The sequence below is a fragment of the Tachypleus tridentatus genome, chromosome 6 (genome assembly GCF_004210375.1).
Source record: "Tachypleus tridentatus isolate NWPU-2018 chromosome 6, ASM421037v1, whole genome shotgun sequence".
In the NCBI taxonomy this organism is placed as follows: Eukaryota; Metazoa; Arthropoda; class Merostomata; order Xiphosura; family Limulidae; genus Tachypleus; species Tachypleus tridentatus.
In genome coordinates, this window is record NC_134830.1 from 84,266,616 (window position 1) to 84,374,063 (window position 107,448).

At 33.1% G+C, this 107,448-nt stretch overlaps 1 protein-coding gene and 1 long non-coding RNA gene across 2 annotated transcripts in view; one reads left to right on the forward strand and one right to left on the reverse strand.

Moving 5' to 3' along the window:
- Positions 1 to 566: 566 nt before the first annotated feature.
- On the reverse strand, positions 567 to 78,759 carry LOC143254603 (photoreceptor-specific nuclear receptor-like). The gene is made up of 6 exons (XM_076509752.1): positions 78,481 to 78,759; positions 39,680 to 39,933; positions 14,387 to 14,710; positions 3,198 to 3,632; positions 1,170 to 1,325; positions 567 to 858 (listed from the first exon to the last, which is right to left on the reverse strand). Exons 2-6 carry the CDS (start codon positions 39,930 to 39,932, stop codon positions 617 to 619), a joined length of 1,410 nt encoding a protein of 469 aa, XP_076365867.1. The 5' UTR covers position 39,933; positions 78,481 to 78,759; the 3' UTR covers positions 567 to 616.
- A 16,675-nt stretch (positions 78,760 to 95,434) lies between these two features.
- Positions 95,435 to 107,448, forward strand: part of LOC143254605 (uncharacterized) — a 17,807-nt gene continuing 5,793 nt past the window's right edge. Inside the window, exons 1-2 of the long non-coding RNA XR_013030277.1 lie at positions 95,435 to 95,597; positions 102,572 to 102,770. This is a non-coding gene — a long non-coding RNA (uncharacterized LOC143254605). The remainder of the gene's footprint in view (positions 95,598 to 102,571; positions 102,771 to 107,448) is intronic.

Genomic DNA, 107,448 nt, shown 5'->3' on the forward strand with positions numbered 1-107,448 from the left:
ATTTTTCATAAGTTTTTCGGAAATTAATTTTTTTTTTTCTAAAATGAATTGTATTGTGTTAAATTTTGTCAAGTAAGGAAATAGAATTATGAAATAGAGACTCCAACCAAAAAAGATGTGTATCTTTTTTAAAGTCACATAATATTAGATCCAGAAATTTGCTAATCCGCACACAACAATCTTTAACTTTAAACAATTGTACGCTAATTATTATTTATGTTATTAAGCTAAGGTTCCGGCTGAGAGTTTTGTTGCCCATTAATTTGTTTTCAGTTTTTATTTTTGATAAAAAATAAACAAAACTAATAAAAAAACTGTCACGTTGTAGTTCTGGAATAAAGGTAGCTGTTGAATAATTTAGTTTTTTTTCAATCTAACTCTAAAACTACATTTATGACTCCCACATTAAAACACTAGTGGTGTGAATTGTGGTGTTCACAACTTATAAGGTGATATCTCAATCCAACATGTACAATAACAACAGAAAAGACAATTTAAGTATTAAATATGTTTTTAGGCTTTATTGGTCAGTAATCAACTAAAATTTCCAATATTTATGTGTTTAAAACATGTTTCAGTTTCCGTGATTCTAAACGAAATCTTGATGTTCTGGTATCTATGTCGCATGGAACATGTCACAAAGTAGTCTTTCAATTGGAATGTTTCCGATGGTTTTGCGGAAGAAAGCTTCCTCGATTGCATGGCAACTGATACGTCTAACTACAGATAATACAAGCAACAACTTCCCGAAGCGAACTTTAGATGGGGGCTGTTTCGTTAAAACGTATTCATGTAGCATCAACTGAGTCTGGTCCTGCAGCAACTCCACTTGGAGAGGATCACGCAAGCCATGGACTTCTGCCAGAAGAAATAAGAACATGTACGAATTTTAGAAATTAACCGGAACAGGAAGCTAAATACATTTAAAACGATTTTTTAACATTGTCAACATTTTGTATGAATTAGATTTTTATTCATTGGGTGTGTAATTAATTAATTTGAAAGTAAAAGTAAAAATAAAGTCTATATACAAATTACAAACACTATATTTCAGTACTTCTGATAACTCATACAGAAGTTAAAACCAAATGTTTATTTTCATTTTTTTAAACTGTAAAAATTTTTGAGATGCATTAGAACTATTGTACTATATAAGAAAAAGTAAATACCTGGCTTAAATAATAGTATGGTTTTTAGGTATGCGTATTCAGTGTTATTAACTTGAAGCGAAGTTAGCTGTGACATCACATCTTTCATGAGCTGAAGTTGGTTAACTACAATGACACGTTTCTCAGAACTTAATGTAGCACTCATAGATAACATTCCTAGAAAAAATTAAACATTTTTAGTTTTACATAGACACACACAGTCATATTAGATACATGTTGTGTTTTAATGCTTTTCGATAAAAAAAAATTCGAAGCAATAGTAATGCCAACACAAGTGATATTACAAACGTTATCTTATTTGTGCTTTGAAAGTAAAATACCTGGTTAATTCTTCCATTTTTGAAGTAAAAAAGAAATAGTTGAAAAGTTATTTTGACGAGAAACAAATGTTGTGCATAGAGGTAGGAACTAGAAAGATTGCTGTAGGGATGGTGGTGCTAAAATAAGAAGGCTAAAGCCTGAGCATGGAATACGATTTTCTAAATTATGAGAGTGTAATAAAATAATGAGACAGTACTTTAAATAGATTATTTATTTTATTTACTTGAAAAAGTTGCCCTTTAAGTCTGGACGTGTTTAGTTTTCTCATAAATGCTGGTATGAGTGGAATAAATATTTAAAACTACCTGATTCTATTTGTTTGTTAAAATAGTAAAACCAACCTTTCAGAAAATAAAAGTTTGGAAATGTTTTGAATTGATAATGAAGAAAACTTTGTTATAACTGTACAACATTATCGGGTATAATAAGTTTACATAGATACAGAAATATACACACACTCACTATAGGACGAAAAAGTCACATGACCGGAGGTATCTTGGTATTCCAGTTTAAGGTAGGTTGTTTTCTTCAATTAAGATAGCTTCCTTCATTTGGAGTTTGTTGTGTTTAGTTCTTTGTTTAAAATTACAATGCACAAGATGTATAAAAATCTAATATATACTATCTTTTTTGAGTTGCAGTGGTGGAAAACATTGGGGTTTTTATTTATTTATTTATTATTATTATGTTCGGGAAATCTGGTTTTCAATTTTCTTTCAGAGAAAACTTGTAAAAAACATATTCCAATTGACTTCAAATTCACTCAAAAACCTGGTCTTAAATTAAAATCATAATTGAATAAAAAATTACATAGAATCACACAATACCAGTGTCGTTTATACAACAACTGTCGAGAATTCTACATCGGATATCAAACTCAACACAAACAATATTGACACTAATAAACTAAAAAAACACAAAAAACAACATTATAATATAGTTTACCATTCATTCCTGAAATCAGTTAAAAATAATCAACACATGAAGAAAATTTGCCATTAAATATAAATTTCCTGTTGACTTCAAATTAATTTAAAAATCTAGCTCTAAATTAAAATTATTAAATAAACATTACATAGAATCACACAATATCAAAGTCATTTATAAAATAATGTGATACAACTGTCCAGAATTCTACAGCGGAGAAACGAGAAGAAAATTGGAAACCAGGTTCATTGAACATAATAAAAAATATCCCATGTTTACCATCATTGGAACTCAAAAAATCATAGTATATCTATTCATAGTACTGGATTTTTTAACAAAGAACCAATCATCAAAAACTGAAAAATAAAGGGAGCTATCTTAATTGAACTAAACAGCCTACCTTAAACTAACACCCCGGGATACCAAGATACTTTTACTAAGCAATATTCGGTAATAGTTTTTGTTGCATACTGTGTGTAGATAATCAAGTGTCTCTGCACACTATTTGTGTCTGATTATAACATAATCATGACTAAATATTGTATATTTATAATAAAGTTTCTTCATTACCAATCCAAGTTGTCTCCTAGCTTTTATTATATGATCATTTTGTATTGTAACAACTCGAAATAAATGAAATGATTGACCGATGCTTAGGTTGTGAAAATCAGTTGAGTATATCAGATCAACTTCACATAGAAAATATGTTAATTTTTAACTTTTATTAAAACTTGTAGAAGTTAGGCAACGATTTTAAAATTGTCATTTTTTTTATTTCACCTTCATGCAGAGGAAATCCCCACTGAGCAGCACTTAGGACAAAGACATCACTCCAGGAATCTTCCAGTAGAATGGCTTGGTCTCGAAAATGGAGTTGTAGGAAAGACGAAATTCCACGAATCCACTTAACGGAAAAGAAAAGCAGTTTTGCAGCTGATTCGTAGACTCTGTCGATATGTGCTGGGAAAAGGGGTTGGAAAGATGATGAGGCCCGGTTACCACTAACACCACTATGAGAATAGGCAAACGAACCAAAAATTGGAATATACGTTGGATTTGTAATGTTAAGTGGAGGAACCATTTTTGAATTAAGGGAGTTAAGATGGAGTCCCATATTACTGGAATGTTGAGATTCTGGAACAGTTTTATGCTTTCTACTACTAGTGTTAGAAGAATCACCTAATCCTCGTACTGAGTCAGCAGACATCTTGACAGCTAATGCAAAGTAATGCAAGGTAAATTATTAACAATGAAAATATGCTAAGAGTATTTGCTTGCAACTTATATTTAAAACAACAACTTAAACCTCCTTATTGCAATTTAACTGCAAAATATAATCATTTTTATTACAACTGTGCGTCAGTTATACAATTTTAAATTATAATTTATATGGGAATGAAGAATTTTCAAAGAAATAAACTTAGTGTAAAACATATTTACTTTGAAATGACTTCATCACATTCCTTTTAATTATGCCGACAAGGATTCGAATGCTCTAGTTTAAAATTCACAATAGATTCATAAAAAACACATACAGTTAAGTATGATATCCTATATCTATTAGATAAGCTCTGAAACAACTTCTTGCTTCAGTACATTCACTATTTACACTTATGGATGAATTTGTTTTACACAAAGAAAAAATACGATAAATACATATAAATTTCAAAAGTATAAAGAAAACTGTATGAGGGCATACCGAACCAATTTAGAATATTTTTAAATTAAAAAAAAGCATCAAACTAAAAGTCTTGCAATTTATGAATTACTATTTTGCTTTCAATGTTACTGAAATGTTTCTTGATAGTCTAAAACACAGACAAAATAAAAAATCTATGTTTTAATATTTAAAGCCATAAAAGCCTTATATTGAAATTATTAAAATACAAAGAATGGGAAATGAAAATTAAACAAATAGGCGCATTTCAATATATGTCTACATAAATTTTGTTTAGCAAGATTGTTTGTTTGTTTTTAATTTCGCGCAAAGCTACTAGAGGGCTATCTGCGCTAGCCGTCCCTAATTTAGCAGTGTAAGACTAGTGGGAAGGCAGCTAGTCATCACCGCCCACCGCCAACTCTTGAGCTACTCTTTTACCAACGAATAGTGGGATTGACCGTCACATTATAACGCCCCCACGGCTGAAAGGGCGAGCATGTTTGGTGCGACGAGGATTTGAACCCATGATCCTCATATTACGAGTCGAACGCTCTAACCCTCCTGGCCACGATGGGCCTAGCAAGATTGTTTTATGGATTTCGTATGTTTGACACTTCATCTACGCTTCAATTGGTTAATTCCAGTTTAACTGATCGTTAAGTTTTTCCAGTGACTTTAGAAGCCACTTAACGAAAAACTATTTTCGGTTATTCTACGACTGAAGGAAGAAATATTTTGTTTAGTTATGTTAAGTTTGCTATTATTTCTTGTACGTATTCATCAGTATAGCTGTTTTCCACAATATAATGTGTTAAAAATTGAGGGCAGTTTACTAAAGGTCTATCATTATCCTTTCTGTCAATGCACATGGAACGCCATCGATTGTTGTTTTTGATGCGAGACAAGGCGTTAAGTTCACACAAATGTCCATTGTTCTCACTTTGGTGTCCAATCCATATCGTTAACACAAAAGTTTCTTGTCATAAATCTATTACACGTTCAGTCACCAAGGTTCTTTGAATTTGTCGTTGATCGTAAAAAAAAAGCTGGTTGTCGTAGTATGGTGCTAGACTTCGTTGTGGCTTTTCCCTGCATTATGAACAAGCGCAATTTTAATAAGCCTTTCACCAAGTACTTGTAAACTTATTTTATTAAAATGACAGGTATTATTAACCTTACCACCTGAGTTTCTCTGTTCTGAGCTTGTGGCGTGAATATTAAATTAATTATAAGTTTACCACGAATTCTAAATGCGTATAGCAGATGCCGAGGAAGCTAAAAATTTATTTCTATATAGAAAATTATGGCAGTCAAAATTCGTCAATTTCAACGTTACTGCACAAAGCTTAGTTTCAACTATAATATTGATTTTATTGAAAGTACACAGTAAAACTAATTACCTTTTGGTACAATAAGAATAATGATTCTTAAGTGCATTTACACAACTTTACGAATACTTGCCAGTTCGAGCATATCAAATAATATGTATCTTTGTGATTATTGTAATAACAAGATCCGAAATCTAACTCAATGCTAAATTTATTTCCAATATAGGATGTATGACAAAGTAAAGTCGTCAATTTATTTGAGGTCTGAATCTTTCCCATTTGTTCTAGTCCAGTCATTCTACTTTTTGCATCTGATTATTGTCACACTGGTAATAATGCAAACATGCTGTATTGTTTTTGTTTGTTTTTTCGGACAAACAAAATACCACTTTTCCCATTTGCAATAATGCTAAAGCCCTGCTAGTGCATTGTTACCAATACTATTTTTCTCCAGAAACTGTCCATCACTAACACAAGATGAGGATAAACATAGATATTTGTTCCTCGGACTTGCAATGGTTATACTTGTAGGGTCAGTATTCGATGGATTAAAAATTGTGCTATATATGTTTTCACACAGAAAAAGTTAACACTAATATTTTTATCCTTTATAAGAGTGCAATTCCTACCATTCAAATTACCACTGAGAAGACTTCTGCAGAACTTCAGCGTAGGTTTATAAAATATCAAATAAACTTAAGATGGTTTGCTAAACCCAGTAAATATAAAATGTACCTTAACTGGGAGATAGCTTTTGGAGTACATTTGGATATATCACCACAGAAATAGATACAGAACTTTAAAATGATATCATTAAGTACGCGAAAACTGTCCATCTTAATTTATAAAAAATTATAATATAATATCCTCAGAACAAAGCACAAGAAACATCAATTTAGTGTTGGATATGATAATCCAAGAACTAAATTATTTTTACCATTTTCTATTATAGCAATAATTTGATTAACTGAGGAGGTTGCTAAAAATGCGGGAGTGATATAGTACATTAATTAATGCATTTAATTAACATAATGCATACGTGTTTAAGCCGCTACACCCACCACTGTAGGTAGAAAGTAACTTACTTGACCACATCAGTCCCTCTTGCTATAGAAACAATTTTATCAAGGACGAATTGTTCTACATGAGTCTGTTTGGAAGTCCTTCAAAACATTTTTAGGTTTCTTTACGATATGCTCACATTTTATTATGATATAATATGCTTTTCCATGAAGGCATTGCCGACCATCCACATATACAACCATGTTCTCATAGTGTCTATGCTATTGAGCTCTAAACTTCACTCTATTTCAATTTCTAGTATTGAAAAATAGAATTTCCAAACTCAGAAACATACAATGCACCACCTATTCTAAGACCAGGGTATTACTTGCCCAAAAAGTTTTAGGTAATAATTAAGTTTTTGTATTGGGACTACCTTTGAACAATCTGATTTAATCTTATCATGACTGGAGGGTGTACTTCACATGTAGAATGCACACTTGCATACCAAATTTCAAAATGCAAGTAAAAGTGTATAATTCTAATTCTATTTCAAAGTTTTTATTAAACAATATTTCAGAGTTGGTATGTTAGCATGTATAATGTCTATTTGTCGTTCTTTACAAAAAAAATTAAATGCATATTTAATTAACAGTTATTTTATATTTTATGCGTTAGCTGTTAACCTGCTGCCAATTTCAAGAAATGTCCTGAAAACTAGTGTATGCGCTGTTAGATCAATAAATAACAGAAATGTTTAGTTTGATTTGAATTTCGCACAAAACTACACAAGGGTATCTTCACGCCCCCCCCCCTCCCCGATGAAACAGTGGTGTGTCTGCAGACTCACAACGCTAGAAACTGTTGTGTATCTTTGTTCTTAAGTACAAGCAAGGTAAAAAAGAAACAAAGGCACTAGCCATTCCTAATTTAACAGAGGTGAACTAGAGGGAAGACAATTACTCAACACCACCCACCCCAACTCTTGGGAGACTCTTTTACCAACGAATAGTGGAATTGACCGTATATTATAACGTCACCACTGTTGAAAGGGAGAGCATATTCAATGAGGCGAAGATTTGAACCCGTGTTCCATAGTTGAACACCCTAACTGCAAGGCCATGTATGGTTCCTAGCAAGATGAAAATCACAGGCACATAATCATATTTCTCTATTTCAGCATATAAAGGATGTGCAAATAACGTAAAGCCAGAAAAGTAAACAAAACTGCAACACAGTAAAAATATCGCACACCAAAGTATTTAAAGACCTGATGGAGGACACACACCCCAATTAAAACAACCCTTATAAATGTTTCTTCTATATATCGGCGAAATAAAAATATCAAAAAATATAGCATTTAGGAGCACAATAAACTGTACTATTAACCTATCTGCAGTATCCTATCATGCCACAGACGAAACTCATCAAATAAAATGGAATAGTACTAAAATAATAGGGTATGAGCCACCACGAGACAAAGAAAGAAAAGAAATTTTTTTGATCCAACTAACTTGTCAGTTAGTCAGTCAACTCAGCATAGAAGTCAGCAAAGTCTGGATATTCCTCCTGACGTTATCCAAATAGCTGGTCGATTCAAGTTGCAATAGGATGAGAGCCAAGATGAGCGGTCAGTAGGCTTGCCTTTCTAACACGAAGACTCGGGATCAAATCTTGGCTCCTGTAATCATATACAGGACTTTTCAAAGATGCTTGAAGGAGGAAGCACGTAAGTAAGCAAAACGAAAGATATAAACTAGTTGGTAATTAGTAGTTAGTAATGGGTAAATTAGTAACTAGACTTAGATGACTGTATAATTTACTAACCAGAATAACTAAATAATCTCCTTTATGTTTCTCCAACTTGGTTGTGGTGGAAGATATGGATGCTAAAATTTAGCTTTCTGGCTGTCATATAGCCGAGAGTCTATAACTCAGAGATACTAGGCTTTCATGGTATCTGGAATATCCAGTAATAAAGAAGACATAGCTCTTAATTTTGACTTGCATCAGCAGAACAACGTATAGGTTATTTGCACGTAATCCAGTTGCTCTAATAGATCAGTACCTACTGTGTCTATTAGTCGTGATATTGTGCAAAAGGACCCGTTGGTAACGGATTTTGCAGATATAGAGTGATTTATATCAGAATATATATTGTTACCCATGGTTCTTTACTTTCAATTATGGTTCTTAAAGTTGACGAGAAAGAACCCCTATGTAAGAATTCCTGATAGGTGATGAACGACACATTAAGGGTGTAAAAAGTCTCCAAATGAGTAGCGAATATACTTTCATTATAATTAGTATTTTTTAATTTCTAAAAATACGTTAAAAAGCGTCCCTTCAGAGTTTTTTGATATCGTAAACTATCTAAATGTATTATTAATACGTTAATATGAATTATTTATTAGTTGTTTTTTTTTTTATTTCGTGCAACACTACACGAGAGCTATTTGCGCTAACCATCTCTAATTCAGCAGTGTAAAACTAGAGAAAAGGTAACTAGTCATCACCACCCACGGCCAACGAATAGTAAGATTCACCGTCACATTATGACTCCTCCACGGCTGAAAGTCTAGCGCCCTGCGAATTACTATATGTTTGAATACATCAATTTGTTGTGAACAAAACTAGGCCTTCAAATTAGTTGTGCCACTATAAGAAGTCATCACTTACTGAAGATTTCCTGCAAATAGGTATGTTTTTTCCTTAGTGGATTAGCAGTAAACTTCATGGTTTATAATGTTAACATTCAGGATTCGATCCCTGCAGTGAGCACAGTACAGATACTGCACTGCACAACTTTGCGATTAGACACATTAATTTTATTATTGCTATTCTGATATTAGTTTAAAAACTGTTCAAATAACATAACTAGGTTCAGTTTTAACTACCTAATCTTGTACTATAACCTAAAAAGTTACGTGTATCATTACTATATTCAATAAAAGGTAAACAGTTATAAAATAAGATATTTTGTAATATTGCAGCTGTCAGGAACTAAATGAAGTGACCGTTTATATCTCAGAACGGCTGGTATGGGTATTTACACTTTCACTAATAAGGAGAGAACAACCTTTTTTGTCATCAAGAAGTAACCGTTTTTATCCAAATAGGTAAAATAGTCCCCACCAGTGAAAGTATAAAGCTTTTCATATATATGAAAAGTATATGTTTAATCTTTGTTTTAACTAAGGTTCATTAGAAAAACAAAAACAAAAAATATTTTGATTTTTCATGACATTCATCTTAATTGATGAAAACCACATTAATAGTTGGTGTAGCAGTCTAACTCCATTTCCCTTACCTATAAGATGTTCCTGAAGCTTTCCATAGATCGATATGTAGTATTCACACTTTTAGGCAATAAGAACTTATATTTTATTTTTGCCTAAATCAAACTAAATTAGTAGCCTGCTTTAAAAATATAATATATCTTTTAGAGTAGTAAATCAAATGTGGTGAGGCCAGCCAAGTTGTTAGCATTTCAGGCACCGTATAAAATGGGCCAAGCTTCGAAAAATAATGCTTGCTAATGCATACGTCCGCTCCTTCTGTGTTGTTACGTTGTAAAAGCGACAGTCAATCCTTTTATTCGGTTCAAGGAGTTACATAAAGAGACCTTGTGGTGTCAGATGAAGCTGAATAGGTGTATTCCTTATGGTCAGTAATTCAAGATTATGACCTCATTATTTAGCTCTTGTGCATATAAAATCTCATTCTGCTTGAAAGTTTCAACTTTACAAGTGGAGAAACATTAAACGTTTTAACACTTTGTTCTTAAGAGGTCCATTACAAACTCATTGTAATTAAGAGCTATACTTTGACAGATCTTAAACTTGACTACTTGTTGTAACGGATTTTCTACTATGTATTTATTTTACTATCTATGTTTGTTTCAGTTTAAATATATTTGGAAATTCATATAAGTATTGCGAAAGTCCCGCCTGTTCTCTCAATTTATAGAAGAATCTCGAGCGTTAGAATCAATAGTGTATTAGATATGTATGTAACACTAGTGAATGCTAGTATTGTTGCTAAGTGAACTTTTGAGAACGTCGCCTTAAAATTTGTGAATCAACACGCAGAGAGACAGTATAATATTTTTTGTTTGCGAAAGTCAGTATACAACAAGTCTCGGAAACTATACCTGTGACAAGAGCTTGTTAATCGGAAAACTACAGATATCTGACCAGGATCGTTTATAGATTTCGAACATTATAAACTTCGGTGAATTAATTTCGGACGTTAGTATTTCTACGAGAACATTATATATTTTCATTCGGGAAAAAATACTCATGCGTGAAGAATAGACTAGCTAACATTCCCGTGAAGTGACGTGAATCTGTGTATCAACATAAAAGTAATTTGCACCTCATGAATTGTCGAAAAAGTATTCAGTTCCAGAACAGATAAAGACCATTGTATTGTTTGTATATTTGTAAAACTTTGTATATAAACTGTTATTTGTAATAACCGTTATTATACATTGTATTGCTGTTTGTATATCAGAATATATTTATGTTAAAAACGAAAATTGTGTGTATCAATCTTGTTGGCAAATATCATAAATTTGATACATATCAACATTCAGTTAGGCTTAGTTAAAAATGTTTAAACCAAAACTAGATATTTTAACTCAGTCGTCACAACGAACTGTGGTGTTAATCGTAAAATTTTATGAACGAATCCCCAATTTATTATGTTAATAACGTTACGTATTACGATCTCAAATAGCTGAAAATTTTAACTTAGAAGTTTAACTTTAAAGACTGTCTACTTTAGCTAAACCGTAATAAAGACCCTAACAATATCAGTCGTATTTGACTGAGTTTATTTATCGCTCACACACTTGACGGACACAAAAAATATATTAAAAATTTCGCACAAAAGGTGGAAAACAAAGTCGAATAAAGAAAAAATTAAATACAATGATAATAAAATAAAGGAAAACTTTGATCTAACGCATTGTTTCGAGCCTAAACCCTTTCAATGGATAAGAAAGCGGGTTTAGGCCCAAAACTTTGTGTCAAATTAAAGTCCTCCTAGATTTGATTACTACTGCCTCTAGTGTTTTTTCTCTTAAACTCAGCCTTTATCTTGTTCTTATCTGTAATCCTGTCACTACGTGACATAATTACTTTACATTAAACTCTTGTGTCTTTGGTCTTTATACTTCCTTATAAAGCCCATACACCTAACTGTAGATCATACTTCAAGAAGACAACATATTTTTATTGAAACATGTATGATTTTCCAAAAACAAACCACTTCATTATTTTTATGAATATTGAATTTTTTTTAGAAAACCAATAAAAATGTAACACCAATTGCATTACCGCAGATTTTTGAAATAAAGGGCTCTACAGTTAGTTACTTTAAGACACATCTCACATTAATTTACTTCATGTACATCAGCATTGATTGTTTGACTTTGCGCAAAGCTAACGTCCCTTATTTTTATGATAGACGAGAAGGAATATTAGCCTATGCAATATTTTTTTTAATTACCATAGTTTAGTTTTGGCTTCACACTTTATGTTTCTTTGTACCAAATGTTCCTTAATGTTATTTGAAATAAGCCACCAGGTGTTGCAAATTAACCGAGATCTTAAATACGCATTCTGAAGAAGCTTTTAATTTTAATTTTATACAGCAAATATATAGAAATTTATGCTATTAATGAGCATAAGTTGATACAATTTTACTTCAACGAAACAGAATTCTCCTAAAAATAGTTTTTGCCATACATAAAATACCTACAGGACATAAAATTTTATCTCTGCATTTGTGTAGCATAATTAAGTTTAAGGTTGAAATGTTTGTTTTTTGCACAAAGCTACTAGAGGGCTATCTGTGCTAGCCGTCCCTAATTTAGCAGTGTAAGACTAGAGGGAAGGCAGCTAGTCATCACCACCCACCGCCAACTCTTGGGCTACTCTTTTACCAACGAATAGTGGGATTGACCGTCATATTATAACGCCCCCACGGCTGGGAGGGCGAGCATGTTTGGCGCGACTCGGGCGCGAACCCGCGACCCTCAAATTACGAAGCGCACGCCTTAACGCGCTAGGCCATGCCGGACCTAAGGTTGAAATAAAGCAAAATAGATCCTGTTTTAGGACATTAGGAGAGGTGAACGGAGTATGTAAGAGAATGTATAACGATACAAACGAAACGAATTAGTCCTAGAAGTGGTATAATCAAGCGATTCTCAAAACAATTAGAAATATAAAAAAGGAAAATCATGCAGCATTGAAGAGATTCCAGTAGGTTTTAATGGAATTTAATATTTTAAAAACTAAAATTGTTACTCGTGTTGTAGAGGGGGAACAGTACCTGCAAATTTGTTTTTGTGCCAATCTCTTAAAGTCAGAGCTATTGTTTGTGTGCTAACTACAGGAAAACCAACTTGATAAATCACTCTTCAAAAGTGATAAGTGATAAACACGAGGCTGGAATGAACTGACAGTAGACCAAATTAATTTTTAAAAGGAGTTGGGTCTGAAAGAGAGAAAGCATCTTCGGTTTTATGATGTTCAGTAAAAGAGCTGTAGAAATGTAAAGATATGTTTACGTATGCTTCATGGACTTTGGCAAAGTCAGCCGGTGAAAAATGTTATGCTGTAGTAGACTGTGATAGGTCAAGAATCCTGAAGAATTTATACTGGAATTAAGAAGCATAAATTTGAATTTTCGTAGAAATAAGCAGTTTACAGTTAAGAAAGGCGGACGACAAGGATTTGTGCTGTCCCATTGTATAATCTGTATACACAGTAGTTGACAAGAAAGATAGTTTCTGATATTGAAAGTATCAAGATTAACGGAAACAACCTGCAGTAATAGTGTACTATGGTGCATAACGTATGAGCGAATTAGAGCTAGAGATACAAAGTTACTTGACAATATTGTTGATAAGTGGGAGAAACCAAAAATGTCAATAAAACAAGGTCAACGGTAATTTTACAATCTGATAAAAGATCCAAGAATATATATATCAAAGTAAAAGGTAAATAGCTGGAACAAATAGATGAGTTTATTTACTCAGGGACGAATATCAGTAGCACTGACAAGTGTTAAAAGAAAAGTGAAACATGGGAATGGAAAAAGCAGTATTATTTCATCTCAAGGAATACTTCCGTAGAAAGTACAAACTAAAATTTAAAAAAAATTACTAAAATGCTATGTATGATCAGTCCTATCAGTGCAAACGTGGACTATATGTGATGAAACAAATGTACGCTTGGAAAAAGTTAAAACGGGCTGTGAAGATAAGATACACAGAAAGCAAAACTGATGAGAAAATACTAAAATGAGCTAAGACCAAAAAAAAAAAAATCTGCTGAAAATATGTAGGAAACGAAAGATGCTGTAATTTGGAGACATATGTATGTGGAAATATTAGCAGAAGTTCTGAAAGTTAAAATTGGAGGATGAGAGAAGGACACAAGCAAGCAAGCAAGCGTATGGTCCGAGGATATGAGAAAATAGTTTAGAAGTGAAAAACCTGAATGAAGAAAGATAATGCAGGCAACGAAGAACAGAGAACAATGAAGAATTATAGTAACCATTCTTCAGATTGAGGGTGAAGCCATGACTGATTGATAGAAATAGATGAGAGCACTGTAAATACTTATTTGGACATCTACTGCAGATACTGTGTTTATGACGACTAAGTTTGGTTGAAGGATAATAGTATCAATTTATCTTAAATGATCAAACTTTAGTTTAACAATTGTTTGTAACCACAACGTATACCGTATTAACTGTTTTGGAATGGTAGTATCATGTACATAGAACTTAGCTCACAGAATACACACATACACACACACACACATATATATCTAGTTTTCAAACATGTTTCATTTTTTTTAACTGCCATTTAATTATGTTTGATCTTCAAAAAAATTCCCAAATAAATGTTCCCTGGCTGACCCGTTTTTTATAACACGAAGATTTTTTAAGCAATATCTTACCTGTTACTGATCCTGAAGAAGGTGTCTTTTCAGTTTGAGTGTACATAAAAGAACTTGCTATTTCTTCTCGATTTGGGTGCGAGTTAATATCGCTATTTTGAAAGGATAAAAATGACGTCGACGGAAAATCGTGAACTTCACCAACCTTAATTTCTTCAGGAAGTGCATAATATGATCCCAATGTTGTTAAGTTGGCTGCCATTTGTGTTCTGTGATAAGTGACTGTGTTAGCAGTGGGTGAAAAGTATGAAACGGAGTCCCCTGAGTTAGAGAGTGCATGATGTTTCCGTGGTTGAGACCGAGGGGCTCTTTCATGTTGGACCGCTACAAAAAAAAAGTTTTTTATTTAATTTTAAAAATACATTAGTAAAATGTTCATGTGTCATTCTACTTTTACATTTGTGAGGTCCTGCAAAAAGAAGACTTTTAAACAATTTTTAGTAAAGCTTTTTATTTTTATAAGCACGACTACGCTTATGTAATTTTCACGCATTGTGTCCTTCTGGATTTGAAAGAACGAACTGCCATTTTTTGAAGCTCGTGTTTGTTCGTCCATGATGTTACTGCGAAGAGTTACAGATAATTTTGTGAAATCTTGCAGTATTAAATAAGCGTTTTACTTTTTTTACTCAATGAGTATCACGCACATGCTTATACTACAGCTTATGATATGGCGCAAAACATACGAAACGACCTTATATATTTGTACTCGTTGTAACAGAAGTTGGGCACGTATCACTTTCTTTGACCTCTAACACATTCTTCTTAGTAACAACTCATCGACATGAAATACTTTTTATTTGTTTGTTATGCTTGAATTTAGTTCAGTTATTAAATTACAAAAAGTAACTTGTACAGTAATTTAAGAGTGATTGTTTTAGATTTCTCATTTTGTTGTTTACGTAATTACGATTTTTAATTTATGAAGTGTACAATACGAGAAGGTAGATAGCCATACTGATATATTCATTTTTTGCGTTTCATGTCATAAATACTATATTTTTTATTTCAATTCCTGCAGTAGAAATTTTTGATAGAGTATACTATTTTTCAATTTCTACCAGAAAAATTAAGAAAACTGTAATTCACCATGGAAGTTTCACTAATAGTATATACTTTGAAAAATACTTTTCTGAAACAAGGTTAAGAATGATATAGTAATTTTAAAATTAGAGTTGTTGTTTTTTTTAAATCCTCTAGAAGTTGAATTTACTACTATGTTCAGTTTAGGCATATAAGTTTTGGTGAGAAATTCTTACAATACACACAAACCAACCAAAACATAATGAAAGCGAGTTGCCTGAAGTTGTCTTTAAACACGTAATACGCTTGCCATGTATCTAATCTCCAAACACAAAAAAAAGTACAAATAAATATTTCACTTGTACATGCAATACCCCAAATGTTTTTTCTCGTCATACCAGAACTGATCAACAAAAGAATTTCAGGCTATATCTATTTACAGAACATCGTTCAGACCATTAAGCGCATCGTATATATTGTAGGTCACTTTATTAAATATGGCGTAAGCTAGTCTTATTTTTGACTACACTTTTTAATGATTCAGTATCATGTGTGTACACTCAAGGAGTGCAGCAGGTGCAATCACATACCTAATTTTCACCCTTATTTATATGAGACATTCTTAAAAGGTATGATAAAAGTCTACGAAACTATCAGAATTCGCTATTTTCAGTGAAAAATTAAAAACAGTCGGAATGATGATACTCCCCTCCAGTATAGCTTCGTTATGTATCTTGTTCTTCCTTCAAAAGTAGCAACATCTTTACAGATTTATCCCTCGCTAGAATAGCGGTGAATCTTCAGATTTACAACGCTAAAATCAGGGGTTAGATTCTCTCGATTAACACAGTAGATAGCCCGATGTGGCTTTGTTATAAAGAAAAACACACACACACTTTATAAATTTCTCTCTCAACCCTAAATTTATTCATATTATTACATCTTTGCTGTTTGTAAATAAGACTATTTCTTCATGCTACTTTAGTCTCTTATTTAAAATACATAATTGCTCACATCTCTTTAGAAGTTTTATTCCTACCATTAAAATCAATATACAAAGATCTTTTCTGTCTGTTCGCTTCAAGCTGTTTGCCCCATTAACCATTATTAAATTCATGAGCAGATAAGAGAATTTGAAAGGGGATAATAAAGAAAGTAAAACTGTAAATGTTGTAGACAGGTAAGAGATAAGTATTAATAAGAGATATTAGCTCCAGAGGTTTGAACATCAAAATGATTTCACAGTTCTAATTGTTAAGAATGCCGTTGTGTTTATAAAAAGAAGCACACATTAATAATGCCTTCTGCAACTGCGTTTTACTAGCTTTGGTAATTTCTGGCCTCATTAGTAACTCTGGACAAGGGCAAACTGATATATTTTCCAAATTTAATTTAAATCCAGCCCAGGGGAGGAGAGTGATAGTTCATCAGAAGGCTACGCTTTCTCATCTATTAAAGTGAAGCCTGGAAATAGTGGTATAAATATCTTGGAACACTCTAGGAAGAACATACAATATACAGGATAGCAAATCAAGAGAACAAGATAAAATAGACGTTGAAGAAAAAAATATCGTAAATAACAAGCATGGTTGTATTCAAGTTGATGAAAAGGACATAAAGGAAATGGAAAAAAATATTATGAAAAACCTGATAAATGTAGAAAATAATTTTTTTTAATGACTGGCAATTGTGGAAGATCTTGTGGAAAAAATCAGAAGGTTGGAGGTTAAAAGAACCATTGGCGAAATGAAATTCTGGGAAAATGAGTGGTCCTTCAGGAGTGGTAGTGAAAATGATAAAAGCTTTGGAAGGGAAAGGCACTGAATGGGTATGACAACTTCTGCAGAAAGTATGGAAAAAAGAAGAAATACCTTCAGAATGGAAGAAAAGCATACGAATCCATATATGCAAATAAAAATGCGAAATACTAAACTGTGAAAATTACAGAGGCACCACAATAATTAAACTTATTTTTAAAGTGGTTGAAAAGGTACTATACTATTGTTTAAGCAAAGTTTTGCGGATTAATGAAATGTAATGTGTTTTTATGCTTGAGAAGGTAACAGTAGATGCTGTAAGTATAGCCAGGCAGCTACAGTAAAATTTTGTAGAAGATAACAGGAAGCTGTATTGGTGCTTTGTAGATTTGGAAAAAAAGAAAACAAAAAACAAACGAAAGGTCGTCATGAAATATTTTTGTTGGTGTCTTAGAAAGAAGGAAGTCTCAAGAAGTTTACTAAGGATAGTGAAAGCAATGTATGATGGCATAAAAATAACAAACAGTAAGAACAGGACAAGTAACGACCGATTAGTGCGAAGTAAAAGCAGCTTTACATCAAGGATCATCTGCTTTAATTCCATTCCTGTTTATGTGATAGTGATAGATGTTCTGAAATTGATTTTGATTTTGGATAATTTGGTTATAACAGCTGAGACAGAAGAAGAATTGCAGATAAGGCGCAGGATGTCGCAGAAAAATCTAGAGAGAGATGGGTGGTTAGAATTAACACCTGAAAAGCAGAACTCATACTAAGTAGCAGAGGAGAAAGAGTTGCATATGAAATACAGTTGCAACTTTGATATATACAATCAAATAAATTTAGGTATCTAGTAGTAACAATCAGATAGTTAGGAAATGTAGTAAGAAGTGAAGAAGGATTTGTACTTGAGAAGAACATTGGTAATGCTAGTGTAGGGACAAAGAGGTATAAGAAGAAAGATTATGATATACGGTGGAATGGGATACGAGGAACATTAGGGAACTAGAAAAGATGCACAGGACTGCAATTTATGGAGAATGAAGACCAGGATCGAATTAAAGTCGAAATGATAAAAATAATTTTGTTGTGTGTAGTACGTATGTAGACAAATCTATTGTTGAAACTTAATATGTGTCTGGAAGTTTCTAGATTTTCTTAGAAAGTGTGCGATATCTATATCAATTTTTGAAACTATATATTAGTTTAGCTCACCCAGAAATTATGAAATCATTATATTACGTATGTTCAAAATTCCTACTTTGTCTCATTAAAAACAAAGTAACAGGAATTCTTCTTTTTGTTCTAGATTTGTTAATAACGGGCTTACTTTCGGTATAAAAATGGGATATCAAAAATTACTTTACGGTTAGTAGGCCACGCTTTGCCATGAGACTTAAACTGTAGAGCTAAACTATGATATACAATAGCGAAATACTATTAATGGACACAAGCGCGAAGTATAGTGTGTGTGTAAGGGTACTCACGGGCAATCGATTAACTCTCCCTGAGTCATCTTCTATAATTCCTTAGTTTTTAAAAAATTGCCATATTTATCACTTACGAAAATAGCAATTTGCTTAGCATGGCATTCGAAAGTTAATGAAATAGTTTTATCATTATTAAACATTTATTATTCCTATTTAGATAAAACTGAAACAATCTTACACAAATGAAAATATGTTGTGCTCAATATTTGCTTATCCCTTCAAAAAGTCAGCTTTCGTACTTAGCTATTTGAACAGCCTTCAGATGTGTCAACGAAAAATCATCTTGGGGTTATCCATGCTGTTTGTCAAGAACAAACGAGCAACCATGTAAAATAGATCCCTCTTTCGCTTGAAATAGTTTCGATGTTTGTTTAAATGAAGGTCCTCTTCCACAGCTGTCATCACCAGAAGCCTAGTTCCCAAGTCTTTTAAGGAGTGTGCAGGGCAGCTTGTTTGCACTTAACGTGGACAGGAACATTTTTCTCGTATTGCAGATCACACGTGATTATATTAACAACGTTAGTTAGTCAAAAAATAGAGTATTAATTATTTTTTATTATTTTAATAACAATAGAACAACTTTTAATATACAGGAAAATCAAATTGTTAATGGAACTCATGCAAAATGAAGTTTAACTCTGTGTAGCACAATACATCTTATTAATTGAACAAAAACGTAGTACAAAAATTTAATTGTAATTTTACGTTATGAATTAACCAACTAATATCTTGTAATAGTTAAGAAAGCGGTTTTATAATAATAATAAAAAAAACCACAGGACATTTCCAAATTGAACATTGAATGAAATATATCCTTATCTTACATACAAGTTTTTCAGGAGCTATTAGCATAACAAGGTGTCACATACTGCAATACAAATTAAATCCTCCTAATGTGATTGCACGATTAAGTAAAAACAATTAAGTGTAGACGATATTTAAGCAATGCAGCAGATGCTTCTGCAGGAACTAGCTCTAATATCAAATATAACTAACTTATATTAGACTAGGCAAACGTTTATTAGCATTGTAGTAAATATATCTTTCCCAAGTACAAAAGAAAATGGTTTAAAAAGAGAACTTAGCTCCACAAGGTTTTTTAGAACCATTACTTTCTTAATTGCCTGGATCATTCTGGTATATTGCAAACGATCCTGGTATCATTTCTGGTACAAGCTCCAGAGATTCGAACACCGAAATTATTTCACTGTTCTAGTTGTTAAGAATGCCGTTGTTTCTATAAAAAGAAGCATACAACAATAATGCCCTCTGCTACTGAGTTTTACTAGCTTTGAGTAATTTCTGTAGTCATTATTAACTCTGGACAAGGGCAAACACTATTATCCTCCTACAAATACGGAATATTTAGAAGATTTTTTCCTTTGACATCAAAAAATGTTTGTTACTTGCAATTCACAAGGCGTCTTGATTAAATAAATTTAACTTGGTTATTAAAGAATACTATTTATTAGTCGCCAAACAAATTTCGCGCCACTAAGAAACGTTTGCTATAAAAGAAGAAGTGAATTACATTAATATTAAATATATAATAATACGATATGTTCAAATATTCATTATATGTACGTTTGATCAACCACAGGACCGAAAGCGGTCTAATGATTAGGCTGTAGAGGAGCAGAGTGTAGTGCTAAAGGTTCGAGCTGTGATATATCGCACTTTCAGCTGTATACATTTCAAATGTGATACTCAATACCACAGTGTAGAAAAAAGAAGCTACTTAGGTGGCAACTGCTGCTAACCGGTTGCTTTCCTTAAATTAACAATGGCTATGCATGAACCTTGTGTCATATAAGGTACGATTCATGTTAAGAATACCAAATCATTATTCACACTTCATGTTCCATGTAAGGTACGATTCATGTTAAGAATACCAAATCATTATTCACACTTCACGTTCCATGTAAGGTACGTTTCATGTTAAGAATACCAAATCATTATTCATACTTCACGTTCCATGTAAGGTACGATTCATGTTAAGAATACCAAATCATTATTCACACTTCACGTTCCATGTAAGGTACATTTCATGTTAAGAATACCAAATCATTATTCATACTTCACGTTCCAAGCAGCATTGAAAATCGATTTTATTGTTTGCATATATGGTGATTTTAGAGCAGCTGTAAGATTATTTTTGTTACGTTCTTCAAATGATATGGATATAGATTGTGACTAGTGTTGGAGAAATCATTTGAATTGGACAAAAACTGATGAATTTTGCGTTTAAAAACATTCTAACCGTCTATTTTCCCAGTGTTTTAACTGCGGTCGGCGGCCATAGTTTTACTATTAACAAACATATTTATACTGATTGTTCACTTTGATAGACTTTGATGACAAATGTCTTTGAACAATTGGTTCAAATAAGAGGACTTTGAAAACGATATTCCTGTTAGATTATCGCCAATGGTGATCAGCGGTCTGGTTCTGGTACGTTGTCGTATTACTATTAAATATTTAATAATGAAAACAATACGTTACATTGTTAAACAAAATAAGGGATTATATACGTACTAAAATTATTTAACTACCAAGGCACTGTTTAGAAAAAAAAAAGAATATAAAAAGATTAAGCTCTTGGTCTTTTAAAAACAAAAAGTGTGCTGCGCCATATTAACCAATGCTCAAAAATTCACATATGTATCATTATTAATTTATATACATGAGAAGGGTATGTGTTTCAAACACATAAATCCTTTACATAATACTTACGTGGCATTATATAGTTGGAAATGAACGAAACAGAAACATACTAGGCAAAATATACAGTTGATCTATTTGGATTTAAAGTAAATAGATGTAAAAATATAAAATAATTATAAACAAAATAAAAAAGTGTCCTAAAAAGTGTATACACACTTTGAATGATTATAACTCACTCAAACATTATTTTTTAGAGGTGCAACTGATTTGAAATAATAGCAGAAGCAAGACTAAGCTTTGAGAAAAGGAAATTTATCTTAAAGTGTTACTGGAAGTGTGAGAACGTAGCTGAAGTGCAAAGACGGTTTAGAAGAAAGTTTCAAACAGATCCTCGCAGATAGCCCTAGCGTAGCTTTGCGCGAAATTCTAAACATTCAAACAAATCCACCAACGTGACTCACCATTACTCGCATCAGAGATAAGTTTGAAACAAATGCAACTATTCAAGACGTCCATAAAGAGCGTTTTGGAAGACTGCGGTTGTCCACCAGTCCCATACGAGAAGCAGAGCTGTTGGAAAGTCTCCACCGATCTCCATGAAAATCTGTTCGGCAAACAGCCCGTGAGAATAGAATACCAAATTCGAACGTTCATCGCATGTTGACACGGTTCATTGGAAAAGTTTTATTCCGGCATTAGTCCACGCCCTCAATGAAGATGATCCTGACCGAAGAGTTGAATTTTGTGAGTGGTACCTGGCAAAATCTGCAGAGGATGCACAGTTTCCAAACGACCCGGCATGGCCAAGCATGTTAAGGCGTGCGACTCGTAATTTGAGGGTCCCGGGTTCGCATTCCCGTCGCGCCAAACATGCTCGCCCTTTCAGTCGTGGGGGCGTGATAATGTGACGGTCAATCCCACTATTCGTTGATAAAAGAGTAGCCCAATAGTTGGCAGTGGGTGGTGATGACTAGCTGCCTTCCCTCTAGTCTTAGCACAGATAGCCCTCGAGTAGCTTTGTGCGAAATTCAAAAAAACAAACACACAAACAAAGAGTTTCCAAACAAGATTGTCTGGAGCGGTAAGAGCACATTGAAATTAAATGGCTCAGTTAATCGTCACAATTGCAACTACTGGGCACCTCAGAGCCCGCATGTTACGGTTAAAAACCACGTATTCTAACAAAGGGTTAGAGTGTGGTGTGGATTATCAGTGTTGGGCGTAATTCGACCATTATTTTTCGAAAACACAATCACTAGTCTTGTTTATCTGAACTTGCTGCAAGAATCTGTCATGCCATGCATTCGAGAGCAATTTGGAGACGAGGTGTTTTATTTCCAGCAAGGTGGAGCACCTCCCCACTACCATCCTAATGTGAGGGCCTATAATCTTGACGAAATTTTACCTAACAGATGGACTGGACAAAGAGGCAGCACTGAATTTCCCCCACGTTCACCAGACCTCACACCTCTGAACTTTTTTTATTGGGATACGTCAAAGATAAGGTTTATAGCATAAAACCTGCAACAGTCAATGAACTGAGAGCAGCAATTCAAAGAGAATGCACCCAAATACTGAATGAAACGATTCGTGAAATTTGCAATTCCCTCTGTCTGCGTTATCAGCAGTGCCTGGATCAGATTGGTCATCAGTTTGAACACCTGCGATAACTCAAAAGATTCTACACTTGTCTTCTTAAACTTGGATTATAAAACCTAGATATATCTTAATAAACATTGTATTTATAATCATTTAAAGTGTGTATACATTTTTGGACACCTTGTATATCTCCGTACACAACATATTTTGTATAAACACCATGCCTTTCTGGATATTTATCATATTTGACTAAGAACTAAGGAGTTTTCAAGAACTTTCTCGAATGTTGTAGAACTTACAAGAATTTTCAAGAACCTTTTAGAATTTTCTAAAACTTTCCAGAGTAATATATATACAGGGGCTCACCACTTATCACTCACCACTTTAGTTTAGTTCTAGCTGCCAAAGTGAACACATAGACGTATCTTATTTTATCAGAGACGGCATCAAGAAGTTGCTATAAATATGGCCAATTTGTCAAGATAAGAGCGAGAAAGTACTCTGTGACAGCATCTGCCTTGAAGTATGATGAATATGGCTGTGAGGTTATCAGAGACTTCAAAATGGTGGCATTCCTGATGGGTCTCCAAGGAGGCTTTATCAAGTTTCCCTGTTATCTTTGCCTATGGGACAGCAGAAACACCGCAGCGCACTACAACAGATAGCACTAGCTGGAACGGACCGAGTTCTCTATGGGGAGACACAATGTAAAGTGTGAGCCACTAGTGGACCTCCAGAAGGTGTTGTTCCCACCATTGCATATAAAATTGGGTCTTATGAAACAATTTGTCACAGCTCTTGATAAGGGGTCTGCAGCCGTCAAGTACCTTCAAGACTTCTTCCCTAAGCTGTCTGAGGCACAGGTCTTCGTTGGACCACAAATAAAGAAGATCCTGGGATGCACATAATTCCCCAAGAAGCTCAGTAGGAAGGAAAAAAAAGCTTGGGACAGCTTTGTCGCAGTGATTCGGGACTTCTTGGACAATCACAAGGCCAAAATTTATGCGGAACTGGTCAAGGCTTTGGTGAAGAACTACGACAAAATAGGCTGCCGGATGTCTCCGAAGGTCCATATCCTTGACGCTCATCTTGATAAATTCAAGAACATGGGAACATACTGAGAGGAGCAAGGCAAGCGCTTCCACCAGATATACTGCACCTTGAATGCCATTACCAAGAAGCGAATAACGAAAACATGATGGGAGACTGTATTTGGGGGCTGATACGTGAAAGTGATTTACATTACAGTCGCAAATTTCGAGAAACTACTCACTTCTAAACATTTTCGTTCCTTTTTGTATAACTTTAGTATAAGTACATGTAAATCTTGATTCATATGTTGTTTTATTCAGACCTTATGTAAATGAAAATGTACAAATTTGCCCCTTTTTATATAAAAACTAGGTTAATTTCTAAATTTCATTATCCAGGTCACAAAAGCAAAGTTTGAAGGGAATAATGACCATTTTATGTACTTTTACAACATAAGCAATTAAGAAATGACACTTACTATTCAGGAATAAAATTTGTGTTACATAGTGTAATATAAATTAGTATGATACATTGCCACATTAAATGTTCAATAATGCTAATTAGTACGATACATTGTCATATTAAATGTTCAAATAACTTTGATTACTTAGTGTTAAAATGTGGAATATTATAGGCCCAAGTAGAGTGAAGGCTGTTTTTTAAGTTATACACCTTTATAAGTAAAAACAACTCGATCTCCATAAAAATTATTTTACTAATAATTCTGGAACACATCTCGTACTAACATTGCAACAAACTGAAAAACTTTCTATCCAGAGGTAATCGTAAGCCGAAAAATTGGTAGGACAAGCAGTTTTTCTAGAGTTCAAGTTGTTTTTTACTTCTATCGTAGAATGAGTTTTTATTTCAGTATCCTCTTCATTATATAATAACTGGTAGTTTAAGACACCTTTATATTTGAAAATTCTAATACACGTATCATTTTCATAATTCAAACTGAAATTTACCAACAGAAATATAATCGAAAATATTAATTTCATATGATGAATTAAAATTTCCTTTCACTTTCTAAAGAACTATTATTTTTGTGAAGTATATACTATTTCCCAAGTATTGCTATTACAACAGTAAAAACAGAGTTAACTTATATGCAACTTCAAAATTAGCGGGTCGGATAACCGAAAAATACGTTTGTTAAATTAATGTGCTTGTTCGAAACTTTATATCGTTTCTTCAACTGTCTGCTTATACAATAAAACATGTTATGCCTACCCTTGGTTTTCTGAATAAAATGACTTGTAGTGTATAATTTTTTTTAATATTTATCTCTTCTCCCGTTTCCCTGAGAAAATCTAAACCTAATATCAAGAAAAGTGTAAAACAAATAGGAGTGAATAAAAAGTATTACAAATGGTTAAGTTTACATACTTGCCATGTATAACCGATTTTTACATTAGTAAGAACAGTAAAAAATATATATCTATGATGTATTTCAGATATATTCCAAATCAAAACTACTTCTAAAACTCCTTATGCAAAAATATCAGGATTAACAGAAATAAAAGTTAATTAAACTAAGTTGTACCATACACACCGACAGCTGACAAAACCTCCGAATTCCCATTTACCCTTGTGCTTCAAAGGAGACTATGAAGGTGGGAAAGGGCCAACTGTTTAAGCTGTGTGACATTGTATTGTTGTCTATCGCGTTTAATTGGTCGCAGCATTGATCATCTGGTTGAGCAAGTTGGACGTGCAAGGTGTTTGGGCGTTCGATGAGAGTTTTGCTGCATGTATTTTAAAGTACGAGGCTTTTCACTTAGTACAATCTCAGTCGGAACAGCAAAGAAGTACGACTTTCTCAGACTACGCAATATAGAGATTATCACTCCATCCTATAGGTATTTCAGATAAACTTTCAGCTAGTTTTCTGTACTATACATAATACAGATTTTTGTTGTGTAAACACACACATAAATATAACATAAAGTAGACATGGTAACTGCATTGTCTTTTGACAAGTATCACCTGACCTTAGAACTAGCAACCAGTATTTTTTGCGATATACTTTGAAGCGTAAGAATTATTAATGTTTGTTTGTTTGTTTTTTGAATTTCGCACAAACCTATCAAGGGCGATGTGTGCTGGCCGTCCCTAATTTAGTAGTGTAATACTAGAGGAAAGGCAGCTAATCAATACCACCCACCGCCAACTCTTGGGCTACTCTTTTACCAACGAATAGTGGGATTGACCATCACATTATAACGCCCCCACGGCTGAAAGGGCGAGCATATTTGGTGTAACGGGGATGCGAACCCGCGACCCTCAGATTACGAGTCGCCCACCTTAACACGCTTGGCCATGCCGGGCCAATTATTAATGACAAGTTAAGAAAACTACAAGCCAGGTGTGGCTAGAAAACAACACCTAATTGCTACTACCTGATAATATTTATCAGCACAAGAGACGTTACGAAGAAATAACAGGAATTAAGTAAAAATATGTACGCACAAAGCAGAATTAATTTGAAAATGGATTTATGAACCACATATATTTGGTAAAATGCACATAACTGTAATATTTGTTAAATAATACTTTATTTTATTCTTTACATAATCATTATTTAGTTAGAACGTTAGAAATTAAATTTTATCCTTTTACAACTACGGAGTATTTAGAAGATTTTTCCTTTGATATCAAAAAATGTTTGTTACATGCAATTCACACGGTGTCTTAACTAAATAAGTATAGTGAATTAACTTCGGACGTTGGTATTACTACGAAGACATTCAATATCTTCATCTGTAGAAAGTCAGCTTGTAAGCTGAATGAAGCCAGTCAAGAATAAAGAGCTAGCTGTTTGAGCGCAGTGTAACAATACTATTGTTTGTTTATTTCGCATTTCGGGCAAAGCTACTCAAGGGCTATCTGTACTAGCCGTCCCTAATTTAGCAGTGTAAGACAAGAGGAAAAGCAACTAGTCATCACTACTCACCGCTAACTCTTGGTCTATTCTTTTCAAACGAATAGTGGGATTGAGCTAACATTATAACGCTCCAACGGTTGAAAAGGCAAGCATGTTTGGTGTGACGGGGATTCGAACCCACGACCCTCGATTACGTGTCAAGTGCCCTAACCATCAGGCCATGCCAAGCCATACACGTAACATAAAAACTCGGAGACACGTCCGTGATAAATTATAACAAACAGTTCAGTCGGGCCTATTAATTGACCAAAGAAAAGCCCACAATGCTCAATATCAAGTATTACATAAGACTTTTTTGCTTTGTTTTTCTTTTGCAATAAATTACGTCTTACTTCAACATATGAGCGTAACCTACGTCTATCTATAAGTGACATTTGACAACTGCATGTTCAGACACTTTGCAATTGGAGTATTTATTCCATAACTGTATTTTCAGAACTACATTTTTATGGAGATGGAGAGCGTAAAGAGTTAAAATATGTTTAAAAGTTAATGTGTCTTTAAAACAAAATTAAGTGAATATAAACTTGACTTACCTTGTTCATTACTTTATTTTTAATGTACATATATTGCATAGTTCTGTTATCGTATGAAAAATAAAACTCGCTAATTAATTTGGTATTTGACAATATAATACACATATACAAAACAAAATTTCATATAAAGTTTCAAGCTTTAAGGTTTTCTTTCACATTAGACCAAATAAATTAAAAAACAAAACAAACTAGTTTATACCCCTTTTTTAATATTAAGTTTAATAGAAAACCACTTACTAGTCTAACAAGAACAATACAATACGGACCGATAAGAACAATGTCCTAAGTTCATTATGGAACATTATTTCACGAATAGGTTTCACATTTGAGTAACCACTACAAAATTTGATTTTTAGTTTGTAGTGTTTCGTAGGCCCCGATGGGATAGCGGTGTTTTATAGAGTTACATCGATAGGATCTGGGGTTCGATTCCCCGCGGTGGACACAGCAGCGAGCCAAACGTGGCTCTGTCATAAAACAAACAAGTAATGTTCCCTTTCTACCACTCTAGTTATTTTTTATGCAATTATATGTTGGCTAATCTGTTGCCTTGTTCAATTTGTTAAGTTTGGTTTTTATGCATGTGTACCTCTGAAACAGACGTAACTTTTCACCGTGTTTCTCATATCGAAACATATTGTATCTTTAGGTTTGATTTAGAATGATATATTTAGTGTGACGAGAAGAATTTTAGGATTTTCTTTTGCTACCCTTAAACGGCATAGTAGTCATGTGAATTAGTGTTAAGTTTGTTACATTACTAATAATGAGCTTGGCATGACTTGGTGGTTGGGGGATTCGATTCGCAATTTGCTGACCATAGATTCAAATCCCGCCACCGAACATATTCTAAAAGAATATACCCTTTTAGCCGCGGGGGCATTATTTCTTCAAAAATTCCGCTATTCACTGGTAAAGAGCAGCTAAAAAATTGACGGTGAATACTGTTGATTAGTTGCCTTCTCTCTAGTCCATTACTTTAATATCAGGGATGGCTAGCGCAGAAAGCGCTCCAATAACTTTCTCGCAAAATTCAATAAGCAAACAACAACAACAAATGCTATTTTTCTTTTTCTTTTGGTGTGGTTTATTTATGACTGAAGTGCGGGCTCATTCATACCTACAATCTGCGAGTCTATAGTTTGTATCCCGTTGTCCCCTCCCCCATCTCATCTGATCTTTGAAGTCATTAGTGTTATAAAGGTAACACTCAAATCTAGCTATTCGGTGAAATAAGAGTTGATGGCAGGTGCTTTGACTAGCTGCTTTTCCTTCAGTTTTTCTCAGTTCACAATTAGGGAGATCTAGCGCAGATAGCTCTTAACCTTTATTTTTATTATTTGTGTGTGTGGTCCCTAGTTTTAAAGTTGTAAACGCTAAAAGCCGCGAAGGTGAATACTTGTACAAATAGCTAATTTTGTAACTTTTTGCTTTACCACAAAAAATAACAACAACAACAAAGACACACATACAAATTTTATGAAGGAACGATTTTTTTTTAAATTTTAAAGTATTTGATTAGTTAATTTTTTCTTTTGCAGTGAACTGTATGAGGTCGCTAGCATGAAAGATTAGATTAGACAGGACTGATATACATGAGTAGCTCCTGAACGATTTTTAATTTCAATTGTTTGTTTATAAGTAGATCGTATTCGAGTGGCTTATGAAATTTGCTCAAACTTTTTCTGAACAGTATTTAAATTCCGAATAGTACAATGTCCGTTAGTTATAAAGTACCATTTTTTGCATTAATATGGCACAAGTGAAATTGGTTACGGCTAGAGATACCAAAGTAAATGAACTTTATGGTCATACAAGACAATAATACCTGCTAAACAACTTTAACAGCCTATCAAAATTAGGCCCATAGAAATATCTTTGTTTGTTTCTGATTAAACATAAAGCTACGCAAAACTGTCCACTGCACCTCTCGGGTATCGAAACCCGATTTCCAGGGTTAGAAGTCCGCAGTTGTGCAAATACTTATGAAGATTTTGCGAAACACTAAGACTGGAATAAATACACTTCTTGTTTAGTTTTATTATAAAATATTTCATTCCAACAACAAATATAACGTGAACACCTTTTTAAAGCAGGTGAAGTATGGTTATAAATAGTTATACTTGCTATAAGACATTAGAATTAGGCCTATTATTATTTTTAAACATATAATTCTTTATTCAGTCCATCGGAATATTTGAGGAAGAAGAAGAGTATGTAATCTCAACTACACTATATCCACCACTATATTTTTTTTCAACGACGTTTTTCGCTTATTATAGAGTTCATTAGACCGGCTGGAATAAAACAAATACAATAATTGTCGGATCACTATTTATGTAAGCCACATTTTTGAATGACAATATTAGGTAAAACATCTGGTAAATAAACAATTGAAAATGTGTGTGTTCAATTTTATTTCATACAACATTTCGACACGTATCTATTGGTATAATAGAACTGTATGTTTCTTAAATTGGTACATTAATGCAAGTATAATGTTAAATAGTACGAAAAAAATGAAGTCCGTGTAAATTGCAATGCTTTGCTGAATTTGCATGTGTTTACTTTATTTATTATGCCACTAGGGTTGGGCTAGTTGTTCAATGGTGGTGATATAAACGAGCAGTTTGGTGCATCATAAGTAGTACGCTCAATATATTCACAAGTCGTTGAACTATGGTTTAGTGATGTGTACTATATGTAAATTTGTAATATAATTACATGCATATATGATAATACTTGCATTTGTAATTAAATAGATTCGTATAAATATGATGTTATTGCTCTCGTAAATATGTGAACGTACTTGTGAAACACAGTTATAAAGCAATGTATATAAATTAAAAAGTGTTGAATTGCTAGTCTAAAAATAATATTTTAAGATCTTTCTTTGAATAGATAAAACCTGTTTTATAACTTAAAAAACACGCTAAGAGTGATGTGATGCCTTCATTAGTGATGGTTTTGAATGTGTTCAAACTTAAGAGTTTAAACGCTTTTGAAATCTCAAGTTGTATTATGTAAGTGTAATGATTGTATACTGTCTTATATCACGTCAAGCTTAAATTAGGTAGACTCAATTAGGTCTTTATATACTCGCATTTAAGTTCAATGCGAGCATTATGATTTAGATAGTTTATATAGCGCGAGTGTTAAATTTATTTTTAGAAGCGATAGTTTACCGCAGGTTTCTTAAGTGTTTACGAATCATACGTTTTGTAACTCAACAGATATGAATTGGTAATTATTATACTATTTCGTCACGTTACTAGAACGTGATATGTTTATGTTGTCGATTTGGTTTCGTTGTTGTGAATTTCACGAAAAACTACACGAGAACTATCCGCTATTCGTCCCTAATTTAGCAGTGAAAGACTAGAGGAAAGGAAGCTAGTTATCACCACCAACAACCAACTCTTCGGTTACTCTTTTACCAAGAAATAGTGGGATTGATCGTCACATTATAATGCCCCCACAGCTGAAAGAGGGAATACAGTTAGCGAGATAAGAATTCGAAACCGTGACCATCTGATTGCGAGTGAAGCGCTCTAACCACTTCGCCATACGAGGCCTTTATGTTATTGACAAGTCTAACTGGGTTGTTTCCGTAAATCTTATATAGTATATGGTGTGCTTTGATTTTACTGAGTTAGGCATAAGTGTTTCAGTTAGGCTATATATGAAGACAATAAACGATTCGTCTAGGTACGAGTCTTAGGTTTTGGTTTTTTATTTGCTATTCATTTGAACATCTTTTGCACACATTGGGTTATATGACCAATTCAAAGACCCTTTACCCTTTTTCAGACATAAGCATCTCTTTCCCCGTCGCGCCAAACATACTCGCCCTTTCAGCCGTTGGGTCATTATAATGTGACGGTCAATCCCACTATTCGTTGGTAAAAGAGTATCCCAGGAGTTGGCGGTGGGTGGTGATGACTAGTTGCCTTCCCACTAGTCTTACACTGCTAAATTAGGGACGGCTAGCACAGATAGCCCTCGAGTAGCTTTGTACGAAATTCAAAAAACAAACAAACAAATCATCTATAATTTTGAATTGTAGACCAGAAGGCAGGCAAACAGGCTGCAGCATCTACTGTCTGATGTAACTACTCTTAACTAAATAACGTGATTGGCTATAATTCTTATAACACTAGCCCTCAGTTGAGAGTTTGAAGCATGTTTGGTAGCATTACGTCTAAAACAAGGGACTCTCAGATCAGCACTCCGATATGTTAACATTTGGTCAAGCTCAGCTCCCAGGATCTGTTTTTTCTGTTGAATTTGTACTTTATCAACTTAAGAGAAAATAACAGAAATAAAGAAACAGGGTTATGTTACAAGTCGTTTTTTTGTAAATATATTGTTACTTTTTTTACATTAAAAATGATCACATTTTATCCTTCGATGAAACTCCTGTTTAAGCATTTTGAGTTGTTTCTTTTACTAAAAATGAAATATACTTTTGCTCATCTCAGATACTTTACAATTTATAAAGTACTTGCTAAATATTAAATTTGAAATTAATTGATCTTAACATGTATGACTTATTTATCAAATCAGCTAAACTGTCATATTACTCTTCAGTAAATCTGATCCTTTGCATAAGCCTAATCTCAAAATAACACAAGAATTTATAATCATTTGATAATTAGTTATATCTACCTACTTGTTTGAAAACTTGTATTTGTTAACATTTAGTTTAAAGTATTATTTACAGGCACCATGTTAGTACAGCGGTACGTTGACGGGCTTATAACACTAAGATCAGCAGTTCGATTCTCCACAGTGGGCTCCTCCGATAGCCCGATGTGGCTTTTCTATAAAAAATACACGCTGTTTAGAGAAATGTACCCAGTGCGTACACTTCATGTAACGCAAGAATATGTTTTTATAACGTCATTTAAAATATAACGATTTCTTTGTTCTCTTTTATTCAACAATACAGGTACTTGATAAATATTAGCATTAAGTGTTTTTTAACTAAAAGCCACTAAAGGACATAAACCTTGCTATTAAAAATTTCTGAAGGCTTTAAGATACATATTTAGCTGATACCCAGGTGTAGCCCGAACCCTTCATCTTTCATCAGACTCTTATTTTCAAATACAACAATCAAACATCCTAATGCAATGTCGGAAAGAAATCTAAAAAGAAAACAGGTGTTAGTGGACCAGGCATTCTTCTGTAAATGCACACTAATAGAAACAATTTTAAGCTTAACAGAATACTTGAATAGTCTTATAAAATATCAGTGAAGTTTCTAACTCTTATGCTACTATTTTACCAACGCATAGTAAGATTGACTATCACACCATAAAGCCCCCATGGCTGAAAGGCGAGCATGTTTGATGCGATGGGGATTTGAACCCGCGACTCTCAGATTACGAGTCGAACGCCTTAACACACCTGGCCATGCCAGGCCCAACTTCACAAAACTTTCCGCGTTCACAAAATCATCTGCCTCAATCTTCAATATATTTCGATTTGACTAGAATCGTCATAACAAAAAGTGAGGGTTTTTAGTAGCTTTTTTTTTAAAATGAGGGAATTAAGTAAATTCCCCTAGATTTTAAAATTAGGGAAGATAGGAATTTATTTTTTTCGTGCAAATCATGAATCTAATTTAACTGCAAAAGTAATGACGGCAGAAAAAATAAAAGAATATATTTAACCAATACTTACTGTAACAAAATGTCCGAGAATGTATTAATATTTAAACAAATTATTAATTAAACAAGAATTTATTAATATTTAAAGAAAGTATTGATTAAATAAGAAATTAATATCTAATCAAAAACATTTTTTCCGTCTTACTCAGGTCCTAATCCTACTTAGCGATAGATGAGGTAGGTGAAAGATTGTTTTTGTTTGTTTGTTTTGAATTTTGCGCAAAGCTAGTCAAGGGCTATCTGCGCTATCCGTCCCTAATTTAGCAGTGTAAGACTAGAGGTAAGACAGCTAGTCATCACCACCCACCGCCAACTCTTGGGCTACTCTTTTTACAAACGAATAGTGGGATTGACCGTAACGTTCCCACGGCTAAAAGGGCGAGCATGTTTGGTGCGATGGGGATTCGAACTCGCGACCCTCAGATTACGAGTCGAACGCCTTAACCCACCTGCCACGCCGGGCCTTAGGTGAAAGATAGTTTTCCGTCCGCGTTATGCAGGCTCCGCCATATAGAGGGCCTTTTATAAGAGAAATCTTACGATAATGCTACAAAATTTTGAATTTCCGTCTTGTACAGGTTTTACCGTATTTAAAAACTTGTGAAGAAACTTATATTTGATAATATTGAATTTCCTAAGACGTTGTTTTTGCTTACTTTTTATGTAAGTAATACATAAACTGAAAATCATGATATAAAGCACTAATATTTTTTATTCATATAATTTTTATTTATTTGAATTTAATCATAATATAATTTAATGCAACTTGCCTTTTTCTCTACAAAATAAAACTTTTTGCTGTAATGCATTATGAAGAATTATTTTAATGGTTTGTTTCACCCAATTCTCTCATTACAGTTACAAAATAACGAAAATACCTATTTATTTATATTTTTGGAAGTATATGTTATATCCCCATATTTATTGAACTCTAAAAGTTTCATTCAGAAAATTACTTTTCCCTTCTCTTTTAAAACAAGCACTTTTTTATTAGCCTTTGGATAATTACGTCATTATATTCTGTTGCTACTGTTATGATTTCACACCTAATCCACAATATCATAGACTATTTTGTAAATCTATATAAATATAATAGTACTGTCTGTTATCTGTTGAATGTCTATGTAAGCATTTCACATGGCGTGGATGTAACTTCACAATACTTGGAATGAAGATTCATTAAATCTATAAAGATACATATAAATTTTCAGTGTTTTTTTTTGCGATTTGCGGATTTTAATGGAGTTATGCGTTTTTTACCACTACTTTGTCTATTGTCCATGGATTCTCACCAAATCTGGCATGAAGCTTAGGTTTGTTAGGTCCACGCGGAGATACATAGAAATTTGTAGTTACACATATTGTGTTTTGCAGCTTTTATGGACGTGATTTTACAATTACATTTCATATCCTAAGATAACATTTCATTAATCATACATTTAAAAAACTTCCGTCCAGGGGACAAATACTCCATCTAGTATATAATATAATAAGCAGTTTCTTTTTTCGTGTCTCGTTCCTTTTTTTTTTTTTTTTTTGGAAATACTCAACAATATACAACATACTCCATCCAGCTAGTAGATAACAGTCTTTTACAAAACGTCTTTTTCTCTTTGAGTACAAGAACATTATTTTAAGCATTTTATGCATTGGATGCTTGTAAATCTAACTTATTATTCATAAAAGTATCTAACAAATATAATACCACCTACAAGTTAATTTTTTTCCCTCCAACCAAAAAAATTATCCTAATGGGGGAAAAAAAAAATATTTCGCAATTTGAAAGTAAAATCAACAAAAAAAATGCTCTTATAAAATCCATAAAGCAATCAAAATGTTTTAAGTTTGAAAAAGAATAATTTTTTTAGGCTCAGCGAGTGAATCATCGTCCACGAATGTTTAACCATAAAAACATATTCAATAGTCATAAGTGACCAATATAATTTGACGGAATTACATAATAAACCATAATATACCATTAAGACATCTAGTCAGTTTGGAGTTTGAGACAAAGTATAGTTGAAAGTAATATAGATATATTACCATAAATCTCGCTTTATTAAATATGATATATACATCTATATATATATAATTTGTTTTTGAGGCTATTCTACTTAACTGAACATAATTAGTCAGAGGTTTGGATTTGTTGTTTTTAATGCAGTCCATTCTTATGATTTTACTATTTAACTTCATTAAAATGTAATTATTTTCACTAAAATATATACATATATAAATATTATTATTGATATTATAATAAATTAGCCAAATATATATCTTTAATTAAATACAAAAGTTGGAAATGACAATGAAAATATCATTTCAGAAAAACAGGTATTATCAATTCATAAAATACTGAAGATATTATAAATAAACCAGAGGAGTCGGAAATTTTTATTATCTTAGCATTAAGGCGTACACTGTAAAGTTTTAGTTATTAAAAATCAAGAAGACAATATATACCTAAGGAAATATGTTAAAAGAAAGCTAAGTTACTGATGAGTTATTTACCTTATTTAAAAGAAAGCTAAGTTACTAATGAGTTATTTACCTTGTTAAAAAAGAAATTTGTGTAAAGTAATTTAGATATTTAGATAGCATAAAATGTTCATAAAAGAAACTTATATCAACAATTTTAGGTGAATCCAGATATGATATATGAATGACTCATTAATAATATACGTAGTTTGTATTTCATACAAGAGTCAGGATTAAAAATCAATTTTTAAATCATATGTCCTGGAACTAAAACCATAAACTTCAGGGTGGGAGTTATTTTCCGCTTGAGGTTCCCCGAAACTGGATTTCTAGATGCTATTTAGATCTATCTTGGCATATTTTGAGGCCTCTTAAGGAGTTTATTTAGAAGTATGAAAGTTGAAATAAAAGTTTAGATTGTTATAAAATACAAATATATATATATATTCATTCATTTCATCTTTTATTTGTTTAGAAGATGCTTTATCAAGTGACCATGAATTTTTTGTCGTTTTTTACAGCCGGCACCAACCTGTAATTACCATTAGCTTAGCGTTTCTTGTCATAAATTTATGTTACTTAATATCTTGATCAGTATGGAGATAAATAGACTTATTAGTGATATCAGGGATTACTTTAGAAATCAGATGTATCTGATAGACACAGGCCTGGAGATTTACAGAAACAAATGGTTGAAATATTGTGCATGCCAATACTAACATGCTATACAATATTGCGCCTTGGCTTGCAGTAGATCTAGAACTTACTAGAAAACCTTTATTTTTGTATATTATGGTATTTCATTTCGCACATAAACGTACTATTCTTATCATGTTCTCAGTGGAACCACCTTTGCATTGTGATTTAAACAATATTTTGTTGATATCAATAACTAACACCTTTGACCTCTCCAAACGAGACAGCGAAGCCAGTGCTGTAACTGAGAAGTTTATTTACAAACACACTATACTTGATAAAGACTGTCCCACAACAGCAAACACAGTTTCTTAGAAAGAAAATGCAAAGAATCCCTGTTAATTTCATAGAACAAGTCACGGTTAAATAAAAAATGATCCTGGATTTTTTATTATTACCATCCATATTTAATTAGTAGAATACCGTTCTTCATACATAGTTTAAATAGTGTAGTTTTGTCTGTTTGATGTACTTTTAACTTCAGAGGGTACAATAATATAATATGGATCATATTTATAAATTCTCGTATGAAGTCCACCTTTTAACATAGATTCAGCTCTTGCTTCATCTGACGGAGACAAAACGTTAGCTTAAACCGATTACGTTTTCTAAAGTAATAGATCTAAGTTGGTTTGTTTTATTTATTTTTGAAATCACAAATACATCTCTCTAGTTTGTACTATAAGCTTTAAATTATTATAATAGCTTTTGACTTGAAAAAATAGGTATTTTGCTTAAAATATTAGAAATTAAAAGTAATCAGTATTCACACTGTTGTTCCATTTGGTCATCTTCCAAGATTTTAACATCTCAAACTTTTAACAGTTAAATTAGCCTTATTGTATTTCTACTCAAACAGAAATAGCCCAACCTATTTACCGAGTGACTGTTGTTCAATATTAATAAAATTAAATAAATAAGTAAAAAGTAAATAAAAATTATTCTATTTTGTGTAATTTTTCGAGTAGACTCTCTTCGTCAGGTAGTAAATACCATGTCACATAGAAACTAGGCTGAGGAAGAATCGTTGAATGCTTAGAATAACTGGTGCACAAAATAATATAGTATAGTTTTAATTTATGTGCATTGTACTTGTACTCATTTACTATTAGTAACATATAAGCTCTTTTAAAAAGCAACAAGGTTAATAAACTTAAGTCTATTATATTTGTCATCAGTAAATAGTATTAGGCTTATTGTTTATGTCAATACAATTTATCATATTATAACCATAATTTGCCAGTAAAAAGTATTCATATTATAACGCAGCAAACCTAGTTCAGCATAATCGCTATTAGTGTCTAATATAGACCTAATACCGAAACGTAACACCTCATTAAAAATAAAACATTTTCGAGAATGAACAAAAGCATTTGTAATTTCTAAAGCATAACTTCTTGTTTCACAAAGTAACAATACAAGAATTTACAGCAGAAGTAAACTGTTTCAAGTTAATCTCTGTAATCCTAAAATAATTCAAAATTAACTTGAATGCCTACAAGAAACTAGGAAGAATATTAATAGAGCCAAATTTAAAAAGCAACTTTCCGAGAGCCTTGCTTCGATTCGACTTTTCTTTCCGCAACAACCACAATTACTTATCAGGTGAAGAGAAATCACGAGATACCAGTGTATGCTAGCTTACTTTACTAAATATCACATTTCACACCATTGGAATATTTCAGTTTTTGGTTCAATAGACAAGATAAGACATCAGCACTGTATCATGAATTATATATAATTTATATTATACTGGTAAATTACTAATATTAAGGGAAAACGTTCATCAAAAACAAAACAAGACATTCTAATTAATGTGTTAAAATAATTCTTATTGACGTTGATTTCTGTTTCGGCAGTCGTAATGGCCAGAACAAACTTTATTGCCATTTCATTTGTTGCATTGAACTGAAAGTCAAATTGCTCAAATTGTATATCACATTCATATTTTATGGAACTTCTGTAAACTAAATTATTACAATACATTAATACAATGACAGATAATTATTTGCGACGAAAACTTTAGACGAAAAAGTATGAGTTACCGTACTGGGCTCCGGAGTACATCTCCTTGAGAAAATTTTGTAATTTTCACCGCAAATGGTGCATTTTGATAGTATTTGAAACTATTTTTACACCTTTGAGCTATATTCTCTACATACATGTATATAGGTGCAATGGAAAATTTCGATTGTCCTACCCGGCAATATGAACGCCAGTATTTGTATACATCAAATATTATTATTTTTCTAGGTTTTAGGTTTGATATAATAGACTAACTTAACCTGTTTTAAAATAATGTAACAAATTACTATGACCGCAGCTTTTTGGACTGATATCGTTTAACTTTAAATAACATAAATTGAATAAACTAAAAAGATAAATGCAATATGGTAGCTCTACCTTGACTAACATGTATACATAATTGGACAATACAGCGTAAAATAAATCTCGAAACTGCTAAATAATCGAAATTGTGGTTTAACTGTAACGGATTTACCATTATACGTTTATTTTGATACCTACGTTAGTTTCGGTTTGATGCATATTGTTGGATGTATATTTTGAAAGTCCAGCCTGTTCTATACATTTGTAGAAGATTCTTGAAAATAAAAACCAACAATATTTGTTTTACGAAAACGCTAGCATGTTTGCACATTGTTTCACGTTCTAGAAACTGGTCTATATAAATCAGCGCACCAAGAGACAAAAAATTATTATTGTTGGTCAACTACAGTCAGTAAACTGTAAGCCTCGGAAGCTATAATTGTGATTAACGTTTATTTATTGGAAAACTATAAGTATTTGACCAGGAACGTTTTTCGATTCGAACATCACAAATTGTTCAACTTACAGTGAATTAACTTCGACATTTGCATTTCTACCAGGACATTAAATATCTTCGTTGGTCAAAAGCAAACTTACAAACGGTGTGAGACCAACTAAGCTAGATAGCTTAAGCGAGGTGTGACAGTATCAACTCAGAATTAATTTACTCGTCGTGGACCTGGATCGTGGATGAAATATGCAGTTCTAGACCGGATATAAGACTTAGTATTATCGTCTGTAAGTTTGTAAAACTGTTGTATATTAATCATTATTTGTAATACCCTTTATTATAAATTGTATTGTTGTTTGTATAGTATTTTTTTGTGTTAATAAAGAAAATTTCTTGTATTAATCTTGTTGGCAGTATCATAAATTTGATACATATTAACATTTAATTAACTTCTAAATAAATCGGTGACTAGTGCGATATAAATTATAATGTGTAACATAACTCATACCTGTTATTCAAATAATATAACTGGCGGAAAATAACATAATCTGAATGACTGATAAACTACGATAGTTTTGTACACGTACTAGATAGGGGCTATGTCAAAGGATACAGACCTTCTTTTCTCATGTTAGCTTGCAGACATTTCTTTAAACGGCATGCCTGACACTGATTCCGTCTGGCAATATCAACTACACAGTTACCGTCTTCCTTGCACACATATTCAAGATTTCGGCGCACACTTCTTTTAAAGAAGCCTCGACAACCGTCACAACTAGGGACGCCATAATGTCGACCAGAGGCTTTGTCGCCACATACTCGGCAGAATACTTGAGGTTTCTCCGACAACACACCAACTAGGGATTCCATCCTGTGATGATCAAAACGTATTTATTAATCGTTTAAATAAATACAGCTAACTGACAAGGTAAATATATTATCGAAATATCATACGTAAGAAAGCGTCTTAAAACAAAACAAATGTATTTAGAATAAAATCAAAATATTTTAATGTGCACACAGTACTTATACATATCCGATCAACTGCTTGTGAAAAATATTATATGAAAGGTGTTATACTGGCGGTGTTAACTACTTTAGCGTTTGTAAAATATTTCTTTATCTTGGGACTAACGTTAATTAATCAGAATAAATGAAACTTCGATTGTATTGAACAAATCGATCCCGCACAATAGTATTATGAGAATCTGGTTTTCGACTGTAGTTCAAGCGTTGTTATTTGGTTTATTTTGTGACTTAATATTTTATGAGTGTTTGGTTTTCATAACAGGTGTGCTGAAGATTTGATTATTTTAAAAGTGTTAGTTATGGCAAATTTCGTTGAGTAACTTTCTACGAGTGATACGTTATGCTTACAATTATACTGTTGCTTAGGCCTTAGTAATATTGTTAAAGTCATGCTATTCGAATTTTCGGAGTTTTCCTTGTTACATTAGGTGAGTATTGTTACATTATAACATCGCTCTTGTAGTTAATAGAAAGTTCGAGGATTCAGTGAATAATAATAATATGTATATATCACATACACTCACTTATATTTATAGGTGATTAAGCGAGCGCAAGTAATTAAGGTAGAAAATGGTCAAGTGAGAGATAATTATACAGATCTAGACTGAGTGATTGGCAGTTTAGCTATAACGGGCGATTTATAAAGAATTTAGAAGTTTAGCCAGAAAACGTAGTTTAGTAAAGTCAGAAAAAAGATAGAAAACTTGATGTCAGTGAGCGAGTGGGTGAATAGCCATAACGGGCGATATTTTAAAGTGAGATTCACAGCTTAATAGAGATAAGGTGAATAATTTGTCATGTTAAAAGGTATTTTAAAATAATCGAATCTTTACATGTGGACTTTGATGAAAGAGATCAGCTATTTAATGCTCAAGATACAACTGTGGTAACCCATGAGGTAACGTAAGTGAATTTATTGCAGATTGTATGATAAGAAACAGAACAGATAAAAATGATTCGTTTTATCACTTGATTCTAAAGCAACTGAATCAGCCTGTGCGAACTGTTGACAAGAAAAGAGAATTATATATAGTTTTCGATAAAACTGTGACTCCCTGTAGCATAAAGATTTTTTTATACATAGTTTTATCTTGTTTTGAATATCTGTTATTTTAAAACAAGTGGACTGTGTGATATCTGTCGTTTGAATTTATTACCAACAACTCACAGACACCTAATGTACAAGAATCTCATCGTAGTCCGATACAAAACATGATATATTGTATTACCTTTTTTCAGTTCACTTTCATTGTTTTTCCTTTACCTTGTATAGTAATGTTTTTGGAAAAAAGTGACTTTTGTCACCTTTTGACATTCAATGTGGTATATTTATTAATATATTAGTCAAATACAAAATTATTTTCTTAGTTCGAAAATGGTCCAAACTTATACACCGTATATGTTTTATGTCGGTATATATTATTTTAAGATTTGTTGATTTGTGAGAGAAACGTACATATGATCCGCCATAGTGTCGACCAGGAGATATGACTCCACAGACCTGAGAACGCACCTTCCTTCAGCAACTCGCTAGTTGGAGCTGCCACGTTCAAAACAGATGTATTTAAATCAATACATAAATCTTATAACGTAAATATAATTCCTAAATATCGCTCATGGGAAAGTTTTCTCAAATTTGATTCAAGAAACGTAATGCTTAATCGTAATTTGTCGTATCAAGTGAAAGAAAACCAGCACTGAGAATATTTGGCTAAAAAAGGTTGAGAGGGTGAAATAAACGTATTCTTTAAATGATTTCTTAATCTTATGAGTCTTAAACTAAAAGAGCAAAGGGAATGCTGAAGCGACCTTCACAGAAGAATGAAAATACATATTCAAAATACAAAGGTGTATAAATTTTATATTTGTAGAGGAGCTATAATAGTACAGTATGCAAAGAATATTTAGAGATTCCTGTATTTACTTTAATAACGTGGCTATTTCACATTTACCAAGAATTTTCAAAATTTTTCCACAAATACATTTATAGTTTTATGTGTAATTCTAATAATAGAGACGTATTCATAAAACACATGAAAATAGTTTTGCTTCAGATATTTACTGTTTTGGATTATTTCTCTTTGGTGCAATATACATTTTTATTTGTGGTAAAAATTGCTGTATTGTAGATAATTCTCGAAAAATTTGGCAGTCATTTTTGTATTGGCGGGTTAGACATATTCTCTCTATTTTCCTATTGGAATGACGAACAATGACGTGGGTAGAATTTGTACACTTAGTGGGATAACTCTATAAAATTTTGTGTATGGTGAGTGCTATGTTGTGTTAGTCTGAAACGAATTTTCACTTGGGATAAGTAGCTTTCTTTATTAAAAGGGTTTCAGAACCCAGTGAAGTGCTAGCTAATCGCATTTATTATTTTTGATTGTCTTTTTGTGGATAAGAACTGCTTTCATTTTATTTAAATTATGTTCATTTTCTTTCTTGCTTGAAACTCAATTAGGGTGAGAGAAATTCAATTCATTTTAATTCTGTGATACATATTCTGAGATTTCTCAAGCTTTTATGGTTACTATACTTTTCTAAGGTTACCAGTGAACTTAAGAATATCACAAGGGATCATTTTTTATGTATTATTTATAAAGATAATATATTTTGATCTGCATATGGTTAAAAAAAATATGTGATTGAAATTCGCTAGTTTTACATATATATAGTTCACTTAATGAAATTATTAAAATAAATTAGTTTTGCAACATTTCCACTAAATTAATGCGGAATTATAAAACGACCTGTTACAGTCTTGTACAGTATTATAATAGATATGCTTATTGTTGAAGTAAATATATCGTATGAGGTCAGTTTTGTTTGCCGTAATAAAAGGATAATTTCTCTGAAATTTCAAGCAATGTAAGGCATGTTTCTTGCTCTTAACATGAAAATCAGTTAGTATATACAGTATAAATTTGTATTAAAAATTAAAATATATTATGTAAATCTGCTCTGGGATGACAACAAAAATTTCCTTCAAAACCGTGCAAGTGTTAATGTGAAAACCTGCCCACCTCTGCAAAAATATGGTTGTTTAGTGAGATCTCATGTGTTACTTAGTGTTAAATTTAACTTCATCAGTAACTATTAGGTGCGTTAACTACTTCATTGGTTTGTAAAATATTTCTTTAACTTAAGACTAATGTTAAACGATAAAAGTAAAATAGCCTTCAATTCTGCACGTTAGTATAATGATAATCTGCTTTTGAACTGGCTTATTTTTGTTTTTCCTTATATTTTATATTTAGTTTTAATAAACATTTCTTTTATTTAATACATTATGTTAGATATACAAGACTGATTCAGTTTAAGAGCTATTATTCAGTCAATTTAGTGATCCAATATTTAATGGTTATCTAGTTTTCATAATAAGAGTGTTGGAAGCTAATTATTTTAAGAAGTAATAGTTGTGACAAATTTCATTACATATCTCTGAACAAGTCGTACATTATATATGTAACGTAATTATGTAATAGCCTTTTGTAATATTGTATACATCATTTTACTTTAAGCTTCTAAGTCCTCGTTATATTTAATATAGTTGTCACAAGAGTACTAGATATTTCTAAAATTTTTGTTGCATGTTATAAATACGTGAATATAGAAATTCAGAAAAGAAGTTAAATTTGATAAAATAAAGTTAGGTTGCATTCTTTTCAGTTTAGCTTAACGAGTAATTTCTCAAATGAAAGTATCACTGTTTGTATTGTAATAACAGATATAGAGGAGAATAATTTATCTTATCAAAGGATGTTCTAAAGTTATTGAACCCACTTATGTAGATTTTGACGAAGAAGAGAAATTATTTAAAATTCTGGATACAATTGTGATAACCAATAGTGCAACAAAAATTTGTACATATGTTTTGAATTTATTATTTTAAAACAAATGGATTGTGTGTTGTCCATTTATCGTTGACATTTATCATTAACAAGTCACAAAAAGTCATGCTTAGTATATTTGTTAATCAACGTATGGGTAATTTACTAAATTCCTATCGAATTTATAGGATTTATTGAAATTAGTTTACTTTCACATATACCATCACAAATGATGTGATATGGGTGATATAACTGAAATAGAATTAAGTTTGTGAATTATTTTAAATTTATGTGATGTTTGCTTTGGGTACACCCTGTTTTGTGACATTTACGCCACTCTTCAAGTGACATTTTTAGATTTTTTGCATCTATATAACGGAGGAATTAGAATAGAAAGAAAAAAGTAAAAAATGTAACTTGAAGTGTAGCATAAATGTTACAAAGCAGGTTATATTCTAAGCAAATATAAAAAGAAATTTAAAAGAAAAATGAAATGTTTATCCTGTTTCATTGGTATTATATATGTAAACGCGTTATATAAATATATACATGATTTTCATAGTTTTTACATTATGAGATAGACCTATAGAGGACGGAACTTTGTCGTGATTTCTATCCATTATTAATATAATTGGATTAACACGTATAAAGGTGGCATAACCTCCCAACCTTCATGATAAATTATATTTCTTATACTTATTATGTATGATGGTAAAATAATTCCCTTAAATTATTGAAATATTTGTATTTATTCGTATTGTTTCGTTGTAGGTGGTTGGGAATAATCTGTAGTTTAGATTGTAAATATAATGATGAATAATATTTAAGGTGTATAATTTAAATTTTGAAGATTTTCTTTTTCAACTTCGTAATTGAATTTTTAAGGTTCTGTTTTGCCTACAGTCATTCGAAGATAGAGGATGGTAAGTCAGCTCGAAACGCTGTGGGGTTAAATACAGCTTATTTTTGATTTTCATATGGTTGCATATCTGTTTTGCATATGCAATTCGATAGTTAACTGAGGAAACGAGATACCTTTCACGTCCTTGTATTCTATTTCAGAAGTTGTTCAGCGCAGTTTGAAAGTATTTGTTAATAATAGTAATATGTAATTTATGATCAATGTGGATTGAAGCCGGGAAATTTCATTGTCTGACCAATGCTACTATTCGTCACATTTCTTGGCTATTGATGATTAATGCTCAGCCAGTGACATCAGTACCAGATTTCACAAGCCTATATTGTGCTAAAGGATGAATTAACATCACACTGAATTTGTAACTATAAATGTAAATTCTAGACGAAAGGCGCAGTGACATTATTAATAGTAAAAAGCATACTAAATAATTTGTTGGTGTTCTTATCTACTGTCCTTTTGGCTTCTTTACCAAAACGCTTGAATATTCGTATTCTCTAAATTGAATTATTAAATCAATATTGAACTTAATATGAGCGTTGATTAGTTTAATCAAAGATATATGTCCTTTAATATTCTTTTGCTTAAAAATTCTAAATTTAATTTGGAATGAGGGTATCATTACTACTGTTTCATTCAGCATCCAAGAACGGTGAACTCTTCACATTTTTGGAAATTACTTTTTTTGTTTTACCTTTTTCAGAAAATAATATTCTGTACATCTCTATAAATTATTTTGATGAATGAGGTATTAATATTATTTGTTTGTAGTTAAGCACAAAGCTATAAAATGGGTGTGACCACCACAGGTATGTAAATTTAGGTTCTATTGTTCTAAGTCAGTTTTGGTGGTTTTAGACACGAGTACACCAGATTCTAAATATTCAAAGTTAACTTCAGTAGTTCTGCACTCAGAAGATGTTGCCTAACGCCTAACTTGATTGGCTGCCAAAGTGGATAACATTCAAATTATAAATATCATATCAATGCACTACTTTAACTTAATGTTATTAAACTTTATAGAAAATAATTGTGGTCCAGCTACGTATAGTAACATCTTTATTGTGCTGTGTCAAATGGTTTTGTGAAGATCAATCGATCATCGTCTTGTGCAGCATGACACATAGTTGAAAGTCTGTAACATATTCCAGTAACTCTAAGACAAGTTGCTTCGTGTTTATCTTGTATAGACTACTTAGTAATGCTTTTCACATATAAATATCCATATTTTAGATTAAGTTACAATCTAACTATGGGACTACTTTTCCATACTAACATAAAAGCAATCAAACCACAGATATGTATCATATACGATGTCATGATATAAATGACTGTTTAGATATAATTCATTAATTTGTTTTGTGAGTGAACATTTTGTTATTATTTAGTCTTTCTTATAATAAGAATTAAAAGCAGACACGTTAGGGAAGTTAAATTCATAGTTTATTGATGTTGAGACTAAAGAACGTCGTGTGCAATACATCGGTATCAGAAATATAGAGAGAGGTTTCTAGAAGGTGAGTAGACGAATAAATGATAAAGACAAATATAGTGTGAGAGAGCGAAAGCAGCAAACAGACAGTAGAAGGAAGTAACGTTATGGACATGGAAAAGATGATATTTTGAAGAAAGAAGACAAAACGGTTACAGTAACTTACGCCATGATGTACACGAATCACATACAGATTAAGTGTAATAGTAATAGAGAAGGTAGATCAGTTTGTCAGTTGAAACTCTAAAGTGACTGGATAAGTATAAGTGGATGTTCGACTAGAAGAAAACTATATCTGTATATATATATATATATATAGTTTATTAAATGCCCATAATCTTTATAGTGTGAAGAAATTGTTGTATATACGTTTAACTTGTTCTGAATATATATATTATTTTGAGAACGCGCTGTTCATTTATATATATCGCCAAGTCACAGCCATCTATGTAGAAGAATTCTAAGCCCAACAGCAACACAGTATGTGATTTATACTATTAAGAGGTATAAATAAAAATTCTTTTATTTTGACAATTGGTGAGCCAGCCATGATTATTCATTATATTATAGAATGAAACGTGAATGACAGCCTAATAAGCGCCTATATACTCAGAACTGTAGTAGTAATGAAAAGAGTGTATAGATTGAAATCACGCTATTAACTATGTTAAATTTTGATAAACTGATAGACATTGGAGAACATTTTGGGTTAAAAGACAGTAAACTACGAGAATTTGTTAAACAATAACAAGAACTATAGAGAGAAGAGTGTATACAGAGAAGAGAGGAAGAAAGACTAAAAAAGAAACAGAAAGATAAGAAAATGAGGGAAAAGAAAGGCTGAAAATGGAGAGAAAAAGAATTAGAGCATAAAGAGAGATTGCAAAACTCACGCAACTGAAGGAAAAAGGACCCAAGAATGACAATGGAGTCAGGGCTAGCCAACCTAAGCTGCCCAATTTTGATGAACATAAAGATGATAAAGATGCTTTTCTGAAGAGATATGAAAGATTAACCTAAAGTCAAAACTGGAACAAAGGCAATTGGCAGTCAGTTTCAGTGCACTTCTCATAGAAAAAGACCCACAAGTGTACGCAGGCATGAAATCAGAAGGTATCATGGATTACGACAAATTAAACATGACTTTACTGAAATGATATGAACTTACGGAAGCTCAGAGGAGTCACACACAACACTGGAGAAACTGTACTTCAGTTTGTGGCATATCTGCAGCAATATTTCATCCAATAGACTGACCTGGACATGTGTGAAAATAGTTTTGAGGGATTGGCAGATTTATTAGTACATAAACAATGCATGACCACGTGTTCAATTGACATGTAACTGTTCCTAAAGGAGAAAGCACCTAAAGACGTAGAGATGCTCTAGCTGGCAGAATAGTATATGGAAGCCCATAAAGGTAGCATACCTGGCAAGTCCAAAATGGTGACAGGAGGTTAACAGCCAGAAGAGGGAAAAGATATTATGTTTGTTATAAAATGGAACACACTGCAAAGGAATGCAAATCCATGACCAGTAAACAACAGCAAAAAACCTCTACGTAAAGCAGTCAGAGCTATTTCCAAAGACAATGCTGGTAAGAAAAAAGAAAAGAGTGACTGGCATTATGGATTTCGCTGCCAGAAGAAAGAGAATCAAGATTACTTGTTGAATTCAATACAAAAAAGTATTATTATTCAGTGTACCCAAATAGTCAGCTCAAATTAGCAAACAAATCAACAGTTCCAATAGTGATGGGAGCATGTGACATATATCGGGAAATTCGAACAAATCATAATATGCCATTATGTGAGTGCTATACTGGGGACAAGAAAGTGAAGTTTCTTAGAAATTAGGTGCAGTAGTACAACAGTGAGAACAAGTCTAGTATTTGATGACCAAAGTAGAGACCAAGTACACTTGTGTGTGCTAGTTGATGGGACAGTGAGGAAATTTCCCACAGCAAACACAATGGTAGACACCCCATGTTATATAGGAGACCTTGAGGCATGTGTATCAAAGAACAAACATACGGCTTGGTGATAGGAAAAATACCAGGTAGTGGAAGAACTAGACCAGAAGAAGATTGATGAAGCATCTGCTGTTACCACTAGAACTTAAGAAAAGAGCAAACAATACATTAAACCATTGCAAGAAGTGTCAAAAGTCAACGTCCCGAATTTAGATTTGCAGGAACTGAAGGAAGCACAGAAGAAAGACCCTTCACTGCAGAAACTTTGGAACAATGCCTGGGAGAAAGTCAAGCACAAAACCTAGGGGAAAGATCCTTATAGAATAGAGGACAAGAAGGGAGATCTGTGCCGAATCCATCAAGGCAATTATATGGAGAAATTAAACAAATCATAGTACCAACAGAATACTGTACTAAAATGAGGAAGTTGGCTCATGAATCAGTTGTGGGGGACACCTATGGATTAAGAAGTCGACAGACAGAATAATCAGTAATTTCCATTGGCTGGGAGTTATCGGAGAGGTGAGTAGATTATAAATATCATGTGGCATCTTCCAAAGAACAATACTTAGATGGAAGGTAGTCATAGTGTCATTGAAGAATATGTTTCATATGGAGGAGCTATTCAGCAGAGTAGCTTTGTACTTGATCATACCACTAGTACCTGTGTCTGGAAATGGCAACTACTATGTGCTGACAGTGATCGACTATGCGACACGTTATCCAGAAATAGTAGCACTGGCAAAGATAGAGACAGAAAGAGTAGCAGAAGCTTTTCTAGAGATATTTTGCAGAGCAAGCTTTCCAGGAGAACTCACAAGTAACAGAGGTACCCAGTTTACTTCAAAACTTATGCATGAAGTGTGCATACTCATCAGTACTGGACAAATCCTTACCACCCATACAGCCCTAAATGCAATGTATTTTGTGAGTGAAATTCAGTGGAATTTTAAAGAGCATGCATAAGAAAATGTTCCAAGAGAGACCACATGACTGGGACAAGTACTTGTAGGCAGGATTATTTACTTATTCACAAAATTCCACACGCAAATGCACGATTTTAATCCTTCGAAGACCAGTACAAGGTCCTATTGAAAGAGCTATAAAAGGGAAAAAAAGAGTCAGAAGTAAGAAACATATACCAGTATATGTTAGATCTCAAAAACCGATTGGGGAAGACCTGTCAACTCGCATAATAGAGTCCATATGAAGTTTAAGGTAGTCAGAAGTATTTATATGACAAGAAGGCCAAGAATCGACATTTCAAGGTTGTTCAAAAGGTCTTGGTTCTGCTTACCACAAACCAAAATAAACACATTCTGCAATGGAGAGGAATTTTGAAGTACAGGAAGTATTCAACGGAATAGACTACATGGTGAAAGTATATGAAAAGACCAAGATCTACCACGACAATCTGTTGAGGAAGTATTTTGGGAGAGAAAACGACGTATTGAAACAGAGATGGATGTTGCAAGTGTGGCCATCATAGATGCAGAACCAGAAGACAGTGACTTTTTCTTGGACAATGAGGACCTACTAGACCTAAGACCACTAGGTGAAGATGAGAAATACAAAGATGTAAACATCAGCAAAGAACTGACTGGCAAGCAGAAAAGGCGTTGCAAGACTTACTGTTCTAGTATGTAAATATATTCATGGATAAACGAGGAAAGCTAAATCTTGTGCAACACAAGCTTGAGTCTACAACCAGGGATCCATTCAAAGTGAAGCCTTGTCAGATGCATTTTCAAAGGTCGACCTCAGTTACTAGTAAATAGAGACGGAATCTAAATAGAAGACAGCGTTTGTGACACCAGATGGATGTTACCAATTTATTTGTATTCCATTTGGGTTAGTCAGTTCAGCAGTAACGTTTATCCATATAATAAAGATGAAGATGCACAACACAACTAACATAGAGAACTATGTGGATGACATTCTGACACACACTGTAAGATGGGAAGACTACCTGAAGAAACTTAGCTGTTCAAGCTAGTGAGGACAGCAGGCTTCACCATCAGATCATCCAAGTACTATATTGAATATTCTGTGCCGGAGTTTGTTGGACATAAGGTGGAGGACCAACGGATAACCATGCAAAATAAAAAAAATAATCTGCATACAAGCAACAAGTCAGATCGTTCCTGGGGTTAGCAGGATACTATAGGTTATTCATCGCAAATTATGCTGAAGTTACTGCACCATTAAATGACCAGGCTTTCCAGAAATTTAAAAAAAATATATGTTGGGAAGCTTCAACAAACCATTCATTGTTCGGGCTGATGCTTAAGACATTGGAATTGGGTCAGTACTCTTACAAAAACATGAAGATGGACTGTTTCCAGTAGCACATATAAATACAAAACTGCTAAATAGTGAGAAGAACTATTCCGTGATCAAACAAGAATGTTGGGCATTCATATCTGCCAATTGGAAGTTCCTGCACTATCTATATGGGAAGAAATTTATCATCCAGACCGACCAGCAACCATTTGCATATATTAAAAGGTACAAGATCGACAGTGCTAGGATCATGACGTGGGCATTGTACCTTCAGAGCTACAGGTTCTGCATTGAAGCTATCAAAGGGACTGCAAATGATGGAGCAGACGATATGTATGACAAAAAAGACTGTTTAGTTTAGATATAATTGATTATTTATTTTGTGAGTGAACATTTTTATTGTTAATTTTGTTATAATAAGAGTTAAAAGCAGATGAGTGTAGGAAGTTATGTTCATAATTTATTGATGTTTTTTCACCAAGTGTTCAGTTGGAGGTTGCTTTAGTTTCAACGGTACTCATGAAAATTACAGCAACGTCTACAACTATCCTATTATCTATGGCTACTCATTGTGTTTAATGGTAAAGTTAATTCCCAAAGCTGAACACATTATTACATAAAACAACATCCACGACTCTGTACATATCAGGTAAGAAGACCCTATGGAAATCCACACAAGTCTTTTTTTGATCCAAAAGGGACATAACAGTGCTAATTCCCTCACGGATTGAAATGGGTGAGTATAAAGCATATCCACCAAAAGAAAACAGGATGGCTTTATCAGTGCTGGAATTCAATTTGTTAAAAAAGTCAAAAGTGCTATTTAGATGGGATGAAACAACTTGCAATGGAGGACGGAGAATCTTTTTTGATGATCAGAATATTTTTTCTGTAGGTTAACCAAAGGCTGAGACTAGCATCAAACGAGAAAGAAAATATCATAGTTTTCCGGACAGTACGACGAGTCCCTTCGGTTAAGGCACTGGACTCGTAATCCCAGGGGCGGGTTCGAATCTCCGTTAACCAACATGCCCTTTCAACCGTGGGGGCGTTATAATTTGACGGTCAATCCCACTATTCGTTGGTAAAAGAGTAGCCTAAGAGTTGCCGGTTGGTGGTAATGACTAGCTGCCTTCCCTCTTGCCTTACACTGCAAAATTAGGGACGGTTAGCGCAGATAGTCCTTGTGTAGCTTTGCGTGAAATTCAAAACCAAACTATACCCTTCGCATTAATCTGAGAAAATTTCAATCATAAGGGATAAAAGGTTACCGCATTAAATGATGCATTTATCTGCACGTATGTGATTGTTTTAATACCTTATGCTTTACTTTTTTGTACCCATGCAAAATAAAAAAAAAAAATCTGCATACAAGCAACAAGTCAGATCCTTCCTGGGGTTAGCAGGATACTATAGGATATTCATCCCAAATTATGTGTTAATGATCAGAATTTTTTTTTCTGTAGGTTAACCAAAGGCTGAGACTAGCATCAAACGAGAGAGAAAGTATCATAGTTTTCCGGATAGTACGACGAGTCCCTTCGGTTAAGGCACTTGACTCGTTATCCGAGCAGTTGTAAACAAAAGTGAATATAGACAGACATTTACTAAAACTGTTAGACACTTAACGTTTTGTTTTAGAACTTCTTCAGGAGCATTTACGAAAACAATCCGAAACTGACAGTACAAAGCTTCAAATGATTTAAATAAAATATATTCGAGTCTATAATGTGCATTTGTACAGCGTATTTTTAACATATAAATTGCAAAGTTTATTGTTGAAAGAAAAGCATTGCTGAAATAATTAACTGTTACCTGTAGTAAACAAAAGACTATAAATGTGAAATAAGGTACTGTCCATTGCTCATATTCACTTGTGGTCGTAGTTGCTTTTTGAGATCTTTGAAATTTTTGTCAGTGTACTTGGTGGATGTGATGAGAATTTGTATGGAGAACAATAGTCTGAAGTCAGGTGTTATTTGTCCATGATTAGTTAAAAATATGATCTCCAACGGCACTTCTTTTCTGTTGTTTTATAAGAAGCGGCAATATGTTATATTATCCTTGTGTGTATAGTTCTTTCGGTTTCTCCTACGTACGTATGATGGCAGATGTTAATGTAAGCCGGCAAGCAATACTGGAGACAAGACACTCATCGCTAGATTTCAAACACGTATTCGCAAGACAGTTTGGTTCGCCGTATTAGATTGTAGGGTAGTGTGCTGAGAAGTTGAAAGTTGGCTTTTTAGGATTGGACTTAGCTGTTTTATAACTTTAATCAGTAGTTCAGATTTCCCAATTATATTTTTATTACTTTATAAAAATAACCTTTTTCGTGCTATCTTTGGAAAAACAGTTTTCCCTCCTTGTTTATGTTTTTCTTTTGTGTTTTTTTCTTCATATTAGAAGTGCGATGCTAAGTTTTGCATGCCATAGTCCTAGGAAATTTGTTCGATGTAAAAAGTTAGATATTTCTTGTTCAGAAGAAATTATTTTAATTTGGAGTATGTATTGTTTTTATCACTACAGTTGCGATCGATTCTGCTTAATTCTTCAATAACTGCACCTTTCTTGGAAGCTTTCGGATGTTGGAAGTTTAAGTTAAGGAAAATAAGTTCTCTAATTGACTTGTGAAACAAAATAGAAGGTATATTATTGTCATTGTTGATCCTTTAGGTAGTCAAGAAAATGTATACTCTTATCATTCGAATGATTCGGGGTGGATTGAATGTTGAAGTCTATGGAATTTAGAAAGTCTAAAAATTGGTTTAAAGAAGGAATACCGTGGTTCCACAGTTCAAACACATCATCGATGTATCTAAGCCAGAAATCAGAGTAGGTGTTGCTATCTTGACCCCACTTGTCAAGTGTGGTTGTTTCAAAAAACAAGCACATTTAGCGTTGTAAATCCGTAGACTTACGGCTCTCCAGCGGGAGACAGTTTATTGTCAAATGGAAAAATTCCATTGTGAAAGATAAAATGTACGATTTCTTTGACAGTATCTGTTGTCAGTCCGTACGTCTCCATACTTTTTTATGTGATTCGACGTGAAATCATACACTGCATTTACGCCTTTTCTGTTTGTATAGATGGGAAGAGAACTACGACGTCTAATGTCAAGACTATTGTGTCGGTCACTAAGCGAACTACACTGGACTCGCGATAACGGGTCTTGTGTAATATTTCAGTGAGCTGCAATACAATTTAGTAACGGCACAAAAAGTATACGCGTAAGCTAAGACAGATTTTCGGTAGCACTGCCATATATCGGGTTTTAATGGCATGTCCGATTTATGTTCCTACGATAAAATTTATAATTCTGGGATGCGGCTGTTAGAAGGTTTAAGTTAATCCAGTAGCTTCTTATGGAAGTTACTTATGTTTATAAACTCATATATAATCTCTGTAGCTTTCGTACCATTTTTTTTTTGGTATGGTCATCGTTGAGAATATAAAATGTTTTATTGTCTTCAAGGTAACCAGATATTTATTCTACGTAAATGTTTTTACTCATAACTACAAAACCTTTACATTTGTCTGATTCCTTGATTATCATCTTACCTCTTTTTTTAGTTTTTTTAGGGTTAGTTATTATTTGGTATTTAATGGGCTTCGCTTGATGATTTGAATGTCTTTGTGAAACGTTCCTGACCTTTTTTTCTCAAATGCGCGATTTTCTTGGGCGTTTAGTGAGACACCTGGAAGCTGCATGATTTATTGCATTTATAATTAAACAAATTTAAGGAACAAAATTAATGTCTGAATCGGTGATATAAGTTTCGATGTTGATTGTAGTAGAGGTTGAGTTTGTGATATTTTGCTGGGTTTTAGTCGTTTCTCTACTTTCATAGAAATGGTTCTGTCGAATAAATAAAACGTTTGTTAAGAGAAGACAACGTGTTTAAGCACATTTGGTATGAAAATTTAGTTGTTATTGCGAAACCAAGTCCTTCAGTTAGTAAGTTCAAAGAAGTCGAGATTGGGAGGTCATTTTCTAATGTTATTTTTTAACTGTTGTGGTGTCTTCTGAATATTATGAGTATTTGTAATGAAACTTTCTGATCTGGAGGTTTGTTATTCTCTATTTCTTCTCAAGTCTTGAGTGACATTCTTTCTTTTCTTTACACGTTGATCTCTGATTTAAAAGTTTATTAACTGAGTGTGTGTGTGTGTTTTTTTTCTTCTAGCAAAGCCACATCGGGCTATCTGCTGAGTCTACCGAAGGAAATCGAACCCCTGATTTGAGAGTTGTAAATCTATAGACTTACCGCTTTACCAGCGGGGGACTTAACTAAATGTAAAATCTGGGATACTTTTCTGGAGATATATTTAAAAATATTTTGTTTTGTTGAAGTAGTCTTAAATGTTTGCTTTTTTTGCATAGTGGAAGAGAGAAATCTAACCAACCTTTTCAATAATTTCTAATTCTCCTTGAAATGGTTCCGAATACTTTTAGAGAGAATTTTATAGTGATGACACTTAATCAAAAAACCAATTCAAGCTATTGTTCTTATGTTTGTTTTGAGTTTTGCGCACGAAAGCTATCTTCGCTAGCCAACCCTAATTTAGCAGTGTAAACCCACCCACCGCCAACTCTTGGGCTACTCTTTTACTAACGAATAGTAGGATTAAGCGTGACGTTAAACGCCCTCATGGCTGAAAGGGCGAGCATGTTTGGTGTAACGAGGATTCGAACCCGCAACCTTTAGATTACAAGTGGAGTGCCTTAACCACCTGACTTTGTTCTTGTGAGTTTGAGCCTGTGAGTTAGGATTAGCGAGGTTGCATTATGGACGAATAGCTACAAAGGATGGTGTGTATAATTTTAATAATTTCATTTTTAAACTATTTTTTTTTGTTATTTCACTGTGTAACCTTTATAGAACTTCTGTGTACTAAGAGCAGTAGTTAATTATTGTAATAATACTTCTTTTCAACAATGAACTTTACATAATATGTCAAAAGCACAGTGTTCAAATGCACACTATAGATTCTAATAGATTTTATTATTTAAACCATTTGAAACTCTGTACTGTAAATTTTGGTTCGTGTTTTAGTGAACACTCCTAAATAAACGCGCAGATAGCCTAGTTTCTTTGCGCCATAAAACACGAAACCAAACCTAAATATATTTTGAAGCAAAATGTTGAGTGTGTAATTAAATGGAAACAACGTTTTGGTGTTACAAGATAGTATATTTATAGTATTATTATATCTCCTTTACATCATATTTGTGTTAAAGAAATTTAATAATATGCATTTACTGTTTTTATGTGCAGATATTATTAGGCTGAATGTTCACATGAGTCATTTTGTGTTTTCGATTCTAAATTAATATTTTTTTTCACTATGACAATTTTCTTGTCATACATCCGTATTGTTACCTTTTTTATTGGTGATAACGAGATTGCATGTCAGACGACACATCAGTTATTTTCCTTTGTTAAGGTTCAGTTCCCCTCGGTGGGCTGAGCAGATAGCCCTTTGTGGCTTTGCTATAAGAAAAACACCCAACACCCAACATCCTTTGTTAAGACTAGCCTGTGCTATATAGTGTGGCCAATTTATCAAAAAGCCGTAAGGTAAAAGGTTGATGAATTAAAGAATTTTTACTGAATCCTAGGTGTTTCTATTCATGAAACATGAAATTTTGTGGTTGTAAAACATACTTTATAATGATAAACATCGTATATTAAATGTGATATATATCAAAAGTAAAATTTCAAAACGTCTGATACTAAAAGCAGATAATCGCAGTACAATAACAGCATAAACCTAGCAACATGAGTTTTGTAAACAGTATTATAAAGTGGCTGACTTTTGATAAAATTATTATTTTGTTTCATATAACGTTACACAAAAGAGCTTCAGTACTAATTCTAGTATAATAATCAAGCCAAATATATGCTCAATATGAATTTTACAAATATTGAACTTTCACATGAGTGTTGAAAACAGAAAACAAAAATAATTTTTATTTACCATAATAATATTAGTCAAAGATATAGAAATGATATTTTTATAAATCATGAGCTTAAAAAAATCAAAGTGTATACGCCTAAATAATGTTTACTAAAAGAATTAAAAAACTATAAGTTACTATTGGTTGAAATTATTGTAATGCAGAAATACGTTGTCCATAATATTATTATTTCCTGAAATAATTCCATACGTTCCCTGTGTTAACAATAGACAAATTGAATCGACATTTATAGTTCATGTGCACAATCAAATCTTATTTGTTTTACTATTTTGTACGTTCGTTTATATTAAATAGGCTGCAGTGTAAAATAACAAATGTTTCAAAATTTGTAAGTACGTGTTTTGAGTTCTATATGCCAGAAAGGTATACTTACTAACTGTATCAGCGAAAATCAATAGTAAGTGTTGCTATTTCACTTTATGTCAAAAAAGCCTTCTTAGTATTCATAAAACCATCTAGTGTAATTAGTCATATATGTAATCCATAACGTCAAACTGTGCTATTTTATTCTTAGTGTGATATAACATTTATATAATTTCAACATTTTACGCGGCGTTATACTGTGCTGTCTTTGCTGGGTAATGTATGATGCATATCTGTGGTTTGATTGTTTTTATGGTAGTATAGAAAATTAGTCACGTATGTAGGTTGTAACTTAAACTAAAATATGGATATTATAAATCATGAAGTATGCTATACATGATAAACGTGAAAAAACTTGTTTTAAGAGTTACTGGAATATGATACAGACTTTCAACTGTGTATCATATCGCTTAAGAAGACGCTCGATTAACCTTTACAAAATAAGATGTTGCTGTTGTTAATTAAGTCCAAAGCTACACAATGGGCTATCTTTTCTCTGCCCATCACGGGTATCGAAACCCGGATTTTAGCATTGTAAGTCCGCAGACATAACGCTGAGCCACTGGGGGGCTAAATCATTTGATACAGCACAGTAAAGATGTTACAATATGTGGTTGGATCAAAATTATATCTATAAAGTTTAACTCGTATGTTAAAGTAGTCCATGGATATGAAAAATATAGTTTGAATATATTATGAAACATCACGAATTTGTTTAACAAATTCGTGATAATAATAAAGGTAAAAATCTTTATTATAATTATTAATATAAAAATGCAATGAATATTGTTTGTAAATTATAAAATATTCAGTTAAAAAAACGGGAAAGAGAGACATTTAGGTTCAAAAACGAAATAAGGAATTCAGCAACTCCGTTTACAGAACGAAAACTTTTGCTGGTTTGTACACGTGGCTTTGAAAGTTTTTTTTTTACCAAAGTCCTTCGAACTAAACCTAGTCTTAACGCTTCTTCATAGGGTCTACTCGATTTGCTCAGGCTATATCTCCATTAAAAAAGAAATACCTTTCCTTCAGAATATAGTAAATAAAATAGGTATACTTCATTTTTACTTGAAAACTTAATATGTAACATTCTTACTAAGAAAATATAATTCTATCAAATAATATCCAATTACGTTCCACATATTCTTTAACACTTGTTTTTTTCTTATTTTAGAAAACAGACTTATTGCTAAAACTCAATTCAATGAGTTGCTCACGTCTTCCTACTCCCTGTTTATATTGCGTAATGTCTTCAAATCTTTGTATCAATAACCTTTTTCAGAACTTAAAGCATCTTGCTTTCATTTTCACGTTCAAAGATCGTATATAAGTTATAACAGATTTAATATTATACATATATTTTTATACCTACCATTGTTTGGGTTTCTTGTATGTGACGTATATTGTTCAATGTGTATTGCGCAAGTTCGCCTATTCTCTAAATTTGAAAAGATTCTCGAGAGCAAAAATCAACAATATATGCTTTACGAAAACACTAGCGTATATTCGAATATTGTTGAATGTTCAAGATTCTCGTCTAATTCGTATAAAAACTAGCCGAGATAATAATGGTTGTCAGCTCGACAGTAAGTATACTATAAGTATCGGAAGCTGTAATCTGAGTAACGCTTATTAACCGGAAAAATACAGATATTTGACAAGGACCGTTTATAGATTTCGAACATTGCGAACCCTTCAGAGAATTAATTTCCGAAGTTAGTATTTCTACGAGGACATTAGATATCTATGTTCCCTCATTAAAAGTAAACCACGTTAAGTGTAGAAAAGAATAGAGATAGACAGCATTCCCATCAAATGTGTGGTGTGTTTTTCTTATAGTAAAGCCACGTTGGGCTGTCTGCTGAGTCCACAAATGAAATATATATGTGTATCAACATAAAAGTAATTTTTGCGTTGGTCTTAGACCGTCGCTAATGTATTATGTTTCAAACCAGACAGAAAACCAAATATTGTCTGAGTTTATACAATTTGTGTATATAAGTAAATATTTGTTTTAACTATTTGTAATAACCATAATGAATTATATTTTTTGTACATTAAAACATATTTGTGTTACAAAAGGAACGTGTGTATCAGTTTTGTTGGCAATTATAAATTTGATACATATCGAAATACAAATTTAAATGTCCAAATATTTGAAATCGTAATATGTAACAATGAATCTGAGACTCGTCCGAGATAAATTATAATACGTAACTGTATTCGCGTGGTGGCTATAAAACTATCTGCATTGCAAGACTTCTCGTAATTGACAAATACGCATCTTGGAACACATGGGAATTTCTAGCACAGTTGGAGTTAAACTTCAGGCCCGGCATGGCCAGGTGGGTTAAGGTGTTCGATTCATAATCTGAGAATTGCGGGTTCGAATCCCCGTCGCACCAAACATGCTCGCCCTTTAACCCGTGGGGGCGTTATAATAAAACGGTCAATCCCACTATTCGTTGGTAAAATAATAGTCCAAGAGTTGGCGGTGGGTGGTGATGACTAGCTGCCTTCCCCCTAGTCTTACACTGCTAAATTAGGGACGGCTGGCGTAGATAGCTCTTGAGTAGCTTTGCTCAAAATAAAAAAAACACACAAAGAAACTTCAGCTTCGAACTCTATCCAACTCACCTATATATTATCGCAATGAAACGTCATCACATTTCATTTCCTTACAAAACTTTTACATTCTATCCTATGGATATACTGATTACAAATTGTTGACACAAGAAAGTCTACGAAGGAAAATCTAAGACAGCAGAAATTCTAAGTATTTCCGTTTTGCTTTATTCAAATCTCTCTCTCCCTCTTTCTTTATTATTATCATAGATTTGTTGAAGATAGAATATGTGCAAATCCCAAACATTCATTAAAGATATTTACAGTTGCCCCTTAGCTGTAGTATTCATTATTAAGCACCGTAAACTAATATATAAATAATCATCAAGCATGCCTTACAAATAGTCAATCTGTGTTCAATAGTATGTCAGTTTTTATTTAATTGATTGCTTAATTTATTGAAACAAAACAATAAAGTTAACCGTAACGGTAGAACTAATGTTGATAGTTAAAGAAATATATATAGTTTTTGTTTTCTTAATATGATATACCTATATAAACGGAAGTGTATGTTTGTCCGCTAATTCCTCGCACACTCTTTGACCAATTACCACCAAGCTTGGCATGATGATTCTTGCAGTCCATAAAAGTAACAAGACTAGGAAAGAAATTCCATCAGGTTTCTCAAAAAAACCAAGTCTTGGTTTTTAATTCATTTTCTATCTTTGTGTCGTGCTCCTTTTGGTAATACTCAACACTATACATCGTCGCTTAGCAACAAATCTATCACGACATTGTTATAAGGCCAACAATGTTGTTTATGTTGAACGCGTAATGCACTTCTTATTTCAGTGAGATCGGTTTATTTAAAAAGTTCTTTTTTGAGTTATTGTTGAAAAGTTTTCAAAATGTCAGTCATTTCTATTCCAGACAAATGTGGTTATTTAGTTAAGGTTACAGAGGAACTAAAGGAAAATGTACTCTAATATTAACAAGGTTATTAATGGTTGTATAAAAGAGCAATTCTTGCACCTCGAAATGATACTGTTCATGCCATAAATTATCAATTATTGCAAAAGGTTCGCGGACAGGAGTTTATCTACAGCTTAATTGTTAGTTTTTCAATTACAGTTGTTGCTATAAATTACCCAAATAAATTCCTAAATTATCGTAAACTATCATGGATGCCAAGTTACGTTTCGAAATAAAAGGTTAGTTCATTAATAATGATGTTGAGAAATATTGATCCTCCAAAATGATGTGATGACACAGCTTTAGTTGTGAAGACAACTGTCGCATGTTATTGAAGCATGCATGCCAAAGGTGAGGATATCTTCATTCTTTTGCTACCAAGTGATTACCCCTTTGAATTTATAAGGCTTCACTTTCCAATTTGTTTGTGATGTCAATTAATAACGCACTATGTCAACGTTTTAATTTAGATTGTGCAATTTTTGTTTTCAAAATTAAAGGTGTACATAAAAATTAAAATGTTATGAAAATTAAACTTTTTAAATAAATGTTCTTAAAAGTAATTTTATTGTATTTTTAACTACCTACATCATGTAATTTGGATACCTCTACAGGGAATGGGTAATTCAGCTAGTTTAATATATGTCTAGGGTTTGGATATTTTATGCAATACTAACTTCAACACAGATTCATAAAACATGATATACAACTAGTCAAAATGTAAAACGCAGAAAGGTTCTATATGACATAATTACATGTTGAGACGTATTGATATTTGTTGCCCCTCAGTGGCACAGCGATATGTCTGCCGACTAACTGCTAGAATCCGGGTTTCAATACCCGTGGTGGGCAGAGCGCAGATAACCCATTGTGTAGCATTGTGGTTAATTCCAAACAAATAAAACCATAATTGTTTATCTACATACTTACTGGTAGTTTGCTTGAAAACCATCTGTCCTCACAGTGTAGATGACCTCATTTTCCTACACTTTGAAAATATCCAACCTTAGCAATAAGACCACTGGTGAATCTCGTGCAACAATGACCTATCGTAACTTGGTCTAAAGCTCTCCCCCTCTTTCCACAACGTCTGATAAGCATCAAAAAGATCCTCTGGATGCAGAACTGGGAGGTTAACTTTATTTGACTTAAATTCTTTTGGGGCATATTTTAAGTTTATTAACGGCTTATAATTATCTAATTTTTGTCTATTAATTGTTTTTCATTATTTTAAGCTAAAAATAGTACTGATTTTCTCGTTTTAATATTTTTCTTGTGATAACTGAACCAGTCCGACAAATTAATTCTTGTATTCGATGAAAAACATCTTGAGCACTGATTCGTGGCAGACAACAGATAGATATGAAATGCTATCGTTTCATACTTCTGACTTGGCACACGAAATGGACAAATTAAGAGGAATGTGAAAATAAAATATATGCAGTTTAGTTAATTTGTAATTTATATATCCTTTCTATACGTTGGTTATACATACTCGAGCAAACTGTTGATTCAAATTGTCTAATGTTTCATCTGCTTTTGCCAGAATTAATCTGATATAATTGTGTAATTCTGTCCAGATAGACTCCTGTTACTCAAGTCAGATCGTTTGTCTATATAAAAAATAATAAACGCCTCTAAGGATCTACCAGTTGTTGTAAATTAGCTTGAGTACAGTTTATTATCGTTCAAGAATATTGAATAAAAGAAATAAAAGTCATATCCATACTGATTTATTAAATATCAAGACTAAGTTTTTAATAGAAGTTTGCGTCAGGACTTAGCCTCAATTTTATTTATAATGAGTAAGACCTTTTGGATAACATTTTATATGAAAGGCAGAAGTATATTTATTTACTTCAGTCAAAATATAGTTGTTGCCTCAAAATAAATTTAGTTGTCTAATATTTAAATGTTATACTGGATAGTAGATGTGTAAATGTAGAAGTTGATTTAATCATTCTTCTCGCTAAATGGTGGTTACCTTATTTATATCCTTTTAAAATTTTAAATAGAAGGTAAAATTATCGAGGAAGTTTCTTTTTGATGAATATAAAAGAACCTAATCCCATTCTAAAGTATTTCTTCCAGACGATTCCTGTTGAGAGGGTCCGGCATGGCCAAGTAGTTAAAGCACTCGACTCGTAATCCGAAGGTCGCGGGTTTGATTCCACGTCGCACCAAACACGCTTATCCTTTCAGCCATGTGGGCGTTATAATGTGACGGTCAATCCCACTATTCGTTGGTAAAAAGAGTAGCCCAAGAGCTGGCTGTGGGTGGTGATAACTAGCTGCCTTCCCTTTAGTCTCATACTACTAAATTAGGAATGGCTAGCGCAGATAGACCTCGTGTAGTTTTGCGCGAGATTAAAAAAACAAACGAATTATTGAGAAACAGTCTAGTTTGCAGAGGAGAACTTCTCGACTAACAGCTGTTTAGCTACTATACCAATATGACACTATAATAAAGTGCTAACATTCACAGCTGTTCATCTTTTCTTCGTGTCAAAATAACGGATGACCACCAAACAAATTCTTGCTTTTCATTGTGGTTTTTGACAAGGACTTAACGGGCTTTTAATTAGTGTCGGATCTATATATATACATACATATTGTTGTGTATGGTTTTATTGATTCTACTCGAGTTAAACACTATAGCTTTTCCAAAGCTGTAATTATGGTTCTATTTTACTTGAACAGGCTGTTATTTATGGATCGTTATTTTATCATCTGTTCAGTAGAAATTTTCTCTTGTTATACTTTATTGATAAAAGTATTAATTTTTGTTGCTATCTCAGAAGTGTTTTTTTATAAAGTTCTTAAAACTGAAACAATCTTCATATCATATTTTACCTCTTTTTTATTTCGGTGTTAAGAGTTTCTTTATATTTTAGTTTAAACAAAACAAAAAATGTCTGTTATACAAAGCAGTATCACAGTGCATACAAAGGGTAAATTTTTATTAGTTACACTTAAAAAACGAAAGGAAAGATTTGTTTACTTTAAATCGGTATTCATAAAACCCAAAATATGATATAACTACACACACACTTCAAAACGTTTTTGATATATGAATCGTTAATTATACAGGTTGAACTTTAAACATGGCGTAGGTCGTTTGAGATAAACGTGTTACAAAATTTATTGTAATGAAATATTTCAGGATGTTATAAACTAATTTTACCCACAAACAAAACTATATTTTGTTTTTAAGATTTTGTTTCTGAATTCACAACTTCGTTACAAGTAAAGATCTTTCTATACTACATTCGCGGGTCGTTTAAAAATACACATATGAGGACTTTTAAGCCACCCATATTAGCAAATCAAAATGCAATTAAAAATACGTGCCTGTAAAGATAAAGAGTTTGAAGTAAAGCTGGTCATCCACTTCACCAGATTCGCACACAAAAAGAAATTAGTAACTACTCTTTATCTATTTATAAGGAAGTCTATGTATATCAAAAGAACATCCTAGTTTAAATAATAGTCTCAGCTCCTTTCAGCTCTTCTAGTTTTGAATATATTTTACTCAAATTGTGTCCTTAACTTTTACTTATATGTTCCCTCTGTATGTTTTGAATACATTCTCTCCATATTAAAACTCATACTAATTACAATCAGATACTTACGTCACATATTATACAGACATAATAATACAATAGAAACATCCAAGAATTAGAAGGCCTATTAGCTAAGGTTCCAGAAGAATCGAGAAAAATATATTGGGTTATTGATAGATAACTGACATTTTCAACCTTCTAAACGCAAAAGCTAAACGATCATGTTAAAGCAATGGAAGGATAACTAGTAACAGCACTTGTTTTCTATTCGTCGTAACTACTCTTCATCAAAAACTGGGATTAACTGTCATGATAATAAACCTTCCACGATTGAAAGTACAGAGCGTATTTATTAGTTTATCGTAGCTTGAATCTTCGATTTTCTATTCCCACAGTTAGGCAACTAGGTCACACTCGTCACGACTTACTGGTAAACGTATAGTCGTTCAAACCAATAATTAAATGATAATATGTTTGTATTAATTTAGAGCATAGTTTTGATTTTTTTGCCATTTACATCTAAAATTTCACCTTAGTTCAGAATGTTCCGTAAAGCTTTCATTGCATTATCATTTTTGCTCAAATATGTTCACTACGAATGCTGCTCTAACAGATTTGTGTATTTAAGTAAAACCATGCATGCATTTTCTATTGAGTAAGATAGTTATTAATTAATGTTGTATGTATATCTGATCAAAATACATAAACTACTTGGTTCGTGTACGGGCACCCATTTTACAAATGAACTTTGTAAAATGCTGTATGCGTGTCTTTCAAATACCAGTCAGTGTTAACACAGACTATTTATTATAATTGTACTTTGAATAGCCACATATTTCTCACTTTCAAATTAATTCTATTGTATATTGGATCATAAATATTTTAAACAGCAATCATCAGACAATTTTTACATGCTCACGGGGAGCTTACTAAGATTTCATAGCCTGTCGGGATTTTGTTTGTTCGCTTTACTTACCCTGCTAATTACAAGCCTTTAGTATTATTTTATTTATGTATAGTGGATTTTTAAGTCAACACGTTCATAACATAACTTTTAAGCAATTTTTTTTCAGTTATTATTCAATTTTCTCGTTACTTTTGCCATATTTTTGAATTATCTGATAAATACTATTATTTGTTTAGAATTTCGCGCAAGCTACACATGGGCTACTCGTTCCTAATTTAGCAGTGTACAACTAGATGGAAGGCAGCTAGTCGTCATCACCCACCACAAACTCGTGGGCTACTCTTTTACCTCAGCTGAAAAGGCAAGTATGTTTGGTGTGACGGGGATTACAACCTACGACCCTCGGATTACGAGTCCAGTGCCTTAACCACCTGGCCGATGCTATTATTTCATTATTAACGTTAAATGCAACAAAATATTTATTGTAACCTTTTTGGAGCAATTATTCAATTGTTACTTTGAAAATAATTTTAGTGTTAAATAAAACCTTTATTATGCGTTGTGACGATATATTTAACGTTAGGAAACCATGACGACTGAAAACTAAATCAATATCAAGAAGTAAAATTGACGAATTTATAAACAGGATGAACTGAGTTGAATTAAAGATTAACAATTAAAGCATTTAATTCTTGATAACATGTCATCCTTAGCTCAGAACTGTACGCCTGGTTATGCTGGGATCGTACCTGCCTTTTATTATTGCGAATAGTCTCCTAATGATGTATTAATTGTATTCTTTTGTACAGTACAAACATGTAATTTTCAGGCTCGTCGGCACCAATACACACACAGAGGGGGACATATAATATCAGAGCACCAATTTCAACGTCTCCAAACGAGCTATGAAAATCACGAGCGAGCGTAACTAGCGAAGCCCTTCCGACTAGAAGTTTAGGGATGCTGAAAGGCCCCAAGAAAATTATAAATTCTGTGTCCTCTGAGAGGTCACCAGAGCATTATGAGGAGCAATACAATTAGTACAACGTGAAAATTAAATTTTAGCAAAAAATTCAGAATAAGTTATAAAATAAACTTTGCACTGTTTCATCATTTTCTTCATCATCAGAATGCCCTACGTCACAGTATCTTTTAGAATGTTTCGTAACTTGTGTCGTCATGCAATGGAGTAATACGTTTCGTCTCTGTTTTCTCGTAGATGTTTAAGGGTATCCAGTATACGGTTGATTAACCGAATGGTTGCCACTATATCACAGTCACGAAAGTGCAAAAGTTTGTCGACAGGCTGTAGGACGGTAAATACTTTATGCAGTATACGAGAAACAAGAAATTTCTACTACTTACTGTTTTAGTACAACTGTAGTACTTAGTAGTACTATTTTAGTTTTAACGCAAACCTTAATATCATACTTGACGTCCTCACATATTTCTAGTACGTCAACAAAACTATCATAATGTTGATTTATAAGCCTCTTAAGCTTTGTGCCATTATATAATTGGTCAAGCTTTGGACAACGGTCAAATTTGTATAGATCACTACAGTGCCAAAAAAACTTTTCTGCTACTTTATTCTCTCCGATAGCTTCAACACAACAACCAAGCAGTGCACATTGCATTTTTTTTTTTTTCTGAATACCAACATATTTACCCAACATCACAGATTCACCGTCATAATATTGAGATAGTTTGTTATTGGCATGCAATCCACATTTCTCAAGACTTTAAAGAATAAAATTATATGTATTTACTCTACTGTTGTTCACCCTGAAAAGTTTAGTATTCAATGTCCACTTACTTTGACACTTTTTGTGGTTCATTCTGAAACTTTAAGTGGCTACTTTCTTTCAAATGTGAAACACTTAGCGATCAAAGTTTGCTCAAATACACAAGTTGCAGTGTTAATTTATCAAATATAGCAATGATTTAGGTTTGGATGAACTGAACTAATGTTTTTTTCGTTCCCATGGAACTTTATGAACTTCAACCTAGCGTAGGTTATTCCACACCTGATCAAGTATCGTGCAAACGCACTAGCTTGAAATGGGGTGGGGCATGGGATCGCAAATTTTGTTTACCAGATGGTAGTTCTTACTCTAAAGTACCACAATTTCAAAATGACAAAACTGTTTAATTCAAAGTACGGGTTGAAATATTCATTCAAGCAGTATGTTATCCTGTTTGTGACAAAGGTTGTAATTGCTGGATTGTTAGGAAGAGTAAACAGTAGGAGCTAAGATGTGAAAGTTTTATTCAATGAATATGCTCTCTGTTAATGTTGCATAACACAATCGCGTTTAAAAACTTTTTATTACAGTGATAGTTAATCTTAGTGACCCATTCTTACAGTATTCCTTAAGATTCTAACCACGATAATTAATAATCAAATGCAGAATATTAATAATTCTTTAAGATTTTTGACTGTGAAAATTAATCATAACGTGTCAAAGGTTTCTAGAATTATTTAAGTTTTTATTATAGTCTTTAGTAATAAGATGTATAAGATTTTCTGATTAAGATATCTGGGTTATAATGATCCCAGATTTACAATTTGCTAACTGTGATAATTAATTGCAAAGTGTCAAAGGATTACAATATTTTTTTGTATTCTGGCTGTTTTAATTAACCATAAAGTTCCTCAAGTTAAAAAAACTAAGCTTTACTGTCTGTGATAATTTCAATGCATTGTTTAAAGTTTAAGTTTTTTTTTAAATATGCTTATTGTGATAATTAATCCTAAAGCATCCCAACAATACTTTAGGTTTTTCTGATAATTCACTATAGAGTGTTCTTTGTTCTGAGAATTCTTAAATTTATGTAATGTTGTAAATTAGCACAGAGTGTCTCATAATCATTTACCGTGTCCGTTATAATTAGCCATAAAGAGTCTATGGCTTAAGGATTTTACAAAAATAAAATAAAATAAATAATTATAAAGTGTCTCAGGCTTAGTGAACTCCGTCAGTTTTCTTATTACGGTAACTATAAAGTTTCCTTGGTTGGAGAAACCTCTGAGTTTTCTTAATGTAACAATTAATCAATAGATGTCTTCAGTTTGGAGAGTCCCTTAATTTTTTTAGTTATGATAATCAGTGATGAAGCTTTCGAGACTCAGATAATGTTTTAAGTTTTCTGTGTGTGATAATTAAACATAAAGTATTCAATGTTTAGGGAATGAAGTTTATTACTGATAATTAATTACAAAAATGTGTCATATTTAGAGGGTCCATTATGTTTTCTAGTTGCAATAATTAATTATAAAGTGTCATGGATTCGGATAATTCCTTACATTTTTATGATACTTTATCACAAAGTGTTCAAATTTTAGAAAATACATCGAGTCTTATGATACTAATAATTAATAGTAAAATACCCAACGTTTCTGAATCTTTTATATTTTCAGTTTGTTTGTTTGCTTTAGAATTTCGCACAAAGCTACTCTTATATTTTCAGACTGTAGTAAATGATTATAAATGAAGCATTTAATGTATTCTTTTAGTTTATTGAATGTTATAATTAATCATAATGTTACTCGTTTTAAAAATTCTTTACTTTTTTACTCTAATAATTAGTTAATGAATTATTTCCTCAGGTTTTGATAATTCAGTTTTTCTGGTTATGATAATGATTCATAACGTGCACAGGTTTGGAGAACCTCTTATATTTTCTGCCTGTGATAATTAATTATAAAGCGTATAAGGTTTTGAAAATCCTTTAACATTTGTGTCTGTGTACTTAATCAAATAGTTTCGAGGTTTTGTGAAATCTTGAACTTTTTTGGCTGTTATAATTAGTCACAATTTTGGATAATACGTTAAGCTTTCTGACTGTAATATCTAATCACAATGTGTCCCAGGATTAGAAAATCATTTATATTCCCTGACTATGGTAATTAACAACAAGTTGTCTAAGGTTTGGAAAAATCCCTTTAGACTTTATTATTTTACACGGTTATGAAAAAGCATATCTGATGCCATACATTTACAAAATTTCTCGGCATACCCAGAATGACTTCGTGGCACACTTCTTGGGAACCACTGGGTCACTCTGTGTACTGAAAGTATAAAATGCAATGTACAGACAACAAAACTGGAAAAATATTTGTTGGTTTATTTATTTGGTCTCCGTTGTTTAAAAATGTTTGTTTTTATTAAAGCCTTGGTGATACAACATAAATTAACTTAATTAAAAAACAATTTAAGTTTCAAACTGAATCAACATTTTTACTTTCATGATGATGTACTTTATAAGTGTATTGCGCCTTCGTCTATAAAATCTGGATAAATGTATTTTGGATTTTATGGCTCTCGCAATTTCCAGAAATCAAGCATGACGTAATACACGCTGATATTAATACAATTCAGGCGCTACCTAGATCCAGTACGATAAGTTCATGATATAGTTAGAGTATCGTATTTTCCACTACTACAAATCTAACAGAAACTTGGTGGTAAAAACGGTAATAAAAATATTTCAAAATTTTTTTATAAGTGAATCAGATCGTGTTAATGAAAAAAATATAAAACTCTTGAACGAGAATTAAGCAAACCAAAATAACCAACAAAAATTACTTTTAGAACTCTTTATTGACCCTTCAGTGGCTCAGCGGTATTTCTGCGGACTTACAGCGCTAAAAACCGGGTTTCGAAACCCGTGGTTGGCAGAGCACAGGTAGTCCATTGTGTAGCTTTGTGCTTAATTCAAAACAATTATTGACCCTTCACAACTTTAAGCCATATTATTTGCCCAACCAAACGGTAAAGAGATTATCAAAGAAGATAAAAATTATAGCAAACTCATCAGACTGACGCCTCAGACTTTGAGTCTTATATTCTAACACAAAATCATATTCCAAATTGGAAATATAGTTGTAGCCACATCAAATAACAAATAAAAAAAAACAATTTCAAGAGTCATGGCGTATCTTAAGAAACAAAAATAACATAAATATAGGTACCAGTACAACTGTATTTGTGGAATATCACGCATCACTATTGTAAATAAATTGAATCACTCACAGTGTCTCCAGTTTGGAGAACGTCGTACATCTTTTGGCTATAATAAATATAAAGCGTCTCAGGTTTCTATAACCACCCCAGTTTCCTTAACGTGCTAATTAATTATAAAATGTCTCTTACGGAAAATCTCTTACGTTTTATGAATGTTGTAGGCAATCATAAACCGTCCAAGGTTTAAAGAATACTTTTAAGTTTTCTCATTGGTGGTAATTAATCGTAAGGTGTCACAGGTTTGAAGAACCTCTTATTTTATTTGATTGTTATATTAAATCATAAATATTTGGAGAAAGCACTGACTGTACGTTTGCTGACTCAAATAGTTAATCACAAAGTGTTTCACGTTTAGAGAATCATTTACGTTTATCGACTGTGACAATTGATTTAAAAAGTGTCACAGATTTAGACCGCCTCTCAAATTTTCAGTCTGCTGATCAACAGTAAATTAATCCAGGTTTGGAGGATAACTAGCATTTTTTGGATATCACAATTAATCAGAAAGTGTCTCACGTTTGGAGAATCTCCTGAGCTTTTCATTGTAATAGTTATTGCAAAATGTCTTGGCTTTAGAAGACTCCTTAAGCTTTCTGAATCTGATAAGTAATCGTAAATAGTCCAAGGTTTGAAAAATCGCTTATGCTTTCTCAGTATGATTATTAATCATAAAGTGTTGCAGTTTTAAAGAGCTTTTCTAATTTTCTGAATATGATAATTGATCATTAAGTGTCTCAGCTTTGGATAACCCATTAAATATTGTTACTATGAAAATTAATCATAAACTCTCCAAGGTGTAAGATTTCTCATTGTGATAATTTATTATAAATATTTTATTTTTAAATATTCTTTAGTTTTTCTGTCTGTGATAATTAAAGTATTTCAGGTTTCGAGGAATCTTTAAATATTTTAACACTGATAACACTATGTAACAAAATTTTTACTTTTTCTTGTTCCTGGGCAGAAAGTGTTATTTCCCAATTGTTTATGCCTAAAGTAAATGAAAAGACCTATTTTTATCTTCAAAATTTTCTTTTGTGACATGGGTAATGAAATTTTCAAATTTACCCATTTTCCAGAACATTTCAGGAAGAGTCAGAGCTGAGTGGCTGATAGAGAATTTTTTTGAACTTTCTAGAATGTTATAGAACTTACGAAAATTTCCAAGAACCTTTTAGAATTTTCTAGAACTTTCTATAGTGATATATATATACAGGGGCTCACCACTTCAGTTTAGTTCTAGCTTCCTAAGTGAACACATAGGATTTTATCAGAGATGGCATCAAGAAGCTGCAAGCATTCTCCAAACGCATGCTGTTATGTTTGTGGCTAATTTATCAAGATAAGAGCGAAAAAGTACTCTGTGACAGCATCTGCCTTGAAGTATGATGAGTACAGCGGGGAAGTTATTGGAGACTTCAAAATGATGACATTCCTGATAAATCTTCAAGGAGGCTTTACCAAGTTTCCCAATTATCTTAGCCTTTGGGACAGAGGGACACCGCAGCGCACTACAACATGAAGCATTGGCCACAACGGACCAAGTTCTCTCTGGGGAGGCACATTGTCAAGAGTAAGCCACTAGTGGACCTCCAGAAGGTGTTGTTCCCACCATTTCACATAAAATTGGGTCTTATGAAACCATTTGCCATAGCTCTTGATAAGGAGTCTGCAGCCTTCAAGTACCTTTGAGACTTCTTCCCTAAGCTGTCTGAGGCAAAGGTCAAACCTGGTGTCTTTGTTGGACCACAAATAAAGAAGATCCTGAGCTGCACAGAATTTCCCAAGAAGCTCAGTAGGAAAGGAAAAAAAGCTTGGGGCAGCTTTGTCGCAGTGTTTCGGGGCTTCTTGGGCAATCACAAGGCCGAAAATTATTTGGAACTGGTTGAGGCTATGGTGAAGAACTTCCACCAAGATGTGCTGGACTTTGAACACCGCTACCAAGGTTGCATATAACGAGAAAGTGATGGAAGATTATATTGGGGGGATGATATTTGAAATTGATTTACATTATAGGGTCAAATCTCGCGAAACTACTCACTTCTAAACATTTTTGAATAACTTTAGTATAAGTACATGTAAATCCTGATTTATATGTTATTTTATTCAGACCTTATGTAAATGAAAATGTGCAAATTTGCTCGTTTTTACATAGAAAATAGGTTAATTTTTAAATTTCATTATCCAGGTCACAAAAGCAAAGTTTGAAGGGAATAATGGCCATTTTCTGTACTTTTACAACAAAAGCAATTAAGAAATAACGCATACTATCCAGGAACAAAATTTGTGTTACATAGCATAATTAATAATGAAGTGTCTCAGATGTAAGTAATCCCTTATGTTTTTCGACATTACTAATAAAGTCATAACCGAGGTTCGAAGAGTTGTTGATTTTTTCTGAATCTGAAAATTAATAATGAGGTTGCCGCGTTCAGAAAATGTGTTCCAGAGTTAAGTAATTCGTTACGTTTTGTGAGTGATATCCATTTTTATGACGTATAGATTTTTCACAAAATGTATGCACTTTTGGATAAGTAAATCGTTTTAATTGAAATCGGGCTACATTTGCTTAAAATGTTGACCACTATTGGCTATAGATTTCTCTAGACCAATCGCGACGTGCGAGTTTTATCAATTGCTCTAGAACTCAAACATAATAAAAAATGTTCATTGCAGTAACGAAATAATAATTTGATATGAGTAAGAGCGTGTGTTTGTGTTTTTCTTATAGCAAAGCCACATCACGCTACCTGCTGAGCCCACCGAGGGTAATCGAACCCCTGATTGTAGCGTTATAAATCCATAGACTTACCCGCTGTTCTAGCGGGGGGCATAAGTAAGAGTTTTCTTCTCTTCCCGATTTGTGACAAATTTTTCTGTGATAAACAAAAATGAACATTGTTTCCGTATTTTGCGTAATTGAATCATGAAAAATCAGGTACTAAAATCGAAACAACTTTTATGAACTTTAAATTTGCAGGTCTGTATAATTGATCACAAAGAGCGTTGGTTTGTAGCATCCTTCTCCTAAATGTATGTTTACACTGTGTGGGATAGTTACATTTAAATATAAGAATAAATACATAAAATTGATTATGGATATTTACATATGTACTAAAATTGGTTATTCATTCTAATTGTTCTTCGAAAACTATATAATTATTAGAAAATCAAAATTTAAAAATCTTTACATACCAATTTTGTTAATTTAATGTATTTTCCGGTATCAGTTTCATTCAGATGCGTTTCGATTAACTAACGTATTAAGAAGTTTACTAAATTATAAAGTATTTTCTAAATGTACATATAAATTTATTGTAATAGTGTTTGTTTTTATTTCAGAAGCAGTTTTTTAATCTTCGTGTTTTTTACAAATAGCATCTAGAAAAGGCTAATGTGGCTTGTATAGAACTTATACAACGTTTACAGTTTGCTACTAATTATTCCATATTTTTTTGTATTTATTGTTAAGAACAAAGATACACAAAGGGCTATCTAGTTGTGCCCCATGATTCATATTACACGTAAATATTAATCTCTTTTTTGCGTTTAATAGTTAATTTTTCGTATTGATATGTTTTCATATTACGTTTTACGTGATTTTTTTTCTAAATAATGTTTTGCTTTTTTCAGGTCTGATATCCTCATTACATGCTTAAATGTGAAGCCAATTTCACGTGCTGAACAATTATATGTGCTCAAGGAAAAATCAAAATTAATTACAAAAATGAAGCTCTAGTCTTATCCGAATTCTTATTTATAATTGACAGGTAAACTTGGCATTTTACTGTTTGATTTACTTATTACGAACAGAGTCTTTCAAAACATTGATTTTTTAAATAATTGACTAATTATCCAATAAAAATAGAACTTGTAACCCCAAAAGAGATAGGACTAATTTCATAGAGAAGTTGCAATCAGCTGACGATATTATTGAACTAAGAAAATCGGCTGATGATTTTAGAAGATAAAAATGCTAACTGCAGAAGTTGCGAAAAATCATAGACTACACAAATTATAATTAGGAAAGAATTCAAAGACAAAATTACATTCCTGTTTCTCTAATTTTCATATAATACATACTAGTAGGCTACAGATTTTTTTAGTTTGAATTTCGCACAAAACTACACGAGGACTATTTGCGCTAATTTTGCAGTGTAAGACCAGAAGTAAGGCAGCTAGTCATCCTCACCGTTAATTCTTGGGCTACTCTTTTACCAACGAATAGTGGGATTAGTCGTTACATTATAACGCTCCCATGGTTGAAAGGTGAGCATGTTTGGTGTGACAGGAATTCGAATCCGCGACCCTCTGGATAGTGAGTCGAGTGCCTTAACCATCTGACTATACCAGGCCCCGGGTTTTTGTTAAACGAGGAAAGTATGAATCGTTTTATAGGTGTGGTAATTGAAAATATTTTACTTCTCCATTTCTTACCACACAATTTCATTTGCTCTTGCAGTTACCCTCCGTAAAGCGATTTCTACACAGCTTTTAAATATTAGATGAGTTTCTAAAAAGTAGTTTCTTTACAAAAAGCATTTTGTAACTTTGTAAGATAAAGTGTTTGTGTGGTAAAAGCAATATGATTTTGCTAGTCTAGCATTGGTAGAATAATAAAGAAATAATGTTATTTATTACCACAAAGTGATATTTAATAAAGAAAGGATAAAATTGTTTAAAATTATCTGTTTTGGTTATTTTGTCCTTATTGCCACCGGCTAAAAACTTATGAGATCGTACCCATTTATTACAAGAAAGTTTTGCTTTTCGTAAAGAGAATCACTAAGTATCATTTTCATTATGCCAGTTAGGATTTGAAGAAAGAAGTTTATTTTAAAAACAGCCAGATGGTATGTTAATAAAAGCAAAATAACACGTAAAGAAATAATTAAACTATGACCGGATAAAATTGTGCTATAATAGTCAATCGAATTTACTTGTGTAAAACAAAATGAACAAAAGAATGAATATCAAAGATATTAAATGATATTTTCCTTGATCCTCGAAAAGTTGTTTTACTCGCCTATGAAGAATCTTTACTTTCAGTTTGGATAAGAATTTTGATATGTTAGTGCCAAAAAGATTTTGCATACACCAGAATAAACACCACCGAATGATTTATGGAACTACTCAAATATTGCCCTTATAACTTAGTCTGGTAGTTAAAAATATTTCTTCTTTCCGATTAGCAGTCAAGTTATTCTCTCCAGATGGAAACTAGCTTAAATAGTTTTGTTTTTTTGTTTGTTATTAAACACAAAGCTATACATTATGCTATCTGACCTTTGCCCACTAGGGGTATCGAAACCCGGATTCTAGCGTTGAAAGTCCGTAGACATACCGCTCTGCTACTGGGGGCCTAAATAGTTTTAATATCATTTATAAACTACAGAAAGCAGATAATAGTGTCTAATTTCCTAATCGTCCAGTGATTTCCACGTTGAACTTATAACTCCAAAACTGACTTTTTCAGTATTTAAGGTTAAAAAGAGAAACTATAATCAGTGATGACGAGAAAACCCATTTGTAGAGAAAAAATATATATGTAAAAACGACTGGTTTTGGTTAAAAAAAATTTTTGTGAACCTGACGATGACTGAAGAAGGTCGAAACGTTGTTCGCTCCTCTATATAAAAATTTTCTCAACCCAAACCAGCCGTTTTTACATATATAAAAAGAGAAACTGTATATCTATATAAATATAATAACACTGTCTGTTGTATGTCCATGTAACTACTTTGCAGGGTATGGATGGATCTTCATCGGCATTGGTATGGAGATTCATAATATCTGTGCGGGGGTGCATACAAAATTTGAGTTTTCCATTTTTCGTTTTGCGGGTTTTATGGGCGTATTTTACCACTACTTTACTTTTTTGGATGGATCTTCACCAAATGTGGCATGAAGGATTTTTGGGTCTATTTGGAGATAACGCAAATTTGCGGTTTCACACTTTGCGATTTGCAATTTTCACGGGCGTTTTTGCATTTCTTTACAATTACGAATAAAGGAATCAAGTTTCATGTCCTAAAACAACCTTTCATTAATCATAAATTCACATAACTTCGTCTTGGGGAGGGATACGTCAGCTAGTGTGTGTGTATATATATATATAGTTTTACCTGCTTAAGAAATATGAAACAAAGTCTTGATTTAACTTTTTGCCTACTTCTAAGAAATTAAATAATTTTACATAATGAGCGATAAACGTTTCTCTTTTACCCGACACAGTTTTTATTCATTTAATGCATATTTATTACAATTGATTTTTAGATTATTCCGTCTGTCATAGGAACTCGCAGGAGAAAAAGAAAAAACAATCTTAATCAATCATTTCATTAACATATTTTGTGAAAGTATTCAGGAGTATTGGCCGCTATTATTTTAATATCCATATGCTTCTTACTCAATGTATTATCTAATAAGCTGCACGTAGCGCATATTATATCAATTTGGTTTTCATTTACGTTTAAACGTCCACTTGAAAGAAATTATAAGCACATATAAACACATTTATGTTGAGGAAAGGAAAATAAGTCCTGAAAAAATAGCAATGGAATCTCAAATAATTTGACTTTTTTCCTGTATTATTTCTAGTTTCGTGCTTATTCTGAGAAAGATTATTACTAGATTTACTTGACATTCTTTGAGTCATTATTTAAATGTATCTTACTTTCAAAGTGTTGGTTTATTTAACATTTTAAAGACAACCATCTTTAGGTTTAAAAATAAAAGTACATTGAAATTAACCTTTTGACGCAAAGTTCAAACTTCTGCGAATGTGGCTTAAAAATCGTTTGACATGTTTTACTTATCAAAGGAAACATTTAACTGAAAAAGGACTGTTTTCAAACAAAATTCTTTTTCTCTCTACTTATATTAGAATCGGCAAGACACTTAATTTCTCGAAAGGGTTTGTTTGTAGAAATAACAAACATTGGAAAAGGATCCAAATAAACTTTCTCACTACCACCTGGATATTTCGTTTTATTTTATTTTTGAACTATTTCCACTGTTGACTCGGGAGATTTTCTCGTATGTAGAAACTACAAAGTACCACGAGATAGTTATGTAATGGGAAATACTTTAATACCGTTTTCTTCCCGTTAAAATTCAGCCTTGCTCTACTCACTCTTTAAACTTAGGTTTGTAAATTCATTCACCTATGAAGCTATTGCTCGTCACATCCATTCTTGTGTCATCTGGTAATTAATCTCTATAATAAATAATTTGATGAAAGTTGAGAAGAAGAAAAAAAGGATATTACTTAACAAATAATATTACAAACTTACTAGCTTAGTTAAGTAATTACTAAACAGTAGAGAAATCATAGCTGAATGTTTCCTCTTTCGTGAATGGTAAACGAATTGCAGTAAATCAATAATAATTTATAAATAAATACATCTTTCTTATCACATAAACTTACAAGTTTAAATTAAATTAGAATACGTAAATGTACAGTAAAGTTGGTCAAGTTAGCTAAATAAAATTTCCGTCTCGTTCTTAATTTGTCCCATAGGTCGAATAAATTATAAGACGCGTTTAGCGTCTTACATTTTGTCCAACCTCGTAAACAAAACAGATAACAATGGTAGAATAGTTTAAAAATTCCAATTATCAATAACCAAGTTTCATGTTTCTAGTAACTTTCAAGTCCATTGGAAGCTACTTCTGGTTTATAGCCTTCTTTAGATTGTATAACTCATTAGCCATCTGTTACACAACATAAAGAAGCATTAATTGAAATAATTTTATAACAATTTGTTTTCTAATAAAAGCGTATTCTATTTTGTACGTGGTCGAATATAATTCTTGTTGGAAATCCGCAAGAAACGGGATTTCGATACCCATGGTGGGCAGAGCACAGATAGCTTGTTGTGTAGCTTTGTGCTTAATTCTAGACAAAAAAAGAAATTTGTTGGAAATTAATATTTTTGTTGAATTTTACAAAAATAGTTTTAAAATACGTAAAGTACTATTATTTTATCGTAATACAATATTTTACTCCATCAAAAGTCACTGTACTTACGTTAAGCATTACTGAATGTTTTTCTATTCTGTAAATAAACTGTGGTAATTATTTTCCTAAAACATCAATCATCATAACCACAGAAGAAGAGGATTAAACTGTGTTAAGACTAGATACCACAAGTATTTCCTCAGTCTTCCAACAACAATGAAGATTATACTCTGGGAATAAAAAAATATTTTTTGCTGAACTTTTAGTAGTCCCTATCTATACTCTGTACAGTTACAAATACATATTAACTTCCATAACATTTTTTCAGATTTGTTACTAATATCATGTTGGAATGTTATAATTTATTGATGCTTTCGCGAAACTTTATATATCATAAGCATTGTGAATACCTCTTTGTTCGGATATACTCATGATATTAGAAAAACATGTAGATTCAAGAAATCAATTAAACACAGAAATACAGGGTATCGTATTTTTTCTTAAACTTTTTTCAAATATTTGATCTTATTAACTTTATTGTCTTACCTGGTGTTTTAGAAGGCTTCGAATGTTAGTACATGTCCACGCACGTTTTTCATAAAGAAAGGGTTAAGTTCAACGTGTGTGATGAACGATGGATATACAATAACGAGTAATTAATACCGATTTTGGTAAAAATTCTATTCTCTTTGGCGCAAGGCGGTTCTATCTTGTGTGGCATCATGTACTGAGTGGCGGAGTTTTATTGGTTTACGTGGACAGAGACTGACATATTGAATATAGCCTGTAAGCTGTGAAGTCATAAGCCGGTTTAGAAGATTCCATAATCACGCCTCAGCGGCCCAGTTGGCCTGTTTAACATGTCACTCCGCCTTAACGACCAAAAGCAAAGTGCGCTACGAATCCAAGCACGCCTAAATGCGAGATCCCTCGTGAGAACTGAACAGATGACGACTCGTATGATGAAGTCCCGATACGTTCCTTTGCACAGTACTTTATTGGTGATCCTGTAAAAGAACGTCACGAAGATTAAGTTTTCTCTATATCCATTAAGAACCGGATCATGTTAATGCGAAGGTCATGTTCGTACAAAAAGATTTATAAAGTTGAGAGTAATCTAACCATAGAATGAAGTTATATCTTTGTATGACGAATAGCATTTGAGTCGTCACCAGCATAAAAAACTACAGACAGTAACGCAAAAATGACAAATTAACTGTAAAGAGTAAACATCTAATAATGTTTGAAACTACTCAAATATTTGCTTTTACTCCACTAACTGAAACATTGAAAGCAAAAACACTCATTTCTCTTCCTATGAGTTCCTCGGAATATTTTCAACTGATTAGGAACTGGGTTTAAAAATGTATTATTGTTGTTAGAAAAAAGGCTTACTCTCTGAACAACGTAGAAATGCAGACCCACATAATATATCTTTCTCGTATACTGGAAGATTATAAGTTTTTAACCTCAACGAAACAATTCAATTTTAATAACGAAAGAATAAAATCAGAATAGTCAATTAACTATTGTACCAATTAGTTGCATAACACTCAGCATTTTTCAATGAAACTGACCAGCAGACTGACATCTGCATGTTAAAATTTTACACATTTTTGAAAACAAAACAAAAACACTCTCGCTTTGTAATATATTTTGAATAAATGTCGTAAATAAAAATAATATTTACGGAATATTTTAATAGATTTCAAAAATCTCAGTATATATTAATAGATTTCAAAAATCTCAGAATTTTTTCATGTTCTAAATGCAGAAATAATGGTCTTTGGTAGCTGGAACACGAAATACTAATTTCTTACAGAGAGCATATTTGTTAAAACATTTGCGTGTCACTATTTAACGCTATTAAGTGGGTAGGAATTTGGTTCGTTGGTTGGTTGGTTCGGCGTTTTATGGCGCAAAGAAACTAGGCTTACTGCGACGGTTAGGAATTTAACAATCACACTTTTAACACCTCTTTGATGCAATTCGCTTTAGTTATTGTAAACACATTACACAAGGACGAACATAAGATTTTATTTGACTGTGTGAGAAAACAACAGTGTGTGTGTGCAAGATTTTGACATAACCTAAGCTATGATATTCCGTGGGGAAAAGGCTATCCAAAGAAGACCATTTAATATATTTCTCCTTTTGTGATGAATTTAAAGTTTATGTGACGCGGTGTGTATGATCAACAAATAAACTTTCTTGCTCTTTGTTTTGGTTGTTGTCTACAAACAGAAGGGATATTATTTTCATATTATGTAGAAAATTGATTTAGAATCAGTACGACATTGACTGGGTTTTCCATGATAACCAAACAAGAGTATAATGGATAACTCTCTATAACTCCATTTACTTTGGTGATGGATTTGGTTATTAAATGTGAAATGAATCTGTTCAGTGAGATCTTTAAACAGTTTTTACAAATACTTTGACATAATCCATTATTACGTGACTAACCTTCAAAAGTAACTCCTGTATATACGTATATAGTTTCTTGCAAAAGTATATTGTATATCCAGATTAACGCAAAATACATTATCTGCACAACTTAAGGAGAGTTGTAAGGTATACCCCTTAAATATTATAAATTATCTTCATTATTTGTATAGTCTTGCATGTTTTTTTAAAAATAAAGTTTGATATAAATTAATTTAAACGTCAGCACGATTGATATGGTTATTTACTTGTTACGTTTTGTATTCTAACCATATTTATATTTATTCAGAACAATGATCACTCTAATAGTAGATTGTGTATTTCAAATACATAATTGAATGCTTCAGCTAATTCCAGTCTAGTTTTCTTCATATTGTTCGAAGACTTTTCAACTCTTATCTGCGTTTATTTTAGTATTTCATTGTTCAAAATATTTTGAGAAGTGTTTTGGTGCAGTGCATTTACTAATTTCTGGACTTCACCATATTCAAACTTCCATTTACATACTTAAAATACATTTTCAGTGTGGAAAGCGAAGTCGTTAATACTATCACTGTCAGATTAAGATATTCTTTATTTTTTCCAACTTTTAGTTTCTTTACGAAAAGGGTAAAATACGTCAGTGAATGTACCTACATCTCTTTCATATTACCCATTATGCTGGTTCTCATAAAGGCACTGTTGTCGCAATTTAAACTACGATTTCATTTTAATCATATGATAATATTTTTTTTCAATAAAAGTACAAAATAGTACTTTGCTGGAATCCCTTTAAGTACTTCATGGACTGAATAAATTCGAATTTGTTTTTTTTTGTGGAAAGGCACCTAACAGACAGTTTGTGCTGTGTCCGCCCCAAAATATCCCCCGTTGATACAGCGGTAAGTCTATGGATTTATAACGCTAAAACCAGGGGTTCGATTCTCCTCGAAGGACTCAGCAGATAGCCCGATGTGGCTTTGCCATAAGTAAAACACAATCACACACACACAGGCCCCTGTATTTTAGTACTATAAGCTCTCAATTTGTCGTTGAGATATCAAAGGACTGCACTGGAAGTTATTTTTAACTGTATATTCATTATTCACGAGTGCCTAGGGGAGTTGATTTAAACATTGTAATTGAGCTAAGTTAAAATTAAATTTACCTATGTTGGAAAATAATTGTCAAAATAAGTAATTATATTTATATATTTCAGGAACGCCATATAATATACTTAATTGAAAACAACTGGCCTTAATATCAGTGTGATAAGGTTATTCAAGTATCTAAATCTGTACCTAACTTGAGGTTGTGACTGTTGAATACTGCTTGTTGGCACAGTAATGTAGCAGTGTTGCCACGGTTTTTAGTGCTGGATGGTTTATCAGAAATATTTGGGAGAAAGACGATTATAAAGTCCAGCCCACAAAAGTGTTTCATGCATTCGAATACGTATTCTACAAATTACCTTAACTAGTGTTCACCGATAGGCCTAGTTTGTAGACGTTAATATAATAGTTTGGCTTACAAATTTCTCACGCTCTATACTATTTCAGACTCAATGTAAATTACCAACAGATCCAAAATCAGTAATACTTTATTCTAGTTACAAACTGTTCATAAAGTTTTCACAAAATTCGAGAAACTCCGCGAAATTTATTGAAAACCTGGGAGTGAGAGAATTCACACTTTTTACAATAGGGTAAAATCTCCCGAAATGCATTTGTTACCCAAGTCATTTGGTTATTCCATAAGTAAAAATATGAAGGACAGAGTCTCGAAAGTATTTCTAAATCTCTTTACAACTGATAATATTAGAGAACACATTCGTACAAAACTAAGTTATTCTTCAATGATGCATTCCATAAGAAAGGTCAGAAACACAAATAGCTTAAGAATAAAGGTCTCGCATACCAAAACTAGTTATTTGTACATTTTGCTAATACCTGAAATAAACACGTAAATTTGTGTGGACAAAAAGAGTTACTATATAATTGAAAAATGCCTGGTGTGTTTCTTGCATGGTATATTTTATTTCCTTAGTTTTAAAGTTCGGGAGAATCATGGCAAATGAATGAAAACGTATGCAAAAGAAAACAAATTTAAAACTCATTGTTTAAAATATGACAAGTGAGAAAAAAAAACGATGTTTCTCAGATGATAGCCAAACAAAATAAAACTTACACAGAGAAACCATTAGATTTTTATTCGTTAAAATGTTTTTATTATTATTTCCTTCAGTTTTGCTGGTCTTGGCTAACTCCTCCCAGATTGGGTGAAGCTCTTTGATCATCATAGGTTGTTCACTGTAGCCCCACTTCCTCTTCACTTCTCTCTCTATGACATTACGGCCTAGATCTTCGTCAACTATACTACCTGAAGCTGGTAGTGGTATTTGAGGTACAACGTTTATTGGAACATATAACATACCAGGATTAGTGTCAGAACTGTTGCTGATAGATCCAGTTGAGGTTGCGGGTTTTATTATTTCTTTATTTGTAAAAGTCTCTAACAGGACATTTTATGTTTTATCATTGCTGTTACTTTCTTCTATTTTCTCAGAAATGGTCTATTAATGGTGATGGTTTAGGCTGAAATAGATGTGCTGTGTCTGGCCTCTGATAAATAGATGGAATTTCTCCTGTCTGGTTTGACAAAGTTGAGGATTAGTTAATGGTGATTACTGCATTCTTGAGTTATTAGGTTCCAGAAAAAAACGAGAAATTTCCAAAAGAGCCTCAAATTGAGGGATATCTGCTATCAAAATATACTTCTCCATTGCTATTCTTTGGCGATTGTCAGAGCACCTGGAATTTTTGTGATATTAGTTCACTCCTTGAAATTGTTAGTGTTATTATAATTTCCTTTATAAGAAGAAAGGGCAGGTTTAAAAATTAATCTAAATCTATGGAACTCAAGTTGAAAACAAAACAGTATGCCCAGGAATATTAAACATTTGGCTTTATATAGTAAAAGCTGTAATTGTATGTTTCTTCAGGTTGATTTATGATAGGCCAGAAGCTAAACTGGTAGTATAGTGGGTGAATACTCTAACAAAAACATATACAAATAAGTATACAGTTACGACAGAAAGTATTTGTACCCATGCGTCCCTAGTGGTTTTTGCTCATAACTTAAAAAGTATCACAAGTAGGCTAATGTAAATTAAACGACAAATAAACTGTTTATAAACATATAACCAAAAATAGGAGGAACAGAAAGTGTTCGAAAAGATCCGAAAAAATTTTGTTTAGTTTGGCGAATAAACTACATTATACCATTCTAGAACTAGACACTGGGTTCATAATTATTGGAATTCAGCCAGCAAAAAATGTACTTCTTGCAATTTAGCGCCGTTTCCGTCATTATCTGCTTCGTCATCACGGCGAACAGGAAACAACTGTTCAGTGATTTAAAAAACCGAATTTTTGTAAAATACAAGTCTCGTGTGTCTCTTTTCGGTATTGCTACACAAGTTAATGTGTCGAAATCTACTGTTCAAAGCATAATTGCCAAGTTTAAGCTTACAGGATCAACTGCTATCCTCCCTCGTTCCGGACGTCCCACCAAAATTCCAGAGAGAACCAAGAGGAAGGTTCTCAGATAATTTAATAGGAACCTTCGTTTAACACTTAAATGGCATACAGAAACTTGTAATGGAAACGGGTTGAAGTAAACACCTCTACAGTTACAAACATGTTATGCTCTTCTGGATTCAAAGCATGCCGTCCTCGTATAACTCCATATTTAAAGCCTGTTTATTTAGAAGCACGATTGAGGTATGGAAAAAAGAATGTAGATAAAAGAGTTTTCTTTGATTAGACGAGACTAAAATCGAGCTTTTCGGCGACAATGATGTTCGTAATATTTTCCATAAGAAGGGGGAACGAAATCTTCCAAAGAACACCGTACCTACAGTTAAATGTAGCCACGGAGGTGGCTCGATCATGCTCTGGGGTTCCTTCAGCTCTTCTGGTGTAGGCAGCCTTCACCGCGTCAACGGAATCATGAAAAAAGAAGAGTACGTTGATATATTAGGCACTTATATCAAGAATGATGCTCGGAACGTGCGGCTTGGGCGTCGTTGGATCTTCCAGCACGACAGTGACCCTAAGCACACATCGAAATATGTGCAATCCTGGTTACAGAGAAACCATATAAGCAGGGTCGTAGATTTTTTACACCCGATGGGGAGGGATGATTTTTGCAACCACTTATGTGGACTGTTCAATTTGCAAATTGGTAATCTCTGATTACGTGAACCTGAAAGCTGTAAACATGCAGTCACAGAGTAATCTTGTTGCCACGATACTTCAAGGTTTCCATGTAGGTTTGTACAAGTGAGGTGTTGTGAACAATTTTCAAAATGTTAAAAGAAAAAAGACAAATGTGTCACAAATTAACTGCCACATGAATTTATTCCTGCACACTGCATAGTATAAAAGATGGCCATCATACTTGCCAAGGTTACTAATAACTGTTATTGCATGAATTACGTTTTCAAACATTAATAAAATTAGTAATTACTCTTGATAAGTTGATATCTACTGAAAAACTGTTCATGTTCTTTAATAAAAATAATTAAAATGTCTTTGCGAACTCTTGAAAACTACACATCAATACAATGTAGCACATAGTTATTCATACTTTTCATTGAAGTAAGATTCATTTAGTCTTCTAGTCTACATGTTCCCAAACGTAGACCTCCCTTGTGATGATCTGTTTATGATTTCTTTGATAAGCTCTGCTATATTTATCTTGTCGATCTCATCTTTGTGAGTGTGACAAACTGCCACATGGTTGAAGTGGCACTGAGACATAGATGACCTTAACCACGTCTTCAACCGTCTTAATGCAGAAAAGCTGCGTTCACATTCGCAGCTGGATACTGGACATACAAGCAAAATTTTCATGAGAAGAAACACTTCACTAAACATCTGCTGGCTTGTTTCATGCATTTTACAGTAAGCTTCCTTCGCACCTTTCAGAGATACTGTTTTTGTTGTTCCTTTGAACATGGGCAACTGAAACTCGAGCCGTTGTGCAGAGATTTCTGGATAGAAGTTTATAACCGAGTTGTCAACCTTGCCAGATGTGTTCATATTCTCAAGTGCCAGATATTGCCTCAAGTCATTGTTGTCTGCATTGAATCTAGTGGTCAGATGTTCTATGACTGTGTCCACAAATTCAAAATATTGGCTTCTGTAGTAATCTCTAGCTGTCGCAGAATGGTGTGCTGAGCCAACACCTGTGATCCTTTTGGGGGGTCTGCAAATGCGTGGTAGTTCAATAGGCACCAGATCTAAGGAAGTTACCTTTTTGTCAGCTTCATCAAACATTTTGTTGTAATTTTCCTCTGCTCGCAATACCCGCAATTGCTCAACTGTCATTGCAGATGCTTCAATCATGCCAAATACTGTTGCTGATTTTGCTTGGAATGCGCGGTTTAGTTCCAATAATGCAGCTAATGGATGCTGAGCCATCAACAATCCTAAAACGGTTTTTCCTTTGTCAAATATGTCCAGCAGATCTCGTGCTTTCAGTGCTACATCTGATTTTTCATTTGCTAATTCAGACAAAGAATCAACAATGTCACTGTAGTGATCATTAGCACATGTAATTGCAGATTGGCGGCACAACCAGCATGTTGGATATAGTGGACGGATTATTTAACTGGACCATTGTGGCTGTCTGACGATACAATATTTTCAAAGATTGTCTTGTATTTGCCTGACTTCTGAAGCAAGACACCAAGTTCATTTACCCACTGGATAGAATCTCGAACACATTCACAACTTCAACTGCATGTTGCATTATTAAATTAGCCTTGTGTGCTCTGCAGTAAAAAAACAAAGTTGACGGTTGCTTTTCTTTTATTTTTGCCTGGCATTCACTGTACGCACCACTCATGTTAGCGGCTCCATCATAAGTTTGTGCTCTTAATCCTGACAGTGGTAAATTGAGTCTAGTCAATACATCAAGTATAGTCGAGGATATTGTTTCACCAGTTGTATTGGAAACACTGTACAAACCAAGAAATATCTCATGGACGTCAAGGTTCTCATCTACATATCGTACACAGATTGCTTCCTGTTCGGCACCTGTAACATCTTGAGTGCCACCAACCATTAATGCAAAGATTTTACTTTGCTGCACTTCGTGTGCTATGTTCCTCAGTATTTGATGGCTGAACATCTCCATTATTTAATTCTGGGCCTGGGGTGATGTGAATGTGGTTTTCTTTGACAAGTAGGCCGTCAACTCAGGATCTTCCTCTTCCAGGAGCTTCATTAACTACAGGAAGTACCTCTCTGTATCAGTATGTCAACGTATTGCTGAACCTTGACGCAGTAAGAAACGTAAACTTCTGAATATTTTGGCTAGACTTCTTTTGCATTCTTCCTGCTGCTTTTTTTTCCATCATGTAGCTGGACAGTCACTGGAGTTACATCAAGTGAACCTTCTGGAGATATAGCGAATCTGTGCTGAGAGGAGGATTGGTGTTTGTCGAATTTCTGTTTTGCCTTTTTCCAGTTGCAAAAACCGGTGGATATGTACGCATACTCCATTGGGCTCTCCAATTTCCCTGTAAAAAGGACTCTATTTTCCGCCTTCTGATTGTCGAAGTGCAGCCATGGGAACTCATCAAACCATTTGCCCTGAAAGTTGATATTTTGAGATTTTTGCTTTCTGTCGTGGTATTAGTTGTGCATCTGGATGATATGGCTTTCCACACTGTATCTGTGGAGTGTCAGATTTTTCATTACTACACAAACTTGTTTCACAACTATCTGGTGGTTCATGATGTGCAATAGTTGCACAAGCATTTTCAGACTCGTCCTCTGATGAACATTGTACTTCCTCTGTATGGCAAGTTTCTATTCCTTTGCTTGAGGTTGTTGGATTATCTGCATCTGCATTGTCACTTGTAGTACCAGTAACTGGCTTGCAGAACTGTCTAATATCGGGAAGTTTCAGACGCTTGCTTATCATAATTGGAATCTGTTTCCCAGATGACTCAACAGGCTAAAATACAGTCTTTATTGAAAAACTCTAACGTACAACGAACGAAGATAGAACAGAATGGAAGTAGGACTGAACTGTACAATGTATTTAAATCGAAAGCGCGAACCTCACAGTGACTACCGAGCCGACTGACCGCCTGGACATCGCTGGGAGAATAATGTGTGCAAGTTACAACACAAGTAATTGCAAGTTTCTCTAAAAATACTTAAACAATAACAAATATATTATATTCCTGTTAAAGCTCATCAAAAGGCAAACACGTTGTGATATAATGTCTATAAGCATGTCTATTAAATAAAAACACCTAAACAAAAACTCGCAATACAATTTGAGTAGAGGCTTCAGGCCGTTGAAATCGTTCCTTTTGTGTTCTAATTATACAAGAAAATACAATATTTTTACTATCTATGATAAAATAATATATTATTATTTTACCATAAAGCACCAGCACTTTATTAGAGGGCGGTGATAATCTGAAATTTCATAGATTAATGAGGGTCACAAACACATGTCTAATGAGCCCTGTTGTAAAATCGAGGCTGTGACTAAAGGGAGCGGAGGGGGAAGGGGGTGATGTAGGGCTCGTCTGGATCCGAGCAGCCCGAACCTGTCGTTAACTGTACACTAAACGTACACTATGGTCAACGGCAGCTAAAGAGAGTGAGGCGTTCGACAATAAAACCGGCTAGACATGCATAAGAACAAATGGCGTAGGAAAACCGCACAATATACACATAAGATTGATGCAGCTACAAGCTATAAATAGCCTGCCAGATCTAGATCACAGGAGTTTACGCTTGGGAGTAATATTTTCGAATTTCATGTTCTGTTCAATCTGTTGTGATGAAAATTTTACTTAATCTTACACTACGAACAAGACGTAGGTAGATTCTGTGATAGTGCTTGCAAGCCTTGCATGTATACTTAGGCCTACCGACTGATACTTACGAACTATCGCTTAGATCCAAAAGCTTTTTTCAGTAGCCGAAATGTACATCTTTAATATAGGCGTGCTTCTACAATTTGTAGGCCTGTGATGCAATAAAACAATTCAGCAGACCGACCAAACTGTAGGGGGGATGATTGTATGCACCATACCCCCACCTAAAATGAAGGGGGATGTATCTCCCATCCTCCAGGATCTACGCCTGGCATGAGTTGAAGACCAAGGTTCATCAGCGTCATCCAAAAACCTTGCAAGATTTGGAGGCCTTCTGTAAAGAAGAATGGAAGAAAATACCAGTCGAGTACTGTCAAACGATCATGGAGGGCAATGAGGAGAGATTAAAGTAGACGCACGAACACTTTCTGCCCCTCCTATGTTTGGTTATTTGTTTATAAACAGTTTATATTTGTCGTTCAATTTACATACAAATTTATGTAGATGTGTGTTAGTATAATATTTATAATATACTATACTTTCATTATCCTAATCATGATACTTTTTTAAGTTATGAGGAAAGAACTACTCACGACGCAGGGGTACGAACACTTTCTGTCGTTACTGTGTTACAACTTCATTTTAACAATGTCATTTCATAAGAAGTGTGCTGCAATCGAATTTTATTGCTTTTGGAAAGTTGAACATCATTTTCCAACGTAAAATATTTATATACATTTGTAACATAAAAACGTGTCCAGTAGCATTGGAAAAGCCCGGCATGGCCAAGCGTGTTAAGGCGTGCGAATCGTAATCTGAGGGTCGCGGGTTTGCATCCCCATCACGCTAAGCATGCTCGCCTTTTCAGCCGTGGGGGCGTTATAATGTGACGGTCAATCCCACTATTCGTTGGTAAGAGTAGCCCATGAGTTGGCGGTGGGTGGTGATGATTAGCTGCCTTCTCTCTAGTTTTACACTGCTAAATTAGGGACGGCTAGCACAGAGTAGCTTTGTGTGAAATTCAAAACAAACCAACAAACAAAGCATTGGAAAACGAAGAAAGATGTATTCACTTAAGGTACCAGGACAATTCAAAATGAAACCAACAACGAGTCAAACTCTAACCATGGTAAACAAAGTGAAACATTTTGTTGCAAGTGAAAATCCCGAAAATAAAGGTTAGTGGTAAAAGCCATTGCTGTGCTCCAATCAACAGTATGCAACATAATCAAGAAAGAGCTTCTAAAAATGTTATGCAAGCCACGTATTTATAAGAGTTGTTTCCACAACATATCCATTCAACTGTCACATACTTCAGCATTATTGCAGACACAGAATCAAGTACTATGTGTAATTGTAAGCTACATATTCATATCACCACTTCAGTGCACTGCAGGGCTACTGCCAAGATGCACTGAAGTGTTGATCTGAATATGTAGCTCACAATTACACATTGTACTTGATTCTGTGCCTGCAATATTGCTGATCTTACGTAACTTGTACTGGTGTCAGTATCCAGAAAAAATATATTATATTATCTCATGTTGGCTGAATGTGATGTCTTTATTGAGGCACACTTAAGTGATGAAATACGTGGGTATGCTTTCGGTATATATATCTGAAATGCAGTTTGTGTTTAATCAGTGCAGAGAATGAGGCAGCAATTTGGGAAAATTTTGTGAAGGACCAATAATAATACAAAGTCAAACCGAAAACTGCGCATCTCTCATTTATTCATGTGTTGGCATCAATGTCTGAAAGCTGAACTTTTTGCAGGGACCAATATGACTCTGTCACATCAAGCACAGACATCCTAGATCAAGAGATTTGATAGGATTCTTATGGAACACGAAACATACAGGTGAGGAGTGTATAAATGATGGGATAAAATTACCTGTGATGAGACTGATAGCAACCAAATTTGACGCTATAACAAAAAGAACTGTAAGTTCTTACAATAGACGTTGTTTTTAGCCTGAAAATGTAACGGGAAGAAAGATCGAATGTCTGAGAAGTTCAACACATAAGTGCCTGGAACGAATCAAATTGAAAGTCATACTGTGCACTGCAGTTTCATTGAATAAACATGATTTGATGATACTCCCAATTATAACGTAAAATTATTATCTAAGAAACTTTTAAAACTAATATAAGAGCTCTCTCATACTTCTTTCTCTAATTTTTATGGAGCTCTTTTTTTATGAATTTCACTCTTTCTCTCCCTATCTTTATCCAGTCTGGATCCACTAGCCAAAGCTAGAATAATGGTCAGAACTACTTCATATTATGTAATGTTACTTTGACATCTCACTTTTATTTAGCAACACATAAATAATTATAACTAGAAAATGGAACGATCTTGTCAAAATCACCGATTGTTTAATAGCTATTCCAACCGAACTTGTAGCATTACTGTAGAAATATGTGAAGGGTAACTGTTTGCACTTATTTAATTGACTAATAAAAAATGTTATTTGCACTTATGAATTTATGGATGAAAGTCAAACCCATGATTAACCGCATCTGTTACAGCAATTTAGAAGCTTGTTCTTCATTTATGCTGAACTACCCACCTCTATAACTCAATGTCATTTTCTCTGAGTTAAGCAATGCCTGAGTAAGCCTTAGCTGTATGTTGGAAAGGTAGGACTAGATGGCTTTATCTTCCAAGTTTGTTGTTCAGCTAGTCTAACGTATGTGGAATGCGTTCAGACAAATACAAATACCAAAAATCGTGTGTCAGTTGCCACTATTGTTGGCGTTAGATAAGCCATTTTTACTTATTGTTTCACGGTTCTTAATGTATTAAACCAATAAATATAAAATCTTATGAGGGTGGTGCAAAAAAGAATATTTCATTTATTTCTTTGATTCATAAACAAGCAGCGCAGTTCCTTTCATTCGTTTGAGACTGGATAGCGTGGTCTCAGATGCTCTTTATCATTAAACCTTTAAACCTTTAGGATTTGAACAGCTGCATAATATCCAAGAACCTACATTTAATACTGCAGTATAAAATATAGATGACTCTTAGAGAACCTGATATACTACGCAGGTTATTTGTGCCGTTTAAAAGCAAAGCATATCCAAACATGGCTACGATAGATCATGAGCATGTTTTGTTTATAAGTTTATTGAAGGCTTATCAAACGATTCCATGCAGCACCGTTTAGACATCAGAAACATTATAACATTAGCAGAACCTATGTGATTGTGTAACAGTCTAATATGATAAGATGTTATGACCAAGGTTCAACAAAAAACTACTTATTAAACAGAACAGCCTTTAGAATAAAATTCATCACTTATCAAAAAAGAATTTAATAAACCTATACAGGAATTGAAGCTAATGTTAATGGACAATGAAACATAAATATCAATATTAACAGTTTCAACTAATGGAACCATACAAAATTATAATTCCAAAAATACGAAATCACCTTTTTAAATTAATAAACAGAAATAATTCAATAACTATATCATTCACTAACAGAGTTGTAACTCAGTTTATGAAGTTTATGACAAGGTATTTATTCATTGAGTTATGTTACGAGAGTACATCTGATGTGATCGCAAATTCACATGATCTTCTGTTACATTAATAACATATGCGCATCACTACTAGGGATGCTACTATCAGTTTTATGACAACTATATATTTACTCAAAATAAACATGATCAGCTAGAAAGTAAGTTAGCATTTTAATGTAATTAAAATTTTATAGATAAACTAAAGGGCAGAATGAATAACAAATGAACGAGAAACAAACTCATAACAAAAAAATTGCAACAGGATTTAAGTAGCCATATAAGAGAAACTTCACAAGCATTCAAGACCAGTGGTCTGTCCCACCACAACATAGTATGAAGAGGTACCCACCTCAATGGCTTCAATAAGAGTATCAAAAAACTCAGCTTTCTGTCTGTACAGTATTAGCAGGAGCGAAGATCCTAATAAAATACAGAATGATAGAAGAGGATGTCTCACTTGTTATCACCTGTAGATGTAGTGATAAAAATCACACACGAAACATTCTGTTTTATGTTCAAACACCAAGCAGTGTTGACTCAAACAATGATAACTCAGAAATAGGAATAGATTGCATTATGGTGTATAACAGATAGAAATAAAGTAATCAGTTTTAGTATTATATAAAGGCAAAGTGACATAAGCTAACAGAATAACTAACATACTTTCCCTGCACCATACCTATGAGAAAATGTATGTTTCCAGAGCATCAGAGGTTGTTGGTACGAAACTATAGCAACAGCCTGAAAATATACAAAAAGAGAATACTCAGTAAACATGAGTGTGTAAAATCTTTGTAGACCATATGGCCACCTGAGCCAAACAATGCTTTCTTACCATACAAATTAAATAATAAGTTGAGCAGTCGCCAAATTTTGTTTTATTTTTATTTTAAAAGGATGACGTTTTGAGTTAGTGCTCTTCATCATATTGTAAAGCTAAAACTATAAGGTCGCGTGCGCATAATTTAAAAATTATGTACCTAACAAAATAGCATTTTGAACGTTGAGGATAAAAAGTTTACCCAAAATTGCATCTTATACATAAATATTACAAGTCAAGAAAACATAAAAGTTTGAAATTAAAGTTAAAACAAAATTTGGAGAAAATAAGAATCTATAAAAAAGAGAACCTTTCATTTGAACCAGATGGTTGTAGGGTTTCCAGATTATGGATTAATTTTATTTTCAGTCGTTTTATTTTGTGAACGTTTATTGGAACACTAATAAGTGGCAGAATCGAAAACTCCTCAACTGTATGGTTGCTGATGGTAACACGTTTACCAACAGGTGTTTCTTGGTTATCAGTTTAGTATGGATCGACAATGGGAATTATTCTGGAATGCTTATTTTATATTGCTGTTTTATAGTGCTGATATAATCGCCTATTAACAATTAATGTAACTAAAGGTATTAGAGCTAATTGTTCATATATTTATATACTTAGTATAACGTTACATTTCATAAAGGACCTGATGTTCTTTTATACCTCTTACTAATTTGCCACCCCCAGTGGCTCAGCGGTATCTGTGGATTTAGAACACTAAAAACAGGGTTTCGATACCCGTGGTGGGCAGAGCATAGATAGCCCATTGTGTATCTTTGCGCTTAATTCAAAACAACAACAACTTACTGATGTTTAGATACCATGAACACAGCTGGCATATAGTCAATGAAAGGAAATATCCTGGTAGTTGAATAGTCGGTGAAACACATTATGTGACCTTAAACTTTTGAAAGTGGGAGGCCCTGGAGTGGCTTCCTGAGAGACTACTGGCTCATTAATAAAGGTTAAGGTAAACTAGATACCAGTGTTACACGTCCTCAATGCGTATTGTAAACAATATGTCTAGTATTGGTGTCTATATTTAAGGCCCACAAAACTGCTTCACTGCTCTGGTTCTTACATTGTAGCACATTGCTCTTGTTCATGTGTCCAATAGGTACTGCATTTTATTCTTCTTGATGGGTATTCATATAAAAACCATGTAATTAACAACTGAGTGTGGATGGATAACTCTTTACCTACAGAGTAACCATCTCCATTATTTCTGATTTTAGCTTCATTGTCGGATACTTCTATTCCCAGTATATCTTTCTAATACAAACGAACTTTACGGTGCTTGTTGGCTCTTTAATATTGGTAAAGAAATTAGTATCAAGTACTTCTACTTTGATATCCTTTAGAAGTAAAAGACATTTAGGATAACAATGAAAACTTCCAGCAAGGTATCATATCCTAAGAATAATTGATATGGTGATCACATATCTCAGTTTATGCACAGTTATATTTGGCATTGTTGTATTGCACAAATATAGCAGCTATATGAGCAAGCCATTCAGTGTCACCTGGCTTTCATAGTTAAGTAATGTACTGCAAGAGAATCTTTGGAAAGTTACTTGATCCTGCTAATAAATACTAAAATAGTTGCATAATATTACTATGGATGAATTAACGTATAGCAATTACCACTGTTGCAATAATTGAGCCAACGCCTGAGGATTCATTTTTCTTGACAAAGCCTATTGCTGCACTAATGTAGGCTGTCATAACACCTACCATTTCGTTATTTATAATATGCAAATATAGTAAGATGTGTTGGGCAAGATATAAGAGAGAGGTGTGATAGACACAAACTGCTGCTTTATCAATCAAGCAAGAATTATGCACCCATATAAAATGTGTGATCTTCTTCAGTTGTCATAGTTAAAACGAAGGAAACTCTATTTTAGATTGTGTTTGTAATTTTGCCAGGTACTCATGATACACAGATTGCAGTATTCCACTGTTGTAAATAGATGAATGTTTGAATATCCTAGTATAGTTAGTTCTGAACTTCGCGTTAAGCTGAGGCAAGTCAAGCATAATGATTAATGTCAACCTGAAACTTTCATTTCCTTATTATGTCATCAGAGCTCTGGATGCTTCATCTTTTAAAAAGATGATAGAATTGGCAAGATGTTTGAGATTATGGTTGATAATTCTTGTCTTTTATTCCAATAGATTTAAAGTGTTGGTATAGTGAAGTATATAGACTGGAATTTTTAGGCCATATCGTATGTATAAATAGAATTAGGACACAACATTAGAAAATTACAAAAATCAAATACTGGAATGAACTCATCATTGATAAAATATTAAGAATCGTCCTCAGTTTTCAGCATTAAAAACATTTTATACCCAATTCTTTGACTATTGTTGCACTTTAGCCATAATGATTAAGAGAATACTTATTTAAATTAGAACAACAACCGTGAGCATAAATTTTAGTTGCGAAGATATACTTTAGTCAGTGAGAGAGAAATATCTTCTCTATTTTCTTTCTTGATTCTTACATCAGTGGTAATACAATTGTATCTATAGTTTCACAAACGCAATATGACGAGGAGCAGATACTTGTATAATGCAAGTCATATATTGATTTTTGTTGGGCAGAAATTTGGCGTCACAAAGCAGATGTTTACAGTTGTGTTTTTTGTTAGATATGCCATTCGCTATCTATACAGGTGGCCTTTCACTGCAAGATAGATAACTTATCTGTCATGTTCCTTAGAATATTATGGGCAACCGGAAGGCATGATTTCACCCTGGATCACAATACTTGGAATACCAGCTTATGTTTCATTATTATCCAGACAACCTACATGGAGATGTAGACAGATGATCTTTCATACTTTTATCTCAGGCCATGTCCTTTTATTTAACGTCCCAAGTATAGAAATGAGCAGGCAATACCATAAACCAAGGCAAATGTTGTATAGATATTTAAATTACAGGATTGTTGCATGATCAGCTAATATGGTAAGACAACATACTTTATTATAGTTTTGAATCATGTGGCTCATAGTCTGTTGATGTTATCTTCACTATTTCAGGATTGTTTGGAGTTAGGAAATGTCTCATTTCACTACTAATACGCATTCATGTTTTACTGACTGTAAACACAACAAATAGATATTGTGTCAGTGTTGAACCAATATAATGCAACTTTTAAACACAGGTGCCATAAATCCAGCATAGTGTGCATAGTAATTTGTATAGGTGGCCAGCCAACTTACTATATGTTCCAGTTTTATTTGGTATCATATAAGTGGATTTATAGGGTTTAGAAATTTTATAATACTTTTTAACTATCTGCATAATTAAGAGTGAGTTTTATATCATCTTTTCTTTGATGTATAAATCTTGTAAGAAGTTAATTTTCTATGGAAAAAAAATGATAAACTACCCAAATTATTAAAAATGCAGAATTTCAAATACATTCCATTCACTTGGACTTATATATATATATATATGATACTCACCTACTTAAACTTTTACTTAGGCTAGTATAAGAATTTCCGTTTTCTCTGTCAATTAATTACAATACCACCCACTGTTGGTACTTGTTTGTTTGTTGTTAAGTGCAAAGCAACTTGTTCTCTCCCCACCACAAATATCTAAAGTTAGTATTTAGAGTTAAGAATTTAGACTTGTAGCTGAACCAGTAAGGGGAGAGCTGTGTGATTGCCTAACACAGTATTTTTGTCAGACTTGAATGTAAAAGATGTTTAACTCATTTTCAAATTTATTGTGTTACTTATGGTCTTTACCTTTCCAGTTGAATATCTGTTTTGTTCTCTGACACAACTTACTGTTTGTTAATGGGCGTTGTAAAAATGGTAAAGGAATTACATTTTACGTATTCCATTTTATTCATTTATACACTTCGAAGGTCAGGAAGGAAGACCAGGTTTAGTAGCATGTAATATTGCTGAAAATTCAAAGAACAGAAATGGAGCTGTAATACTTCAAATGTTCACAGATTACTGCCTCTCTAGAGGAAACTGGTCTATGAGGGATTTTATAATTTTATGTACAAAAGGTGGGAGTAGTTCATTCTTAACTTGCAAATTTTATTACATGTGTATATTGCAGTCAGCTTAGGAAATCTAGCTTTTGTGCTTATCCTTGCAGTGACATATTTTAGAATATGAAGGCCCAGTGGCAAGAATATTTTGTTCCTCCCACACACAACCCAAACTCATTAATATTATTACATATCTAAAATGTTAAGATTACAGTCTTTGGGAGAGAGCCAGTAGTTTTTAAGATTGTCATGGTTGAGGACTTGCTAAAACGTGGATCTACAGGAAAGTCCCAAGTCAGATCATTTAATCAACTCCAATTGTCTTAAAAACTATATACAGCTGGTTTAAATGACATTATATGAACCCAGTCTACTTCTGCGGTTGAGGCATTGTCATAAACATGCTGTGTCTTGATGTAACAGTTATCTTTCAAAGAGCAGACTATTTTGTAATTATAGTTTGTAGTTATAGCAAACGAAAATAAAACGAGCGTTACTTTAGCAACATTATTCCAATAGCAGGTACATGGTTGCCTATAAACCTAGGCAGTATGAGTTCAGACCAAAAGAGAAAAATTAGGAAGTTACTGGTGGAATTCGTTGAAATATTGTCAAAATAGATGAATGGCTGGGGATAACAAACTTCACCTAGTAAGATATATAGATATTAGAGATGCGTGTCTTATAATACAAATAAAATGGAAGCTCAGTTAGAGCGCCAGGAATATAACCAGTACAGAGAAAGGCCGTAATCACCCTATCTTTAGAGATTATTTAATTTTCATACGTAGCAACAGTACGAAAAAATGGTAGAACATGTTTTTGTGTCGACCTAATGTGCTATGTTAGAATAGATATTTGCCGTGGTTACGGTGTGTTGTTTATGTTAATTACATGACAACATGGACTCTAATGAAATGGCGAGATTCCAAACTTGTTTTAATATAATGTACTAAATCCTCAGTAGTGAAGATATCGTTAATGAATAGATGCTAAATTTGCCAAGAGAAAAGCTATAAAGAGACATTATCATTCTCGAGCACCATTTCGTTAATGCAGATCGATAAATTTAGTACAGAAAGCACATGATCTCTGGCAATTAATTTAATCTTAGAGGAACATAAGGGAATAATATACCATCATTACAACCAATGCAAGTGATGCAGGTCTATAGAACACCTAGACTTAAAATGCTGAGATCTGTCATTAGAACTTTATATAATGATCTGTGATACAGCAAATGCTTTCAAAATCTCGGTGATCCGAAATTCTTTGAATACAACACGAGACCTGTGTTAAAGATTGTTTTACTGGGTACACACTCAGAAGCATATAGTGATTTTGTAAACACTGTACTTCCTGTGTGGCTCAGGGTAGAGAGTTGCCTGCATCATGGAAAAACTGTATAACAAAGTATAGGTTCCATATGTTAGAGAATAACTCTGGTATTGCTGAAAGCCTCCTTGAATATGACTATGGTACTTGTTACATCGTGCTGATAATTGTCAGTTATCATTTTACTTTCTGAACTGTTTGTGCCATTTCTAGAACAATTATTGACTACTTATGAAGAGAGCAAATGAGCTGTTATTCAAATCCTCATCCCTTAATAGTTTTATTCTTCCCTCTGTTTTACCTTTTACTAAATTCAGATTAATTAGTGCTCTAACGTAGTGTATTTAGCCTTCATATAAATCTTAAAGCTCAACATTTCATTGAATATTTTGATCTCATTTTGGGAAGGAGTAACATTAGTAAAATAGTTAAATTTTCAAAATATAACAGACCATCATCAAATGACCAAACCAATAAACGTATAAAGTAAATATATCTTTAACTTGAGCCTATAAGTTGCCTATAATACTTGCAAAATTTTCAAATTTGTTTGTAAATTAGGCTAAAATGAATTACGTGTTTTCACTGTGCTGATAAAACAGTTATCATCTGCAAAGTTTTGCTACATAAACGACTAACTGAAATCTTATGTCATAAATATTTCCACATAGACGTTATAGTTTGAGAAAATTGTCTGTAATTAAGACTAAAAGAATCAGCGTGTATTCACTATACTGCAAGCAATGTTATTTGCCAAACTCTTTTTCGACAGTACGAAAAGAAATGGCAACGGCTTTGAAAACCAAGCAATATTTGTTCCGCTTTTAAAGTTAATTTGAAACATATTCAATAACATTTAGTACACTTTCAGTCAGTTACGACAAATAATTCTTGCTTGGAGGTAGAATACTTCATTTTGATTCACAGAAACATTGCTCGTAGCTATCACTAGACAACTTAAAATATTAGTAGTTGGTAAAGTATTAACGATCACCAATATACTTTGCTACCATTGACATTGCTAAGTACACAGTGTTTATAAACTCAAATAAAAATGTTCTGTGAGAAACTTTTACATTTGAAGTAAGTAAAAATGTTGGCTGGTAATACCTATGGTTGTGTTTTCTTATTGCAAAGCCACATTGGGCTATCTGCTGAGCCAACCGAGGGGAATCGAACACCTCATTTTAGCGTTGCATATCCATAGACTTACCGCTGTACTAACGGGTGGCAATACCTATGGAGTTAAGATCAGTCAAGTAAAGAGAGAGAGAGGGTGAAACAAAAAGCTCTCGTGAATAGTAGTTACATATTCTATGGCTATTATTGTGATTTTTTCACTAGAAGCAAATATAGTAACTATTCATCATTTCTGTACTTTTCAAAATTTCTGGTATATTGAATTATTTACTGTTATTTTGAGTTAATGTCGTTAAATACATTTATTATTCAGCAAGAAATATTCAAAATCTTGCAATTGTTTTTACTGTGTTTTAATTACACTATGTAACAAAATTTTGTTCCTGGGTAGTATGTGTTTATTTTTTAATTGCTTATGTTGTAAAAGAACAGAAAATAACCATTATTCCCTTCAAACCTTGCTTTTGTGACCTGGATAATGAAATTTAGAAATTAACCTATTTTCTATATAAAAACGGGCAAATTTGCACATTTTCATTTACATAAGGTCTGAATAAAACAACATATGAATCAAGATTTACACGTATTTATACTAAAGTTGTACAAAAATGAACAAACATGTTTAGAAGTGACTTGCGACTTGCACACTTTCATCTAACAAATCGAATGCCAAAGCTTTTGACATCTAGGCTTTGGTTGGGGTAGTATGGGTTTCTCTCACCAGCTGCACTTCTGAAATTGTAATCTCGGTCTTCAACGTCTACCTCCTCTTCTGATTTGCTGCTCTGTTCCAAGGATGGCTGCTTTTCCTCTGGCGGAGTGGATACAGGGAGCTCAGTGCAGTGTGGCACTGGAGCGATGGACGATAGTAGATTCGGATTCATGATAGCAGATGGATTCTTGCCCGCCCGACGTTTGGAAGGGTCCACCATGCAGAAGTAGCAATTGCTTTAGTGACCAGTGGGTTCACGCCAAATTCTTGGAATGACAAACTTTATGGCTCTCTTTTCCCCTCTGTACCATCCTGCAAACGAACAAAATAAAATTTTTATTATGAAGAATAAATTTATTTTGTCCACAACTAATGTGTAAGAAGTTCATACAAAATATTTTATATGTGATATTTATTCTATACTATTAGAAAATAAAAAGAATAAATTAAAAGATATTTAAATTTTAAAAGGTCTAAAATTTATATAATATAAAAGCAAGCAAAAATTGTCCATCTTACCTACTAGTTTTTTGTTTTCAGTACTCGCAGATAAAATGAAGTGCCCAGGGTTTGTCTTGATCCCCGACAGTCATGCCGAAATATACCTTGTGAGCATCACACATTTTGGCAGATGCTTTCATAGAGTACTTTTTTCGCTCTTGTCTTGATAAATTTGCCACATACATAGCAGAATGCGCCTGGAGAATGCTTTCAGTTTCTTGATGCCATCTCTGATAAAATCAGATAGGTCTGTATATTCACTTAGGCAGCTAGAACTAAACTGAAGTGGTGAGTGGTGAGCCCCTGTATATATATTACTATGGAAAGTTTTAGAAAATTCTAAAAGCTTCTTGAAAAGTCTTATAAGTTCTACAATATTCTAGAAAGTTCTTGAAAATTCTTGTAAGTTCAAGAAAATTCTCTATCAGCTACTCAGCACTGAATCTACCTGGAATGTTGTGGAAAATGGGTAAATTTGAAAATTGCATTACCCAGGTCACAAAAACAAACTTTGAAGAGAAAAATAGATCTTTTCCATTTACTTTCGGCAATTGGGAAATAACACTTTCTGCCCAGGAACAAGAAAAAGTAAAAATGTTGTTACATAGTGTTATCTTGTAGCTAACATTCTCCTGCGTTTGTTGTATGCATATACGCATATACTTGCTTTTCTGTTGTAAAAGCCATAAAATTGCTTGTTTTATTTTTTTAATTTCGTGCAAAACTACGCGAGGGCTATCTGCTCTATCCGTCCCTAATTCAGCAGTGTAAGACTGGAGGGAAGGCAGCTAGACATCACCACCCAATGCCAACTCTTGGGCTACTCTTTTACCAACGAATAGTGGGATTAACTGTCACATTATAACGCCCCAACGGCTGACAGGGCGAGCATGTTTGGTGCGACGAGGATTCGAACCCGCGACCCTCAGCTTACGAGTCGAACGCTTTAACCCACCTGGCCATGCCAAGCCCCCTTAAAATTGCATTAGGTTAGATGTACTGGTCCAATGAAATATCATGTCTGATAAAACAAGATTATAGAAAGAAACTGCTATTGGTATATGGTAAAAAATTTTATTTGGTGAAATAACACTTTGTTAGTGGTATTCCGATTCAACATGAAGTCTGTTTGATACAGCCGACTTTGTTGTTTCTTCAGTCTAATGTCGATAAAACTAAAATAAAGCAATATTATTTCACTTATAAGAAAGTTTTAAAATTAGTAATACTCTTAAAAGTAAAGAAAACATTATCTTATACTGTGACAAAAACTACAGGGAATAATTAATTTATAGTTCTGTCTTTCACTTTTTGTTACGCAAGTACATAAACTAAAATAAATTGATGAAATAATCTTAAGTACTTGATGCCATGCCATTAACTACTAGTATAGGAGTTAATAGCTTGTGGAATCACTGACAGACCAGCGCGTAAGGCGTGCGACTCGTAATCCGAGGGTCGCGGGTTCGAGCCCGCGTCGCGCTAAACATGCTCGCCCTTCCAGTCGTGGGGGTGTATAATGTGACGGTCAATCCCACTATTTGTTGGTAAAAAGTAGCCCAAGAGTTGGCGGTGGGTGGTGATGACTAACTGCCTTCCCTCTAGTCTTACACTGCTAAATTAGGGACGGCTAGCACAGATAGCCCTCGAGTAGCTTTGTGCGAAATTCCCAAACAAACAAACTGACAGACCAAGTTATAACATAGGTGACAGTGTATTCTTCATAAAATATTGCCATTAAAAGTTACATAGCAGTAATTCAATTGAAGACTACCAGCTACAGTAAAACGACTACAAAATGATTGTGCAAATTTACATGGAAAAGAAAAGAATGATATAGAAGTCTACAAAGACTGTTGCAGCAGAAAACTATTCTAACCAGTGTGCATTAAAAATTTATATTCGGCTATCCATTGATATTTTGTAGAATGCTTAAGCTGGGGGTGTAGTTTCCTTTAATTAGCACTGTATACAAAGCCTAAACTCTTGGTCTGACACATATTAGATTGACTAGAGCTGAAATCATTGCGATCATTATTTACGTTTCGCATAAAACAGGAATTAGAACATTCAGTCTGAACAATATTTTGTACAGACTTGTTTTCTCTCTTTTGCTCTTTTTAACATTTTAGCTTAGATATTCTTGTGGTCACAGTAAGAATGTCCTTTATTTCCACGTCAGTTCAAATCTAGAGCTGAGAGATATATTTAAAAATCCATTTATGATTAACTTTTTAGATGCAGATATCCCTCCAGTTCACACACCAATGGACATGGTCCAAGGCTTACAGACTCCAAGAGGAGGACAAATGCTGGGAGAAAAAACAAGGAACTCTTGGGCTGCAAACGAACTAAGCAAACCAAAGAAAACAGAGGTCATCCACAGGTTATTGTCGGAAGAGTAATAATCAACAGTAGACGAGCTAGCGCTCTGAATGTAAATATAACTGTTTTAATATTTGCTAATATTGTATATTTACTGTATAAACCTGTATGGATAAAGTAGTCTAAAAGCTTCATTTTCATCTTGTTTTAATTCAATATTGAATTATTCTGTAATTTTGCTTATATTAAGATTACTGCAAATGTATATTTGTAATGTACTTACAAGTTCATTCTTTTTATGAGTCAGTTAATATCACGTTTAATTTCTGTTTCTTTTGTTCAAGGATTTTAATTATGAAAATTTAAATTTTCTTTTTATTTAATTCTGTTGTATGTAGACATTTAATACTACTTTACTTTGTTTATCTAGTTTCATATTATCTCCTTATATCATAAGGTATCTCCTAGTATAATGCTTATATCATAACCTACATTGTTTTATGGTAACTGTACGTGATAATATTGGAATTTTTATAACACAAAATCAACAGAACAGTACCCGCTTTTGTTTGTTTCTTTAATTTGCCCAAAGCTACTCGAGGACTATGAAATTCACCCATCACTAGTTTTGAAATGGTAGAGTATAGAGAAAGAAGCTAGTCGATACCACCCACTGCCAATTCTTTGGATATTCTTTATCAATGAATAGTGAAATTCGTCGTATCATTATAACGTCCCTATGGCCGAAAGGACAATTATATTTGTACACACGTACGTAGAAGTGGTTTGGCCAAACTTCCTAATTTTATGATGTAAGAAATTATACTTATACAGGGTGTTCGGAAAGTCACTGTGCAGTTTTGTCTGTTAATAAATATGTAAGTGCACAGTGACTTTCCGAACACCTTGTTCTACTGTAGTGGAGCTGTTTATGATACTTAACTTTTTCTACATTGTCTACTTTCTTCTGATAAAGCATTAGCATTTTTTGGCTTGAAATAATCGTAAACACCTAGTCCCTGTAGCATTTGTGTCTTTTGCATGTTAATTGTGCTTTGCCAGTACGTGTTGGATTTTTATCTCACCACAACTAAAAATCCAACAATGTAATTCGAAGACTATCCAAGCCGTCCATCCTTATTTTTTAAATAGTTTGAAAAGTAATGAAATTTATCGAAGTTATATGCTGTGTTCGAACTTAGGATACTACCTTTTTAAGCTGGTTTCGATAACAGAATATTGTTTCGTGAGCTAGTTGTATCATATTTACCTTTTGTACAAAGAGTTCATATATAATTGTCAAAGAGACTTTATGTCATGATTCAAAATTCATATAAGTCATATCTTATGCTAAAAAGTGGTGTTAGCCCTGATTTTATTTTCCAGCTTAACTTATCATTATTTAGATGCCAGGTCCAATGTGTTGAACCAATGGGAATCTTTCAATACATTTATACATGCATTTTTCTCAATAAAGAAAAGATAACGGTGCGAATTCATCAACATGAAATCAGCACAAACCTTTTTATACGTTCTTTAGTTCCAACGATTGTTACTGGAGATGACAAAGCATTAGCTATATTTCAGTATTTACAATCTTCCCAGTCTTCCAGTTAAGCCGATATAGTAGATGCTTTATTAGATTCACGTGGCCTGTGTTTGTATGGTGTTGAGTCATCGTTGTTTAATTCAGTCGATCATCTGATCATGCAAAAAAAATTGATGTATTCACTCAACAAGTCAATGAGTTGTTTCTGCTGCATTTAATCTATATTATTAATAAAAACCTGCAAGCAACAACCTAAGACATGTTTGAAACCAGTGTGTTTCGGTTGGTAGCGTTGTGACGGATGAAGCCTTAGTTATTTTCAGTTTGTTTACCATACTGCAATCATTCCAGCATCCATATAAACATCCAATCAACAATAATTACAAAGACCCGCCAGATATTCATACCTTGTTAAGCAAATGACTGTTCAAGCTAATGCTATCTGCTTTCTGGACAGAAGACAGTTTATTACATCTATGGTATGTATTCCATGAGTACACATGGGTACATCATGTACTCCATGAGAAAATCTTGGTAACTCTACCTACTCACTGGAAACTAATGTAGTTGCATTGCAACGCTTGAATGCGTGAATAGCTGATTAATACTTGGCTTAGGACTAATCAAAAATGATAGAGGTACTTGAGTAAGTTGGTCCTTCTGAAGGGTAGCACAACAGCAGTTACTGCTGATTTGTTTTTACTGTAATACTGTAAGTGGTTCGAAGTTACCACTTACCACTCAAATACAGAGATAATCCACTGAGTCAGCAAATAGTGTTGCAGTCTTTCGCCCTTTTAACATTTAAGTAATACGATCACAACATTTTATCTTGGCAGAATAGATATATGATACAGAGAACAAAGAAACAAAGCAGATAGAACATGGAAACTTCAGTAGTTTTTGAACACGTGTTTATACTTAAACTGTAAAAAAATCAAATACGTGAAAAATAAACAGTATGTATGTCACTAAAAGCAGTTAGAAAACATATGATATGCCTGCGTATCTCAGTGATACATTCTTAAGAGAAAAATCGAAATATAGTTGTAAAGACAATATTCGTAAGCTAATCGACTCTCTTTAACTCCTTCTATTTATTTTTTTGATTATTTAATAATAAATTCACGAAATCTGTTGTTCCTATTCATAAATCTCTGATTTCTAATTCATTTACCATTACGAGATGTTACATATTTCTGCTTAAATTAAACAGATTTAAATTAAATTAAAGCTAGTGTTCCTTTTCAGCTGTCCCATTCTGTAAACTAAGCTGAATCTGTTAACAAATAAATTTAAAACATCTTAAAGCCGACCCTTATAATTCATATACTTATCAAGCTTTCTATCAAACTCACTTAAAATTACTGCCTCCATAAGATTCGAAGGCAACCCATTCTAAAGACCAACTACTCTGTTAGAAAAATAAAGCTGTTTTAGCTGAATATGATTCATACCCTTTCAAATTTTTTGCTTGTGTCCCATAGTCCTACTATTCTCGCTGTTAAGTATGAAACAGATAATGCATCAGCACTATCAATTTCCTTTACATTTTTATACACCTTATTCAGATCCCTTTTAACTCTTTTTTTTTTTAAATAAGACAATTTTAGATATTTAAACCTTTCGCCTCATATGACATCCCATCCGTCCCAGGTACTATTTTGGTAACCAAGAATATAAGAAACCAAAAATGAGCACAGTACTCCAAATGTGGCCTACCAAGTGACCTATACAATAAAATCATAACATATTTAGACTTGTATTTATTAGTTCTGTAGATAAACCTTGAAGTCCCCTTTACCACACCACTAGCAACGGCACACTGCTTGACTGGCTTAAGAGACTGATCAGCTATTACACCAATAAACTGTTATTTTCTGACACTGTTAAGGTTATTCGCATCAAATTTATATACTTGTAATTCAAATTATGATAGTCCACATATTTATTATAATTAACATCTATTTACCATTTATTTACCTAACTCGCTGACTGATCCGAATTTTTTTGTAAATCAGCATCATCCTCTTCACAGCTAGCAACATCCAAGACCTTAATATACTCTGCATTACTTCATCTGTATTATTGATGTAAATCAAAAGGAGCAAAAGTCCTAAGATTGAGCCCTGAGGTATCCCACTTGCAACATTAATTTACTTTGACTGAATTGTATTTGTAACAACTCTCGGCTTTCTTCCATCCAGCCACTCTTCTATTCACTCTGCTCACTTATCCCCCACTCTTGTAGGGATAATTTTTACAAGTCTTTTATGTAGCACCTTGTTAACTGCTTTCTGAAAATCTAGATATACCTTAACTATACCCTTACTCTCATCTACATAAATGTTAGTCTTTTCAAAAGATGACAAAAGATTTGTAAGGCAAGATTTCACTTAGTGAAACCATATAAAGTAGCCAATAAAATCCTAAACTTTGTTTAACAGCTTTGCAAAGCATTTTTATCAGTCTTTCTTTTTCTTCATCTGACTGATATAACACTAATAGACATATAATCACTGAAATTATTTTCATCACTACCCTTGAAAAGAGAAGTGACATGAACTAAATTCTAATCCTTTATTTCCTGCCCATTATTCACGTACTTACAAAAGATAGTAGCAAGTAGCTCATATATTGGTTCCTTAACCTCCCTTAAAGTCCTTGGGAAGATATCTGGCCATCGTTATCTTGGGAAGATATCGTTTTTTACACATTACGATTTTTTTAACAAACTCGAAATTAATGTAGTCATCTTGTTCCCATCGGTCAACTGTTGAAAATGTGGAACACTACTTTCATCTTCGTTAGTAAAGACTGAAAATAAAGTTACATTTAATGACCTAGTCATCTCATAATCATCAGATACGAGGCTTCCTTTATAATAACTCAAAGGTCCTACTCAAATCCTAAAATTTTCTTTACCCTCAATGTATCTAAAGAAATCTTTACTGTTAATTTTTTCCATCTCAGCCAACCTATTTTTGTACATCTATTTTGATGTCCTAATTTCCTATTTCACCAACCTTCTTGATCTTTTTATAGTCTTCTCCCATTATACTAGGCAATTTAAATTTCTTATATTGATGTTACTTTTCTTTAATTTTATCTCTTATACTCTCTGTGAGCCAACTTAGTTTTTTTTACTTAAGCTACCCTTTTCTTTCCATAAGAAATATATTTACTTTCAATATTTAAAAATTTTCCATAGCTGATCAGTGTCTTCAAATAACTAAGCTAT

What these genes read in the sequence shown, in the direction of transcription:
- LOC143254603 (XM_076509752.1), bottom strand. Translation starts at nt 39,932, where the DNA reads ATGGAATCCCTAGTTGGTGTGTTGTCGGAGAAACCTCAAGTATTCTGC. An exon ending in AGCTAACATGAGAAAAGAAG is followed by an intron (nt 14,711 to 39,679) that starts GTCTGTATCCTT and finishes TTTTTTTTGTAG; the next exon opens with CGGTCCAACATGAAAGAGCC. An exon ending in GGGATTTCCTCTGCATGAAG is followed by an intron (nt 1,326 to 3,197) that starts GTGAAATAAAAA and finishes AATTTTTTCTAG; the next exon opens with GAATGTTATCTATGAGTGCT.